Source organism: Mesoplodon densirostris, chromosome 6 (assembly GCF_025265405.1).
Source record: "Mesoplodon densirostris isolate mMesDen1 chromosome 6, mMesDen1 primary haplotype, whole genome shotgun sequence".
NCBI classification, from domain to species: domain Eukaryota; kingdom Metazoa; phylum Chordata; class Mammalia; order Artiodactyla; family Ziphiidae; genus Mesoplodon; species Mesoplodon densirostris.
Window position 1 is genome coordinate 24,804,844 of NC_082666.1, and position 142,452 is coordinate 24,947,295.

Sequence of the window (142,452 nt, forward strand, 5' to 3'; positions counted from 1 at the left end):
TTTAAATGGCTTTGTAAACTATAACGTCTATACCGCTGTGAAGAATTATTAGACTTCTTCAGTGTTTAGCATGTGGTGATTTTTAAAAATAAAATTAGTTAACACTGAATAAAAAAGTTTTACACATCTTGAACTGCATGAAGAATTAGTGAAGAATCTGAATAGACTTCTCAAGTTATCTACAAGGTAGAAAAAGTAGGAAACCCTGTATTACATCCAACCCTACCGTTTTTGTCAGCACAACATAAACATACATTGACTCAAAGTTGATTGGTCTGTGTGGCTTGAGTTCGTAGGCCAAGTACCACCCTCCATCAGAAAACAGAGAGGGTACTGCTGAGTTTTTGCCCCCCACCCCCTGCCGTCACTGTGGGTACTGGAAAGGCTTTTCTTGTGCTTGTCACTCACAGTCACATGCACTGACCTAAACCTTGAGTCCTCTGTGAGTCCCACTTCCTGGAACCCACAGAGGCAGAGAGGGGGCAGAGAGCAGATCAGAGAGGATGCTGGAGAGTCGTTTGGTGGCTACCCAGATGAGGAACCTTATTTTTAACAATGACCAAAAATCCCTATTATATTTCATTGAGCTTTTTTAATCCTTACAACTTGCCTCTTCTCTGTCACAGAGGTAGAACTTACCTTAATAATTTCACATCATGATTAATTCTATTTTCTTATAAAAGAAATGCAAAAAAAAAAGGCTAAACAAATAAAAGAAATGCAGACTACCCTGAAATATCTGGGCTGGAATCAGGAAAGAAGGTGAGAGAGACAGGGTACTAAAGAGGATCGTGCGTGAGAAAGGGACTGAGCTGGGGACTGTGTGCATATGGGCAGTGAAGGCGGTTCCTGGTACATGTGCAACCTCAGGAGGGAAAGCGGCGGGGGGGCAGGTGGCAAAATGTCAACTGGGTCCTTAAGGTGGGGCTCTTTGTGACAGCTCCCTTAGCAAAACGTCCTATAACTTGCTAAAAGAAGTTCTTTTTTAAAAAAAATTCTGTAATGATAATAAAACAAGACCTTCTATACACTGGATTTTAGGGACCCCTTCATTCTCCTGAGTCTGCTTGTCCAGCCAGGTAAGCCAGAGCAGAGTGACAGAGAAAGGGTGTTGATGATGACAGGCACAATAAAAAAATGACCTAAGTTACAGACCATGGAAGAGTTTAGAAAATACTTTCCCAAGCATTATCCTTGTAACAATAACTCTGTAAGGTCACGGAGGTGGAGGTGGGCTCAGTGACTCGCCCACGGGCACACAGCAAGCACAGGGCAGAGCAGAAAGAGTGCTTGAAATTTCTGAGGCCAGCCTCAGTGCTCTCCACATCTCCCATGCTGCTTCCCAGGAGGTTCCAAGCAGATCTAGTGGGAATGGACATCTCCGCCCGTATTCCTCTCCCTATTCTTCGTTTAGTGATTAGATTTCCATCAGCATCGCTCTAAGTGAAGCACCCTGTGCTTATGAAGCATATGGAGCTGCTTCAAATAAAGCAGCATGGTTGGCTGAGCATCTGCACCTGCACTGGGGGAGGCAGGAGCACCAAGCTAAGAAGGGAGCCAACTCTGGGACCAGGCGGGTGGGCTGAAATCCTTGATGCTTGGCTGACCAGCTCTGTGAGCCTGAACACGTCGCTTAACCTCTGGTCAATGTAGGGAGAGCATGTAGCTCAGTGCCCAGGATGTGCTAAAAGTTCAGTAACTGATGCACATTTCATTATTACTGAGTCCTCATCTGCCTCCTTTGGGACTGTATCATAAAAAGAAAACTACCAACAAGAGCTTGACAAACACATGGCTCATGGGTTTAGCTAAGAGTCTACCTGGTTGTGCACAGCCTCCACGTGCTGGAATAATCCATCCCCCTCCTTAAGCCAGGCTACAATTTTAAAATGTAATAAATGGCACTCATCCTTCTAATCTCTTCCTATATGTGACTGACAAGTATCAGCGTTTCTTGTGGAAGTTACTGTTCTGGAAAGCTGGGGCAGGTGGGCCAAAAGCCAGAATTACCTAAACAGCTTGAACTGGAGTTTATCTCCAAGCTAGTGAAAATAATCAGCTATCAGGGCTCCCCAAACAGGCACCAAAAAGCAAAGGCTAAACTCTAAGGTGGATGTCATTTGTGTCCCTTTCTTTTGAAAAAGTTTCCAAGATGAAAAGGAATAGCACATTTACTTTAAATGATTTCTCTTGCTGAGGGATGGAAGTTCGTAATCCAGAGATACAAATTTCCTCACAATACGACACTTGCCTAGAGACAAAAGTTCACATGGGGGACTCAAGGAATGAGGGTGGGGTGAGGCTCAAGAACATGTTATATGAGAAACAGCTGAAGAAAACATGGGAGCCTGATCAGCTTTACCCTATGTGGCCTGGCCAGAGGGTGGAGTTATCAGAGAACAGATCTGATCTCATATAAAGGAAGAACACTTTAATAACGAGCTACACAGGGCAGGCGTGAAGCGTCATCACCGAGGGGTTTAACCAGGGGGAGAGGGCCAAACACTGGGTATAATGAAAAGACTGGTGAGCTGGCAGAGAACTAAGCTGGATTATATTTAGGATTTTAGTTTTAAAATCCTGAGAATGTATATTAAAACCCCAAACAACAGAACAGTCCTCTTGCTAGAAGTCCGGTTGGTATGGTCCTGAGAGTTATTTTTTCCATATTAAATATCAACATTTTGTGCTTCAAGACCTGACTCAGTCTCAAAGTAATTTTAAGAGAAAAGAATTCAAAATCAAAATAAACGGTGGATTGTACCAATGTCAACTTCCTAGTTTTAACATCATACCATAGTTATGTAAGCTGTTACCATGGGAAGAAGCTAGGTAAAGGGTACACGGGACCTTTGCCCTATTTTTTGCAACTTCCTATGAATCTGTAATTATCTAGAAATAAAAAGCTTTTTAAAAGTCGAATTAAATATACCTCCCCAAGAGGTTCTAAGTAAACTCAAATAAAACGCAGTTTGTTTCAGGAGTGCAGTGTCATCAGCCATAAATGACTCTGTGCAAGTATCCACAGGCAGCAGGGCTCATTTCAAAACCATGATCAAGCAGCTATGAAGATCTACAGTTGCGATTAGGAAAGCCTACGTCATGTTGACAGGTGCCTAATTTGGTTACACTGACATAAATCTTCAGTTATCTGGGATCACATCTTTAAAGTCACCTATAGGCAATACATTCTTACAACTGCTTCCCGTGTGGTGCTTACACAGGAATCATGTATGGACTTAATTACTCTATCTAACTGTAATACAACAATGTGTTTGTGTCTTCTTCCTCCACAACTATGACCTGCAAAAAGAAATGCATCCTGTTCATCTCATTCTATCACCAAAACCTAACTCACAATAGTTCTCAGTAAACAGTCATAGAATAAATAAGAAATAAACCAGTAATTAAGTTATTTTCTTGGACTTCTCAGAGTGACTTTCTTTTCTGATACAAAGGCATCCAAAGAAACCTTAAGAGTCTCTAATTTTGGAATCAGGATTAAATATTACACATACATGTGTGTGCGTGTGTGCATGCGTGTGTGTGTGTGGCAAAGTCTCTGAAACACAGGGGTTTAGTCTCTAAAGATCTTTATAACTACTTGGTTTTGATTTGTTAGTTTCTTAAGATATCATAACTCAGTTTGATTTAGAATAAAACAGAGAGGTCAGGCTTTTTCAGACAAAAAAACCAACATGAATTGGTCAACACATCCCCCCAGCTTCTGCCCAGTTTTATCAAGTGCCAAGAAGAACTGACTTCTTTCAGAAAACACTGATAAAGCATCACCTTTGGATTCTTCAATATTAACTGATCAAAAATGATCATGATATGGCGATTTCTCCAAATTCTGTATCTCTTAGTTTATTAAAATACATGTTTTTCAAATAAATATTCTGAACAACCCAAATCAATCAAAGCAGTGAGATCACAAAGTGTTGCTTCTTTCTGCAAAGAAGGCACATCATTAGCTTGTACAGAAAATCCAACAGCCATACCGAAGTCAATTAGGCTGTCTTAAAGACTCGATGGAGGCTACTCACGATCCCAGAGACACCAAGGACTCCGCAGGGTCACTCATCTGAACAGGCTCAGCAGCCGGCTTGATCCTTAAGACCTCTGCAAAGCCATCACCAAACCAGCACGTGACATGTGCTATGTCTACTGTAAAGTAGAAAAGACGATCCTGGCAGAGTTTCCGTCGATATACAGACCGAGGGTCGGCTGACAGCACAGCCTCGATGGCACACCTTGCTTCCTCCGCTGACTGAAAATATTTAAATGAAGCCTGACCAATACCTGCAATAAGAAGAACACAACTTGGGGATTCCCCTGGTAGTCCAGTGGCGACGACTCCACGCTTTCACTGCTGAGGCCGAGGGTTCAATCCCTGGTCGGTGAACTAAGATCCCACAAGCCATGTGGGATGCATCCCACTCCCCACACAAAAAAAAAAAAAACTGACCTTCCTCTTCCCATGAACTGTACACAGTGATTAAACAACTTTCATAAACAAAACTTTAAAAATAAAGAGATTGATTTAGAAGTCAAATGTTCTGTTTAAACATAAAGCCTTAGGAAAGAGAGTAGAACCACCATCCAGGGGCAGGTGAAATCTGACATCTCCTTGGCAACTAACTGGCTACTTCTTACAGGAATCACCGCACCCACTTTTTAATGGACCTCTCCTTCACTCTGGACAGCTGCTTGGAATCTGCTTGTGGGCTGGAAAAACCAGATAACAATGTTTGTTAACAACCATGTGTTAGAGTAAACAGGCTCCAAGTTAAAAGCCCTGTGGCCTTTCTCTTCTGCAGTGAAGTGCATGCCTCTAGTGCTGGGACTTTATGGGGACAATTTCTGTGCTAAGACACTCTTTCCTTCTTACTCCTGGGCTCTGTGACAGAGGTCGAGCTATCCATCACCCAATAGGTAAAACAAGATGAGACATTTCTCTACTCAGATAGTGAAACAGATGAAAAAACTCAATCTACATAGGTACAGAGCAAGCACAATTTAGCTTCCGAATGCTGTTTGAGAACTCCAAGAGCTACTGCCACACGCAAACAAGAGGCCCAATTCCTGGGCAGCAGCCGTTCTCAGTGAACACTTGACTGACTGCCCGGCACTCACTGTGCTGAACAAACAGTTGTTGATGGAAAGCCATCAGATGATGACGTTGACCAAGTATGATTTTATACTTCTACATTTCTTTACAAGTCATCATCACAAATACTCTATATAAAACTGCCCTCAGAGGGCTTCCCTGGTGGCGCAGTGGTTGAGAGTCCACCTGCCGATGCAGGGGACGTGGGTTCGTGCCCCGGTCCTGGAAGATCCCACATGCCGTGGAGCGGCTGGGCCCATGAGCCATGGCCGCTGAGCCTGCGCGTCCAGAGCCTGTGCTCCACAACGGGAGAGGCCACAACAGTGAGAGGCCCGCGTACCGCAAAAAAAAAAAAAAAAAAAAGAACTGCCCTCAGAAATAGCAAGTTTGCCTAAACCTCCAAGTAAAAGCTCATTTCTCATTCAGAAACAAGAAATGGAAAGTACCTGGTTCACCTGAGCTGAGGTGCTCAAGGTCCATCTCCGCGTGAGGAGTAAACCGGACTCCCAAGGTGGCCACGGGAGCCTCTCTCACCCAGGTGGGGACCGCACTGTGGTGGGCTACACCAGCCACCCTGGAAGGGCAGGGAAGAGCCTCGGGCGGCATCTCCGTGCTGTGTCCTTGTGCCACCACCGCTGCTTCCCCTCTCCTCAGCCTGCTGCCTGCTTGTTCCTCTGAAAAGCTCTTCTCCAGGCAACATGGGCCACTTTGCTCTTCTGCTACCCTAGGACTTGGACCACTTCCTGATTCTTCACCCAAATCTGCTGCTCTCTCTCTGGGCTCAGGTGAGCTTTGCTGGGTTTTTGCTGAGTTGTCGTGTTTTGCGTTGTTTTCTCGCCAAGTTCTATCTTCAGGACATTTAGGTTTCTCCTTAGTGCAACTGTAGAGCTGTGGTTCCTCGTACCCTGAGAGCTGTTGCTGGTCACAGCTATCAGTCTTGCCATCACACTGGGACACAGTTTTTGGTTTACATTGGTTATTCTGTAAATTAAAGTCCCCTAAAGGCTCAATCAAATTTTGTGGCGAGTCATAATCAGCTATGTAGGGCTTTATGTCTAGTACAGGTGTGCCATGAATCATGTCAATTCCAGAAAGGTATATGGCTCCACCTATAATGTGAAAAACATCCTCTTAGAAATATTAACAATGAAAAACAGTGCAAACAACTGGAGAATCAACAACGTCTGCTTAAACCCCACCAAGCTTACTCACAATTCTCTTACACACCAGGCCCTCTTATACCTGGTGCCAATATACAGTTTTCTTTCTACCTAGAAACCCATTCTCTTCTTTATCTGTCAAACTCCTAATTGCTCTTCAAGGCTCTCATGTAACACCTCCTTTACAGAGCCTTTCTGGCTCTTCCAGACATAAGCATTCTTTCCTCTGGGTTCCGCAGAGGTACCTGTGCCCGAACCTCTCCTGGAGGCCTCGTCACGTGGTCTAGCAATGACCTGCTTAGAGTCTCTCCCCCTAGACAGTAAGTAGGTCCTCGAGCACTAGGTGGGGCCATCTCACCTTTGCATCACTGGAGGCTTCTAACTCTGTTCCAGACACATCAGAGTCCTCAATATATCTCTGTGGGACTGATGATGGTTTCCAATGTGTCAAACAGAGTCTAAGGTGGCCCCATGATGTCACCTCCTGGTGTATAATCCCCTCTTCTTGAGTATGACTTGATATCACTTCAGTGACTACATTATGTTATCTAAGACTCCTGTGTTTGCTGGCAGATTCACTTGAGAGACTCTCCCTGTGGGCTTGAAGACGCAAGCGGCCTTGCTGGGAAAGCCCGTGTGGCAAGGCACTGCGAGAGGTCTCTAGGCGCTGGGGGCCACCTCTAGGAGCTGGGGGCAGCCACCAGCCAACAACTAGCAAGAGGCCAGGACCCTCAGAACCACAACTGCAAGGAAGTGAATTCTGCCTATGACCAGAGTAGGCTTGGAAATGGATTCTTCTACAGTCAAACCTCCAGGAAAGAACTCATTCCACTTCACTGCAGCTTGGTGAGACTCTTAAGTGAGGACCCAGCTAAGCTGTGCCCATACTCCTAACCTATAGAAACATTGTGATGTTTTAAACACATAATAAATGTGTGCTGTTTAAACTGATAGTGCACGGTAATTTGTTACACAGCAATAGAAATCTAATACTCCACTGAATAATTAAACACGGCACTTCCCTGTGACACAGTGGTTAAGAACCTGCCTGCAAATGCAGGGGACATGGGTTTGATCCCTGGTCCGGGAAGATCCCACATGCTGCTGATGAACTAAGCCTGTGTGCCACAACTACTGAGCCTACGCTCTAGAACCCATGAGCCATAACTACTGAGCCCATGCGCCACAACTACTGAAGCCCACATGCCCTAGAGCCCATATGCCACAACTACTGAGCCCACACGCCACAACTACTGAAGCCCACATGCTCTAGAGCCCACGTGCCACAACTACTGAGCCCACGTGCTACAACTACTGAAGCCCGCATGCCTAGAGCCCATGATCCACAACATGAGAGGCAATGAGAAACCCCGCTCATCGCAACTACAGAAAGCCCGGGCACAGCAACAAAGACCCAACGCAGCCAAAAAAAAAAAAATTAAACAGAACATAAGTCACCATTACCAAATATTAAGGAAAGGTCCCCAGTTGTCCCACTTACACAGCTGCTGTTCAGTTCCTTCTACTGGGGCAAAGTCTACTAACTTGATCCTTGGAATAGTGGCCCGGTGAGAATCAAAAACTGCATGTGATCACATTTGATCCTATCTCCGTTTGAGAAAAACATGACTAACAAAGGACTCTGATTTCTAAAACATGCTTACTGTGAATGAACCTGGAACTTTGGAAAGAAGATTTTGGACTTTCTCAGTGATAGATTATGCCTAATAATGTTTGCAAAAGAAAGAAAAGCACTGGGGCACAGGTGAGAGTTCATGGGATTTGAAGTCAGACAACCCCCTGGCTGGATGCTATTGGGTAAATTATCAAACATCAAAGAGCCTCAGTGCCCTCACCCATAACACGGAGACTGCTACCTTATCAAGCCCACGAGCCACTGTGAGATACCATACATGAACACTCTTTATAAACTGCAAAGCACCACACAAACACTAGTCATCCTTATAACGCTTATTTATAAGAGTGTCTACAGCGCTACTGTGTTTGCCTTTCACCTTTCTGATTTGATCTTCCCCATTAGAATGCTAAGATCCTCTGTAGGGATGGGATTTTTATCTAATCTGCTTGCCACTATATTCCCAGCACCTAGAACAATGGTTGGCACATATTCAGTGCTCAGAAAATACGTGTGGTTGCACGAACGATCATAAAACATTCCAGTACTGTTACCCAAGTTGTGTGTTACCCAGCACACCCAAATGTGCTGATCAGGTCCAAGGCATTCAAGAATGGGAGGCTTTCAAAAATGAACGGCTCAGGGCTTCCCTGGTGGCGCAGTGGTTGAGAGTCCGCCTGCTGATGTAGGGGTTACGGGTTCGTGTCCCGGTCCGGGAAGATCCCACATGCCGCGGAGCGGCTGGGCCCGTGAGCCATGGCTGCTGAGCCTGTGCGTCCGGAGCCTGTGCCCCGCAACGGGAGAGGCCACGATAAAGAGAGGCCCGCGTACCACAAAAAAAAAAAAAAAAAAAAAAAAGAACGGCTCAGTAACGTGTTTATATATGAACACGTAGTTAAATCTAATCTGGTATTCTACACAGGTTCTCCCACAATCTGACAGATGTTCAACCTATGGTGTATCCATCGCAGACCCTCTGCCTCACATCACAGTGGACAGCGGCACAGCAGACACGATGTATGTTCATTTCCTCAGGGGTGCAAGGAAGAAATGATCCACCACACTGTGGTCAGATGTGCTGACCATATATGCACGTGCAACCAGTTACTGTGCGTTAAATTTTGAGAGTGTCCAGTTATTTATTTACTTATTTTTTTTGCGGTATGCGGGCCTCTCACTGTTGTGGCCTCTCCCATTGCAGAGCACAGGCTCCAGACGCGCAGGCTCAGCGGCCATGGCTCACGGGCCTAGCCACTCCGCGGCATGTGGGATCTTCCCGGACCGGGGCACGAACCCGCATCCCCTGCATCGGCAGGTGGACTCTCAACCACTGCACCACCAGGGAAGCCCCAAGAGTGTCCAGTTATTTTTAGATCATTTTATATTTACTGCATTCCAAGTCAGAAAAAATTTGGTTACTAATTATAAAATCTTAAGAGTTACTTTTAAATAATTTAATAACTTCTGATAAATATAATGACATAAACTAACTCTGAGCATCCTACGAGAGCTTATTCCAAAGTGTTTCAATGCTGACATTCTTTTAATCGTTTCATTTTCTTCAATGTCTGGTGGTTCACAGGGGCTAACACCATTGGTACTTGTCTCAATAACAGCCAGTGCTGAATACTATGTTGATTTTATAAGACTTCTTTTGGTTAAGGAAAAAATGGTAAAAGTACAAATTACCTTCTACCTTTTCCAGTTTGGCTAGGGTCAGTCCTATCGCATTGGGACGATGTGGGCTCCTTGTAGAGAAAACGCCAGTCTTCACACCATTCAGCCTAGGAGGCTGCACTTTTGCCTTACAGCTCAAATGACCATTTTTGTGAAAAACAAACAAAATCCTATTGAAAATAAACCAAACCACTGAGTAAGAAAAGAACACAGTTAATCTATCATAATGATTTGAGGAAGAAAAAAGCCTTTAATCCCCACAAATTAAAACAGAAAGAATGCTTCTAATGGTACTAAAATGTAATCAGTGGGGGGAAAAAGAGTAATATCATTCCCATTTTTTGAAAGAAGACAGTCTTATCTCTATATCCACTGCCCGTAACACAATAACTGGCACATGCTAGGACCTTAACAGGCTTTTGTCAAGTACCTGAATAAACAATACTTCATGGGTCTAGAGCAGGGTCCACAAACTTTTTCTGTAAAGGACCAGGTGGTAAATATTTTAGGGTTTGCAGGTCAACGAGTCTCTGCTATAAATAATTCAACTCTGCTGTTGTAACACAAAAGCAGCCATGGCCAACACATAAATGAATGCACGTGGTTATGTTCCCAAAAACTTACTTACAAAAACAGAAGATGCGATGGGTTTGGTCCACAGGCCATAGCTGGCTGACCCGTGGTCTAGAGGACAGAATAATGACCCATGGACAGAATCGAGAAGGTCTACAGATTTCAGCTCAACAGAAGTCATTCAACAAAACTGGAACCAACTGCAGATGGAATGCGCCCCTCAGTGGATCCCAAGCTTCCCCGAGGGTGTCCAAGTTACGCAGACAATCATATGCATGAATATAGTACAAAAATCCCATGCAATAGACAAGGGTGGTCTGGATGGCAGTCTCCAGGGTTGCCTCCAACTGGAGTACTTTACTCAAGGGCAAGTTATGGTGCAAAGTACCATTTCTAACTATAAAACAACTTACCAAACATGAGAAAACTGTTCTAAGCCCATCAAGGAATGTTCAGGATTATTAAAGATGCTTTTTCTAATCCTCAAACAAGCCCGTGAATGGCTACAAATGGATGGCTGCCTTGGAGTACCATTCTTGGCCGAGAAACAGGATTCCAAGTAACCAATTGGCTCAGTTAAAAGATTCCCTACAGAAGAAAATTAGATAAAAAATCATTAATGAAAAGGTCAAGCAAAGATGTAGGAAGACATGTTTTCTTTAATGCATCCATTTCATAGTTTTAAAATCTATTAGATGTTATCCAACTATAAAATAAGATCCTTATAGCAATCAAAAATACATATAAATATCCTTATCATTACATATATCATTGTTATCAATACATCCCTTTAGATAATAAACTGGAAAGAGTATTGGTCTAAGAAAGAAAGAATGAAAGGAAAAATTCATTTTTAGAAGACCTACTATGACTATAATTCAAATTCTATGCAATCATTACTATGTTATGTGACCTTGGTTAGGGCTAAGAGGGTATTTCAAACAGAGGGAATAAGCTGCACAAAGTTAAGTGAGAAATTTTATAGCATAAGCAGGGAACAAGCCATTTTGATTGGCTGGAGTGTGAAAATACAAGGCAAAGAATAATGAAAGATAAGGAGACAGAGACTGTATATAGGTTAAAATGCTTTCAATTGAAAACAACAGAACACACGAAACAAACTAGTTTAATTAAGCAATAAAGGGAGTGTATGGGATCACAGTACTAAAATATCTAGAGGCAGTATAGATTTCAGGTTAGGCTTGCTCCAGCAGCTCTCTGCCCCACTAGAATGTAAACTCCATGTGGGCAGGAGTTTTTATGTCTTACTGACTGCTACGTTCTCATTGTCTAGTACTTGCCTACAAGAGTATAGGTGCTTTAAAAATTCATGCTACGCGGAGAAAAGGATTATGTAAGTCTAAACTGATTAAAATGGAAAGTGAAAAAGTGAAAGAAGAATGTGTGTAACATAATCCTATTTATGAAAATTTTATGTATTTACCTAACTAAACATGTACATATGTATGTCTAGAAAGCCATCTAGAAGGATATTCACCAAAATTTTAACACTGGTTAAAACTGGTGGAGACTTTAAATTGTGTTCTTTTCTGTTTAGGCTGGTTGTAATCCCTCGGATATTGGTATCATTGCACCATACAGGCAACAGCAAAAAGTCATCAATAATTTATTGGCACAGTCTTCTATCGGGATGGTCGAAGTTAATACAGTAGACAAATACCAAGGAAGAGACAAAAGTATCATTCTAGTATCTTTTGTTGAAAGTAATAAAGATGGAACTGTGAGTTAAAACAAACAAACAAACTGGGGCTTCCCTGGTGGCGCAGTGGTTGACAGTCCGCCTGCCGATGCAGGGGACGCGGGTTCATGCCCTGGTCCGGGAGGATCCCACATGCCACGGAGCAGCTAGGCCCGTGAGCCATGGCCGCTGGGCCTGCGCGTCCGGAGCCTGTGCTCCGCAATGGGAGAGGCCACAACAGTGAGAGGCCCGCGTACCACACACACAAAAAACAACTGGTATCTTCTCAGACTTGCTTTCTCTCTCTCAATATTATGATTCTAAGATCCATTGACACTGTGTACGTTTTTGATGACTTTAAATTTTTTTCCAACTACATTTACAGGCACTCTTTTTTTTAAACCTTCATCTATGCTCTGTGGAACTGATATAGTAAACATCTTAAAGATGAAGGAACTGAAGTCAAACAATTCTCTGGTGTTCATAAAAATACCATGAAGAAAAATGGCCAAAAAGGGCTCCTACCCTAGTCAGTTATGTTCTGCTTTATTTAACAAACACTTTCCAAGTGTCTACAATTGCCAGACATTGTGCTAAGTTTGGGGAAAAAATACAAAACAAGAACTCTTACCACAGTGGAGTTAACAGTTGATTGAGAGAAACTCACAATATGCTTCAATATCATGGGAAATGTCATATCTGTAGTAATGATCAAAGACTTTTGCCTTTGACTGATTGGGGGTCTAAAGTTTATAACTAACTTGAGCTATCACTTCATTGAATCAGTCTATACCTGTTTTTCACAGGCTATACATATGCTATGATAAATATAAGTTGTAACCAATTAGATTTATTCCAACCCTGTTTGTTCACCTCTATAAGAACATAAGCAAGATAATACTGGGTAAGCAATGAACTGAACGAGCTACATTGGAAGGAGTCCCTCAGCTATGTCACTCTCAAATGTTTGGGACCACTCTCAACATATCAACTATCCATCTAATAAACATCGGAACTTAACCATATTCTAATACGTCTGGAACTTATTTATTCTCTGTGCCCCGGTTCTTGGGATATTAAATGCTATGAAATATAAATGCTCAATGATTTCCAAATATAAATTCTGCTTGAATGCTCTCCTTGAAGTGGAGGCCTGAGAACATCCACCCAAGGGATTTCTGATCTTCTTCCTCTTGCCTCATATCTCAAAAAACAAACAAAAAGAAAACATTAAGCACTGTGCTGAGTGCCTGGGAACAGGCATAAACAAGAACCAGTTCTCACCATCAAGGTGTGCAGTACATTGACAGAGTGGACAAGTAAATCAACAATTAAATCAAACTGCCTTACATACATGCAGAATAGGGAGAGCACAGGTATGTCAGAGGAGTACTGGCATGAGAACCACATGGAAAGAGGGAGAAGTTTCCCTGGGGCCTATGGCTGGTATGAAAAGAGAAAAAGGACAAAAACAACACAGGGCCGTAACACTAGCTGTATGACCTTGGGCAAAACTGCTTCCCTCTCTAAATCCAGTTTTCTCAGCTATAAAACAAGGATAATCATCCTATCTTGGAAAGATGACTAAAATATGTAAAGTACCTAGTACAACAGAAGGTGCTCAGCAAGGAGAGATTTTTAAAGCCCTTACACAGGCTTTTCCCTCAATTTAACAATATTACAACTGTACTAATCATATAATTTAAAAAACCCAACAAGTTATTAACGCAGAGGCTTTCTGTACACAAGTCTTATCAACAAGTCTTGTACAGACAGAAATGTCCAGGTCCTTTTCACCTCTTGCCCGGACTATTAAATTACCCTTGTTATAATTTGTCTTCCCTTTGCCAGTCCCTCCCCTCCTCAAAACACACTACACCAGTCCTCTGGATTCTGAGTTCCTTATGTCTCGCTACTCTCTAAACTTTTTGTTTCCCACTATTAACAGCTGTCATATTTCTTTTTTAAAATTTTTATTATTTATTTATTTAACTATTTATTTATTTATTTATTTTTGGCTGGGTTGGGTCTTCATTGCTGCGCACAGGCTTTTCTCTAGCTCTGGCAAGCGGGGGCTACTCTTCCTTGTGTTTGTTTATTTATTTATTTATTATTTGGCTGTGCCGGGTCTTAGTTGTGGCATGTGGGATCTTTGTTGCCACGTGCGGGATCTTAGTCGGGGCATGCATGTGGGATCTAGTTCCCTGGCCAGGGATCGAACCCTGGCCCCCTGCACTGGGACCACAGAGTCTTAACCAATGGACCACCAGGGAAGTCCCCCATCCAACACTTCTGACTTACAGCTCCCAGACCCCATGCTCTGTAGACCTCTGAGCCCTGCTCTTTCCTGCCTGTCAAAATATCAGACCTGGGGCTTCCCTGGTGGCTCAGTGATTAAGAACCTGCCTGCCAATGCAGGGGTACGGGCTCCAGCCCTGGTCTGGGAAGATCCCACATGCCGCAGAGCAACTAAGCCCATGTGCCACAACTACTGAGCCTGCGAGCCACAACTACTGAAGCCCGCGCGCCTAGAGCCTGTGCTCTGCAACAAGAGAAGCCATCGCAATGAGGAGTCCACGCACCGCAACAAAGAGTAGCCCACTCGCCACAACTAGAGAAAGCCCACGTGCAACAACGAAGACCCAAAGCAGCCCAAAATATAAATAATGAATTAATTTGAAAAAAACTATCAAACCTATAATCTGGCAGTATGCAACAATTTTTTTTAACAGGCACAACCGTTGACCATGTAACAATACCTTTTAGAAATTCAAGTTAAACATTTAGAACATACACAAAGATTTTAGTTTCAAAACTTTCATTTAGAACAATGAAAACCAGCAATAACCTAAATGCCCAACAATAGGGAACTGGTTAAATAAGAGCACATCTATAAAATAAAATAGTGTGCAACTTCTCAAAATTAACATTATTAATTGCCATGGAAAGATTTTCATGAACCTTAAGTTTTGTTTTGTTTTTAATAAATGTAGAGCTGGGATTCAAATCAAAGTTTTGTTTTATTGTTTTAAATTTATTTATTTACTTTTGGCTGCATTGGGTCTTCGCTGCTGCGAGCGGGGGCAACTCTTCATTGCGGTGCACAGGCTTCTCATTGCGGTGGCTTCTCTTGCTGTGGAGCATGGGCTCTAGGCGCGAGGGCTTCAGTAGTTGTGGCTCGCAGGCTCTAGAGCGCAGGCTCAGTAGTTGTGGTGCATGGGCTTAGTTGCTCTGCAACATGTAGGAATCTTCCAGGACCAGGGCTTGAACCCGTGTCCCCTGCACTGGCAGGTGGATTCTTAACCACTGCGCCACCAAGGAAGTCCTTAAGTTTTTTTTTTGAAGTTATAAAACAATGGTGTCGCATATCACCTCATGTTTCTAGTGTGTAGGCACTGAAACTATTATGGAAAGTAGACACCAAAAATTAACAGTGGTTTTCTCTGGGTAATGGCCGACTACTTTCATCTTTTTTTCCATTTGCTTCCTCGGATTTCTAAAGTTAATATATTCTGCCCTAAAAATAGGGGTGAAAATAAAGAGAAACAAACTCATGCCATCTTTCAATGCCCAGTTTAAAACTATTTCCTACACTTCCTGCAGCACAGGTTGCTTCTCTCTTGTGGCGTTAATCCCGAATCGGCAGAACACCTGCTGTATATATCCTATCTCTCATTTATGGGTGAGAACTCCCCAAGACAAAGGCCACTACACTGCACGTAGCTGTTCTGCCAAGACCAGGCCACCTTAGCTACCAAGAACAGAACAGGAGAGATGATGTCATCCCGCTCGCCTAAGACACATCACGTGGTCTACTAAGCACATGACCCGTGCCTTCCAATAATCAGGAAAAACGACCCACGTCCATTCTAGGTCTCGCATTTGCCGTCCCTCCCTGCAGTGAAGTCGGCTCCCTGCACTTAGGGCTCTTCGGAGTGCGGGACCTTCAGCCTCTTAGAAGTTACCTGTCTCCAGAGCCGGCTTCACGCACCCGCACGAGGTCACTGTGGGTCGAGGGCCGGGCTCCTCCAAGTCGCGCATGGCTAGTGGTCTCACAGGTGCCCACCCAACGCGTTCAAGCCTTCCGCTTCCGGTCTCCATGCATGGCGCCTGCGCAGTGCGGGAGAAGTGCGGCGCGCGGCGGGCGGCGCCGGAGGCCACCGCTAGGTGGCGATTAGGGCCTGGATCCCTCGTTCTGCTTCTGAACGTGTGTCTGCTGTATCCCGCGGATCCCTTGCAGTTGCCCGCCCTTTCAGGGCAGTCAGAAGCTCCCAGTTACCACCCTTTCCAAGGGGAGCACGTCGATGAAGATTTATGCATAAAGATGTCTCTCTCGAAATAATAATCAACCTACATATCCAGTGCATGACGCTAATTTTTAAATAAAAGTAGTATGTATATACAATTATCACATAGCAAGCTGATCGGATGTTATTAAACGTTAATTCTTCTTGAATGGTGGGAATACACAGATGGTCATTTATACTTCTCTGTATGCTCCCATTTTTCCACAAGAAAAACGATGTTTTGTCAGAAAGGAACCACAAGTAAACCTTATTTCAAATCTAATGGATGGGTAGCCCCACACCAAATTAATGGGTAAGAAGTGGGGACTGTTCCTTGTGCTCCATACCTCACAAGAAATTAAGCGAGAATGAAACTGAGTCAACATGCCATACACATTGAGGGGATTGTAGTCGTTGTTTCTGGGCAGCTCTAAAAAGTTGAGGGCCAACAAGAGTCAGTTTTCATCCCATGCAATGACCAGTTATCCCTGCACCACTAGCCTGGCCTTTTACCCACTTACTTGTAACGTCATCTCTCACCTGTGTATTTATCAAGTTTCTCTGTATATATAATTCTACTTCTGAGCATTTTATCCTGTTGCTTCATGGGGAGAGGGGGGACATACTGCCTGCAAAATAAATTATTCAAAACCATAAAACTCCACAGATTGAAAAGCTTCAACAACCATGAAAAGCTGTTCCTAAACCTGTTCATTTGTCATGTAATAGACCACTAGCAGAAAGTAACCATCAGAAGGAGCCAAAGATTTAAAGAGAAGATTATAGGGTTTTGTTTTTTGTTTTGACATTTTGCGAAATTCAGCAAACATTTTAATTTATACATGAGAAAAGGAAGTGTTCAAAAGGGTATGCATTTCAAGTTATTGCAGGTTATTTGTGAGAGAATTTCTGCAGGTAAAACATGTTTAAATTTAACCAACAGTAGCGTGTCCGTGTATTTAAAATCATGACAAAAATAGAGATTGTGGGTTTTAAAACAAAAACTTTAAAAATTGATAAAATTCATACACCTACGTGTTCTCTGATAGTTTTTTTCCACGTGAAAATTTGGAAAAGAATACCATTATTCTTTTTCGAGGAGGGAACAATTCTGGGCAGCTGATGAAACAAGAACAAGTTTGAGAACCACTGAGCTACTATACACGTTGTAAAACTGAGGCCGTAATAGCTGCAAATTGCCACTAGATGGAGGTGTTGCTAAAAGTGATAGTCTTGCTTAATTTGTGGACAGACTCCTGTAGAAAATGAGGTATTTTCCCTCCTTGCTTTAGATAACATATATAATGATAATCACACCAAAAATATATTACCAAGTGTGACAAGTTCTGAAATGCAAAGCAGAATTGGATACACTGATGAAGTAGATTGCTACTTCATTTAAAGGAAAACTTTCTCTTTATGAAAAACGGGAACTTAAATATGTAGCCCTTTCATTATATGATTTGAAATTTCTGTTATCCTGTCTAGAGGATATATGATTATATAAATAACTATTATATACGATTATCTGTAGTTTATGAGACAACCCTTTCTCTGGAGCTAGGACCTAGGAATCTGCCTTAAAAAAACCTGAATGATTCAAGGCAGGTGGTCATCTGTCTACACTTCGAGAAACACTTCTCAGTGTAATGATTCTTAATCTTTCATTTGAGTGAAGGATCCCTTTGAATATCAATTAAAGCTTTGGATCTTCTCACACATCATATTAGATTTAATATCATAAGATTCATGGATTTTAAAGAACAACCATTCTACCCACGAGTGGAGGGTAGCACAAAGTAGGGCTAGATGGATTCTTGCAAAACTTTAATTCTATGACATGAAGGCTCTAAGCCAAGAAGAAAACTGGAACATTTTTAGATACACACTGGTGTTTGAATGAGAATAGTGAGAAAGCAGAGTCTGTATGTCTATATAGGGAGTGGGATAAGAAGGTAAGCAGAAAGGGTCCTAAAAGGTAGAAAGAGAAGACCCCTCTTCCTCTAATGTACTATATTTCTTCATATCATCTACTTCCTTATCTCTTTCACCTTTGTGCCCCTGTACATTGTACATATGCAAATCTCGTAAGATTCATCTTAATGAAACACGTTTAGAACTTGAGGTTTCAGTTTACTCTTTCTCTAATCTTGACCCACCCTGGCAGGTAAAATTGAGACAAGATTTCCAAAGATTGAAAACCATCACAAAGAACACTGAGGAAGTTAGATGAGACTTTGGGTGAGTACTCATCCTTTCTGCAGTTATCCCCTCATCTGTAAAATGGGAATGATAATCACTGCCCAGCCTATTTCAAAGATTCTTGTGCAGATCAAATTTTAAAAAATGTATTTGAAAGTACAAGTTCTGAAGTGCCATCCAGATGTAAGGGACTATCATATGGTGTGCTGTCCTCAATATTTACTGTTACTTGAGTAATACAATGGGATATGAGTAATCATTGTTCAATTAATATATGCTGAGGGGGGAAATTTTATTGTGGGAGAGGGTGTGGCAAATAGGAGGGAAATAGCATTGTAACCTCCCACCATACCAGTGGTCCTCAACCCTAGCTGCACATTAGAATCATTTGGAGAGCCATTAAAATACTCTAAATCAGGGGTCCCCAACCCCCAGGCCATGGACCGGTACTGGTCCTCAGCCTGTTGGGAACCAGGCCGCACAGCAGGAGGTGAGCAGTGGGCAGGCGAGCCAGTGAAGCTTCATCTGCAGCTCCCCATCGCTCCCCACTGCTCCCATTACCTCCTGAACCATCCCCCACCCTCCGTGGAAAAATTGTCTTCCATGAAACCCATCCCTGGTGCCAAAAAGGTTGGGGACCACTGCTCTAAATGCAATGTTGTAGCCTAGATTGCATCCAGAAGCAGAAAAAAGACATTAGCAGAAAAACTAATGAAATCCCAATAATATCTGTAGTTTAGTTAATGGTAATGTAACACTCTTAGCTTCTTAAGTTTTGATAAATGGACCGTGGTTATATGAGATATTAACATTAGGGTAAACTGGGTGAGAGCTATATAGGAACTTCTGTACTATCTTTACAACTTTTATATAATTCTAAAATTATTCCTCAAAAATTATTTAGAGCAAAAAACAATGTAAAAAATAAATATGTCTTGATGTCACCCTAGATAGGTGAATCAGAATCCCTGGGGAGGTGCCTGGGCAACTGTGATTTTGAAATCTTCCCCAGTGGTTCTAATATATGGTGAGGGTTGAGAAACACTGTTCTACACCATGAATGCTTGAGAGACTGGGATCCTGTCTTGTTCTTCACTCTAGCCTAGTACCTAGAACAGTGCCTATATGGAGAGCTTGCATAGTTGTGCCCTTGCTGAACCATTTGCAGAAATCTCCTTTATTTTGAGTCCTCTGTAATAACAGAAGGAAAACTGAAAACAAACCTCTTCCCCTCAAAAATATTGGATTGGCCAAAAAGTTCGTTCTGGTTTTTCCATAACATCTTACTGGGGAAGATTTTCAGACATCTTCCTGCCCAGAATAGTTTCTACTCCTGCCCCCAGTCTCTCGTCATTTTCAGTTAATCCTGACCATTATCACCAGATAAATATTCCTGAAATACGAAAACTGCCATCTCTTTGTTCAAAAGTCTTACTTAGTTCCCCATTACCTAAGTAAATAATATACTTCTTAGTTAGGCAAGCAAAATTCCATTCACTCCAATAATACAATAATTTTCAGCCTGCTAGCCTGCTATTCCACACGGACCCTGCATTAACTGTAGATTGCATGCAGTTCTCTTGAACATGTCTTTAATTCACCCTTCTCTGTGTCACATACAATAATGCTGCTATCCTCACCTATATTACAAATCCTCTCCATCTTTCAAGGCTCCACTCATGTGTAATTTTTTCGGGTCACTCCAGCAAAAAAGTGAGCATTCCCTCTGTTGTATCTTCTAATTCAAATGGCACTAGCATTACTATTTTCTTTTGTAATTATTTGTTTTCTGTTTTATTCCCCCACGAGACTAGATTAAACTCCTAGTGGGCAAGGACTATGTGTTATTAGGTCTTCTAACCCTCACAGTGCTTACCATGATGCTGTCCACACAAACATGTGATAATGATTTAATGTACATTTTGCACAATTGCAATGTATAAAAAGTAAAAATAGAAAATCAAAATTCAAATACACAACTACATTCATCACTCCAAAATATCTTTGAAGGAGTCCCAGAATAAGAATTATTAAAATTGTTAAATTGTTAAAAGCCATCTGAAGGCTGAATAAGATTTTGATGTTATTGTTACATTAGTAATTGAACAAAGTTTATAAGAAAACTATATATTTCCTCAAATTTTAATTGTTCAGACTTAAAAATGGGAAAAGAGAGGGCTCAGTAATTTTCCCCTGAAAACAAACATTTATTTGACTAATTCTTAAGGGCAGGACTAATTCTTAAGTCTATTTGACTAATTCTTATTTGACTTATTATTTGACTAATTCTTAAGGGCAGGACTAATTCTTAAGTCTGTTCCCACCACTATCCTCTCCCTAATATACCTACACATACACACGCGTGCGCACGCGTGGGTGTGCACACAGACACACACACACTAGCAGGATGTTGTCTATGTGGTAGAGCCTGAAAAATCACATTAGTTCTCTCTTTCAGATGTGGTCTATATATGGGGGAAAAACCACTGTTAAAATATTAATGAATATTGTAGAGATTTCTACCATATTTTGAGAAAAATCACACATATAATGTACTAAGATGTGAATTTTGTTGGACAACTATGATGGTTGCACATTGTTAAAGCAAAACAACTATAAATTTCATTTTCTGGGTGAATCTCTTGAGGAACGTTCGGAATTGCTGGTATCTCTGGTTCTTCTGCTTTGGGTTTTTCCTTCATTTCTGTAAAATAAAATAAAATACGAAAATACATTTAATAAATGGTATTGGGATGATTGGCTATCCACTTGGAGAAAAAAAAACTCTACCTAACACTTTGCACAAAAACAAATCTCAGATGAATTAAAGATTTAAATATTAAGATACAGTAAATGTTGTAGAAACAATAGAATATTCCTTTAATCTTAAGGTTATAAAGGCCTTTCTAAGCAGACCACAAGCCATAAGGGAAAAGACTGACAGGTTTGAATCATTAAGAATTAAAATCGTGACAGGTTTGAATAACTAAAAATTAACATTAAAATTTTGTCATATAGAATGCCAAACTACTATAAACAAAGTTAAACCACAAACAACAACTAGAAAAATATTTACAACTTATATGTAGGTAAAGATTTAATAACTATTATTTAGAGAGATTTTTAAAATCAATCAAAAAGGTAGATATCCCAAATATAAAATGGAACAAGGATTCAAACAGGCAATTCTCAAAAGAAAAAAACTGAATTCATAATAATCATAAAAATATGCCTAGCAGCATTAGTCATAAAAAAGTGGGAATTAAAACAATTAGTTTTTTTTTTAACCTAGCATAATAGGCATAGATTTTTAAAACAATCATGTGCAGTGTTGTCAAGGGCATGGGCAACAGGCACTTACATAAATTCTTGGTTTCTGTGTATTGCTACAACATTTTTGGAGGCTAGTCTGACAGAATATATCCAGACTTTAAATGCTGGTACCCTTTGGCCCAGGAATTCAACTTCTAGGGATTTGTCCAAAGGAAGTAATCAGACCAACTTAAGCTTCCAGTGCCTTAGTTTCCTTATCTATAAAATAAGGATAATATTATTCATCCACTAGGGTTTTTAACACTGAATAAAGTGATTCACATGAAATGTTTAATACAGTGTCTGGCAGATAGAAAGTGCCAAATAAATGTTATTTAAATAAATGTTACTTCCAATGATGTTCATTGAACATTGCTGTAATAGTAAAACTTGGCAGTAATCTAAGTGTTCATCATTATAGGGATTGGTTGAATAAATTATTGTACGTATAATACTGTACAATTGTTACAAAAGATGTCATTAAGATGGCCACAATATATATTGTATGTGAAAAAAAGCAGGTTATAAAATGGAATGTATTGTATTGATACCATCTCATTTGTTAAAACAAAACAAAAACTTAACCTTGGGGATCAGAGATAGGAGATGGTATTATAGGGGACTTTTACTCTACAGTCACTTATATATTGCTTTAATTTATTATAATAAACATTTATAATTTATTATTATGACAATTTTATAATCAGCAAAAAGGAAGGTATTTCCACTTGTTTGGTAAGACAAAGCCCAAAACAAAATAAGCATTAATTAATTGCCCATCTTAACCTTGCTGGGTTTAAAATGAAACTCTTAGAATTGGGCACTGTGTTTATTAGAGCTGCTTCTCCATCAGGGGACTCCTGTCAGTACAAGGAGTGCTTCATATGTCTGCTTTTACTGTAATTTTTTAAAAGGTATTTCCTCAAAACCTGTATTACTTGGAATACAATAACCCCAGGTTTTTGTTGCACTCATATTTTAGGAGAAAGAGAAAATAAGCTACCAAGGGATTTCTTTAGAACACAATTCCCTGGGGATAGCTATGGTCTGCTAGACAGCCCATTTCTTATACTGTGTACAGTATTGCACAAAGAGAATCAAGGCTCTCAGTTATGTCCCCGAGACAAGTCAAACTGAAGAAAGGTCACATTATTTCTTAAACGCTATGCAGAGGAGAAAGCTTTTCAGGAGCAAATATTTAAATAGAAAGGGTTTGGGGTAAGCCTGGTAAGCCCTACAAGAATGAGTTCCCTATTACCAGGATCATATTTTATGTCTTTGTATCTCCCTCGGTAGCTTCTACCATGAATTTACTTACCTTTAGTTTGCCAGGAAATTTTAATTTTCTAGAGAAAACTTTATTCACCAAGTTTTCTTGTTAATCTAAATGTAATTGTCCCTTAAAATATTTTGCACATAACTCACTCTATGTGTGGTTCATTCTTCTACACTGGCTAAAGCTTCCCAAAATGGATAGTATGTACAAGTACCCACTATACACACTTATAGTTTCAATGATTTTCTTTTAATTATATGGTAATATACCAACAGATATTGGTTGAATGAAAAACATTTTCCACTTGAAACTAGCCAAAGACATTGATGATACCCACTGAGATAAGTGGGATAACCCAGGATTGTCAAAGAAAGCAATAAATCACCGCTGCAAGGGAGATAAACCTATCTGGTACTCTGATTATGAGCAGGGAACACAAATAAGTGGCATATCACTAGCTTGACCCCAATTAAAAAAAACCTACCTCAAGGAAAAATATAAACATCCTTAGCATCTTCCTGGTGTGCTTTAGGATCCTGGTCTTGGGGCCCACCTCTTTCTTGGTACAGTCCTGGAAAGCATTCTTCAGGCACATCCTTATCTTTATATGTCTTAGTAGAGAGGTCTTCAGGCCCAGGTGTTTCTTGGTATATTTCAGGTGCATAGTCTTCAGGCCCAGCTGTTTCTTGGTATATTTCAGGTGAATATTCTTCAGACCCAGGTGTTTCTTGGTATACTTCAGGTGAATATTTTTCAGACCCAGGTGTTTCTTGGATTGTTATATGAGAGGGGGCTTTAGACACAGCAATTTCTTTATATGTTTTATGAGAAAAGTGTTCAGGTTCAACTGTTTCTTGGTATGTTTTTATAGAAAGCTCCTTAGGCACAGCTATTTCTTGTGCTTTAGGAACAAAATTTTCAGTCTCAGCTATTCCTTGACCTAGTTCAGAATTGTGTTCCTCAGGTTCAGCTCTTTTTTGGTATGTTTCAAGAGTGTAGCCTTTAGGCACATCTGGTTTGGGGTATGCTTTAAGAGGGCATCCTTCCAGGTCAGCTATATCTTCAGATGTTTTAGAAGAAAGGGCTTTGGCTGCAGCGGTTTCTTGGCACATTTTAAGAGAGAGGTCTTCAGGTTGAGCCATATCATGGTGCATTTTGGAAAGATGGTCTTGAAATACAGCTATTGCTTGGCACATTTTAGGAGAGAGGTCTTCAGATTCAGCCATATCTTGGAGTATTTCAGAAGGGTGGTTTTGTACTGCTGTTTCTTGGTATTCAGAAGAATTTTCCTGATAGATAATGCTTTCTTGACCTATTTCAGAAAAATGTTTCTTGGGCACAACTCTTTGCGTGGAGGCTACCGGAAGGAGAGCTTCGGTCACACTCCTGGGTGGTTCAGTTTCTTTCTCTGTAGGTGTTGGTGCTTTCTCCATCATTTCCTTTTCTAATTGTGACAGAGGCTCCACCTTCATTTCTCTATTTTGTTGTCTCTTTCTGCCTCTTTCACTTCTTTTTCCTGTTCTCTGCCGCTTGCGTTTTTTCTCTCTATAGAGAAATCAGAATTAGTGTCAGCAACAGGGGTCCAGAATTCAAATAAACATTTGGTAATAACAGTCTCAGGACTCCCACTGCCTTGTTGCACGACCTTGAACAAGTCACTTAATCTCTCTCTGGGCCTCAGTCTCCTTGTTTGTAAAATGAAGAAGCAGTTCTAGATGCTCTCAATTGTCGGGAGAGGAAATGACCCTCAGGACTTTTTGCCTTTGATGCCTTCCTCAACAGGAACCTTCTTGGTGAGTGTAGCATGTGTGTGTGTGTGTGTGTGTGTGTGTGTGTGTGTGTGTGTTTGCATGCATTTGAGAGCATACATTTAAAGCTTGGTTATGGAAAATGTATTGTTGATGTTATACATTAATAGACTGGCATTCTTGTTTATATACTAGTCTCTTTGGGTTTAGTCTATGTGAATTCATTTCTCTATACCCTGGGTAAACTGATATGATTGTGTTCCTAGATCTGCAATGCAGGCCTGCTCCTCATCTGTGCAGCCTGCAGGTGAATGATGTATATGTCTTGCTTATCTAATACAGTGCCTTGTGTAAAGCAGGCTAAGTGGCCAAAGCTGAGTCCAAAGCTCCAAAGCTGCAAAAACACTTCCCTGAGGTAAAGCAGCTTGGTGGAAAGGCATGAGTGGTCATATTATACCTACTCTGAACCAACAGATAAAGATCTAGAAGATGAAAGGATATGCATGGGTATTGCAACCAATGACAAATTGTTAGGTACTGCAAATATAACCAAATACAGACGGCTAATATAGATGGACTTGGGGGAAGAAAAAGATACTATAAATAACATTTCATCATTTTTCTAAACCTATTGAAATTCTGTTTCATGCTACCTGCCCCGTGGAGCCTTCTCCAACAGACCACAGGGCTGAAATGCTCTCCTGCTTACCACTCCTATAGGATTTATTATGAGGATTATGCTTAAGGTAAAGAACATAGGCTGCCTCATCCTGTAGTTATTTCTGGAGAAACCCTATTTCTTTTAGTAAACAAGACAGTCTTTGGAGATAAAACCCGTGTTTTTTACACCTATGCAATGCTTGTAGTTCCTTGTACACTTAAAACATGTATACCCTATTCTGCTTTTGTGTGTTTGAAAATTTCCATAATTAAATTTTTTTAAAGGTTGTCTCATCAAAACCAGTTTGAAGTCAATATAAAAAAGGTACATATTGTAATAGTACAGTTTAAAATAAATATTAAAAATAATATAGAAGGTAAAAATGATATGGTACCTCAGCATTTGGAAGTTTAATTCCAAGTAACCAAGGTAACAAGATAAATTATAAAGTCCTTATTGTCAGATTTTAAAAAGATGATGTATGTGAATTCTTCAGGCAACATTATTATCCTAGAAATTAAATCCTAAATAATTTGCTATGTAGATCTCTATATGAGGGAAATCTGAGTAATGTTCCATATTCTTCCTGGTAGTTTCTCAAAAGATACAAATATATCTGTGTGGCCTAAAATTTAATCTGTACTCAGTCACTTATCAGCTATGTGATCATGGGCAAGTCACTTAAACTCTCTATGCCTTGATTTCTTCACAGGTAAAATGGAGTAAATAGTATCTGCCCAACCTCATGTGGTTGTTCTAAGAATTGCATGTAATAACGTATATGAATGAATCATCCAGATAGAAACTAGTACTCTTATATAAATATCAGAAATATACATATACATATATATGGCGCTTCCTATATGCCAGGCACTGTTTTAAGTAATTTACTTATTCTGTTATCTCATATAGTCTTCACATCAACTTATGTGGTAGATACTATTATTATCTCCATTTTGTAGATGAAAAACTGAAGCACAGAGAGGTTGAATAACTTGCCCAAGGTGAAATGGCTAAGAAGTAAGGGAGCCACTCTTCAAATCTAGTCACTTAGCCATCTGGCTTTAGCAGCCAGGCTCTTAACTATTACACTCTACCGCTTCTCTCTGGAACTAGGGTTTCACTGTGTAGAATGTTGTAGTGAGGACAGCCCTCAGTAGTATAGATATGTGTCACAACAGCAAGGCCAGCCAGCTGCCAAGAGGCTCACCAAGGTTCCACCTACTCCAGTGACTTCTTCAGCCTTGCCCCCCTCAAACCAATGAGCACAGAAGCCCAATTCTATAGGCATACTGAAACCAGCTCCATTTCTAGGGTCAGAGCTCATCAACCAGCCCTAAGAGATTGATATGTAAACTTAAAGACCAATTTTTAAATGAACAGTGAGAAATGCAAAGACTTGGGAAGGCAAGAAATGATCAGAAGGTTGCTTGGTGAGTAAGGAATTAGGGGAACTAATTGTGTGTTCTTCAACAGTCACCTGCCAGAGGACTTGAGTACAGAAGTTTCTGCTATAACATATATGCATTCCTGAAAAACCTCACTTTCTGCAAAATCATGCACTAAAAGTGACAGTGCTTATGGGGAAAAAATAAAGTTGGGGCAAATGACTCAAATCCTATGCAACTTTTTAACACTAGCATAAACAGTAATTGGGACAAGGGAGAGATAACTTGGATAGTCCAGACAGGCAGCTTACTATGGCTGGAGGCTGCCTCAGGGATGGTAAAAATGCACAAAAGCAACAGTGTAAATGCAGGCTTTCAGTGCTGAGATCATGCAAATAAGGGTGCTCTGAGCCAGCAGGGCTGCCACTAAGTTGAGCACAGGAGGAAGTGCAACCTGCTATGTGTGGAGATCATTGCAAGGCTACTAATGTCCTTCTCTGGGGAAGAAGCCCCGGAGGAAGGCTGAAAAGGACCCTGTCTATACAGCAGCCAAGCTGAAGGCTTTTTCCTTTCCGCTGAAGGCTTTTTCCTTTCCTGCGAAGGTTTTAACTCTATTCCCACTATTCTGGCTTCTTCTGAGTAGGAAAAATTATGAACTAACACAATTTCCACATTATACTGACATCATTCTCCTATTTACCAATCACATGTGAGCTAACTGGTGTTGTAGAAACATGTGTTGTTGCAGAACAGACGATACTCAGTCCACAGTGGGAATAGGTACTTAAAACATCTGCACTGTATGTTTTTTTAAAAAATGATGCCTAGAAAAATGTATACCTATGTTTTTTGGGTTTTTTTTTTTCACAAAGCAGAGCCCGGCCCTGTGAAAAATGTATACCTATGTTATTTTTGCCATTGAAGGAAACATTTTTACAGTAAAGAAGAAATACACATCTAAATCTTAAAAAATTTTTAAAGAAGAAGAGTGCTTAGATCAGTGGTTCTCAACTGGGAGCATTTTACCTCCTCTCCCCTGACCCCAGGAGACATTTAACAAGGTCTGGAGACATTTTTGGTTGTCACAATGGGGAGGGGAGAGTCCTGTGGGTTTCTAGAGGCTAGTGGTGCTGCGAAACATCTTCAATGCACAGGACAGCCTCCCACACAAAGAAGTCGCCTACCCACAGCATTAATAACACCAGCGTTGAGAAACCCTGGCTCAGATGGATGCTGTACTTTGGCTCCTTGGGCTCCCTTTTATTTCCAAGCAGGCAATACCTCTGTTTTCACAGTTATATTCTAAATGGTGCAGTTAGATGCGGCCTAATTTATAGTCATGTTCATGTACTCCCTTCCTGAGATTACATACAGCTGACTTTGGACACTTAGGAACTCTCAAACTCTTCCATCACTCATTTACAGACAGTGCTTTGGTTTACTCCATGGAGAGTTAACTACACTCATTCAAGAAGAATTTCACTAATAGAAAGCTTGGAGAACAAGCTTGGGGGTCTTCTCAATGGTGTCTCCCGCTCCCAAAAGATACTTCTATGGTTATATTACTAGGGTGGTTGAACACCAGGCCTCTCTACAATATACATAATTTGATCGCCTGGTACTGTAATTAAAAGAGACCATAAATAAGATTCTGTTCCCATCACTTTACTAGATGGGTGACTTTAGGCAAGAGATTTAACCTTCAGAGACTTGGTTGTTTTTTTTTTTTTTTTTTTGTAAAATAAGGATAACAGCTCCCAATTTATGGGATTTTTGGAAAGATGAAATATAGTGCGTAAAAGTGCTCAGCACCACTTGACAAGTAGCATATGCTAGATAAATATCAGTTCCTTTCCCCTTGCAGCAATACCATACCCAAATTGCCATTGTGAAGTTTGCTTTTCTTGCACTTCAGCTTTTCTTTTTCTGAGTTGCTCTCTGTTTCTTAAACTCCAAGTTCCAATGACTTCTGTAGGATCAAAATGAAAGTTATGGGAGATAATGATGAATTGTGGCATTAACAGGAAAAGAGTCCTATAGAAAAATGGTAGAATCCCCTTACTGGGTGTGTAAGTTTTTCCTCCTAGCCTTTTGAGGACAAGAACTATATCTTATTTATTCTTGTATCTCTGAAGAATGCCTGGGAGCAAACATTCGGTCAACATTTTTTAAATGAAAAGGTCAGTATTTGTACATAAGTGTGCTACCAACCTATTAATTTTTTCAAAATAGTGTACATATTGTACAAACATAAAAGAAAAAAATCAGCCATGTTCTGCCACCCTATAACCTGTTTTCATTTTATTCCTTGTATTCATCTAGTCCCTATATTAAACAAAGTTGCAATGATGGCATACCACAGTTTTATCATTTATTAACCTGATACATCAAAAATATATTCCATCATCTTGTCCTCATAATTATAACTTTAGCAGTTACATGATACTTAATTGAGTTGATGTATTCTCATTTATCCACTCACTCCACTCGTATTGAGCATTTAGGTTGTTGCCAGTTATTTTTTTTTGCCATTGTAGATCAAATTATAATAAATATTTCATGTACACATGAATATATTTCTTTTTTTTCTTTTGTATATTTTTCCTTTGGATGATGTTTCTCCAAGTTCTTTGGAATATTAAAGTTAATATCAAGAAAGGTTCTGTTGCCATCCAAGTTTGTGAAAAGTTAATGTTGGTCTTTGATGTAGAACTTCTTAGAGACTATAGAATGATTTCAAATTTGCACCGGGACCCCCAAAAGAGAAAATGCCCCTTGGACCATGGCACCTTTTGTTTTTAGGACAGAAGTCCTTAATGGTGAACTTGGATGGGGGAAAATTATACTTTTATTTTTACCAATCTTTAATTTAAATGACCATTTCCTTCAATTATGAATGTAGGTAACAAACCACGGTAGTTTTAGCAGTGTGTGATTTTGTCACAAAAAGAAATTACAGATTTTCTTCATATAACATGACAGTTATTGCAGATACCTTAAAATATCATTTATTTGAGATGATATATTTGATTTGATACAGTGGTAATTAGATCCACCACTAGATCTTGTTATTTAATGCATCTATAAATAAGCACATATATTATTATATCATAGTTTTTTATTTTGATAACTTATCTTAATATAATTGTTTCCTTTATAATCCTATGTATTTAATTTTATGTGTTTAGACTTCTTAGTCTAAGAAGGGGTCTAGAGGTTCATCAGAATGCCAAAGGGATCCATGGCATTAAAAAGTTTTAAATCACTGCCTCAAGGCCCAGGGTTCTGCAAAAGCAGCAGAAATGCTGCTTTAGGATAGATCCAAAGACTAAGATTAGTGAGTCAAAAGAATAAACACTATTATCGTTCTTGCTACTTATTGCCAGATCCCTTTCCAAAAGTTTAACTATATTTATGCTACCAAAGAAGTATATGGTTGTATCTGTTTTACCACAACTATCTGGTATTGGGTATTTTCGTTATCTTTCATTTATATATATTATTAATAATTTATTTATTATTTCCTTGTGTTTCTCTGGCTTATTAGAATCTTAGTGCTAGAAGGCACCTCAGAAAGTTATATAGCCCCAATTCTTTCATTCTAATATATGAACGTATCCAATTATGCCCCTTTTTTGCCAGAGCCATAAAAAGAGGAAAATAATCATAGTCCAATCCTTCCCAACAGCCACTACCTCTTAAGGTCTCTTTCATTACCTGGAACATGGGTCTCTTCCTGATGAGGATCAGGTGTCTGATGGAGCATCAAGTGAGACTGGTCCTTTCCCAAATCCATCTTGCTGCAATACCTTCCTGCTGTTTGGTCTGACTTCCACAAGAACCCTTTTTGAAAATGTCAAAAGTAACTAACAGTTAAAAACACACACATACCCGAGTTGACTTGTCACTTGACTTCCTGCCTAAAAGTTTTATCTAGTTGGACCACAGCTGCTGGCTACTTCTACTTTCTTTATCATACTGCACAGGTGTGAGCAGGGGGCCCAGCTGGTGCTATGTCCTCCTCCACCATCGTGGCTAGTTATACAGGCAGCCCTGCAGCCACAGGCTGGTACGTCACAGCCACCGGTATGGCAGTCATTTGGGTCTGCTAAGAAGTACCTGAGTCCGATGTTCCTTTTTACATACAGAGGTGGCATAGTATAGGAAGAACACCAAGTCTAGCACCTAACCAGCTCAATGTCCTTGAACAAGTCACTTCCCCTTTCGTGACTATCCTTCCTCATTTGCAAAGTGGGTGAATAATTCCTGACTTGCCCACCTCACACAGTTCTTGTGAAAGTGAATATTATGAATGTGAAAACTATGAAGATGTGAAATTAATCTTATATTGTTTTCCTGCATGTGGCATTTTCTCATCTTAACCTGATGCAAAGTAATGGAAAGTCTTGCTGTTAGACTTAGATAATAGACATAAAGAACTAAATTGGGAATTCAAAGCAAATTTGAACCCTCTTCTGCTCACCTAATCATTCACAAGTGACTCAAGATAACTAGTGAAATCCACTGTGACTCAACCAGGGAAAGTAAAAAAGCATTTCTTAATGAAAATATCAGCATATTATGTCACAGAAATTAAGTTGAAACCAAAGGAATCACCCATCTTCAATCGGTCACCCGATTTGTGAAGGCAAAGAGGCACAGAGGATCAGGATTGTTCACCAAGGAAAGGAACACTGACCACCTCCTATTACAGGCAAACAGTCTGTGAGATGCAGGGTTAACACTGTATCTGGAGTCAGATACTGAAGTGAAGAGAGTTTGAATTCCAGGGTTGCCACATTCCCTAATTCAGTCACCTTAGGCCACTTAGTCTTGGAGCCAGTTTACCTACCTACAAAATGGGACAATATTGGTATGTACCTCATGAGGTTATTGGGATGACTGAATCAAATAATGCATTTCATATGTGCCTGTCATATTGAATACATGGTGCCTAGCATATTCAACCTGCTTAGTAAGTGTTACTTGCTGTTATTAGTAATAAAAATATAGTGACAAGGGCCTCCCTGGTGGCGCAGTGGTTGGGGGTCCGCCTGCCGATGCAGGGGACACGGGTTCGTGCCCCGATCCCGGAGGATCCCACATGCCGCGGAGCGGCTGGGCCCGCGAGCCATGGCCGCGGAGCCTGTGTGTCCGGAGCCTGTGCTCCGCAACGGGAGAGGCCACAGCAGTGAGAGGCCCGCGTACAGAAAAAAAAAAAAAAAAAAAAAAAAAAAAAAATATATATATATATATATAGTGACAAGATTTTGGTAAGTCAAGTCACAGTTTAAATGCACTAAAGAACTCAGAGAAAACCTGAAGGGAATCCTTTATAAAGAGAAAACCTTTATAATATGAGTAGATGCCCTCTACTTCCATAGACTCTTAAGGCATTAGCATCTCCTCCTAAACCATCTAGTCCCTCCCCCTATTTTATACACAGAGAAATTGAGAACCAAGGAGGGGGAAGATTTACCTGCCCCAAATTTTCTTACTTACTGGTGGCGCCACATCTTACTGATTTTAAGATGGGTCATCTTGTTATGCTTCATCTTACCTGGGTATGAAAATGTATGTGTGATGTGAACATATGAGAGAAGCAGGTTTTTCAAACACACTGAAAAATATTGAGAATTATATAACAAGCACTCAAGGGCTTACCACCAAAACAATGTGGCATTTAATTACTAGATCCTAAGCTCTAGCTTTAAGTTTCTCGGTTCCCCAGTCTTTCTCATAAGTTAATCTCTACCTAAAAATTCAGATAACTCCAGGGAGTCCCTATTCCAAGAAGTCCTATAGGGAATGGAAAGTGTAACTTGCAATTTATCTCATGATAATTTTTGGATTTTCAGATACAGGGTTTTAAAAACCCCAATACAAGTTAAAGTAGCTTTGAAAATTATAAAACAGGAGTGTTTTATAACTTAAACTGGCATTTTAAATTAGTCGCTTTATTTGATATGTTTTAATTCTTACTGATTAGGTTATTTCTTATGATAATGAAATAAGATAACCTTTTAGAATACTTCTAGGACGTCTTACAGAAGATACAGAATTACTTCTTAAATACAATTATTCTTAAAGCTTGTAAGACCCAGTTCAACGATTCAGCAAACCTTCCTGAATGCCTCCTCTGTGCCATGTACTGAGCAAGGCTGTCAGACTACAAAGGTGGACGAAGGTGGACCGATGTTAGTCCCTGAGTTCTAGGTACTGTAGGCCCATAGAGATATGCACATCTTTATTGGAGGAAAATAATATTTAGACCCTTTTCACCCTGCTGCAGCCTGCCTAAGTTGATTCCACCCCATGTTCTGATATCTAGGAGCAGAATGTGGAGGGACTGTATGAGGGTGGGGTCTCAAGTTAACAGTAATTAGAGAGCAATACTGGGTGGAGGGGGCAGGTGGAGGGAGTTTGGAGCAAACTAGATTGGAAGTTAGGCAAGGTGTCTCTGTTGTGATAAGCAGGCCACAGCAGGAACTTGTCTGGGACAAAAATAGCCAGTCAGTAAATTCACAAGCCATAGTTCATTGTCCTTTCCCTCTGTAGTGAAGTCTAGAGTCGTTAGCAGTATGTGAGATGTTAGGCATTCAAGGCCAGATATTTTTAACAAAAGCTGCCTTGTTCTAGAGTTATTTGCATATATACATAGTACCTCTCTCTAGGCCACAAACTCTTTGAGGGTGGTTACCACTCCTGATTCACCTTTCTATCCCCACAGTATAATCTAGTAGGAGGCTTAGCCCAGAGCAGTCCCCATAAATGCTCTCACTCCTGTATGCAGGGCCAGCCTCATGGGTGTGCGGCCTGTGAAAGTACTTTATACGCTCAGAGGGGCTGATGCTGCTGTTACTTAGTAATACCATCATCTGTTCCAGAGCTCTTTCTACTGTCATTCACTGGCACTGACCTCTGTGCTGAAGATATAGCAGTTAGGATTTCCCTGGTGGCGCAGTGGTTAAGAATCCTCCTGCCAATGCAGGGAACACGGGTTTGAACCCTGGTCCGGGAAGATCCCACATGCTGCGGAGCAACTAAGCCCGTGCGCCACAACTACTGAGTCTGCGCTCTAGAGCCTGCGAGCCACAACTACTGAGCCCACGTGCCACAACTACTGAAGCCCACGTGCCTACAGCCTGTGCTCCGCAACAAGAGAAGCTACTGCAATGAGAAGCCCACGCACCACAACAAAGAGCAGCCCCTGCTCACCACAACTAGAGAAAGACCGCGCAGCAATGAAGACCCAATGCAGCCAAAAATTAATTAATTAATTAATTTTTTGAAAAGAAGAAAGAAAAGTGAGCATGGAATGATAGGATAAGGAACAAGGGGGGAAAGTTGATGGTGGTTGCTATTTTAAACAGGGTGACAGTTGTTCGGGACTGAAGGAGGTGAGGGGCCTGCCAGGCTGCCATCTGGGAGGGCACTGTAGGCAGAGAGGCACTGGCAAATGGCCTGAGGTGAGGGAGTGGTAGGAGGTGGGTTCAGAGAGGTAGCTTATTGCCTTTTGTAGGGATGTCTACTCTGATTGAGATGGATAGTCATGGGATGGTTTTGAACAGAGGATGGATGCCATCTGACTTTTTTTTTTTTAATTTTTGGCAACGCTGCTTGGCATGCGGGATCTTAGTTCCCCAACCAGGGATCAAACCTGCGCCCGCTGCAGTGGAAGCATGAAGTCTTAACCACTGGACCTCCAAGGAAGTCCCTGGCATATTTTTCAAGGATTATTCTATGTAAAGAACAGACCATGGGGACAGGGGAGGAGGTGGAAGCAGGGAGACCAGTTAGAAGGATCCTGCAGAATCCAGATGATTAAGGCTTGGACTGTGATGAGAGTGATGAAGAAGTGGTCAGGCTTTGGAGTAGCTTACAAACTGGATATGCAGTGAGTGATAAAGAATCAAAGAGTATTACAAGGGCTTTGGTCTGAGCAACTGGAAAGATGGAGATACCATTAACAGACAAAGAAGACTGGGGGGAGCAGGCTTGCAGGAGATGATCAGGAGTTTAGTGGACATGCTAATAGATTAGGGAAAAAACAGCAAAGGAGCAGCCAGTGAGGCAGAGAATAAACAGGAAAGTGTAGTGTTCTGGAAGTCAAGTGGAAAAAATGTTTCAAGGAGGAGGGAGTGATCAACCTGTCAAATTTTGCTACTAGGTAGATAGAAGGAGGATTGAGAATTTTCCTAACAATTTCTTTCCTAAGAATTTAACTAATTATGGACTGGAGCCCAGAAAGGTTAAGTGACTTGGCCAAGGACATACAGGCAGGACCAGCAACATAATTTGCAGGGCCCAGTCCAAAATGAAAATACAGAGCTCCTCCTTCAAAAACTATTAAGAATTTCAAGGCAGCTACAGCAGAGTATCAGAATGTCAAACCCATCACAGGGCCACTTTCACAAGTGCTTCCCTGAATCTTTGTGGCAAACTTATAAAATAGCTATTAGTATCCTCATTTTTCAGATCAAGGCACTGGTGCTCAGAGTGTACAGTGATTTTACTAGGGTCACAGAGCTAGACTGGTAGTTTGAGCATGAAACCTGAGCCTGCAGCCTCCAAGTCTGGCCTTCTTCCTACTAGACCAAACTAGATATTGAAGGAGAGAATTGCTTTCCTGCCTCCTGACCCATCTGGAGCACGTTTAAGTAAGTGTTGAGGCCTTGTTCATGCATTTCAGAGGCCTGGTTGAACTGGGCAGATGTGGGAGGGAGGGAAAAACATTCCTAAGAACTTCTGCCCTGGGGCTCTTTATGATGGGGGTGAAAAGGGAGCACTGGATACTATTCAGTGAGAAACTTGACCTAATAAAAGTGCCCCCAAACTGATGTAGTTTTAGGCCATATTGATAGAATTATAGAAAAGAGGGCGCTCACTTTGCTACACTTTGGTTTGTCATCCCATATATGGAGTGTTATGCTGTGAAGACCGTGTGAATGGAATTTGAAAACGTGTAGAAAAAAAAGAGCAAGGGATTTGGGACTCTACCATTTCCTGGCTGTGTAATTTGGGGGAAAATCTCTCAATTCTTTCTGATTCTCAGTTTCTTCCCTTATAAAACAGAGAAAAAGTAATACCTCCCAGGGATTCTGGGAGGATAAAAGAGATCATGAGAGCTTTCTATAAAATAAAAAGCACTGTGCAGATAGACATGCCATAAACTCGGGCAGTGTTAATAGTATTATTGGAAGTGTTCTAATGATAGTATTATTGGAAGTGTTCTAATGATACACCTGGGCATTGTCCTGGAGTGCATTTGGGTGGAAAAGTGAAGAAAGGGAAGCTATCATACACTTTTTTTTCTTAGTGTTCTTTCCTTGCTAAAATACTTTTTCAAACCTTTTAAATTATTTTCAAAGAGTTGATCATGCTTTGTTTTCCTTAGTGGAGAAGGGGAGTTTCTGGTTTCCCTCTCTCTCACAGCCTGTTGATGCATGATAAATAAGTTCTGTCTCTGCTGAAACAGATGCTACTGCACACATACAGATAACACGGTCTATGACTTTAGGATGGCTGTAACCTGACTTTCAATTTAGTTTGTTCCAAAGTCCCTCCTCCGGCCTCCTCCACCAGTATTGCTTTCTATTTCTTAATGAATAGACAATAAGCATCTCTGACTAAACATTGATGTGTGGTCATTTATCTGGGGAAGAACAAGTCTGCTCCCACCTTGAGCCCCCGTCACATCTCTGTCCTCACATTCCTGAACTTCCGGAACTAACAGTGTACTCTCAAGTCGACTGCTTCCTTTCCCCACATAACTTCTTCTTTCCTTTGCATCCACAATCTAGTTTTCTCTTCCACGTATTGTTCTCTCATAAGTCAGCAATGATTCCTAATGGCCAAGTCCAGTGGTCCCTTCTCACTTCTCTCTCTCTGTGACTTCACTGTAGTTTCTATGGTAACGTGTTCTTCATCCCTCCTTCCTCCCCGCCCCCTCCTCCACACACTTCTCTTTTACTCCTCTAGCTATGAGAAGTACTTCCCAAGGATGACTCCTCTGAGTCTTTTCTCTCTCACTCTTAGACAGTCAATCCAACTGTATACCTTTAGCTATTACCTTTATGCAGATATCTTCTAAATAATTACCAGTCTGAGTTGAAAGATCACATTTTCAAGTGTCTCTTGAATATCATTCTTTACCTGAATATCCCACTGCACCTTAAACTTAGCATAGCAAAAAGCAAATATAGGGCTTCCCTGGTGGCGCAGTGGTTGAGAGTCCGCCTGCAGATGCAGTGGACACGGGTTCGTGCCCGAGTCCGGGAAGATCCCACATGCCGCAGAAAGGCTGGGCCATGCCGTGAGCCATGGCCGCTGGGCCTGCGCGTCCGGAGCCTGTGCTCCACAACGGGAGAGGCCACAACAGTGAGAGGCCTGCATACCACAAAAAAAAAAAAAAAAAAGCAAATATATCTTCCCCCTAAAACCAGTCTCTCCTACGCCTTATTTCTGCCATTCTTAACTATTCTACTATAGAAGAGCGGCACCTTGTTCCTGGACATCCAGTTCTAATTGGCAATCCAGTTCAGAATTGCCTTTTCCTCTGCCTCCACCTCCTCCCTTTGCTTCTCACATCCAGTTGGACACAGTTCTGAGTTTATTGTTCCCAATGTCCCACATGCTTATTCCCTCTTTTCCTTTCCCATACCACCATCCCAGAGGGGGACCTCAACTTCTCATTGGAAGTATTGGAGAAGCTTCCTAAGTGGTTTATTTTCTTCTATCTCCCCTCACCTTCCCCAGATTGTCCTGCACAAACAGCCAGAACACTCCCCATAAAACTGGCTCAGAACTGGTCTCTACCCCATTTAGAATCCCGTAAAGTCTCAGTATTATGTGTAGAATAAAGACTAAACTTGTCAGTCTGGCATTTAAAGCCAACTTCCCAATCTTGTCTCCCATTACTTTCCTGAAAATACCCAATGTTCCAATTAAATAGTGCCACTTGCCCTCCCTGTTTGGCTTTGATTCTTTCTAACACCCACAGTACCTTTATTCACACCTCCTTGCTCTTCAGTGCTCTTCACTTGTGTCTGCTCATCCAGATGGTGAGTGCCCCCATCACAAAGCCTTTGGTGATGATGATGATGATGATATATTAGCTACTCTACAAACACATAATAGGTACCTGACATGTTACAAACATTATCTCATGTAGTTCTTCTAACTAATATTATCCCCATTTCACTGCTAAGGAAATTAAGGTTTAAAGAAGTTAGGTTACATCCCAAGGTCACATAAGCTCATAGGTGCCGTAGTTAGAGCTCAAAACCAAAGCAGTCTGACTCTAAAGTTCACAGATTTAACCATTCTTTTCTACTACCTTTTCCTACATAGAGGTGATCTCTCCTTTTTGAGCTATAGTGTCCCTTGATCTGAGCCTCTTGTATGATAAATATCACATCATATTTATTTTATTGTTCACATGTACACATCTTTTCTACAATGTTCATTCAGCAAACATTTATTGAACATTTATTTCTTGCCAGCCCCTTTACTAAGAATTGGAGACATAGAGAAGAATCAAACAGGAGTCCTTTCCTCCAAGGAACTCAGTCTAACTGAGGGTGATAGACAATAAGTAAATCTGAATTTAGAATATAATACAGTATGATAATTTTAACATCAATATTTCCAAATGTTCTAAGAGTAGAGGTGGAGTGCTTAATTCTGCTGTCATAGAAGTAGAAAGATAAAGATATTATATTGTGTATCCTCTAGCTATAATCCTCTTTATTCATAACTGCCTTGAAATGACTGCATTGGTCAACAAGTAGAATTGGAAAAATGATGAGGCTCTATGTGTGTAATAGTATTATGTGTTTTTTTCACTTTACAATAGTGTTAAGCTTTTCCCCTTTTATTAATTTCACAGAAATAATAATGATAGCCAATATTCATTGAGCACCTGCTTATCATATTCCAGGCAGTCTTCTAAGTACTTTATATAAATAAGATAGTTCATTTAGTCTTTACAACAGCTTTTAAGGTAGGTATCACTAATATCCCTATTTTGTAGCTGAAGAAACTGAAGCACAGGTATTGAACCTGCGCCCTAAGTCAAACACCTAGTAAGTGGCAAAGCTGGGTGGTTTGGATCTAGGAGGCCATATGCTTAACCACCTTGCTCTCCTGCCTCTCAATTCTACTTCTTTCATATTTAATAAAATAAGGCAGCAATATATATTCTTTTTTGATCCTCTCTCCCTCCTTTCTTTCCCATTTCCCTCTCCCTCATCCTCTCCCTCTTTCTGCAATTTGTTGACTATTTAATCTGTGTCCCAAAGTGTGTAGGGTGCTGGGAATATAAAGGCAAATAGGAAAAATGGCATACATAGAAAATTAAGGGAACACAGAGGAGGGACATCTAACCAAGATGAAGAGATAAGGTCAAAGCAGTCTTACTAGAATAGGTGATCTCGAGCTTAGGTTTTTTTTTTGCGGTACGCGGGCCTCCCACTGTTGCGGCCTCTTCCATTGCGGAGCACAAGCTCCGGACGCGCAGTCTCAGCGGCCATGGCTCACGGGCCCAGCCGCTCCGCGGCATGTGGGATCTTCCCGGACCGGGGTACGAACCCGTGTCCCCTGCATCGGCAGGCGGACTTCCAACCACTGCGCCACCAGGGAAGCCCTCGAGCTTAGTTTTGAGAGTGAATAGGAATTAACTACTATGATTCAACCAGGCTCAGAGGAACAAACACAGGCTCCAGAGTCAGATCTAAGTTCATTCAAATCAGGTTCTGTGTGGCCAGGATCTTCCACCCTCAATTCCCTCATATATGGAATGGGTATTATAACACCTACCTTTCATGACTATTATGAGAATTAAGAATGATGACTATTGGAAAGAATCTGGCACATAGCAGAACTTACTGCTCTGGCTGTCATTATGATTGTTCATAATCTCAATAACAGTAAGTGAAATAGAACTGTTAAATAATAAAGCTAAGCAAGGCATGAGAGTTATTTTATAGATAAGGAGATCCAGAGGGGGCCAATGTCACACAGGCCTAGTGGCAGCTGGAACCGGAATCCAGATCCTCTGAGAGTTCTATCATTTTCCCTTTACCTGCCTGTTATTCCGAACTCTTCTGTCTACAAGTCAATCTACCTTATCCCCTGGTTTGATGAAGTATTTCCCAAACTTTCCAATTGTTACATTCTCTCTTCATGATTTTTGCCCTATTCTTGTAATAACACCTTCTGTATTATTATTTACTTAATGTTTTCCGTCAAATAAACTTATTTTTCCTAAAAGTATTTAAAATGGAAATTTTATATCACCAATGTAAATGGAAAACCAACAATATCACCAGTGAAATCACAGGTTTGTGGTATAACAAATTATAATTCTTCTAAGGTACATTAAAATAAATACTGAACTATTAAAGTAAAAGATGTTTCATCTGAAATTATCTGCACTGCCCCAAGTGGAATGAATGCATATCACCTCTTGGGAAAGGTTGGCCTATGTAATTAATCAGTGAATTCTTTTCATTTCACAGAATTTCTAGATCATGTCCAAATTATCCTAAAACCAAACTGCCCTTTGCAGGAACTGTTTTATAATTCAAAAGGGACAGAGCAAAAGACTCGATTCATTCCCTGGCCTGCCACTGACCCACTGTTATTCATATCAGCTTCTCCACAGGGTCTCTATTTGAATGCTAACCTCTCCTCTTTTTTTTTTTTTTTTTTTGCGGTACGCGGGCCTCTCACTGTTGTGGCCTCTCCCGTTGCGGAGCACAGGCTCCGGACGCGCAGGCTCGGCGGCCATGGCTCACGGGCCCAGCCGCTCCGCGGCATGTGGTATCTTCCCGGACCGGGGCACGCACCCACATCCCCTGCATCTGCAGGCAGACTCTCAACCACTGCGCCACCAGGGAAGCCCTAACCTCTCCTGTTTTTGCTCTTTATTCACTCCTTGGAGTTTTAGCTACTGGGGCATAGAATATGTACTAGAACCTAACATGATGCTTTAGTCTTATTAATTTGGAAACTTCAACTCCCTGCTTCCAGCAGATTCTATCCCCTGGGCTTGAAGTTTAGAGTTAGCATAACCTAGATGAGTCCCTGCCCAAAAGTAAACACTGCTGAAGAATTGCAGCCTTCCAAATGGTTCAGCGCCAGTGCTGAATGTTATACTATACGTTCAAGTAAATGGTCGTCACCTGAACCAGTTGAGGTAGAGATGACTCTGGCTAGAACTCTGCTACTAGGTGGACGTAAAAGCCAATTGCACCATTCTCACCTGTCAACTAGGTCTTGAGCTTTGGTTCCAGCACTTTCCATTGGTGGCAGCCTGCCTTGCTCCCTCCCTAATTCTCTGACACTCTCCGTTCCCCCTCCCTGCAAGTCCTCCTCTGGGTAAGTTCGCATCGGGGATGTTTGCATACCAAACACTTAGCTAATTGATATTCTGTCACAATCTGTTCAACAAATGTTAGGCTTTCTTGTATTTTGGGTTTGTGCGTGGTGTGTGTGTGTGTGTGTGTGTTTTAGTGACACTTTGGTTGTGTTTTTAGCCAGAGAGAAGAGAAGGAGTTACTTTAGCAGGCAGAAAATGTATTGTCAGGTCTTCCTTCCCTGGCATTCTCCTAAGTGGCTGTGAGCACCTTTAACAGATGGAGCTCAGGATGTGATCAGATCTGATTTTATCAGCATTTATCTTGGGCAAGTTCAATGTGAGGATGAAGACTTCCTTTGTGCTTCTTTATGTTCTGTATTGTCACCCTTTATTGTTAGCACTCTCATCTCATTTTAGGGAAGCCAGAGTTGCTCAGCTGTGATAGACACCTGTGTGGGAGTCATGTCGCAAAGTCTGATGTTCCACTGGAAGAAAAGAGGGTGCAGGTCTGCCCCAGCTCTTTGTAATGAGCCCTCCCCTCCCCGTCAGCAACAAGCACATCTATTCTTAAGTGTCAGAATGTTCTTGGTAATCAAGAGAGAAATTAAAACAAACCCAGACAGAATTGCCATCTTCAGAGACTGCCAGCAATACTCAGAATTACCCATAATACTTCTATCTGATTGGCTTGGTCTTCTTTTTTTTTTTTTTTTTCTTTTTGCGGTATGCGGGCCTCTCACTGTTGTGGCCTCTCCCGTTGCGGAGCACAGGCTCCGGATGCGCAGGCCCAGCGGCCATGGCTCACGGGCCCAGCCGCTCCGCGGCATATGGGATCCTCCCAGACCGGGGCACGAACCCGTATCCCCTGCATCGGCAGGCGGACTCTCAACCACTGCGCCACCAGGGAGGCCCCGCTTGGTCTTCTTGATGAAAATAAAATAGGATGTTACATGTTATTACTGCCATAGCCTTCATTATTAAAATTGGACACTATGCTTCACTTCTCAGGAAACACTAACTAATAGGAGCAATTATCACCCTGAAGAGTGTGTGGTGCAGCAGATAGAGCCTGGACTCTTGGATCAGAAGATAAGTAGGGTATCTATTTCCACAGAGCTGCTATTAACTTCTGTTTTTACCCAGTTCAGATGGGTGTACAATACTTTGTGCTCATGCAAAGAGACTGGGCAGAATTATCAGGCAGAATTTAAATAACTTGGTCCATCCAACCAAGACAGATTTTCCTTTCTAGAAAATCCTACCCCTACCCTGATCTATGGAAAACTCCATTCCCATATCCCACTACCAAATATGGCACCCACATGGATTCAGTCATCTCTCTGAGGAGGAATGAGTAGAATGAAACTTCACTAATCCAGTCAATTCAATTCCCCTTTAATGGGAATTAAATTAAGATCTCAATAAGTCACAACAGTTCTGCTTTCTAGTCTTATATAGAAATTATGCCTTTAGCTCTAAATCCTAGTTATCTCTGACAGAGGAAGTGAACAATTGATCAAGTAATAGAGTTGCTACAGCGTAGGGAGTAGGAGTGGAAAGAATAGATTGATGAGTAGGTGATACAATATGTAAGTAATGGGCATGAGACTTTCTAGTAAGTCAGACAGCGATGCTTGACTGGGCAGGAGAGCTATTTGTTTTGGAAGTTACTTGCAAACTGGTAATTGTACTTTATGGAGTTACCTGAACCTGGGACACAGTAAACACTAAATTTCATAGAATTTCACCGCTGGAAGAAATCTTCAATGTCATCTAGTCAAATTTCCCAAGAGATGTCTGAAAGCCCTGTGTGGACTCAATTTACTAGAAAATGTTTCTGATTTCAAAAAGTTTATTAAAGAAAACCCCACAGAGGAACTTCCCTGGTGGCGCAGTGGTTAAGAATCCGCCTGCCGATGCAGGGGAACACGGGTTCTTCCTAGTCCGGGAAGATCCCACGTGCCGCGGAGCAACTAAGCCGGTGAGCCACAACTACTGAGCCTGCGTGCCACAACTACTGAAGCCCACGCTCCTAGAGCCCGTGCTCTGCAGCAAAAGAAGCCACCACAATGAGAAGCCTGCACACCGCAACGAAGAGTAGCCCCCGCTTGCCTCAACTAGAGAAAGCCTATGCGCAGCAACAAAGACCCAACGCAGCCAAAAATAAGTAAGTAAATAAATAAATAAATAGTTTAAAACCCGCAGAAATTTTTACAAGTAACCCCATATGTTATAGTTCTGATTATTACTTCACAACCCTGGGAAAGTCACTTCATTTTTGTGGGCCTTTGCTCAAAACATGACCTTGGGCAAGTCACTTCACCTCTCTGGATATTAGTTTCCTTATCTACAAATAACCCCAGCTCTGTCTTGTCTGCCCCTCAGGGTGGATAACAGGCTCAAGAAGATGATAAAAGTGGAAGGTTTTGGTAACCACAGGGTATGCTGTACTTTCTAAAACATAAGAAGTGTTGCTACCAGCTCCTACATTCCCCCTCCAGCGGCATCCCAATGCTAAGCAAGAGTAGCAATGCTTCATCCCTCTCCATTCTATTAAGATGTTTCTCCCCCTTGCCCATAATTCTCCCCCATAGAATTACCCACAGATGGGTCCCTACAGGAACATTCTCCAAGGGGTCCTGTGTTTTTTTCATGAAAGACAAGGAATGGGCTTGTGCGAGTCACAAAGTCTGAGAGGGAACGAGCTGCACGCATACAGGGAGGCTTTCAGTGGGAGCAGCTGCAGGCCTTTTGCTTTTTTGCACATCCTCAGCTACCAGTGCCACTTGGCCCTAGGCCTCTATCAGCAAGGGTGAACCCTAAGGAGCATGGCAGCTCCACACAGAGGACCCTCATAGCAGAACCTCATAATGGCACAGATTATTGTTCATTCTAACAGGCATTTAGTAAGTGTTTGTTGTGAGTCAGGTCCTGTGCTTGCCACAGTGGGTAAGAGATGAGTCAGATGTGCTGCCTGCCCTTGAGACCTCACAGTTTAGTGGGAGAAACAGACTCATGAGTGTCATATACAGACTGGGTTATGACCAAAGCCCACACAGCGTTTGGGCACAGTTGATGGATCACTTAAGTCTGTCTGAGGGCTCAGGCTGGGCTTCTCAGAAGAGATAAGATTTAAATGTTACCTTAACAAAGGTGTAGAAATTCTCCAGGGGGATTAAAGGTGGTGGGGGGCGCATTTCAGACAGAGGGAGGTGCGAGTATACAAAGGCACAGGGATATGAAAAGGCATCTTGGCTCTGGGCACAGTAACAGAGAAGCTGGAATGTGTGCTACACACCAGGGAATGGAAAGACCTGAAACCAGAGGGGTAGCTGGGGGCCCAAGGAGAGGCTTTTATGATGTCATGGGGAGCCACTGAGGGGTTTTATGGAGGAGAATGCCATAATCAAGTAATGTTCTTAGAGCATTTAGGTGACAATAAGGGGGCTGGGTGGGAAAGGAGAGAGAAGATAAATTCACTGAGGGTATTAAAGGAAGGGACAGATTCTAGAGAGATTTAGAAGGTAGAAATGACAGATCTTATTATGAGAAATTCTAAGAGCTCCAGCACAGAAAATTGAAAGAGAAAGACAGCAGACTGAAAATTTAGTGAGGGTCCACAGGTAAGATGACAAGATATCTTGTATCAAGCAAATCACACCCTGACTTCCATTTCTTGATGGCCTGGCCGAGATGGCCTATGTAATGTTTATGGACAGGAGGTCAAAAGCTTTTATTACAAATTATTTTTACAGCTACAGAGGTGGATTCAGCAGATCTGGCTGGCTAAGCCAGTGTTTCCCTCCTGCCCCAAAGCTAATTGCTTTGTCAAGGAGGATGCTTTCCCCAGATAGAGAAAGGCCACATTTTGGTTAAGGATTGACAAATAGCTATGCCAGGATCTCCACACTAAGTCCTATCTAGATCCATGCATTACCACAAAGAACTGCATAGCTCAGAATGCTTGGATGCCTATAACATACCGTCACAGACCACACATGTGGCGAATTCCCAGAAGAATTGATATATGAGCCGGGTCTTGAAGAAAGCAAAGGAAAAATAAGCACATTAAAATGATATCCTACCTGGTTTGGCCCTTTTTTAGAAGTACACCTAGAATGTTCTAGAGCAGAGCTGTCCAATAGAACTTTCCACAATGATGGGAATGTTCTTCTTTATGATCCTATATGGTAGCCACTAGTCACATGTGACTATGGAACACTGTAAATGTGGCTAATGTGATGGAGGAACTGATTTTTTTTAATGTTATTTTTAAATTTATTTATTTATTTATTTATTCATTTATTTATTTTTGGCTGCGTTGGGTCTTTGTTGCTCTGTGCGGGCTTTCTCTAGTTTCAGCGAGCAGTGGCTACTCTTCGTTGCAGTGCGCGGGCTTCTCATTGCGGTGGCTTCTCTTGTTGTAGAGCACGGGCTCTAGGCGCACGGGTTTCAGTAGTTGTGGCGCACAGGCTTAGTTGCTCTGCAGCATGTGGTATCTTCCCAGACCAAGGCTCGAGCCCATGTCCCCTGCATTGGTAGGTGGATTCTTAACCACTGTGCCACCAGGGAAGTCCCAAGAACTGATTTTTAAATTTAATTTTTATGAATTTAAATTAAAATAGCCACCTGTAGCTAGTGGCCACCATGTTGAACAGCACAGCTCTGAAGCTCACTTAGCAAGCCTAGATGCTGTTTCCCACGCTTATTCTTTGCTTCATTCTCCACGCCTGTCTCTGTTCTCTTCTGCCTAGTCCCTCCAGGTTGATATACTAATTGACTATCTTCTAGCTTCCAACATTGGTCCTGTTTCCTGGTTATTGATTTCCTCTCTCTCATCACAGCAGAACCCTGGACTATCTTCCATTTGACTCATACCTTAATACCTCCCCAACCTGTGCAGGAGTGTGGGCCTAGAGGAAGTAATTTCAGAGAACCTGTCCTGCCACGTTGGGCTCTCCACCAGGCCTATCCTCTCCCTCCCTTCTTTTCCTCAGTTTCTTTTCTAGGCCACTTTAACCAGCTAGTTAGTGACCTGGAACATTCTTTGGTGTTTTCCCTCCCTGACAGCTTGAGTTAGAGGATGGAACAGTTGGAGGATGGAGGTATGTATATTGGGGCTGGGGAGGGAGGCTTATAACTGGTTAAACAAATGCTTTGATTTGAGGTCTCTGGGCTCCATCCTGAGGCCTTTTCTGTCAGGCTTTTTTAACTTTGATTTATATACAGATAGCAATATTGATAGATTGATTACACCTGTGGATGGAAAGGATAGATTCAGGATACAAAAAAGGGTCTTGATAGGCCAAAGCATTGGGCCAAATTTAACAGGATACAATGTAATGGTGACAAATCTCAGATCCTGCTTTGGGGTCTAAATGGTTAATTGCCTAAGTACCAATATATGGCTTAGAAGACTTGGTAGTTTTAGCTAATTAGGAATCAGTAACGGATAACAAGAAAGGCAATATCCTCTTGGAAAGCACTAATAGAATCATATCCAACAAGAGAATTCACATCCAACAGAGACCTGCTCAATTCCACCCTGACCAGACCACACGTTGATCACTGTTTCAGATTCTGAGCACCTCACTCTTTTTTTAAACGGTGAACATTGACAAGCTGAATGATCACAGTGGTAAAGGGACTGGTAACCTGTCCTATAAGGACCTGGGACAACTGAGCCTTACGAGAGCAGACCATGGGGACAAGGTCACTGTCCTAAATCTCTAAAGGGCAATCACAGAACGGAAAGCAGGCATGCTTTATGTGGCTCCAGAGGGTAGAGCAAAAACAAACGAGTGAAAGATAGAAATTAAAAAAAAAAAAAAAAAAAAACGAGCGAAAGCTCTAGCAGATTTCAGCTCAGTATGAGGAAAATGTTTCCAGTTGTCAGAGCTGTGATTTGGGCAGTTTAACCTGCAGAGGCAGAGTTTGGTAGAGACCCTGGAGAAACGATGTTAAACATGCCCCAAAGCCAGTCTGCTCAAATATTGATTGTCTCCACAGTGATGGATAGCTAATTCAAAATGTGTAGGCCCCATACATGCTGACCCCATTTAGCTTCCAGGTTCTATACTAAGTGTTAACTCCTCATTCTAGCTCACATTCTCGTTAAATAACCTGGGCTCCTTGTATGTGGAAAACCGGTTTCGAGCACAGAACCTCTAGCACCAAGCAGAATGGCAACATAATTTTAGCTCCTGAGCAAATGGGTCTCACAATAGTGTGAGTTCAGTGTACGCATTAACATTTGAATATGCTGTATAATAAGCGTGCTGGGGCCTCCCTGGTGGCGCAGTGGTTGAGAGTCCGCCTGCCGATGCAGGGGATACGGGTTCGTGCCCCGGTCTGGGAGGATCCCATATGCCGCGGAGCGGCTGGGCCCGTGGGCCATGGCCGCTGGGCCTGCGCGTCCGGAGCCTGTGCTCCGCAACGGGAGAGGCCACAACAGTGAGAGGCCTGCGTACCGCAAAAAATAAAAATAAAAAAAATAAGCGTGCTGATTACTCTGAGAAGAATACTTGAAGAATAAAATAAGCTGTGATCATTAGAGGAAAAAGGGGCTAGCAATTTATGCCATGGCTGCTGCTTGATATTCAAAAGTACATGACAGCTCTCATCACAGGTAAAAGGTAATTACTGTGATTATAAAATGTAATGACAGTGGCAGGAAGTGATCAGAATTTTACTGGAAACCAGTTTGTGGTATAGTTTTTTACCACATTCAGATTTATAACTTATAAAAATGTGTCCGCATTTGGTTGTTTGGTTCCTCTGGGCAGTTTGAATGTGAATCCATTGTAATCTCAACTTTGCAGGAAGTGGCCGACCGAGTTTTCACGGGAAATGAGAAGCTGAGGTGTGGAGGCCTCAGGTTGGACGTGGGGACATGACAATCACCTTGTGCTGGGAGAGAAGCTGTAATGGGGAGCTGGCTGGTGCCCCACACCTTGGATGACCTAGACCAGCAGTTCTCAAAGTCTGCTCTGCAGACCTCTGGGGGATCCTGATACTCTTCCAGGAGGTCCATAAGATCAAAATTATTTTCATAATAATATTAAGATGTTACTTGGCTCTTTCACAGTATTGAAAGACTTCAAATTATATGACTCAACTTATATGAAATGTCCCAAATAGGCAAATCTATAGAGACAGAGAGCAGATAATGAGTTGCCCAGGGTGAGGGGAGGCCAGAAGGTGGAGCGACTGCTTAATGGGTACGGGGTTTCCCTCGGGGTGATGAAAATGTTCTGGAACTAAGTAGTGGTGGTGGTTTCATAACTAAATGCTACTGAATTGTATATTTTTAAACGGTTAAAATGGTGAACTTTATGTTATATAAATTTTACCACAGTAAAAAACAGTCCAAAACTAACTAACTAAATAAATAAATAAAGCATTAAAATGAAAAACAGTAATCTTTTGGAGTTCTGACTACCTGCTCTTTGCTGCAAATACTCTTATATATCCCGGCTCTTCCTGTACCTCTTCAGAGCAGTCTCTCAGAGCTATCTGAGAGGTTTCGTCCTGGGCTTTCATCCTCAGTTTTGTTAGCCAAATAAAACATAATTCTCAGCTTTTAGGCTGTGCATTTTTTCAGTCAACAGGACAAAAGAAAAAAATGGCTAATGATATTAAGTAAATGAAAGAGATCCATTCTTATGACTTGTTAAATGTTTCCATATAATTTTTCAGACCTTATAGCATGTTAGAGCTAGGAGAGACCTTGGTTACCTCCTCGTGCAAGTTGGAAATAGGGCAGGGGAATTCCAAGGTGATCCTGTGGAAGAAATATGGATCAGGAGCTAAAGAGGAGAGATCAGGAGTAGGGAACAAAGTCTCCCAGGAGAGGATAGAATGCATAAGATAATAAAGAGAGAAAGGGTAGCTTAAGATGATTATCAACCAGCATTTAGGAAACCCCCTACCCAGAAGAAAGGCCAGAGGAAGGCAAGAGAACTAGGAGATGGGAGAGTCCCAGAGCAGGGCAAGATGCCCCAGGGCATGCATTAGCAACCGGGGATACACAGAGTTTCAAATCAATGAGCACTTCAAAGCTTCCCACAAAAACCAGTTGCAGTGCCTTGTCCCATCCCACCCTGACAGAGCTCCCCAGAGGCAACTACTGCCAACACTTTTAGCTATTTCTTCTGATGTTTACCTCATATTTATAGACACATGCTCTGTTCTATGTCTTGGTTTTTCCACTTTAGGCATTATCTATTGACTTCATATTATTAGAAGATTAGGATTTAGCTCTCTGCTACCACCTCTAAAAGCCAAGTGGGCACTAGTAAACTGGAAACCGAGTGACCCATCTTAAAGGGAGGCAGCTGCTATTCAGAGGGTTATTGCCAGGGAATGTAGCTCTGCAATGCAGAATGTGTCAAAGTATGTTCATTTGTAAGTAATTAAAATACAACCAGAAAACTGACTTAACGATGAAGCTCACACTAAAGTCCAGGTAATTTAAGCTTCAGGGTTGGTTTGATTCAGCAGAGCTCCAGTCTTATCAAAGTTGACCTTGATGTGAGATGGCTAAGGACAAGTCCCCGAGCTCCTTGTCCATATCCAGAGAGATACAGGTCACTTCTGGAAGCCTCTTTCTCAGGAGTCCTAGCAAATCTCTATTAATCTGGATTGAGTCTTATGCCTGTAGGAGATACTATGGGGCTCAGCCCAGGTCCCCTCTTCAGGGGGAACACATCCATCCCTCAGCTGCTGGGAATAGTCTTGTTCTCAGCCTTAGGAAACCACTTCCTCCAAGGTTTTACACCCACTTCCAGGGTGCAGCCTGAGGCCTGTGACTGGCTGATGTGGGAATACAAATGTCTGGCCCCCTTACTTCAGTTTGGGACAACTCTGAAGGACCATCCCCATTCCTGAGTTCCTGGGATCAGCTGAGGCTTTGGTTGTAACTACATTGCACTTACTTTGCTGGTCGGCTTCTCTCCACCCCCACCCTTGTCTTCTTCAGGTCCCCATAGGTGTGTGTCCTAAGGACACTCCTCAGTAAGCCTTCTGCATGCAGCTCTCCATCTCGGATTCTGTTTCCAAGGAACCCAGTCTTGAAACAGTGCTTGTTTCTGAATCAACAAAGGTGACAAAAGGTAGGGTTATGCTGATGAATTAGGACTAGTTTGCATGCCCTGTTCTAGAACCAGGGGTGGGATCAGCCTCTCCCAACAGCACATAGGCTGAGCCAGAGAGGATAGGGACTGGAACAAAGCTTTGAATTGTTTACTAAAAAGGGAAGAATCATATTGGGGAGGCAGCTGCACAGACCTTTTGATCTTTCCAGAAAAGTCAGAAACAGTTTATGTAAACAAACAAAAAACTCATGATGTTTTAATGTCAAAAACTAATTGAGATATTTTTAAACACTATTAAGAGCCAACAAGACATGGTCTAATACTGGCCTGCATTTCAGCAGTTTGCAACCTTGGCCAGGGAAAACATAGGTGTAGTTTGTAGCCCCAGAGAGCTAAGCTGGCACTAACAGTGATCATGAAGTCAAGATTTCAGCTCAGCCTAAGGAACAGTTTCCTAATGATTTGAGCAAGATGAAAACGGAATGAAGCACCTCAGGAGGAGATGAGTTCCTTGGCACCAAAGGCCATTGTTGTTTTTTGTTTTTTTTTAATTTATTTATTTATTATTTTTGGCTGTGTTGGGTCTTTGTTTCTGTGCGAGGGCTTTCTCTAGTTGCGGCGAGCGGGGGCCACTCTTCATCGCGGTGTGCAGGCCTCTCACTATCGCGGCCTGTCTTGTTGCGGAGCACAAGCTCCAGACGCACAGGCTCAGTAGTTGTGGCTCACGGGCCTAGTTGCTCCGCGGCATGTGGGATCTTCCCAGACCAGGGCTCGAACCCGTGTCCCCTGCATTGGCAGGCAGATTCTCAACCACTGCACCACCAGGGAAGCCCCAAAGGCCATGGTTTGAGTCTTGTTAGAATTTGAACTATATGATCTTTGAGTTCCTATTCATTGAATAGGAACTTTATCCATATAAAGTAGATATCCATAGAAAGTGGATCCACTTTATCCATATAAAGTGGATATAACTTTATCCATATAAAGTGCCATGTATACATAAAATACCACTGATACACCCTTTGGCTAATGTCAGTAGCAAACAGCAATGGGATTGCACCAATGGTTCTACTGAAACATAGCTCAATTTTCTTTTCTGGAAAACACACTCCACTTGACTCCTTGCTTCTGGATACTTCAGTATCAAGGGAAATAAAAGGTGAAAAGAGAAGTACATGATTCTTTGCCCTGCTCCCGTCTTAGATACAAAAATGTCGCCAGCAAATCCTTTACAGATATCACATTATGAGGCCCTCTGTTGCTTAGAAGTTAGCATTATATTCTAGCATGTCAGAGCTGGAAGCATCTCAAAGATCATGCAGTCTTACCCCTTCATTCAATAGAAGAGACAGAGAAGAGAAGGAGCCCACCTGAATGACACAGGAAATCCAGGACCAGGATCCAGATCTCTTTACTCTCGGAGCAGAGTTCTCTCACTGCAACCCAAAACCCATTTTTTGTCATTAAGGTGAAATAATTTGCTATTGTCAGCTATCCTGGAGTGATAGGACTTCTGGGCTAATGGACCTCAAGATTCTCACAGACAGGAGGTAGCCAGGCTCTGTCCTTTTCAGCAGTCTAGAATGCCTAATCATTTGTACAGATAGCTTACTAGGATTTTCTTTTTAAAAGGTAATATGCTCACATGGTTAAAAAAAAAAAGGTGTTCACTAAAAGTTTCACTCCCACTTCTTCCCCCATCCCTCTTACCCCCTCCTACAGGTGATTTCTCTTATCAGTTTCTTGTGAACCATTATAAGAAATTTGAAGTCACTTCCCCTGATTCTCAAAACGATCTGGTAGGGTGGGGATATTTACTCACCTTCATTTCACCTATGTGGAAACTGAGACTTAGGGAGCCTAAGCAAGTGAAAGAATGAAAAACTAACCAAGTCCAAACTCAGTGTTCTTTCCGCAATTTCACTATGCCTTTCGATAGCTCCGAGGTGTGTATAAAAGGTACAAGTGGGCATGGACGGCAGGCTGAGCCACTGAATCAGAGCTCCTTAAACTTCCCAACAGGACAGAGCTTGCAGAGGGAGTGACTGGCCCAAGGTGAAAGAGAAGAGGGACCCACCAGGCAGATGTCCACCCGGAAATAGCATTTGTTTCGTCCTGCCCCTTCATCGCATACACCTAATCTGTCACAAAGCCCTGTCAGGTTTTCCTGTGAAATATTTATCCCATCTGTTCCTCCCTTTCTCTTTTCACAGCAAAAACTCTGGTGCAAACTTCAGTTACCTCACATTGGGTTACTGTCACCGGCTTTTAATTGGTCTCCTGGTGCACAAATAGCTTCAATCTAAATGAGCATGTATTACATCCAATTTCCATTTATAACATGTGTGTAAATGATGCTGGTCCTTCATAAAGCCTAAATTTTAATCTTTCAATTCCACTCAGTGGAAACAACCTCATTCGTGTGTTAGTAAAAAGGGTCATGTAAAGAAGACTTGCTCCAGCTCAGAAACAAGGCTGGTCTTGAGAAAGAAGAGACTTGTTAAGAAAGTGAATAAATGAATAGCAATGTTATTCATACACTGGAATCGTACTCATCAATAAAAAGAAACGAGCTACTGATGCATTCAACAACCCAGATGAATCTCAAAACTATGTTGAGGGAAAGAAGTCAGACACACGAGAATACAGGTGTATGATTTCTTTCACATTAAGTCCAAGAACGCAGCAAAGTCGTCTCTTGGGGGGTGTAATTTAGAACAAGTGTTGCCTCTGATGCGGCACTGGAAGGGACACAGGGGGATGCGACAGCAGTGCTTTCTATCTTGATTGAGGTGTTGGTTACACAGGTGAACACCTTTGTTAAAACTCACCAACTATATGCTTAACATCTGTGTAGTTTACTGTAATTATTCCTCAATTTAAGAGAGAGAGAGAAAGAGAGAGGAGAAAAAGAGAGTGAGAGGGAGGCCGACCTGCTCAGGCTGTTGTAGAAAGAAGAACCCAGATGTCCAAACACAGTGGCTTCTGAGTGGCCCCCTGCACTCTCTCAACTTCTCTCTAAAACACATCAGAGGGCTGGGAGGGAGGGAGATGCAAGAGGGAAGAGATATGGGGATCTATGTATATGTATAGCTGATTCACTTTGTTATAAAGCAGAAACTAACACACCATTGTAAAGCAATTATACTCCAATAAAGAGGTTAAAAAAAAAAACACATTTGAAGAAATCGGGAAATTAGGAATCTCCCAACACTGTACAAAATCTGACAGAAACGTAATGCCAGAGTCTTGGCAACATCTCTACCCTTATAAAGTGCACGTCGCAGCTGTATGAAGAAAATCCAACCCAATTTTGAGCCCCTATCACGCCCACCTCCATCCCAGGAGCAGAGTGCCCCAGAAAAGGCGGGAAGGCCCTTGGCCCCTCCCACACCGTCTGTCCTCTGGGCCCTGGGGACCTCCAGCCCTTTCGGAATAGATCTCAGGCAGGCAGAACACCTTATCCCAGCATCCACACCCACTGTCAGGGGCCACCTCTAACAGCTCGCAAGCTTTTTGATTTAAATGTCATTTGTTTCCGAGTAATACAAGGAGAGAGTTTTAAACGCAAAAAAAAAAAAAAGACTACTACGGAGCTTGTTACCAAAACAGCATTCTCCTGCCTGGCCCCTCCCACTTTCCTCCCTCTTCTGCAGAGACAGCAACTTCAATTCTTTTAGCTGTCGTCTCTGGTGTTTGCCTTCTTTTATATAAATAATGTGGTTATATTACATCCAATGTTTTTTGAACATTAACTATTGACTTCCTACTATGAAAAATAAGGATTTAGCTCTCAGGTCCTCACTCCCACACAGCTTTGACTTCCCACCTCCTTTCAGTGTTGGTTATTTATGTTATGTGACTACATAATGTTTACAGATGAGCCATATAACATATTGTAATTATATTTCTTGTACAACTTTCTATTTTTCCTGGAGTTACGAATGACCTCTTTTTATTGTTTTCATTTCTCTGTCAAAGCTGCAAAGTTACCTCTCAAGGTGGCTGCACAGGAGGTAATCTTCATGTTTACTTTCCAGCATACCTCCTGGAGCCCCTGTCCTCTGTTTCCATCTGTATTGGGTTGTCCTCGAGGCCCACTACAGCTACCCTTAAGGGAGGGTATTCTCCAGTAGCTTCCTGAGAAAGGGTGCGTGGAGGGTTAATATTTTGAGATCTTGAATGTCTGAAAATATTTTTATTCTTCTCTCACTCTTGAATGACAGTTTGGCTGTGTGTTACGTTCTAAGAGGATGATCCTTTTCCTCAGAATTTCCTCAGAAGGCATCAGTTCCTCCACTATCTTCTACTTCCCCATGGTCTATTAAGTCTCATACCATTTTGATTCTTTCATTATGACTTTTTTCTCTCTTAGGACACTTTCAGGATCTCTGGTTTTCTGATTTTCATTATAATATGCCTTGATGGGCCATTTCAACCTGGAAATCCAAAGGAATTGTGTTGTACTATTGCTTGATAATTTCATCCTTTACAGCCGTAGGTACTGAAAATACTGGCATTTGGAGGTCTCTTAATGGAAATGCCTGCTTGCTTCCTGATCACCACAAGTCTCTAAGACCTATCAGTTCATCAGTTTCCAGTCATCTGTTTAGCCCCTCTCTCGTAAATATGAACGGACATTCAAGGATGGTCAGATACTCAGGAAAGACTTGTGAAAATTAACAAAAGGAAACCTCACTAAAATGGATCTGGGAGGCCAGAGGGAGAGCTCTCATGTACATACCACGCAACATCCATAGAGATCCTGACAGGTAGAGACCTACCTTGCATCTTTAGCAAGAAGTGACACTACTATACCACCTTGGGAGGAAGAAAGATTTCTCCTTGCCTGGCAACAGCTCAGCCAGTGAAAGGTCACTATACTTCAAAGTCCCAGTTTCCTCCAATGGACTTTTTGTTTTTAACAGCCCCTCCCAATTTCCCCTTCTGGTCTATAAAAGAGTCTCCTTTCTTTTTCTTAACTGGACTTGCATATGGTTCACCATAGTTGTGTGTCCTGAGTTGCAATTCTTTGCTGCTCCCAAATAAGCTCGTTTTGCTGGTAAAATAACCGGCTGTTTTATTGTTTTGAGTTAACAGACCCTAACACTAGAGCCAGAAATCTGAGTTAGTAAAAAGGAACTTGGAGAAAATGGAGACAATTCAGGTATCAGAAGAAAACTTTATCTTCTCAAAGAGAAGAGATGTTACATCAGTGAAATAAAAACAGGATGCTATGAAAAATGAATAATTATAAAGACAAAAAAGTGCCCTTGGAGGGCTTCCCTGGTGGCGCAGTGGTTGAGAGTCTGCCTGCCGATGCAGGGGAAACGGGTTCGTGCCCCGGTCCGGGAAGATCCCACATGCCGCGGAGCCTGCGCGTCCGGAGCCTGTGCTCCACAACGGGAGAGGCCACAACAGTGAGAGGCCCACGTACAGAAAAAAAAAAAAAAAAAAAAAAAGTGCCCTTGGAAATTATAGCTAAAATAAAAGAAATTTGGTTATCTTAGACATTCACTCTTAAACCAGCCACTTTGGACTTCCCTCGTGGCACAGTGGTTAAGAATCTACCTGTCAATGCAGGGGACATGGGTTCAATCCCTGGGCCGGAAAGATCCCACATGCCGTGGAGCAACTAAGCTCATGCACCACAACTACTGAAGCCTGCGTGCCTAGAGCCTGTGCTCTGCAACAAGAGAAGCCACCTCAATGAGAAGCCCGTGCACCTCAACGAAAAGTAGCCCCCGCTCACCGCAACTAGAGAAAGCCCACGCACAGCAGCGAAGACCCAACGCAGCCCAAAATAAATAAATAAATAAATATTTTTAAAAAATAAAAAATAAACCAGTCACTTTCCTCAGAAAAGAATCCTCCAATCTCCTGCCTTTGGAGATTAGCTATTAGCATTCTGGAACTAAGTGGGGAAAGGGGAGTTGGAGGGGTATCTCACCATTTGGGATGTAGACTTCCACTTAATTCCCTGCATTTTATTTTTTCTCTCTTTCTTGAACTCTGATTAGTTGGATATTGGACCTCCTGGACTGATCCTTTGCTTTTATTTGTCCTTTAGTATATTTCATTACCTTTTTGTTCTACTTTCTGGGAAAATTTCCTCAACTTTATCTTTAGATACTTTTAAGGATTTGGGAGGATGTGGAGATAAGCATATGAGTTAAATACATCATGACCAGAAATCCTTCTGATATCATTTTACATCTTGACTGATGGTACAGCTGACTCTTGAACAACACAAGGGTTAGGTTTGCCAATCCTTCCTGAAGTTGAAAATCAATGTATAACTTTACAGTCGGCCCTCCACATCTAATCTGCATCCACAGATTCAATGAACCTTATATTGTATAGGATTGTAATTTGTATATATTGAAAAAAATTCACGTATAAGTGGTCCCCCACAGTACGAACCTGCATTGTTCAAGGGTCAAGCGTGGGGATTTCCCTGGTTGTCCAGTGGTTAAGACTCCACACTTCCACTGCAGGGGGCACAGGTTCAATCTCTGGTCAGGGAACTAAGATCCCACATGCCACATAGTGAGGCCAAAAAAAAAAAAAAAAAAAAAGGGCCAACTGTGTATTCTTCCAGGGAAGAATGATAATAAATAGGGAGGGAGATAATATGGAGGGTAGCATAGGACTAGTGGTGACACTGTGCATTCTGAAAGTTATGTTCTCTACTTCTACATGGTTAATGGAGATGCACTCTCACCTGGGCCTGGTGTCCCCGAGTCCAGTGCTGCTCTGAGCCCATGTCTCCAGAGAATAAATTTCTGGTCTTCTGTCATTTGTCCACTGGCTTTACATTTGCTAAACTGTCCCAGAGGGGTACTGATGAGATAGAAAAATAAGTGAACAGAGAAGGAGGTCCAGAAATAGACTTAAGAATATGTAAGAACTTAGTATGTGTTAAGGGTCACATTTCATGTTCATTGGGGGAAAGATAATTACTTAACACATGGTATTGGGACAAGTAGCTAACCATTAAAAATAAAGAAAATTAGACCTTTACTTCAAGGCATACATTAAAATATTAATCGATATAGATTATAGATTTCACATAAAAAATGAAACCAGAAGTATCAGATGAAAATATAGGTGAATATTGATATAGTCTTGGGGTGGGGAAGGCTCTCATGACATGAGAGCAATAACCATAAATATCAATTTTATCCTAAATAAAAATTTGAAATTTTTCTTCATCACCCTCCCCAGTATGTGTGTTTGTGTATGTATATATACATACATAAATAAAAATTTAAAAGCAAACAAGTGGGGAAAATAGTTTGAACATGAATGTCAGACTAAGGGTTAATATTCTTAATATATACAGAGCACTTATTAATAAATAAATTTAAAATACCAACAGGACATAAACAGGTAACTTATAAAGGAAAACAAATTCCTTATAAATACCTGAAAAAATATTCAGCCCCATTAGTTATATATAAACAAGTACAAATTAAAGATATCATTGTCAACTTACCTAATTGATAAAAAATGTTTACAGTTTTATTGAGATGTAACTCAGTTACCATAAAGTTCACTTCTAAAGTGTACAATTCAGTAGTTTTTAGTATGTTCAGAGAGTTGTGCAACCATCACTACTATCAACTTCCAGAGCATTCCTGTTATTCCAGAAAGAAACCCCATATTCATTAGAAGTCACTCCCTATTACTCCCAGCCCTTGGCGACCACTAATCTATTTTCTGTCTCTATGGATTTGCTTTTTTTAGACATTCCATATAAATGGAGTCATACACTATGTGGTCATCTTGCCTGACTTCTTTCAGCTAACATAATATTTTTAAGGTTCATGCATGTTGAAGCACGTATCAGTACTTCATTCCTTCTCATGTCTGAAAAAAATTCCATTGTATGTATATACTACATTTTGTTTATCTATTCTGTTATGGATAAACAACCAAAATGTCCAGTTTATGGACATTTTGGTTGTTTCCAATTTATGACAATTATGAATAATGCTGCTATAAACATTCATGTACAAATTTCATATGGACATATATTTTTATTCTCTTGAGTATATAACTAACAGTGAAACTGCTGGCTCTATGTTTAACTTTTTGAGGAACTGCCAAGCTGTTTTCCACAGCAGCTGCACCATTTTACATTCTCACAAGCAATGCACAAGGGTTCCAACTTTTCCACATCCTCACCAACACTTGTTGTCCATCATTTTAATTATAGCCATCCTAGTAAGTGCGAAGTGGTATCTCATTGTGGTTTTAATTTTCATTCCCCGAATGCCTAATAACATTAAGCTTCTTTTTGTGCTTATTGGCCATTTGTATATCTTCTTTGGAGAAATGTCTATTCAAATTCTCTGCCCATTTTTAATTGGGTTATTTGTCTTTTTGTTGTTGAGCTCTAATAGTTCTTTATCTATTCTGGATACAAGTCCCTTATTAGATATGATTCACAAATATTTTCTCTCATTCCATGCATTGTCTTTTCACTTTCTTGATGGTATCATTTGAAGCACGAAAGTTTTAAATTTTGATTAAGTCCAATTTATCTCTTTCTTCTTTGGCTTGTTGTGCTTTTGGTGTCATATCTAAGAAAGCTTTGCCTAATACAAGGTCATGAAGATTTACTCCTAGGTTTCCTGAGTCTTATAGTTCCAGCTCTTGTATTTAAGTCTATGGTACATTTTGAGTTAATTTTTATATATGGTGTGAGGCAGAGGTTCAACTTCTTTCTTTTGCATATGGCTATATGAGTCCAAGCACATCTTGTTTAAAAGACTATTCTTTCACATTGAATTGTCTTGGCACCCTTAGGTTTTCAAACTTGACATTAGTTGAAAAGTGATTGACAAAGATTTTTAAAAGATAATACCCAGTTTAGGCAAGACTGAGTGGAAGTCTTACACACTGCTAATGGGAGCATAAAAGAGGAACAGCGTCTGAAGGGCAATTTGCCATGTATATCCGATTTGAAAAATATGTACTCTGATTCAGGAGTTGTATTTCTAGGCATTTATTTCAAGGAGATAACTGTACAAAGATGTTATGTATAATGGTGAACAACTGGAAGTAAACTAAATGTCTATCAGTAGAAGACTAGGTGAATAAATTGTGCTACCATTTCATCTGTACAATGAAATATGATGCAGACTTTAAAAATGATGAAATGATTTATTGACTTGGAGCAATTCCTGTGACCTACTGCTAAGTGAAAAATAAAAGCATGTTACAAAGTGCTCTATATAGTAGTATTCCACTTATATATTTTACTTATGCATCTACGTTCATAGAAATAGCTCACTGTTAACAAAAATGCTAACAGTGGTTGCTGCTAGGTAATGGGATTTTAGCTGGCTTGTATTTTCTTCTTTATACTTTTGGTGCATTTTATGCATTTGCTACATGAATATATATTGTCTTTATATTCAGAAAAAGAAAAGCTATTTTCATTTTGTAGAAGAATGTCCTCAAGGAATATATATTGTAAAAGACTATTCAATGGTATGGAAATATTTTCATAATATGTTAACTGAAAAAAGCAGGTTATAGTATCCCACTTAAAATATTTTAAATGTAATATACACCGTATTTCCTAGGTACTGTGATACTTTTTTTCCACCACTTACTATTTCTGAAATAAAAATGTCTCTTACAATCAATATGAATATTTAATGTACTGGTTCCCCCCTCCCTGCCTGCCTGAAAAGCTGTTATTAATGAGATGATGCTTCTGGCAATCTGAGACTTGAGAAAGTGCCATATGTGTGTAGAGAAAAGACTGGAAGAATAGACACCAAAACGTGAGCAGTGTTTAGCTCTGAATTGAGATTTTTCTTTTCTTTTTCTTTCTTCTTCTTCTTTTTCTTTTTTTTTCTGGTTAAGTATACATTCCAAGTTTTCTGTAGTACGTGCATAAATAAACATAAAGAAATCAGGAAACCGGCTGCCCTGCTTTTCAAGGAAGAAGCAGAGTGTGAGGGTATTTGGGACTTTGGGCCTTTACCAAAATAAGAGACTAGCAAATTAGGGTGCACACAAACCACCTTGCATGCCCACTGAGGGGCCCCTGGCTGGGCAGGAGCTGGCAAAGCAAGCTTGAGAACAGATGGTAGAGTTCAGTCAGCAGGAGCAGGGCTCTTGGATCAATCTTAGTTCTGTGTGGACAAGGAAATCCCTGTGAGGTATGAGTGAGTCCAGATGGCGGGGATGCTGGCTAATTATGGAGGAGAGGGATGTCCAACACCGCGGGGCCACACAGATATTTTCCAGGAGTATGTTCTCAGTTACTCAAGAGAGACCAAAGCCTGCATGAAACAGAAAATGAGTCCACCCTTTTTGAAAGTCAAAACTTACATTGATTAGAGAATTCCCTGGCTGTCCAGTGGTTAGGACTCAGCACTTTCACTGTGGTGGCCTGGGTTCAATCCGTGGTCGGGGAACTAAGATCTCGCCAGCCACTCAGTGCAGCAAAAAAAATAAAAACAAATAAACAAACAAACAAACAATTTACATTGGTTTGAGGTGAGCCCATCCCTCAGCCAAAAGGGCAAGGTAACTACAGGAGATGAAGGGCATGAAGCAGAAGTGGAAGATTAATGGCCACAGCAGAACTTCGATAACCCCTGAGGAGGCTAGCAAGCTCTGGGCCTCTGCTTAGAAGGGAGGGACTCTGCCTTGCAGCAACTGTGACTGGGGCACAGAGAGAGTGCCAGGCACAGCGCCAGGTAGGAGCTTCACCCACAGGATCGTGTCTAATCCTCACAACAGTCCCGAGATAAGCAGCCTGAGGCTCCTAGAGGTTATGTGGTTTGTCCCAAAGCACACAGCCTGTAAGTGATGGAGTGGATTCCCACATTACTAGAGTCCATCTCTAAAAAGGGAAAAACACTGAGCAAAGTTAACACTCATATTTGTCATGAGTATTAACTCATTACTTACCATAGTGTTGGCTGGAAAAACAAGTTTCAAGCAAAAATCTTCAATCTGATCCCAATATTGTTTTTTTTTAATCGTGAAACATAATTTTCTTTTTAAATTTTGTGGCTGCGTCACGTGGCATGCGGGTCTTAGTTCCCCAACCAGGGATGGAACCCACGCCCCCTGCTGTGGAAGCGCAGAGTCTTAACCCCTGGACCACCAGCGAAGTCCCCCCAATATTGCTTTCTTAAAAAATATGTATACTATAGAAAAAAAAGCTGCAAGGATATACACCTTAATGGTGGATATGTCTCAATAGTAGGAATCTAATTTTAAAATTTAATATTTTCTTTAGTTTTTTTCTTTTTTTTAACTTCCTCTCCACCCCCTCCTTGAGCATGTAAATCTTCTTAAAACAGAGAAAACAAAAAGGCTTTTCAGAAGCAGTTGTGAGGACTAGTGGATCAAAGTAATGAGAATGAATTACAGTGAGATTTTAATGACAGAGAAATCCAGGTTCTTACTAGCTATGTGAGTTCCACTTGGCCTTGCTAAGCCTGTTTCTTAAACAATAAAAGGGAATTATAGTCTTGTCCCAGTGAGCTGGTGCCAGGATTAACTGAGATGCAACGTACACAAAAGTCCCAAGCACAGTACTTGGCATAAGGATAGTGTTTAATAAATGTTAAACCCGACTCTTGGTGGTCATAGCTCTTCCTTGCTGCCCCAGGAAGGCCACGCACCTACAGCTGTTTCAGAGAGCAGAACGGAATCTGGCTGTCTTGGCAGGGGCCCCTTACTGGACCTGCAGCTGCCTGCACACCTGACACTTTCCCCTCCTCATTTTTTTTTTTTTTTTTTTTTTTTACCATCTGGTGACTAACAGGATCTTATTCCTTAACCCATTTTCACCCAACGATTTGCCTTCCTCTCTCCCTTTGTCTCAGTGTCTCAGCTGTTTCTAGGTAATATTTTTGAGCACACGTGACATTATTTCAACATAACACATTTGCAGGGCACCTATGTTCTAAAGATGGCCCCAGGCTCCTGCTCTCCATTCATATCATCCAGAAATATTTGTATGAGCTCACAGTCTCGCTGAGAATTTAGATCCTTCAACAACTCCCACGTGTTGCCTAGCTGCTATAACAGGCACACAGACCGTACTGTGGAGACTCAGCGGACAGATTTACCAGTGTATGCAAGTGTGTATGGAGAGGAGGGAAAGAATGGAGGTGTTTAATATTTAAAGAGTAATGATTTCTTCATCCCATCTTATGCATCACCTTCATATACTGTCTTTCTTAAAGAGAAAAGGTGCCCATTCTGCTAAACTGGTTTCAAGGCCAGTTGAGCCAGTGCCTGAGTGGGCCTGTTTTATCTTCAGATTTGTTGAAGTCTGTTCACAGACACAAAGTTTGTGGAAGGCTCTGATCATCTGATGACATTGCTGAGGCAGTGGGGTGGAGAGCAGATCCAAGGAGCTACAAACTAGCTCCGAGTGTTCTCCTCAGACATTTTGGAGCTTTTTGGAATACACACATTCTGATTAACAAGCAGTTTTAAGAGTCAAAGGAGTGCCAAAACCAGGCATTGTTTGATACCTGTATTACTTATTAGGTAAACATTAACATCAATGGAAGTAAAAGAGATTTACTCATAGTTCAGACTCCCTCACAAACTAAGATGTTTTTGCTTTTCCTCATTCCCTTCCAGTCCTTCAAATCCATAAATCCAAAATCATGATAATGATTGTAGCTTAGATACAGTTCAATATTCTACTTCTTTCTCACACCCAGATGCATACATAGAATGATGTTAAGTACAGCAATATTCACAACCAGGGCAGTGTGACAACAGCCCCTTCAGGCCTGTGGACTGACAGTCCAGTGGAAGATGTTGGCAGGACAGTGAGACACACCCTATTCTGCCTGTGTTATTTATGCCTTTGGCAGTGAAGCCCCTGACAAAGAAGCATGTCACTGGAACACATGCTCTTTGTTCACAGAGGTGCATGCCAGCACCGGCTGTGTCAGAAGGGACAGTGCCGGGTCTGTAGTCTCTCTTCTGGCTCTTTAGCGTTCTTTTTATTTGCTGCACATTGTGGCTATGTTTATTAATTACTTTGTAGCTTAATCTTATAAAACACACATTTATCTTGTGAGTCCTCATACCATTGAGTTGGTCATAAAGAGAGGACAGGATCCCAAGATTCTGCCCTCTTTCTCCCTAAGGATTGATATCACCTCCCCCTCAAGCCACCAGGTTCCCACTCTCTCTAGCACAGAGCTACCACGTCCCAGTCTCCTTCAGCATCTCTCCTTTACCTACAAGATGGTGCCTGCAGCCTCTGTTTGGTATTAAAGCCTCTCTACAATTGTTCCCAACCTACTGTTCCAAAGCAGACCCCCATGCTACGACTTCATTCCACACAGACTGATAGTGTAGCAGAAAAGACACAGGCCTTGGAGTCAGACCCATCTGGGTTTAAACCCCAGCTCCACCTCTTGTTGGCCACACAGCTTCAGTTCCTCATCTGTAAAACGACTAAAATACAATCTACTTCACAGGGTCGTCTGAGCATTAAATTAGAAAGAACATATTAAGCCCTAAAAGTGGATGCTCAATCACTGCTTGTTAGCTCATGGAAATAATTTGCTAGTTTTTTTGTAAAAGCCTTCATCTCTTGGCCCTGTGGTTCTCATAACCTTACAGTTACAGACCTAGTGTGACATCCTGAAGAGCACTTCCCTCATCATTTTCCAGTCACAGAGATGACTGCTGAGACCAACATTTTAAATACAAGACTCAGGAAACAACATACTAGAAAGTTTTTTTTTTTTGCCTTTTTCCATAATCCTTCTAAAACTTTTTTGCTTTGACATTTTAATGCATCTGTTATTTTAAAAATTGATATAGGTAGTTTTGTTTGCCACTAAATGAACTTAGGTGAAATGGAAGAGTGCAGTCTTTTTTAACTTGAAGAAAACCTTAGGTTAATGCATAGAATTGTTTTTCTCTCTTCATAAATTGTTCTCAATCTTGGAGCCTCTTGTCCATACTAGAATTAAGATGGTATCTGATTTGACACGTGATGTATTTACTTATTTTAAGCTGAATATAACATTACATTATTTCCCTGAGGTCTGCAAAGCCGACCTAGTGCTCTAACCCTGTCTCTCAGGGAGCTCGCTGAGCCAGCCCATTACAAAGGCTACCTGCCAATCCCCGAAATGGAGACCATCGAGAATTCACACACCTCACAGGGGTGCCCTTAAAAATAAACGAGATAAAAGTCTTCGAAGAAACTCTGTAAACTCCGAGGCCCCATTAGAGATGCTAATTGCTGCCTTCGCTACCCTATATTTAAATGTTAGAAAACCCAGGGAGATTCTCCCGGACTTGGGGACGCTCGGCTCCCCTGTGGCCTGGGCAAGCAGCCGGGGCTGCCGTGTCCCCGGCGGCCACGAAGGCCGACTCCACCCGGTGCCACGCGGTAGAACGCGGGCCCGCCGCGATTCTGTCCCCGACGAGGATCCTCGCAGCACTTCCAGCCCCACCCAGTCAAGGAGACGCGGGGCTCGGGCTGTTGGCCCCACACGGTGAGGAGGAGCGGGAGGTGAACCCGAAAGCCCTCGTCCCGCGCTCTCTACATGTCTCCCGCCTTCGCGGGTGTCAGGCTGGCCTGGCCGAGCCTCCGCGGAAGGACTTGGCCTTAGGGACCCCCGAAGCCGGGCTGTTAAGTCCCCCCTCAGCCCTCCCGGCAAACGTCCAAGCGCGGGCTGGAGACCCACCTCCGAGCGCGTCGAGGAGGGACCCCGGGGTCTCAGCTTAGCTGCGGGCGGGGAAGCTCCCGAGGCGGGTCTTACATCAGCCACCCCCACGTGCGATCTGAGGGCGGGAGTAAGTCACTCCCGTCCACCCGGCTGCGCTTTTTCCCCCCAGCCTCCGCCCCTCCCGCCGCGCCTCTCCCCGCCCCGTCCTTGGTGCACCGCGGCCGCCGAGCCGAGCGGCGCCGCGCGGGGCCGAGTCGAGCCGAGCAGCCACCCGCGACGCGTCGCCGGTTTAAGCGCAGTGCGGGGCCGCGGCCGGGGGCGGCGGTAGTGAGACCTGCGCTGCGCTCCAGCCCCCTTTTCCCTCCATGGTTTCTCTCCGCTCCCGTGAGTAACTTGGCTCCGGGGGCTCCGCTCGCCTGCCCGCACGCCGCCCACCACCCGGGACCGCGCCGCCGGCCTCTGCTGCTAGCAGACCCCTTCTGACGGCCCTCGCTGCGCAGGCTGGGACGCCTCTCCCCCCTCCGCCCCCGCCGCGGAAAGTTAAGTTTGGAGAGGGGGGAAGAGAGAAACATGGACATGAAGAGGAGGATCCACCTGGAGCTGAGGAACCGGACCCCGGCAGCTGTAAGCAGAGCCCCCTTCGGGCGCCCTCTCCCCCGATGACTTGCATGTAATGGTGGCCACCTGCGGGGCCCCGATCGCGGGTTCGCCGGCCCGGCGCGGGGAAGAGCGCAGCTCGCGGGCTCGGACGGGGAAGGCGGGCGAACGCGGAGGGGGGAGCGCGCGCGCGGGGATTAACTCTTTGGCGCCCACGGGCCCCCGTGGCCGTCCGGGGAAGGCGGTGGGGTGGGGAAAGCAAACTTTGAGCTCCTCACCCGCCGGGGTCCTTTCCCGGAGGAGCGCGTGTGCGTGTGGCCGGCGGCAAGGGAGGGAGGAGGGGGTTGTGTAACGCTGGGAGCCATGTTTGCAGCCTCCCGGGACGCGCGGCCGGGCGGAGGCCCGGCCTGCCGAGGAGCCGCGCGGCCAGCCGGGGCTGGGCCCATTGCGGGCCAGGCCGGGCTCCGCGCGCCCCGGGCCGGCCGGGGAAGGGGTTCGGGCGGGGCGGGGGGGGGGCTTCTCCGGCCAGGCCTCGCGGTTGGCGCCGGCCCGGCTAGGGCAGGGGCCGAGGGGCGAGTAGGGGGCTCTTTGCCTCTGAGGGGGACGGGAAGTCCCCTCGGGCGCTGGGGGGCTTGGGCGGGCATGGCCTGGCGCGCGTGGAGCGGGGGAGGGGCGAGCTCGGGCGGCGTCGGTGGCGCAACCGCCGCCCCTCCCCAGGCCAAGTTTGAAAAAAGGATGCAGTTCCCGCCATTTTTCAAGCCTAAAAATAAAACTTTCTCCGGCATTTTTCTAGCTCCCTTTTTGCCCCCTGGGCCTTGCCCAGTCCCGGCCTCCCAGGGCGGGCCTTGCTCGGCCCGGGGCCGCCGGTGTGGCGTAGGCGGCTTCTCCCTTCCCCCGTGCCGCCGCAGCGGAGACCGGGGGCCCCTGCCTGAGAGGCTGGCCCCTCGGTGTGGGCGGGCGGCGGCGGCTCCTCGCGTCAGCCGGGGCGCGCCACAGGCCGACACAGCGCCATGTTGGCGAGCGCTCGTCTCTCTCCGCCGCGTGAGGCGGCCTGCTGGCTCGACCAGCCGAGCTCTGCCTGTCCGCACCGGCGGTGGCTGTGGGCCGCCGCTCCCCGGGCCGAGCCTGCGGCTTGTATGGTGCCCGCCTCGCCAAGGCTTGGCTCGCTCTGGCTGGAGCCGCGCGCTCCGGCCGCCGCCGACTCATCTCTTGGGCGCGCTGCCGTCTCCCTCCCCCCTTCTTAAAAGGGCAACGCCAGGCGGCCGCCTCCGCCCCGGTCGAGCGTCGGGGGTACGGGCGGGCCTCGGCTGGGATCACGGGCCGGGCGGCCTCTGCCCTCGCACGTGCTCCAGGGCCGCCGACCCAGGCCGGCACTCGCCCGCCGCGGGTGCGTGAGCGGCGGGTGGACGTGTACGAATCGGCTTTCTTTTCTCCCCTGGCCCTCCCCGCGAACTAGAGCGCCTTCCCGCGGCCGGGCGCGGGGCCATGTTTCCTGGCCCCCGGGCGGGGAGGCCGTGCCTCTGCCAGACCCCTTCTTCGGGTGAGTGGCGTCTTTTGGCCCTGGGGCAGCCTCGGCTGGCGATGGGCGCGTTTCGTGCAGTCAGGGAGCTATGGGTAACAAGTTGCCAACTTGTGGGAACTCGTCAACCGGCATTCCCTTCTGTGCATGAGGTTTTGAATCCCTGAGGTCTCCACAAATGAGGTGCCGGGTCGCTGCACCTCGTGGCCTCCCCGCTTGTCCCTGGAGGACCTCGGGAGGTAGGCGTCTCGACTTGGTGCTCTGGGTTTTTAAGGTTGAGGTTTGACCTCAGTGGTCCCTTCCGTCCATCAGTCAGACATTTTGTGTCGGCCACGTGCTAGTATATTGAACCGTTAAGCTTCTTCATACTGTAAAACTTGTAGAGTTGTGATCTCATTTTGAGGAGTTGTTAATTTAAGACGTTTGAATTATTACTGCGTAGTTCCAAATGAGGAGAATGTGGAGGAATTAGATTTAGCTAAATTTTCCAAAAGAAAAGTACACATGGGTCTTCAAAGTGCCTTAAAATCTGGAAATTGAATTCTTTGAGGGTGCATAAAGTACTCTTAAAATACTCAGCTAAGAGCACTGTTGCTCCTTCTGGGAAATACAGCTGGGCTAGTTGTATGTGGAATTTGTTCTTATATGAAATAACTAATATATTGCTTTTTAAAAACATGTATGTGCAAGCGTTAATTTTTCAAGAAATCAGCTTAAGCCTTGCCCTTTTGCCCCAAACAGGCTAGAGTCGTGTGGCTATTTAACTTACACTGAAAGGTCAGTTTGTCAGTTGCAGTATTCACATATCAGGAATTCAAAAGCCACAGGTGACTAGTGGCTACTGTATTGGACTGCGCTCTCCTACTGTAATCCACTGTTTTTTGTTTTTTAATATATGACCTTTAAAAAAATATTGACTTTTTTTAATTTAAGAAAACACATCTTTTTAAAATTTATTTATTTATTTTTGGCTGTGTTGGGTCTTCGTTTCTGTGCGAGGGCTTTCTCTAGTTGCGGCAAGCGGGGGCCACTCTTTTTTTTTTTTTTTTTTTTTTTTGCGGTATGCGGGCCTCTCACTGCTGTGGCCTCTCCCGCTGCGGAGCACAGGCTCCGGACGCGCAGGCCCAGCGGCCATGGCTCACGGGCCCAGCCGCTCCGCGGCACGCGGGATCCCCCCAGACCGGGGCACGAACCCGCATCCCCTGCATCGGCAGAGGGACTCTCAACCACTGCGCCACCAGGGTGGCCCGGGGGCCACTCTTCATCGCAGTGCGCTGGCCTCTCACTATCGCGGCCTCTCGTTGCGGAGCACAGGCACCAGACGCGCAGGCTCAGTAGCTTGGCTCATGGGCCTAGTTGCTCCGCAGCATGTGGGATTTTCCCAGACCAGGGCTCTAACCCATGTCCCCTGCATTGGCAGGCAGATTCTCAACCACTGTGCCACCAGGGAATCCCTTGACTTTTTTTTTTTAATTAATTAATTTATTTTTGGCTGTGTTGGGTCTTCCTTGCTGCACGCGGGTTTTCTCTACTTGCGGGGGGAGGCTACTCTTTGTTGCGGTGCGCGGGCTTCTCATTGCGGTGGCTTCTCCTGTTGTGGAGCACGGGCTCTAGGCACACGGGCTTCAGTAGTTGTGGCACGCGGGCTCAGTAGTTGTGGTGCACGGGCTTAGTTGCTCCGCGGCATGTGGGATCTTCCTGGACCAGGGCTCGAAGCCATGTCCCCTGCATTGGCAGGTGGATTCTTAACCACTGAGCCACCAGGGAAATCCCCAGATGGGCTTTTATTGTGAGTGTGGCTTTTTTGTTTTTATTTTATTTTGGGGTTTGAAGAAGACCCTGGTAACACTTTGCTTCTTGTGTTCTTTAGCCAAAGTACATGAGACAGACCAAGATAATAGGTTCATTTCCCTAAGGGGTGACTCATAACTATAATAATTCAGTTTTTTCTAAGTCCAAAACACCTCTTTATATCAGAGGTTTGTTCTCATAGTGGAAAAAATGGCTTAAGATGGCATTTTTAAATAATCTTCAAAAAGAACAGTGATCACTGTTTTTAAATATAGGCAAGGATAGGAAATATTTTATACAAAATATTATTGGTATTGTCAGTTATTTCGCTGAGAGCAAATTGTATAGTACTAGAACATACCATGTATACCACAGAAATTGGTGGTGGTGTCAGATGTGAGAAGAGACATGCAGTAGCAAGATATAGATATTATCTATATCTAAATTTGTAATTTAGATATATTCCAGAATTGGAGAAAATACCTGTTCTTTATGTGAGGCCCTAATCTTTCTATTATGCCAAACATGCCACTGATACGAGCCACCTCATTAACTATGAATCTAGGGGTATCTAGCCTTGATGTTAGCTCTGTTCCAGTCTTGTGTTCAAAGTTAGAAAGTCATGCAGTTCCTGTGGTTTACAATCAATGCCCCTGTGGAACACTGGTGGGCTGTATGCTAGACTGAGACATTTCATATCCCACAAGTAAGAGTAGTCTTTCCTTAGTCCCAATTTACTAAAAAAAAAATTAATTTTAAAAATAAATAACGTGAGGGGACTTCCCTGGCGTTCCAGTGGTTAACGCTTCGCGCTCCCAATGCATGGGGCACGGGTTTGATCCCTGACTGGGGAACTAAGATCCCACATGCCGCATGGTGCGGCCTTAAAAAGAAAAAAGGAAAAAAAAGACAACGTGAGAAGAACCTTTCCCCCAACTTTTGGCATTTATTGTTGTGTCTGTTGTGATGTGATTTTGAGCTCCGTGGGATATTTTAATTGGTTGCATAGCAGCTAATTGGGTTCTTTTCCTTGTATAAGGAATACAGTCTTCATTGAAGAAAAATTTGATACAGATAAGCTAAAAAAATAGTAGATATAGATAAGGAAAAATTTAAAAACCCAGAAGTCTCATGCACACCCATCCTACCATCTAGACATTCTGGTGTATAGTCCACGAGAATGTTGTTTTCTAAACTCAGATCATGCTATTAATGCATATAATATCTTGTTAAAATATAGTAAACATCTTTATCTTTCTCTGGCACAGTTTGTTATTTTACAGCCTCATTGTTAACGTCTGCATAGATCATAATTTAACCATCCCCATCAGGTGGTTAGAAGGTTTTTTACTGTTTTAAGTAGTATTGAAATGAACATTTTGTAATGTGAATCTCTGTCAAATTGCTTTCTAGAATGGTTCTCCCCACCAGTAGGGTATGAGTGTTTCCTTCCTTCATACCAACAGTTCTGCCATCCAGACACATTTGAGAACTGCTAATGTTCTATTCTACTGTCATTTTGCAAACATTATTTTAAAATAATAGTAGGGTGGAAGGTTTGAAGACTGGTTAACTCAGAAAGATGGAAATTATCAAGGGTGGCAGGAGTTACTTTCCACATTTTGGACATATTTCCACATATTTCACTTACTATAATAATCATGTATTTTCTAACAAAAAAATTGATAACTCAATGATTTTTAATCCTCTATCTTCTTTTCCCCTCTTATAACAGTTATAATTGATGATTGGGGAAGGTCACTCAACCAGTCACAGAAAATTGATTTTCTTTTTTTCTTTTTAAAGAGTAGCTAGGGGGGCTTCCCTGGTGGCACAGTGGTTAAGAATCCGCCTGCCAGTGCAGGGGACACGGGTTCGAGCCCTGGTCCAGGAAGATCCCACATGCCACAACTGCTGAAGCCCCCGTGCCTAGAGCCCTGCTCTGCAACAAGAGAAGCCACTTCAATGAGAAGCCCGCGCACCGCAACAAAGAGTAGCCCCCGCTTACCACAACTACAGAAAGCCCCCGTGCAGCAACGAAGACCCAGAACAGCCAAAAATAAATAAATTAAATTAATTTAAAAAAACAAAAGGAGTAGTTAGGGAAGTAGGAAATGAGAGCAAGTTGGAGAGGATGAAAGGAAAATTGCTTGATCTCCTATGGGGCTCCTAGCCCCAATCCCTGTAACTTGGTTGCAATATATTTCAAAATTTGCATTGAAAAACTAGAGTATCAGCTTTGCTGATAACTATCAAAAACAAAAGTTGAATAGGAAACAGTTTGGATTTTTGTCTTTAGCTCTTAAGTGTTTACCTTAAATTAACGTTTGAGAAAAAACTAGTTTAGTTGGAAGATGAGGGATGAAGAAGAGTGAATTTGGCCCCCAAAGTTAAACCATCTTTCTTCACTCAGAAAGCCTGGTTGGTAACTCTGCCTTGGACCAAATAACTCCTTGAGTTGTGCCCACAAATGTACAAGTGCCTGCCCAACCTTCCCTCCTGGGAGGATTTGGGACATAAGGAGGAAAAACTAGGGCTGCTTTTTCTTGATTAGAACTCCCATTCTGGGTCTAGATTGGGATGCCATGGCATTGTATGTCCCCCACCCCATATGCCTTCCTTTGTAAGGCAGTCTGGATCCCTTCACCCTCAAGAAGGAATTGGGGGAGAGGGGAGGCTTAGTTATCTCAAACGCTGCTGAAACAATGCCTGAGAGCAGACACCTTTTCACCAGGGTCCTGTTTAGAACTTTAGACTGGCTAGAAGGCTGCTTATGGCAGGCTTTCCAGACCTGTCATCCTTGGGCACAGCCCTAAGTGGACCCTCCTTTGGTCTCTGCTTTCTGCAGTAATTTCCCACTCTGCTCTGTGCTTGTTTGTGGCTCATCTTCTTACTGTGCCTCTGGAACTTTGTTCTGGGGTTAGCCCATTTCTTTACTACGTGCTTAGCCTTCCTGGAAAAGTCTAGGGACATGATTTCACTGCTGAGCCATACAGCCCAGTCCTTCCCTGTACTCACCCCAATATATTCTGTTGCCTCCTACTCATGGAGAAAATTAAAGGTCTCAGGTGTGCGTTCCCTGACTTCTCACTCTCCCACTTCCAAACTTACCTGCACCTATACCCATCCTATCCATCTCTTCTCCATGAAAGAGATGCCCCATCCTCAATAAGAGTAGAATAACATCTCATTTTTAATATGTATCTTTTATAATTTGTTGTCATTGAATGAGTTTTTCGTTTACTGATGATTTATATTTTTATGGCTTGTCTGCTTTTTTGTCAGTATTTCTTTTGGGGTGTTTGGTTTTTTCCTCACTTAGGGTAAAAACTATCCTCAAGAAAAAGATAACTATATGCAAATACCTAGAATTTCCATATGTCAAGAAAGGTCACAAAAAAGTGTTGAGGGATTGGTTGCCATTTTAAATAAAGAACTCAAAACTCAGAGACTCTAACATTTATATTTTTTTTCACCTAGCAATAGATTGTGAGGAAACAATCCTTATTACAAAAGAAACTTCACATAAAAAGATAGCATGGCATTATATATAATAAACTTGGAAACATGTTCATTAGGGAGGATTGTAATTTATGGTGCATCCATACACTTTAATTTTTTAGCCATTAAAAAATATTTATAATTGTGAAAATATGCTAAGTAATATTGTTTCATCTTGCTGTATTTAAAATATACAAAGACTGAAAAAAAAACAAAGTATTAAGTGACAAACAGCAATATGATTTGCATTAATGTGATTATGCTTAAGATCAGAAGGTAGGTTCTCTTCATACCCAGGTTTCCTCTGTTTCATCATCTGCTCATTCCCCTACAATCCGGACACAAACCCCAATGCCATTTTTTCTGCATTTGACAGTTGTGAAAGCTCCTTCTCATACTGGGGTATGGTGGTAACTAAAATAGACATGACCCTGCCATCATGAAGCTTGATGAAATTTCAAGGCTAGTAGTGACCTTTTTTAAAAATTATTTTATTTTTAATATTTATTTCTTTCTTTGACCCCGCTAGGTCTTAGTTGTGTCATGGGGAATCTAGTTCCCTGGCCAGGGATGGAACCTGGGCTCCATGCATTGGGAGCGTGGAGCCTTAGTCACTGGACCATCAGGGAAGTCCCTAGCAGTGACCTTTTTTTTAACCTTTACATTTTTTTAATAGATTAATCTCATCATAGAAATGTTAAATAAGGTTATGGAAAAGTCCCCCAGCCAGTCACTTTCTCTCCCTGAGAAGAATATAAGAAAGTGAATGTGTGATATGTGACATAAATGAAAACATTTAATACATTTTGTACCTTTTTCATCATACACTGTATCCTGGAAATGAGTCCTTTGTTGATGGACAGTTGCCTAATTTTTTTCAATCCTTTTTTTTCCCCCCTCAGTAACTTCTTATGCCTTATTTCGTAAACCTTTCTAGGTGTTTGAAACTAATGCTTCACCTTTGGGTACTACTGATTCCTCTCAAGTCACCTTTGCAGGATCCCCCGGGTTCCATCCTTGGTTCTCTTCCTAGGAATTCCATCTTTTCACTACTGTCTCTGCCCTGATGACTTCCAAATACAGAACTTAAAACTAGAACTCCCGTGAACTCCGGACCCTCATGTCCAGCTGCCTGGGGGTTTCACCTGGATTTCTCTTTCACCTGGACTTCTCATGAGAACTTTAAACTTGGTATTCTTCGTGGTATTCATTATATACCTGCTCTCCCCCCCACCCACCCCATCCCCAAAGCTGTTCCTTCCTATTTCCATCCAGCTACATAGTTCCCACTTCTTTAAACCAGAACCTCAATTCCTCTCCATTATTTTTCATACTTAGCAGTTAGATTTGCAGATTTGGACCACTTTAACATCTTTTTTTCCGTACCAATTTCTCCTTGATTCCTATTCGGCTATTTGGTTCAGCACACTTGTACGAACTCTTTGATGACTCTAGTTAAAGCAGAATTTTACCAGTTGAGAGAAATGTCCAAGAGGTACACCCATGGGCTGGGAGGCAAAATGGCTATCTAAATTCCTCCTTAGTTGGCTTTTGGCATATTGGTGTCATTCTGTGTGACATTTTTGGATTCTCTGTCAGATATAGTCATAGAAAACCCCCCAAATCAAATAGAAACATTTAGTTGCATTGCAGTATACTACTTAAGTTGGTGGGTGATTACAGTTGACCTTTTTTTTTTAAATGATTTGCTGGTTTTACTCTTTTTTTAAATAAATGTATTTATTTATTTATTTTTGGCTGTGTTGGGTCTTTGTTGCTGCGCCTGGGCTTTCTCTAGTTGCGACAAGGGGGGCTACTCTTTGTTGCAGTGTGCGGGCTTACTATTGTGGTGGCTTCTTTGGTTGAGGGGCACGGGCTCTAGGCGCACGGGCTTCAGTAGTTGTGGCACGCAGGCTCAGTAGTTATGGTGCATGGGCTTAGTTGCTCCGTGGCATGTGGGATCTTCCCGGACCAGGGATCGAACCCGTGTCCCCTGCATCGGCAGGCAGGTTCCCAACCACTGTGCCACCAAGGGAAGTCCTACTTTTTTTTTTTAATACAAAAGAAATACATGTTTGTAGAAAACTTAGTACAGATAGGAATAAAGTAAATAGCAAAGGTCTTTGTCATTCTCCTGCACCCTTTCCCAGAGGTTACTTTCTCAGTATTCACTATGCCCCAAGCACTACTTTCTATAACAGTTTTACTTCACAGATGAAGAAACTGAGGCACAGATAGGTTAAGTGACTTGCCTAAGGTCACACAGGTTGTGAGTGGCAAAGCCAGAATTCAACCCTAAGCATCTGTCTCTGGAGCCCAGCTCTCCTCAGTCTACCTTAAGTTTTCAGATGTGCTAATTTTCTTTTTTTTCTTTTTGCGGTATGCGGGCCTCTCACTGTTGTGGCCTCTCCCGTTGCGGAGCACAGGCTCCGGATGCGCAGGCCCAGCGGCCATGGCTCACGGGCCCAGCCGCTCCGCGGCATATGGGATCCTCCCAGACCGGGGCACGAACCCGTATCCCCTGCATCGGCAGGCGGATTCTCAACCACTGCGCCACCAGGGAGGCCCCAGATGTGCTAATTTTCATCAGAAGAGGAAAGAATGTCCGAGGTAGCTAGAGAAAAGTGGAAGGAAGGGAAGAAAGAAGCAAAAGATATAATGGGCCTGTATGCATGCTGAAAGCAAGGCTTCTGAGGAGGAAGTAGAGTAGTGAGAAGTAGTGAAGAAGCGAGCAAGAAGTTGTGGTATTATGGGTGTCCCTGACTCTCTAAATCAGTTTCCTTCTCTGTAACTGAGGGGAGGGTATGATGGTACAAAGAAAAATGAGTAAATTCTCCATAAATGTTAGCAATTGCTAGAGTAGTATCCTTGGATTTTGTATGAGAGAATGAAGATACTACTAGCCCCTATTTTCATTTTAGAACTATCAGCATCTCCTTCTCATACATGCTTGATTAATGCTATTAAACGTGTTAGATTCACTGCAAGAATGCCTTTGGCAGTTAAAACTAATTTGCATCAGTGTAAATTTATCAAAATGTGTTTAAAACTTGCAAGTTTCAGAGTCAACCACAGAGCAAGAATGGCAGTAGGGATTATCATGGTAGATATTCACACAGTAGACTTTATTAAATAATCAGTATTCACAATCTTCAGATGTGATACCTTTGGATGGATTTGAATTCTGAATTTCAGTATCTCCACATAAGGAGATTTTGTGGCCTGAAAAAGGAACCTAATGTCTAACAAGTTCTCTCCCTTAGAAATACTTTCTTACATGTAACACAAAATGATCTTTGTTTTGAATTAAGGCCTCTTGCATCTTGATCTTTTCCTAGTGTCAAAATAATCTTAGTAAAGATTAATTAATAAGACCAAAAGTAGAAATGTATAGTCCAGAAACCTGTAGCCACAATCTCTTAGTGACCTTGATGGGAAAAGTGAAGCTTTCCTCTTTTCCTTGTGTCAGTCTCCTGGGCCTTGAGGAAAACTCGGCCTAAAGGGGTTTCAGGGGTTGGGGGGGTATCTTCACTCCGCATTTGTAGTTAAAGCTGCCCCTTGCGGAACAGACTTGGGAAAAGGAATAAGGGGGATATCATTTCTTCACTTATCTCACAAGAACTGTAGTTTCGGTCTCTGGAAAGTAAAGAGTTTAAATCTTTATTTGTACCATGGTGTGACATTCCACCCTTGATATCTATTAGAATATTGTTACTAAAGGCTTAATCATTTTTCATTTATTTATAACTGACCTAGGTCTAAGTTGAGGCTGCCACTATATGTGGGTGGTTTGGTGGGTATTTATGGTTGAAGTTTTTGCATTGTTTTTTGTATTCTGCATGTTTTTTAAAGCTTTTCTTCCCCACTTTGTCACCCACAGGTTCGAGAACTTGTCCTGGACAATTGCAAATCAAATGATGGGAAAATTGAGGGCCTAACAGCTGAATTTGTGAACTTAGAGTTCCTCAGTTTAATAAATGTAGGCTTGATTTCAGTTTCAAATCTCCCCAAACTACCTAAATTGAAAAAGGTAAGTGCTTTTTCTTTAACAGTAGAAGAGAGAACCATCCTGCGGAAGGGAAAAATATATGATTCTATCTGTAAGGAAGCATTTAGTGTAGCAGAAAGCATATGACCTTTGGAACTGGGCAGATCTGGGATTGAATTCCAGCTCTAACATTTCCCTGATGGGTAAATCTTCCTCAGGTTACTTAATCTCTCTAAGACTCAGTTTCCTCATCTGTAAACTTGTAATACCACCTGACCTTGCAGAATTGCTATGATGTTTGGAAATAATACGTGTTGGGTGCTGAATAAATAGTAGTTATGAAGAATAATTATTTTGAAAATAATTTATTACTTGTTATGAATCTGTTGCTATGATGTTAACTCGTATTGTTCTTAGTATGCTCTGGTTTAAGAACCACAGGTATCTCTCCCATTCTTCGTGTTTTATGTTGATTAAGGGAGAATTGAAGTATAGACCTTTCAAATTTGTAGTCTATGTTATTTCAAACCCATTATGTAATTCTTAATGACTAGGAAGTTTAAATGTGTTGTGACTGACTGCAAGAGTTCATTTTAACAAGACTGCTGTACTTCCCTATCCTAGTTGACGGCCCATTGTTAGGGCTTTATTGGTCTAATTATAAACCATTCGCTATCCCTTCTAACAACCCACCCCCCAAAAAAAAAACAACAAACAAAAAAACCTCAGGAAAAATGTTTTTTTCATGTCCTTGCACGTTGCCCTGTCACAAAGCCCCAGAATGTCAGAACTGGAAGAAACTTAGATCTTCTAGCCTTGTTTTACAGGCACAGCAGTAGACCCAGAAAGGTACAGTAATTTGCCTAAAGCCACCCACAGAAGTGGTTAGTACTGGAACCAAAGCTAGAACCCATATCTTCCTATTTGCTAACCCAGTATCTTTTCCATTGCATACGAAAATGTTTGTGGTCATGGCAGTGTTGCAGAATTCTCCACTGTTTACCTAATCTCTTTATTAGGGAATTTAAGTTGAACCTTCATCTAAAAAAGATACACATAGAAAACTGAAATCAAATTGAGGCAAAGGACAGGTAGGCTGTTCCTGTAGCTTGCTTGCTTGAATTCTGAGAGGGACTTGTTTTTTGGTTAAGTACATGAATTAAAATCCAGAAGTGCTTTTTACTTATTTGCCTTTTATAGGTAATAAATGCTCAGGATGTCCTCATGAGTTTCAGGGTGACCCTCCTATCAGAAGGAATTCTGTTATGTTTAAATTTGTAAATTTTTTTTCTTTTTTCTGACAGGCATTTCCTTTAGAGGTTCAAGTGTAATCCTTTTATGTTTGCATAGGTTATTGTGACATTGGAAGCTCTGATAAGCCCATAAAAAACTGATGGCTTTTTAGCCTGTATCTACATGAACTTGATGCTAGCAGGTCCCTACTATGTGTTTTGCGTTCGGTTCTGCTTTCCTAGCATCCTGGTACATTTTTCTGAATTACTGTGGTCTGTGTACTATCACACTTATTCAGAAAGTCAGTGTATCAGGGAACAGTGTATCAGTATCAAATCCTTCTGAAGTCTTATTAATCACTTACCTTGTAGGGTCAGAGAGGGAGGAATAGAGATATCTGTAAACCAAACTTAAAGGCACATTGGGTGTTCTCACAGCTGATTTTCTTCCTACCCTAGAGCACAGATTGTTTTTTTTTTTTTTTAACAAGAAACAGGTTCTGAAAGAGATTTTGGTGTATAAATGTCACAGGTTTCCTAAATTTACACATTGATTTCATTTCAAAATAAATATGCCACTAAATGCTTTGGCAGATTGCCTTGTTATCTCTACTCCCTAAGATATGCATGTTGAAAGGATGTGAATACTACATATGTCGATATTCTAACCAACCAAGAGAAATTTTAGATATTTTACTGGGCTGTCCCATCAGAAGGAAAAAAATGTATTGAAATGTTGCATTTTTCTCTTCCGAAATGCTTAATAACACCAAAGCAGCAGACTTGCTGTTTTTTAAACTCATTCTTTCAACAAATATTTAAATTTTTAAAAATTCCTGTATTCTGCATCATGTACTTCATTTCATTGCATGCCAGACTAAATTGCATAAGTTGTCATGCTGTTCTAGGTACATAGCATAGGGGGGAGCACATTGAAGCTAGCCTGCCTGGCTTCAAATCATAGGTTCACCGATGTAACAGCTGTGTGATCTGTGGGCACTTATATAGTCTCTTCATAGTTCATTTTTGTCATCTGTAAATGGGGGTAATAATTCTACCTACCCCATAGGGTGATTGTGAGATCAAATGAGTTCATGGATTTCTAGTGCTTTGAACAGTGCCTGAAGTACTATGTAAGGGTTAGATACAGTTACCATTGTTGTTGGCAGTTAAAAGAGAATTGAAACTAGCTGTCTGGCCTTAGTTTTCTTCATCTGCAAAATGAAGAGTTTGAATTAGATGCTCTCAGCCATCTTATTTTTCCAGGCTCCAATTTCTTTCACTCTAAGAGTCCAGTATTCCTTGGTGAAGGCTTGTTCCTTCATTGGCATACCACTTGCTGTGCTACTTGACCTGCAGCTAAGAAATTAGAGTGGGTTCTTACAAAGGCTAGTGCCAGGTTTGTGCGAGAAGTGTCCTCTGGGGAGTTGGTTTCGTCGGCCCTGAAGCTGTTGCCCCAGTCCCTTTTTCCAAAGTCATGGAGCTTCTTTAAGAGCTTGTACCATTCCTGTAGCCTTCAGAGCAACATTCCCTGGTGGCTTCCAGATGTAGAACTCCATGGCGAGCCAGCACTGAACAGAACCCGATTAGGTTTCAAGCAGGCATTGTGAGCTTTGCTTGGCACACAGAATAGCTGCTTAGAATGCACAGACCATTTACCCTTCCTGGCAGGTATAGAGTATTACAACTTCTCAAAGAATTCTCATTTGCTTTGACCCACTTTTGAGGTTAGAAAATGTATTTGCTGATGTTAGGGGCCAGCAAAATGTTATAATTAGCAGCTGGTTAAGAAAATACAACTCTTCTAATCCTAACATGTCTCTCCTTCCCAGAAGTGTTCCTGGGATCTGTAAACTACTTATTTGGGTTTAATCAAACAAAATGAACACACCTGCCCTAATAAAAACTAGCAATCATTTGATCTTGGTGTTTGAGAACTGTATTTGTTATTTATAACACTTTAATGATATGTGTTTCTCTGTGTGTATTTGTATGCTGTGTGCATTTTCTCTTAACAGCTTGAGCTCAGTGACAATAGAATCTTTGGAGGTCTGGATATGTTAGCAGAAAAACTTCCAAATCTTACACATCTAAACTTAAGTGGAAATAAACTGAAAGATATCAGCACCCTGGAACCTTTGGTAAGTAATCAGGAATTTGAAAACCAGGACTTATTGGTCATTTTCATTTTCATATTTCTTTATTGTGAGGGAAAGAATTGGAAATAATAATTGACTGAGAAAATTGTGGTTTTTTATAGTACTTCTTATAGAAAGAGTCCAGTTTTAAAGAATCAGGGCCTCTTTAGTTATACGTGTTCCTGTGACTTTGTTCTCCCTCCCTTATTATTGTGGTAGCTTCCTTCAAAGGGGAATTCTTTTCTTTTTTGTCCTTTTTAAATGTCATGTATTAACTATAGCCTTAAACATTTATCTTAAAATTGTTTCCCCAGACTGGCCAGACTGTTCTATATTATACTTTTACAGAAAAGGCTGTTTATATTGGGTGACATATCTGATCTGTAGATGGAACAGGCCAAGGGCAGCTCCAATGAGTTTTAGGTCTTCTAATTCATGATCTTGTGCTGTAGCTGGATCACTGTTGCCTAAAGTTTTGCATGGGAACCTCCAAATTCTCCTCAGTCTTACATACTGGGATAAGCTATGGAAAGTTAAGTGCCAGTTGGGTTACAGACTTGCTGTGTGACCTTGGGCAAATTGCTTCTTCTCTCTGGGCCTCAGTTTCCTCACTTATGAAGCAGGAAGGATAATAATCCCTGCCTAACTTACCTCACTTAGGAGTTCTGAGAATAAAATAAGGTAATGCGGGCCTCCCTGGTGGCGCAGTGGTTGGGAGTCCGCCTGCCGATGCAGGGGATACGGGTTCGTGCCCCGATCTGGGAGGATCCCATATGCCGCGGAGCGGCTGGGCCCGTGAGCCATGGCCGCTGGGCCTGCGCATCCGGAGCCTGTGCTCCGCAACGGGAGAGGCCACGACAGTGAGAGGCCCGCATACCGCAAAAAAAGAAAAAAAAAATAAGGTAATGCACTTATTTTGCTTTGTAAGTTGGGAAGCTGTGTTAATGGGGGTCCAGTCTAGTGGAACTTGTAGTGACCAGAAAAGAGCTTCTGGAGGCAGGGGTTAATGCAGTGTAGGGGGTAGCCCCATAGCCTGTTCTCTTTGGCTGCCACCTGGAAATTCCTATGATTTCAAGATTGTTAAATGACTTTTTCCCCTAAATATGACATTCTATTTATAGAAGTAGAATTCTATTTTAATAAGGCTAATGGAACTCAAACTTGTTTCGTATCACCCAGAGAAGTTTGTGGCAGCTTTCTGGGTTTTTGTTGTTTTTTTTTCTGTTATACATAAAGTCAGTATTTCCATCTGACTTAATGTGCAAACATTAATTGGGAGAGGGGCTATACAGCAGATAGGAGCTGTCTTTCAGGATCCAGCAGAGCAGAACCCAAGAAGATAAGGCATCCTTCTGCTATCTCTATCTTTTCTGATATCACAATATATTAAATATTTGCACTTCATATCATTTGTACAGAATGTGCTGTTGATATTTCAAGAGAAGATAGAGTTAAATTATGACTTTTAATAAAGAGGATTTCCTGCTAAAACTATAGGGTCTTTTCCCTCCTAATAGTAATTGAGGCTCTGTTCCAGTGTAGATCTAGTCACTGTTTACCGAGTCCCTTTGTTTTTATGTTTCATTAAGTAGACCACATTTAGCTCATTTCTCATAAATGTTGCGAGCCTGTTGTTCACCTTTGCTCCATGAATTTTGTCCCTTTTTTTCTGTTACCAGTTCACTCAGATACTTGGGCTCCCTCCTTTTTCACTAGTTCTGTTTTCCTCCAAATCAATCCCCATTTCCAATGTTTAAGCAAACATTTATTGCAGTTTGCTTTATTCAAGGATGTTAACATTTGCCCATTGTATCCTCATGTAATGCAAAGAAGAGGGAATGTCCTCCTTTTAGAAATGAGGAAACCAAGTTTAATTACTCAGCAGCTGCAGAATAAATGGCGAGTAGGGATTCAAATCCAAGTCCACCATTCTTTCCACTGCCCCTGGGACCTGTTCTTCTCTTTTTAACCTATAAATTTATTCCATACCCAAATTGACCTAAGCTGGGAGTTCCAACGGGAGCACTAAATTAAGTGCTGATGGTCTCCCAGTCCCATGGGGTACTCTAAGCCTTTATTGTTTGTGTTAGTGACAGGCTATCAATTTAGGGTCATTGTAAGCACAGGAACCCCTTCTCTGTAGAACAGAGCACCGGGCAGTACCTTTCCACGCTAAACCACTGGCCATTGCCTAATTCTCCTGGCAGCCTTAGTCGTCTTTGATGTTTCATCAGAAGCTTTTGTCCGTGTCCTAGCATTCAGAGGCAGAGCAGAAGCAAACGTTGTGTGGGAATTGTTCCTGACCTGGTCAGTGATTGATTAGGGCCCTTTGATGGCTATGGAAGTCTCAATCCCCTGGGGCAATGAAGTATGAGAAAAATAATTATTATAATATGTACCATTTTTGGAGGATCTGCTATGTAGTATACACTGTAGTGGTTGCTTTATGTATGTTATCTCATTAGTAATCCTTAACATTTCTATAAAATGGATAGAAATAGCATGGCCCTCATTTTACACATGAGGAAGCTGAGGCTTAGGAGAGGCTGAATCCCTTGTCCAGAGTCACACACTTGGCTAGGGAGTGACAGAGCCACAATGCCACACGCCCACGGCTGTCTGGGAAAGGCTGAGCTCCTACCATTCTCCTGAACTTTCTATTCAGATTCCTGGGGGCGCTAAGTGGGTCTCCTGACATTATAACTTCAGGATAAATAAAACTGTAGGAGAAGGTGAAGGGGGGAAATGTTGGGTCCATTTTGACTTCTGAAAGTATTCTTCAGTGGGGAAAACACCATCCTCATCCTCATCAACCACATACATTTTGAACACCGTCTACGTTGAGCCCAGTTCTTACAGTCAATGCAATGATTGTGAATGCCTCTGCTTACTACAGGGACATTAATCGAGAGACAAAGAAGGCATCAATTCAAACTTCCTTGGACACCTTTTTTAAGAGACCTGGGCCATCCAAACCATCCCCCAAAGCCCTTCTAAATTCTAAGAAGGCAAGCAAAATTATTGTTAATAAAATGTTTAATGTTTATTATGGCTAGCCTATTAGTTTTAGGCCAAATTTCTGAAATGGTAGAGTTGTGGGGTTTTTTTTTTGTTGTTGTTGTTGTTTTAAGCAGTATTTACACATTACATTGGGATCCTGAATAATCTGTGTGTAGTGTATTTTGGGCCTTAAGCACAATTTTACTGCTTTAAACAATTCTAGAGTCCTACAATTATTGGGGGTTTTGTTGTTTATTTGCTTTCACTTCGTTTTCTAGCATACTGTTTGGCATGTCCGAATTATTCATAATGGGTCCTTTCTGAAGAAGTAGGAAAAAATGTTACAGATTCAGAGTTGCAGAAACAGGAAAGCCTTGGAGGCCCTGTGTACTAGGCTAGTTGATAGAATTAGAAAACGGGCTTGGGGCACTGTTGAACATTAAAGATCTGGAGTTGTATGTATTTTTGCACATCCATTCCTAGGAAATAATGTTGAACAGTAAATGGCTCATTCCTTTGAGTGAAGAATTTATACTGAGCCTCTGGGAAAGCTGCCTAAATATATTCATGGTTCTATCTTAGCTGGTATAGAGTCAACCTTTCTGTGAAGAGAAGAGAGTTCTACAGTTGTCTGGGGTGGTATTTCAGCATTTTTTTTCCTCTTTGTCAAGAAGTCATACCTGGGCTTCTGGGGGTCAGGGGCTGTCCAGTAGGGAACCTAATCTGAAAGCTACATGACAGAAAAGCAGTTCTCCCTATGATCAGAAGGGCTGGGGACAGCTTTCTTAAGACCTCAGTGTGACTTACATAAGCACATTATTGGATCAGTGTGACAGCTTTCTTAAGACCTCAGTGTGACTTACATAAGCACGTTATTGGATCCACAAAGCTCTTGGATCACTGTACATTGGTGTTTTGAGGAGTACATTTGCCTGTTGCTGTAACACTGTTCTGTGTTCCATGCTTGGCTTCTTGTTCCCAAGGGCTGTTCAGTGAGAATAAAACCAGTGTGGGAACCTCTTTGATCAGGAGGACGAAGATTTGTGAGTGCAGGGATCATCAACCCCTTCCTTTAAAGGACCAGATAATAGCTCTTCTAGGCTTTGTAGGCCATGCAGTCTCTGTCACAACTACTCCACTTTGCCGTTTGTAGCATAAAAGAAGCCATACATAATACATAAACAAGTGAGTGTGGCTGTGTTCCAGTAAAACTTGGTTTACAACTACGGGAGGCAGGCCGGAGTGGGCCAGCCAGCTGTCATTTGCCAAGGCCTGCTTTAGAGCACAGATTTTCAAATGATTTTGTAACTCCCAAGAACTACACAGATACCTCAAGTCCTGCAGACAAGGTTTTGTTTCATCTTTGTTTCTTCCCAGGTCCTTGTGAATGTTGAAATAGATTTCCCAATAAAACATCGAAGTCTTTAAACATCAACATTTATTTTTTTGCAACTTGCTTCATACAGAGATCCTCTCAGTAATTTTTTAGAGAATGGCAAACTTTTCTCTTGACTCAGAACCATTAAAAGTTAAATTTATGAAGCCGTATATCCATATGCCCCCCCAAGCCCCTATTTTAAAAGGCACCAGGCCTCACAGTACCTCACATTTTGCGTTTACTCTTTATCGGTTTGCCCCCTCTTCTGCTCCCTGTGAGGGTCTGTTGTCACTTTCTGTTGCTGTCTCCTTACTTGCCTGTAATACTAACTCTGCCCTCCCAGTCTCTTAATTCACCCTTAATGAAAACTTAATAGACCTGGCATTGAAATACTAGTACACTGATGTAATAACAAATGAAGATCTGATTAGAATACGTGGACATTTTCCTATTCGCTTTGGTTGCTCAGAAGACTTCTTGGGCCAAGTTTTTAGATCTTAACTGTTTTAGATAGATGAGACTGAGGTTTCAAACAGAGAGGTATTACAACAAAACTTCAAGGTATGGTAAAATCAGAAGAGTTTTACATCAGAAAGTTCTGGTAATAGTGTCAATCTTTCCCCCCAAAATTAAAATAGAAGAAAAGAGTGTAAAGTTTCTCTACTTTTGAAGTTTCAACTCTGAGTCCCCCTTCTTTTCCCCCAGCTTGCACTGACTCCTGTCTTCCCAGAAAAGATCTGCATCACCACACTTTGTGCTTTACTAGGTTCTGTTCTCGAGTGTTTCCCATCTATGTCCCCAAGTAGAAATGTCAGGGATCTTGATGTTGATTGATTTGATTGAAAATTTTTTTCCCTTCCTATTCTACCACCCCAGAGCACTGAAGACTGACTGCTTGATAACCCAGCAGGTTCTTATTGGTCATTTGATTACTCAAACATTAAAACCTAGTTTTGAACCAAATTTGTTAAAGTCTCTGTTTTGTCTCATATTGTAAAAAGATCCAGTTTTAATATTTCAAATTCATATTTCTTAAGACTATTCATACTGCCAAAATAAAACAGTTCTCTGAGAGGATAGAGGTAGAAGGGAAGGACTAATTAAAAATCTAGTGACCTAATATAAAGGTTGCAAAGGACTTGAAATGTTTTCCTGTGTACAAGGCTGAGTAGGTAGCAGCTAATTGAATTCAGAGCCTAGAATTTTACCTCTTTAGGAGATGGGTTTTGTTGCTTATGTTCCTTTGGTTTAGTAGGTATGTTTCTTGATCCTTTTCCTCAGAAAAAGTTGGAATGTCTGAAAAGCCTGGATCTGTTTAACTGTGAGGTTACGAACCTGAATGACTACCGAGAGAGTGTCTTCAAGCTCCTTCCCCAGCTGACCTACCTGGATGGCTATGACCGAGAGGATCGTGAAGCCCCTGACTCGGATGCCGAGGTGGATGGTGTGGATGAAGAAGAGGATGATGAAGGTGAGTGGGCACAAAGCAACGTGCAGTGAACTTAATTTCTGCTTTCCAAAGGTCCTGATTAGGCCACTGAATGCTCTTGCTATTGAGAAAAATAATTTATATCCATGCATGTAGGCGTTCTGTTAAATTTGAAACTCTTAGGGCATTGAAGTCTTCAAATGATCAAAATAGAAAAAGGTTTGCTAGCTAATTAGTCTTGAATTTGGAGCCTAGAGATCGTAGACTGCTTCAGTCCATTTTTTGAAGTACTTGTGGTTTATGGTTTACTAAAAGGACCATTGCCTCTGGTCTCCTGCCTTTCTCCTAGCTGTTTCCCTTTCTTGGCTACTGCCTACTTACCCTTACCAACTCGGCTTTGTCAACACTTCCGGGAAGCATTTTATGATGCTGGAGACCTAGGTCCTTGTATGTGCCAGAGCATCCCCTCGCTTACCTCTTTCGTAGCACTTGTCACTCTGCTATTCTTGTCCCTTCAAACTATGCTATGATTACCTTCTTTTTTTAAAAAATTAATTTACTTATTTGGTCACGTCGGGTCTTAGTTGCGCCACGCAGGATCTTTTGTTGCGGCATGCCAGCTCTCTAGCTGTGGCTTAGTTGTCCCACGGCACGTGGGATCTTAGTTCCCCGACCAGGGATCGAACCCTCGTCCCCCACATTGGAAGGTGGGTTCTTAACCACTGGACCACCAGGGAAGTCCCTATGATTATCTTCTTATCTCTTTATTCACAGGGCCTAGCGCTTGGTAGGTACTTGGTACATGTTTTTTACATTCAAATATAAATATCTTTCCTGCTTCGATATATGACTATAGAGTTTTAAAAGGTAATGATTTGAAAGCACTATGTGCTGGATTCCATTTTTCATTAATGAAGGAAATTTCTAGCTATAACATGGAATTAGAATATACTTTTTATTTTTGACTTTTTTAAATAATAAATTTATTTATTTTTGGCTGCATTGGGTCTTCGTTGCTGCGCGCGGGCTCTCTCTAGTCGAGGCGAGCGGGGGCCACTCTTCGCCGCGGTGTGCGGGCCTCCCATTGCGGTGGCCTCCCTCGTTGTGGAGCACGGATCAAGGCACGCAGGCTCAGCAGCTGCGGCACACGGGCCCAGCTGCTCCGCGGCATGTGGGATCCTCCCAGACCAGGGCTCGAACCCGTGTCCCCTGCGTTGGCAGGCAGATTCTTAACCACTGCGCCACCAGGGAAGCCCCTATTTTTGACATTTGAGCAAGGTTTTTTACATCCTGTTATCTTTAAGAATCTTTGTATATTTTCTACCCAAACTATCCCTCCTGATCAGCTTGTGCTTTCCTTGCACAGTGACTTGTTTACTCTGAGTCACTCTTAGGATAAAAGGTTTCTCACCTGAGTGGCTTAGAGGAAGCAGAGCTAGTAGTGATCACATCAGTCAGCGTGAAGAAAACTTATTCTCCTGGAATTCCTGATGTTGCTAGAATTTGCAACATTACTGTATTTGAAGCATTATTTTCAATATCTCTTTAAAGATGAAAGTTTATAAGACAGAAATGGTTAAGAAAAGTGGAGAACATCATCAGGCACCTCGGTTGCAATTAGCGGGGTAGTACTCTGGAAGAATTTTACAGTTTTGTTTTGCAGCAGGTTTGAGACAAGGCAAAAAGAGATGGGATGTTAGATGGTAAAGTGGACGCTGAATAGGATGTTTCATCTTGTTCCAAATGTTTACATCACTTAGTCCCTTCATTGCTGGTTCTCAGTTTTTCTTAAAAACCAGTCTAGTTGTCCGTATTTAAGTCCACCTTAAATGGGTTGAGCAGCCACCCATGTGCAGGAGCCTGTAAAGAAAATTCCTTGGAGAGTGGAAGGCAGTTCTTGAGAGCAAGATCAGTCAGGCAACAAGTATTTGAGAATTTCCCATGTGCCAGGCTTTTAAAACTATCTAAAAATAGTTTTAAGAAAAAACAAACATGGTTCCTGTCCCTTGGAGCTTACTGTCTACTAAGAAGAGAAATGTTAAGTAATCATAACTAAATAACTAATCACAAGTGAGCAAAGTGTGTGGTAATGGAGAAGCACCAGGTGTGTGAGAGCATAGGAGCTGAGACTGGGGGTCTGGCAAGTTGGCCTGAGGAAGTGATGTTTAACTGAGACTCAAAGATTGAGCCAGTGTTAGCCACACAGAAAAGAAAGGGAAGAGCATGTGGGGTCCGGAGGCAGGAGAGAGCACAGTGAGCTCCAGGACCTGGAGAGGTAAGAACTAGTTGATGAGAGGCCTGCACCAAATGGAGTAGAAACACAGGACACAGGTGCCTTTCAGCCTGCCTGGCTACCACCACTACCCCCACCCCCATCCCCATCATGGGGTTATTATGGGTGTTTCCCAGGTTCCTGATTTGCACAGCTGGTTTGTGGTGGTACCCTTACCCCAGAGAAGGAGGTTGGTGGGTCTTTTTTGGGTTTTTGTGTGTGTGTGTGACTTTTTACTATGGAGAATTTCAGACATAGACAAAGGTAGAAATAACAGTAAAACTAACTTTAACTTTCATGTTCCCATGACTGAGTTTCAGCCGTGATCTGTTCACGCCTGATATTATTTTACACACACACACACTCCTACCCACTTCTCCCCTTCCTTATTTTGAAGCACATCCTAGGCATTGTATCATTTCATCGGTAAGTATTGTAGTGTACACTTGGTCCGCCAGGACTCCTGGCCTCTGGATTTTCTGGGGCTCAGGTCAAAGGGACTGAGCCTCAGCAACTTGCAAGAAAGGAGGTGACTGTGGTTCGTGGTTTTCCCTGACATTGGTGTGGCCCAGCATTTGTCCTGTGGACCAACCCAAAGCTCCCCACCACCTGAGTAGGTGTACCTTGTGAGACACACAGGGTATTTGATGTATTCCTTTTGGACTGTTTTCAGAAGGAGAAGATGAGGACAAGGAGGAGGATGAGGATGGTGAGGAAGAAGAGTTTGATGATGAAGAGGATGAAGATGAAGACGAAGATGTAGAAGGGGAGGAGGATGAAGATGAAGTCAGTGGGGAGGTCAGTGCACTTCTTGCTACCCTGCTTCCCATTTGTAATTAAAATAAAAGTGTGGATTGTTTAAAAAAGAAGAGTCTTCTGAAGAAATTAGTATACTTGTAAATAGACTAATAGTGATCTGATGAATTTAGCTCTTGTCCCCCTTTTAGAAAATACTAAATAGAATACTTCCTGAATGCTAACTAAGCAGTGCTTGGCTCTGCAGAATAAGTTTTGACCCTTTAACTTTGGGAGGCAGCAACAAGAGCATTCAGTACGGTGAGAAAACTGGAAACATTGAGAACTGATGGGATGTCCTCCCCTTTGTTGTATTGAAGTGAAGGGTATGTTTACCAAGTCTGAACTTGTATATCCAGCTTAATGCAGTAAATGCATTATGTACCTGCTGTGTTAAAGAGTTGAGGATGAAAAGTTGAAGAAAAATGTGGTCCTGCTCTGAAAGAGGCAGGTAGTCTAATTTATGGGACAAGCAGTAATAACAGTTATCTCTGAGGAGCTGAATACCATAGAAGGATAGGAGAAAGGAGTGACTTTGGCCCTAAAGGGGACTTGTGAATACAGGCCAAGAAAATTAGACATCATCAAAAAAAAAAAAAAAGTTCTTTTGTAGTACAAATGTAAGGCTGAGCATTTGTATAATCTCATAGGTGTCTAATGAAGTTAAGTTTCTGAAAGGAACTTTTTATAAGAAAGGGAATATGGAAGTCTTTGTCCAACCTGCTTTGAAGTTTTTAAAATTATTTCTGTAGTTATCCATTGTAAGTTGTATACTAATTAAAGATGTCTTTAATTAGTCTTCAATTAATGCTTACTTCTGAAAAGCAATTTTTAATTAAGCTCATTAATTTAAGAAAAACCAACAGTTCTCACTATATTAAAGTAGATAAAAGTAACGTTACAGTTTTCTCTTTGAATGAACTGTTAAATTTAATTGACAATTCTTGTTTTTCTTCGTACTTCTTAACTTGGCAGAATTAATCTAATAATGATATGCTATTTACCATTCTTTAGGAAGAAGAATTTGGACATGATGGAGAAGTTGATGAAGATGAAGATGATGATGATGAAGATGAGGATGAGGATGAAGGTGGGTTAATGCGTGCATTTTTGGTCCCTGTCAGTTAAAGATCAAGGGAAATGTCCATTAATTTAGAATTTGAAATCACTGAGAAGAAAATAAAATGCCTTTGGCCCTGGTGGTCTTCAGAAGCACTTGTAAACTCCCATTAGTGTGTGTGTACTGGTTCACCCACCTGCTCTACAGCAGTTAGTAGTGCCTGTATGAGGATAGGCAGCCCCGGCCTCAGTCCCCACATGTTGTGTCTTTAGACCCCATTGTTTGTGTTACTGTTAGGCATGAGATTTCTGTGTTCGGAATTTTTTCATTAAAAAAAAAATCTTAATTGGATTGTAATCTTTGCAGGGTAGATAAATAGCACCTTTCTAGTTTTATTGGTGTTATTCCTTTCCCCACCACAACCAAAACCAGTGAAACATCTGTTTATTTATTAGAAAGTAGATTCTAACATTTGTGTAAGTTTCAGAGTACTGGGTTGGTTGCTGTGCTTTCTGTTGGTTCATACTTTCTCAGCAGCATCTTCTCTGTGCAAGTCACAGGACTAAAATTACTTTGGATACAACATTGATTAGGACCTGGTCTGCCTTCAGGGAGCTTTTTGGAACACAATTGAATGCAGATTTAGCTAATTTCATTAAAGTAGCAGTGAGTTTTTACTAGTTGAAAAAACAGAACGATGTGTAGGTCTCTGTGTCTCAAATGCTTAAGGAGTCTGAGAAATCTCTTGTTAGTTAATATAAACGTGCAACAGTTTGAGTCTTGCCAAGTTCTAGGCTAAATACTTCGTGCTATTTCATTTAATCCTCAGAATAACCCTATGGAGTCAGTGCCATTGTCCCCATTTTACAAATGAGGAAATAGGCTTAAGGAGCTCCGGAGTCCTTGCTATTTATTTTAATAACTGCTAATGTCTGATTTTGGTGACCAACAAGTGTAAGAAAAATAAACATTTGGTTAGACAGCAACTTAACTTGAGAAAACTGAGTTAACTTTGCTGTGATTTGAGATGCTGCTGTGCATTTTACCCTTCTTGGTTCCGCGGCTACTATTTATGCTTCTTAGAATTAAAACTTCTTAATTAACAACCTATCGTTTGATCAAGCTTTTACATCATTTTTTATCTCCCAACCGTTAAAAAATTCATTGTTGTTACCTCTGTTAGCAATAATTAGGCAAAGTAAATGCCTTTCCAGTTGTCTCAAAATGAATTTTTATTATTGTACAGAAGAGGAAGAAAGCGGGAAAGGTGAAAAGAGGAAGAGAGAAACAGATGATGAAGGAGAAGATGATTAAGACCCCAAATAACCTGCAAAAAAAGAACTGTTCAGTATTGGTTGGACTGCTCACGTGGATTTGGTAGCTGTTTAAAAAAAAAAAAAAAGTAGCTGTGATACAAACCCCAGGACACCCACCCACCCAAAGAGCCAAAGAATAGTTCCTGTGACATTCCGCCTTCCTCCATTTAGTCCCTCTTGGAAATCCACCACCAAGCTTGGGGACTTCACCCCAACAAAATTGTAAGCATTGTTAGGTTTTCGTGTAAGAGTCTTGCTGTAGCGTGGATAGCCGTGATTGGTGAGTCAACGGTCCGTGGCTGCCAGTTACACTGAGATTGTAACAGCATTTTTACTTTCTGTACAACAAAGAAGCTTTGTAAATAAAATCTTAACATTTTGGGTCTGTTTTTTCATGCTTTTCTTTTCTTTTTAATGAAAATTTTTTTACATTAGGACATTTTATGTGACAACTGCCAAAAAAGTATTTTTAAGAATTTAAGTGAAATAAACACATTCCTCTTTGGTAAAGCCTAGTTGTATGCTTACATTTGTAATTTAAGACTTTGATTGTAAGCCTGTATTGAAACACACTAAAGAACTGGTTTCTTTGGTGTTTTTATATTAGTGGTTGTTGAGGGGAAATACACAAGTATGTAGGATCTTTGAGCATTTAACTCTAATCCTCATTCTTGATGACTGAGAGTAAGGAGGTAGACTTTTGAAAAATAATGTGTGAAATTCAATGCTCTGGAGCCCCTGAAAGCCAGTAAAAATAATGTTAGATTCAAATAATAGATGAATTAAGTAAAGGAGGGTAGTATAAAAGAGAAGGCCTTACTCTGAGTCCCAGGAGATCTGAATTCTAGTTCTGGCTCTGCCACTGATTTCCTGTGTGACCTTGTGTTGCCCTCTGGACTACCTCCCAGTCTATAAAGTTGAGGGGGTGTGACCAAATGGCTTCTGACAGGAAGGTCTGAAGAAAAAAATGGGCTTTGCACGAAGGCTGAAACATGTAGGGTTCGACTGATAGGTGAACAGGGTATAGTTTGTTATCAAGACAGGCGAGCTAAGGAGGAATGACATGTGAAAAGCTTGGCTTGGCGGGGGGAGGGGCGTGGGTACACACTGCCTGAGGTCAGCTCAGCTTTTTTTGTGGAAGATGGAAATTTGCTCTATTCTTACATATCTTAAAGGGATTTGGGGGAGGGGTAAGATTCTGCAGTCTTTATGTAGTGGCTCAACAATTTAATGTGCGACTACATTGTCAATTTTTGTAGTGGAAGACTTGAGGATTGTTTTGGTAACTCTTAGCTATAAGCTACTGGAGTGAGTGTGTTTTTACACATGTAAAAGCAATGTTAAAGATTGGAAACTAGGGCTTCCCTGGTGGCGCAGTGGTTGAGAGTCCGCCTGCCGATGCAGGGGACACGGGTTTGTGCCCCGGTCCGGGAAGATCCCACATGCTGCAGAGCGGCTGGGCCATGCCGTGAGCCATGGCCGCTGAGCCTGCACGTCCGGAGCCTGTGCTCCGCAAAGGGAGAGGCCACAACAGTGAGAGGCCCTCGTATCGCAAAAAAAAAAAAAAGATTGGAAACTAATCTGAATTTATGTCATTTTAGTGTCAGTGGAGCCCCCAAATCATGTACTTTACATTAAAGTCCCCTCTAGGCTTTAGAGTGGAGTTTGCTTTTTGCAAACAGCAAAAAAGACAAACCAGCCCTTGGGTGCTCATGGGAACTAGTAGGGAAGAGAAGACACATGGGAATGATATTTACCAAGATCTAGAACAAGTGGTCCAGTAAGTGTTAGAGTAATTTAGAGGTAGGAAAGGTAGCTTTCAACTGGGAGGATTAGGGAAGTTTCCTAGAAAGGAAAGTAGTTGAGACGCCCATGCGGATGTGAGTAGAGTTTAGAAATAGAAATGGAGAAAGGAGGGAGGAACATGATGGACAGAGGTCAGAGGTAGGGAGTTGTGTACGCTTGGCTTCAAATAGGCAAGTTTGACCAGAGAATGAGGAGGAAGAAGAGGAATGGCAGGTGAGACTGGAGCAGTGATTTGGGACCTTATCCCAAGGGGGCTTGAACGGCAGACCTTTCTTTTGCATTCACTTTGCAAAATGTCAGTTTGATCTACTGCCTGTGGCCAGTGAGGATTCTAGGGAACTCTCAAACCAGCTTTTCATTTCTATCATGCTTTTTCTTGTTTTAAAATTACATTTTCCAGAAGCCTGTGACATTCAGACCTCTGGGAGGGCCTTGAGGCTTAGCTGCTCTTAATATTTATTTATTTACTTATTTATGGCCATGTTGGGTCTTCGTTGCTGCGCGTGCACTTTCTCTAGTTATGGCGAGCAGGGGCTACTCTTCGTTGCGGTGCACGGGCTTCTCATTGCAGTGGCTTCTCTTGTTGCGGAGCATGGGCTTTAGGCGTGCGGGCTTCAGTAGTTGCACCACGCAGGCTCGGTAGTTGTGGCTCATGGGCTCTAGGGCACAGGCTTGGTAGTTGCAGCGCACATGGCTTAGTTGCTCCGTGGCATATGGGATCTTCCCGGACCAGGACTTGAACCCACGTCCCCTGCATTGGCAGGCGGATTCTTAACCACTGCGCCACTAGGGAAGTCTCTGGCTTAGCTGCTCTTCACTGAAGACTATTTTAAACTTCTTGAGGAGCAGGATTTTTGGTGATGAGGTCACAGAGCAGACCATATTTCTGGAGTTAATTCCCATCTGAAGGAGACGTTCATTGAGTGGGTTTGCTCCCAGCTTTTGCAGTGAATGTTTAAGTTATAAATGTCTGAGCTGGGTGGGAGCTGTGATGGTCTGGATAACTGGTTCCTACTTGCTCCTTCCTGCAGGGTGGGGAGAGGGGTCTCTTCCACACACACCTGCCCTCCAGCCAGAGCAATGGCCCTGTTCCTGTGTGATATGTTGGCATGCATTTGAAGCATTAGTCTTTTAAAAATAAAAGGGCTTAGAACTATTGCTCATCATAGGTATGGGGAAACTGAGGAACAGGAAAGAGTCAAGGACTGGCCCAAGGTTTCCTGGTGAAGTAGTGAAAGAACCTGGCCCTGCTTTCAACTTTGCTCTTACCTTTTGTTTACTCCTGCTTTAGGCATCCAGGCCCTGAAGAGTGACTGACGCTTCTGATGGAAATTCAGAGCACCTTGTGTAAGATGCTAGCCCCCACTCCTCGTCACCACTACCAGGACTCCTAACTAGGACACAGTGAGCTGAGTTACAGCGGAGTCAATGGTTTCCACTTCTGGCATTCCTATTTGGGCTACACCACCCTCCCATCAGAGAAGGGTGAGACAGAACCACAGAGGTGGTTCTATCCCTAGGCTATGACCTTCCCTTTTCTCCAGCCCTGTCAAGTTGTGCTGACATCAATTTTAATGAGACTGGTGATACCACTGTGTTGACAGTTTGAAAGGGAGTCAAGTTACTTAAGCTTCAGCTGCCAAACAGTTGCTCTGCAGGAAAGCCACCAAGATTGAAGCAAGTGTTGAAGTTTTTCCTAGAGCCAATTAGGTCAGCTTCGTAATCTCTGACCAAGTATTTTATAACTTGTCCCAGAGGTGTCAGAAGGGCACAAAGAGAGAAGAAAATGACCCTTAGAGTTACTCTGTCTGATTAAGGGGGCTTGACCCAGGTCAGCATGTGTGTTCGTTACAACGTCACCCCACCCCAGCCCTGGGGAAGAGGAGTGGAGGTGTGGTGAGGGAGGCCTCAGAGAGAACCCAGAGACCTGTTCTAGCCACAGCCTGGCCACTAGCTGGTATTTGACCCTCCTGAGTCACCTCCCTTCTGTGAACCTTCAGTTCCCCGACTGAAAATATGGGGCCCAAGCGTAAGCAAGCTTGCAGCTCTGATCCAGCTATACAAATTGGAATGGGGGTATATTCCAAGTTCTAACCAGCAGTAGACATGCTAGTAGTTAGTTATGTGCCGTTACTCCCACCTACCCCGCCCTCCTGAGGAGTTAGGTATGGGTTTGGGCTCGTGGAATGTGTCAGAGCTGTGCCTTAGGCTGGTGGAGTAGAAAGGGGTAGACCTGTAGCAAGAGATCATTGAGGAGGCTGTTACAGTTACCTGGACAAGGCTGGATGAGGACTGCACCCCCAAGACTGATGGTGAATGAGGTGTCATCCAAAAACTGCAACAGGAATACTAGTAAATCTGTTTTACTAGTCAGACTAATCAGTCTGGAAGACGGAATTACAGACCCACCTTCGCATGAGCAAGATGTATATCTGCCCCTAGCAGGGTACTAATGCTCTGAATCGGAGGGAGCTAAACTGTAATCCTCATTTCACGGACGTGAAAACTGAAGGATTTAGAGGTGAAGTGCTTCTAAAGTCACATAGCCAGTGAATAGCCAGCCTATTCCAACCCAGCTCTGCCCGAATTCAGTTTCTGCTGTTTGCCAAATGCTCCTCCTTAGGGCTGTCTGGCTCCTGGCTCTGTTCTAATGAGAAAGTTAGTGGACCTATTTCTTTCTTCTCCGGAGCAAAGTAGATGTTGGCTAACAAGACCCTGAGGCTCAGGACAGAGTGAAGACAGAGTGAGAACAGAGCTCGTTTTTAGAATTAGAACCATGGGGGCTTCCCTGGTGGCGCAGTGGTTGAGAGTCCGCCTGCCGATGCAGGGGACACGGGTTTGTGCCCCGGTCCGGGAAGATCCCACATGCTGCGGAGTGGCTGGGCCCGTGAGCCATGGCTGCTGAACCTGCACGTCCGGAGCCTGTGCTCCGCAATGGGAGAGGCCACAACAGTGAGAGACCCGCGTACAGCAAAAAAAAAAAAAAAAAAAAAAAAAAAAAGAATTAGAACCAAGAAATGCTTCAGGGGTGCAGGCAAACAGTGGGCAATCTATAAATACAACCACCACTCTTTTTTTTTTTTTTTTTTGCTGTATGCGGGCCTCTCACTGTTGTGGCCTCTCCCGTTGCGGAGCACAGGCTCCGGATGCGCAGGCCCAGCGGCCATGGCTCACGGGCCCAGCCGCTCCGCGGCACATGGGATCCTCCCAGACCGGGGCACGAACCCGTATCCCCTGCATCGGCAGGCGGACTCTCAACCACCGCGCCACCAGGGAGGCCCAACCACCACTCTTAATCATCATAATTTCACATTGTGAGAGGCAGCCCTACCATATACCATCTTAGTTAACTGGCAAAAGACCCTTTGCTTCTTGGGACTCAGTTTTCCATTTATAAATTGGGGGTGCCCTAAGCACGCTGTGGTAAGCTAATGAGTGTGAGAATGCTGGACACTGAGGGGTGATGTGGAGAACTGCTGGGAACAGCCTACACCGTCGGCTTCTCTCAGTGGCCAACTAGGCTAGCAGGCGTGCAGCCAGGGTTCTGCACAGCTGTGCACCTGGTAGCTGCTGCAGCAGCAGCAGGTGGGTGAGAGGTGGGCATCTGAGCAGAGTGGGTGACCTGGCACTGGGGGAGTCTGGGAGTGGGTGACGTAGACTCTGGGGAAGCTAGTAGTCCGCAGGATCCCAGCCAGCCCCTGGGGATAGGAATTCCTGTCAGGCCCTTGGCTTTGTCCATACCAGTGCTGGGTCAGGGCCCTACCTTTTCCCTGATCTGCCATTAGGTTTCACTCCTGCTGGGACATCAGCCCATTGCTTTCCTGTTTCTGTAGCCACCTGGTGCTTCCCACAGGTACCTGTCCAAATCCTACCTACAACCACTCTGCCAAGCTCTGGCCTGACCAGCTCCAGTCTGACCCGTCCTGAGCCCCACTTCTGACAAAAGAATGATGGCCCCCAGTGTGTCCATACCACACTACAGTTCGCATAGCTCACATCCATTATCTTGTTCAAGGGAGGCAGTGTGAGGATTCTGACCCCATCTTTCAAATGAGGGAATTGAGGCTCAGGATGACTGTTGCAAGGCCCCAGAGTGCAAAGCAAGGTCACCTCTCCCTGCCCTGTGCTAATCCTGGGGTAAAGACCAGGGATGAGCCAGTAACTGTAGACTATTCCACTGGACTTGGGAGAAGCTCATCTCAGAGGATCCCTCTGTGGATGGGAACTTCTGATACCCAGAGCACTCCACAGTGCGGGTGCTTCGGCAGGAGGAAGAGGGAAATGGAAGAAATGAGGCTGAGGAAATCCAAGTTCCCACATCATAGGCCACTTGAGGCCCTCAGTGTTTCACCCAGGACCTGTCCTCCCTATGTTGCTCAAGGGATCTTCCCACAGCCTGGTTCTCCTGATGCAGCTCAGGAACTTTCAGTGACTTTCCAGTGCCACCCACCCCCCGCAACCAAGTGCACACACAGACAACATCCCAAATCACCCTCTCAGCCTTCCTTCCGGCGCCCAGTCTCCATATGCCCTACCTGGCCGTCCGAACATTCCTGTGTGTTTCACCTTGCTCCTGCTGCCTCCTCTGTCTGCACTCTTCCTCCATCTGCATAAGCCAACCATCCCAGTCTTCAAGAACCAGTGCAAAGGCATTAGCCTCCCCAGCAGGCCAGCAGACGGGAAACTCCCCTCCCTGGGTTCCTCATTCAGTGACTTTGATAACTTGTTCTCATGGCCCTAGCACTGGCTGCTCCGCTCCCTGTCTTGTCTCCCCTGCCAGAGAGTGAGTGCTCGGGGCCATGGGCCTGAGTCCCTTTGCTGTGCCTCACCCACCAGCCCTCAGTGCATATTTCCTCAGTGACATTTCCTCACGTGTATTAACTTTCTGGGGCTGCTGTAACAAAGTACCATAGACTGGGTAACATAAACAACAGAAGTTTATCATTTTACAGTTCTGGAGGCTAGAAGTCCAAGGTCACGGTGTCGGCAGGGTTGGTTCCTCCTGAGGGCTGCGAGGGAAGGATGTGTTCCTGGCCTCTCTCCCTAGCTTGTAGATGGCCATCTTCTCCCTGTGTCTTTCATGTGGGGTTCTTGTGTATGCGTTTGTGCACAAATTTCCCTTTTCTGTAAGGACACCTAATCATCTTGGATTGAACCCAGGCCACCACAGTGAGAGCACCGAGTCCTAACCACTGGACCTCCAGGGAATTCCCTAGACCCACTGTCTTAACTGGGGGGAGGAGGGGGCAGGACCTGCCAGACAGGGGGTTGTGGTGGGGGATGAAGAGGAGATGAGGCTGGTGACAGGCAGAGACTGTCAAGACGAGGTATGAGGATAGGGAAGGTCCTCCAGGCCACAGGCAGTGGAAGCAGGCCAGGGAGCCAGAGCTCAGGATGAGACTTCTTTCTTAAGTATCTGGGGCAAGAACCTTGGGCCGCAGGTCCAGGCTGTTAGAGGTCTCACACCCCTCGTCTCCTATGGTCCTCACTACGGCCTCTGGTGGTGGTTGTTTCCATTGGCTGGAAGATGAGAAGTTCCTTATCAGGAAGGAACACAGCTGGGAGTGGAACCCAGGCCTGACTTATTCCAAACCCTGTGATTTTTTCAGGACACTATACTGTTTCAACCTCCTGTGGGGGCCCAGTGTGGGAATAGATTATTATCATTTGGAAGAAATTTGGGATAGGGGTCTCAGCTTCAGTGTCGACTCTTCAGAAAGACACTTCCTGACCACCTGTGTAAAGAAGGTCCCCTTGTTAGTCACACACAGCACTCAATTTGTTTCCTTCGTTGCCCTCGTTAGTATAGTCCATGATTTTATAGCAGTGCGTGAACATAGTTTACTTTTGTCGTAAACTACATTTACTGTAAAATACAGTTTACAGAAAGAGGACCACCTCTTCATTACCCTTTCTATTCCTGGTGCTTGTATGGGTGCCTCGCATGCAGGAATTATTTGCTGGATGGGTGAGTGAGGTAGCATTTGGAAAATGGAGGCAGGTAAGTTGTGTATCCCAGGTCAAAAATCCTTCCACAGAGACAGTATGAGGTGACTTTCACCTCCCAAACTGCCCCAGGTGTGATAGTGGGCTTGTTCGCTCAGGGACAGTGTAAAAATGATGCTTATGTTCCAGGAATGAGGACCAAGGTTGAGGAAGCAGGACGTGGGTGTAGGTCAGGGTGTGACCATCAAGGGTGCCTATAAATGGAACAACTGAGAACCTGGGGCACGTGACACCAGGGCAGGTCCTCGGCGGCTGGGGTCGGGGAGCTTGGGTGCATTAATACTTCACTTCTTCCTCAGAGGAACTTTCCAGAAAGCTGACTTCAGGGAACAGTCATGTTCACCTAAGAGGCTGAATGTGGCCTGAGGAGTAAATGTATGAAGTCAGTTATGCCTCAGTCCTTGCTGTCATTTTTTCTTTTCTGCACTTGGCCATTCAGAATGTTTATTGGCACCTACGAAGTGTTAAGTTCTGTGCTTGGTGCTACGGATATAGTAGGAAACAGTTCAGGCCCTGCTCTCAAGGAGGTCTTTGTCCTGGAGGACACAGTTATAATACAAGGCTCTAAGCCACAAAAAGGCAGAGGCCTGGACTTCTTGTTTGTTCACCATGGTGTCCCTAGGGCTTTGCCCTGGGTTTAGTGCTGAGTAGGTGCTCCAGATGGTTCCAACCCAGAGGAGCTCACAGTCTAGAGAGAATGACAGACAAAAGAGGGAGTCACCACGAAGGGTAGTAAGTGGGCCAAAAGAGGGTGCTATGGGAGCCCAGAGAAGGTCGTTGGGGAGATCAGAGAAGGTCCTGAGAGGAGGTGACTTCTACCCTGAAGGACTTGCAGAAGGACCTGCAGAAGGCAGGGCTCAGCGTGGTGGGTGTAGGGGAGGAGGGAGTGTGCAGGCTTAGGAAACTGCCTGTGCCAAGGCCTAGAGGAGAGAGAACATGATCCTTTAGGGGAACTCAAAAATAGTTCAGTGTAACTAGAGCACAGAGTGGCAAAAAATTAGGCAGGAGTCCTAGGCTGGAGGAGGCTTTGCGGGAATCAACTGCAGGAGGGGCTGAGCACAGTCAAACTAGCCACTGGGGTCCCAGGCCCCAGGGTCTGAGCTCTAGGAACTGGGTCCAATCCTTGACCTTGACCCTCATGACCCAGCACTCTGGGTACCCTAGTTTCTCCAAAATTAAGTTCTTCCTTGCGCTCTCCTGCCAAAAAAAAAAAAAAAAAAAAAAAAAAGATCCCTCATTGGTTTTAATTTGTTTTTAAAGACCTTCCCACATGTTCTCGTCCATTTCGACAGATAGAACACTGATTCATTATCCAAGCAGAAAAAGCAACAGAAAGCACTGGAAACTGGCTTTAAAAACAAGAACAAGGGCCTCCCTGGTGGTGCAAGTGGTTGAGAGTCCGCCTGCCGATGCAGGGGATACGGGTTCGTGCCCCGGTCTGGGAGGATCCCATATGCCGCGGAGCGGCTGGGCCCGTGAGCCATGGCCGCTGAGCCTGTGCGTCCGGAGCCTGCGCGTCCGGAGCCTGTGCTCCGCAACGGGGGAGGCCACAACAGTGAGAGGCCCGCATACCGCAAAAAAAAAAAAAAAAAAAAAAAAAAAACAAGAACAAGAGTAGAAGAAAAATTGTATACTTTCCTCCTTATTTGTGGTAGGTACTAAATAAGTACCTACTTTAATTTAGTGAAAGTCCTTATTTAACCACAAATAACAACAGCCTAATTTGCTTTTGTGGGATGATCATATTTTTAAATGTGATTTCTTTTTGTTCCTTTAAACTTAATTTCCACTTATTTACGAACTATGCAAAACCATGATGGTTTTCTTTAGCCCCAAGTGACTGAGTTACTTTAGTGCTGGGTTTAATTTTCTCTGTAATCAGGTCCTGGTGCTCAGCCTTACCCAGGTGTGAAAGGCCATTTAAACTTGAGAGACATAAAGCACGTGGCCTCTAGTCTAGACATATCGCAGATGAATGAACACTGCTGCAATCTCCTTGTCCTTTGGTTGCTTCCTTCTGGCCTCCAAACTTGCACTTCTTCAGAACCGCTCAACTTTGGGACCCCCCTCTAGCCCATGGTCCATTTTCCGTCTGTTTTTAACAACTGAACTTTTCCAAGGAAAAGTCTATTTTCGCCTCTGGTGTTTCTTCATCTTCCTTTGGCCACCAAATCCATTTCACCACCAAATCTGCTGTCTCCAGTGGTCCCCCTGCCCCCATGTTCCCCCCACGTTCTGGCTCCTCATTCTCCTGCACTGCTCTGGGCCTTCGAATCTGTGGGTCTCTCCTCAGGACACACCCTGGTTCTCTGTCCTTCCAGGACGGCTGCACAAGGCTCACCTCTCCACTGCTAATCCCTCTGCACACTCTGTCCTTCAGGAGTCAAACCCATCCTCAGGCTTTCCTCAAAATGGCTCCCGCATCTCTCTCTCCAGCCCAGACCTCCACTCTGAGCTTCAGACCTGCCTCTCCTCCTGCCTGGTGGGCAGTTTCACCTGCATATTTACACCAGCGTGTCCCAAACCTACCCTTCTCCCTTCCACCCAGAAGTGCCTCCTCCTCTCCTTTCTGTTATTGTTACTTTGCTCATTATTTCTGAAAATCAAGCTGGGAATCAAGTGTTATTTCTTCCTTCAAACTGGTTCTTATTTCTCAGCTTTGTCTGTAACCCAGTATAGTGTATTGCAAGAGCCCTAGGCTAGGAGGCAGTCCAGGGTCCTAATCCCAGCTGCACCACGGCTTTCTGGGTGGCTTTGGACAAGTCAGTGAACTTTTTTTTTTTTTTTTTTTTTTTTTTTGCGGTTCGCGGGCCTCTCACTGTTGTGGCCTCTCACGTTGCGGAGCACAGGCTCCGGACGCACAGGCTCAGCGGCCATGGCTCACGGGCCCAGCCGCTCCGCGGCATGTGGGATATTCCCGGACCGGGGCACGAACCCGCGTCCCCTGCATCGGCGGGCGGACTCTCAAGCACTGCGCCACCAGGGAAGCCCTCAGTGAACTTTTTGAACTTGTTGCCTCTCGTATAATAGGACTGGCAACCACTTATTGAAAGCTTACTACAGGCCAAGTACTGTGATTAGGGTGTTCTATACATCATCTCACGAACCTTAAGAGGTGGGGTCTTTATAATCTTCCCATTTCAGAGAAAAAGGAAAATAAAACTGAGAAAGACTAAGGTATTCAGGATCAAGAGCTGGTTAGTGGCATGGGCTGGGCTCGAACCAGCTCTGTAATTCTAACTCCAGAATCCGTTTTTTCCATTACACTGTAGGGCGCGCACTCTCTCCACGCCGAAGGCACCCAGCCGTCAGCCTCCTTCGGGGAATGTCTGTTCATGGGTGAACGCAGGGACCCCCGGCCGCCAGAGGTCACGCACGCCTCCGGCTGTGAGCCGCAAGCCCAGCTCCCGAGAAGTTCACTGGGCTTCCTCTTGCCGCCGCACCTCTCCCCTAGAGGGTCGCTCCGCCCCCTGACCTGATTGGCTGTCTGGAGCGAGGCGGCGCTCGAGGATTGGCTGCGCGGTGGCCGCGGGCTGACGTGGCGAGGCCGGCGTGTGGGCTCGGCTGGGGTGCTGAACGAAACGACCAAGGCGGCGGCGGCGGCGGGACTGTGACGGGTGGTGTGGCGCGGAAGCGCGAGCCGCTGCCATGCCGCTGGAGCTGGAGCTGTGTCCCGGGCGCTGGGTGGGCGGGCAGCACCCATGCTTCATCATTGCCGAGATCGGCCAGAACCACCAGGGCGACCTGGACGTGGCCAAGCGCATGATCCGCATGGCCAAGGTGAGGGGACTGTCTAGAGTACCCGGGCGCCGAGCGGGAGGCGGGGCCTGGGGAAGACCGGCCTGGGCAGGGGTCGGGCAGGGCTGCGCAGAGCTGGGGCCATCCTTCCTCTGCCTCTCGGTGCCCTGCATCCGGCCTGCCGTCCAGCTCGCCGGATCCATTTCCAAACGTTTCGAATCCTCTTCATCCCTCCGCCACCATCCTGATTTGTTTGCATTACTGCATCTGCCCCCGCCCCCCTTACTCCCACCTCTCTCGCTCCCTTCTGGTGGCAGAATGATCTTTCTGAAACACAGATTTGATCAGCCACCTGGCACCTTCAGTGGCTTCCCACTGCCCGCGGGTAGAGTCGAGACCCTTTAATAAAGCCTTCAAGACCTTAATGACCTGGCCCCTTCTTGCCTTTTTTTTTTTTTTTTTTTTTTTTTTTTTTTTTTTTTATCTCTGACATCTTTCAGCGACAGTGAATTACTTCCAGGAAGTTCCTGAAAATTGCTGTTGCCTCTCTCACCTGCTATTGTACTTAACTACCTCATAGAGTTGTGAGGATTAAATGAGATAACTCGTGTAAAGCTCTTAGTACAGTACTTGGCAAATAGGACTCAATACATGTTGGTTATTAGTGATATGATGTTAATGAACATCTATGCTCCCTCTCTGGATACTTTCTCCAATCCCTCCCTGCAAAGCTGGGCTCCTGTAATTGTTCCCATCGAATTGTATTGTCACTGTCTGTTTAAACTTCTCTCTCTGTTAGACTGTGAGCCCTCTGAAGGGGAGGCCTGTCATGTTCTTCATTGTGACCCCGGGCCCCACCATAAGTCTGCGCTGTGATTCCTTGGTTTAGCGAGAGCTCACTCCATCTTTTTTCCTTTCACTTCCCTTCAGTCAGTGCTATTCACTCAGTCATTCATGATTAGGTTTTCTGTTACTCCAGGACTAACTCTGCTTTTATGGACGCCTACTGAATCATAAAAATACTTTTATTTTTAAATTTTATTTACTTTTTCATTGAAGTATAATTGATTTGCAATAACATTGGTTTCAGGTGTACAACATAGTGATTCAATATTTTTATAGATTATACTCCATTTAAAGTTACTGCAAAATAATGGCTATATTTCCCTGTGCTGTACAATACATCCTTGTTGTTTATTTATTTTATACATAGTAGATGGTGCTTCTTAATCCCCCACTCCTATCTTACCTCTCCCCCTTACTTCTCCCCACTGGTAACCATTAGTTTGTTCTCTAGATCCTTGAGTCTATTTGCAACCTAAGTGTCCCTCAACAGACGAATGGATAAAGAAGATGTGGTTGATATACACAATGGAATATTATTCAAGCATAAAAAAGAATGAAATTCTGCCATTTACAACAATGTGGTGGGTGGACTTGGAGGATATTATGCTTAGTGAAATAAGTCAGAGAAAAACAAATACTCTATGTTATCACTTATGGAATCTAAAAAATAAAATACCTTTAAAGAGTAACAATTGCTAACATTTTTGAACGCTTACTGGGCCAAGTGCTTTAAATGCACCATCTCATTTAATTCCTACAACACAGTGGAATAGATGCTGTTGGTCTCATTTTAAAGGCTCAGAGAATTTCAGTGACTTGTCTGAGGGCCCACAACTAGTAATTCATGTATTTCAGAGCTTTGCTGTTAGACACAGGGCTCCAGCCTTTGTACTGTAACATTGTTTTCTAGGGGGAGACTTCGGCTCTTAATTTAGGAAACAACCTTATTTTGGAGGTGTCCACTCTGAATGCTGAAGTTGTAAAAATACCTAGAAATAGTGAAGCCATAGAAACAAAGTTATAGTGGTTCTTTTCTTCTTCCTGTTTTAATTGTGAAGGATAGTATTCCCCGGGGGAGGAGAATGAAGAGTTTGAGGTTGTGTTATAGTGGAAAGAGCGCTGGACTGGAGTCATGATACCATTTACTAGCTGAATAATCTTGGGCAGCTGGATAATCTTGGTCTCTTCCTCTCTAGGCTTCAGTTTCACTTGTTTTATAATATGTATGTATCTTTATTTATTTATTTTTATTTTTTTATTTTTATTTTTTTTTGCTGTACGCGGGCCTCTCACTGCTGTGGCCTCTCCCGTTGTGGAGCACAGGCTCCAGACACACAGGCTCCGCGGCCATGGCTCGCGGGCCCAGCCGCTCCGCGGCATGTGGGATCTTCCAGGATAGGGGCACGAACCCGTGTCCCCTGCATCGGCAGGCGGACTCTCAACCACTGCGCCACCAGGGAAGCCCTGTATCTTTATTTTTAAACTTAAAGCAATGGAATCTTTTGAAATCCTTATATTTTAGGATTTTTTTTCTTGCCAAATGGAGTCACAAGTTTAGTTATCCAGAGTTTATTACATACAAGCTGGCTTGTTCATGTACCAAATCTGTTTACAATATTAAAAGTTGAGTTCTGTTAACTTGGAAAAAAAACGCACAGTATAAGAGCTGTGAGTTGATTTTATTCAGTGTCATACTGAGGACTATAACCAGGGAGACAGCCTCTGAGAAACCGTTCTTTAGAGGTGAGGAGGGAGGTAAGTATATATGTGATTTTGTTGAAGGGAGCCTGTAATCAAGCACACATCTCTGTGGAAGGTTGCTGCTAGTCATGAGGAACAGATATCTTAGTTAATGGTTTTAGTGCTTTTCTAAGTGTGGGAAGATTCAGGAATCCAGGTTCATAAAAAATTTCTCCTACAAATACTTCACTGTCTAAAGGCCTGTTCTGCCAGTTTTCCTGGAGCACAGAGAGCCTCATTCCTGATCTCTACCCTGAATTACTTTCAGGATATGTTGAAGGTCAGCAACTGCAGTGGCTAGTGACTGAATTCTTGTAGAACCAGGTGGCAAGTGACCTTCTTTAATTGGCAGTTCATTCAATTGTTGACCAAAATAAAAATGCGCAACAGAAGAGTTGTGAGCTAAGTTTTATAGTGAGGACTATAGCCCAGGATACAGTCTCTCAGTAGATCTGAGAAACTGCTCCAAAGAGGTAGGGGAGAAGCCAGTATATATATGGATTTTTTGGCTACAAAATACATGTAATCAAGCATGAGTCTTGGTAAAAAAAAGTACAGCTAATCACAAAGAACAGATATCTCAAGTTAATGATTTTAGTGCTTTTCTATGTATGGGAAAATGCAAGAATCTGGGGTCATTTAAGTTTTTCCTGAAACATGCATCTTAACTATCTGGGGGCTTTTTTTTTTTTTAACATCTTTATTGGAGTATAATTGCTTTACAATCCTGTGTTAGTTTCTGCTGTATAACAAAGTGAATCAGCTATACATAAACATATATCCCCATATCTCCTCCCTCTTGCGTCTCCCTCCCACCCTCCCTATCCCACCCCTCTAGGTGGACACAAAGCACCGAGTTGATCTCCCTGTGCTATGCGGCTGCTTCCCACTAGCTATCTATTTACATTTGGTAGTGTATATAGGTCCACAGCACTCTCTCACTTCGTCCCAGCTTACCCTTCCCCCTCCCCATATCCTCAAGTCCATTCTCTATGTCTGTGTCTTTATTCCCGTCCTGCCCCAGGTTCTTCAGAACCATTTTTTTTTTTATATTCGTTAGCATACAGTATTTGTTTTTCTCTTTCTGACTTGCTTCACTCTGTATGACAGTCTCTAGGTCCATCCACCTCACTACAAATAACTCAATTTCGTTTCTTTTTATGGCTGAGTAATATTCCATTGTATATATGTGCCACATCTTCTTTATGCATTCATCTGTTGATGGACACATAGGTTGCTTCCATGTCCTGGCTATTGTAAATAGAGCTGCAATGAACATTGTGGTACATGACTCTTTTTGAATTATGGTTTTCTCAGGGTATATGCCCAGTAGTGGGATCGCTGGGTCATATGGTAGTTCTATTTTTAGTTTTCTAAGGAACCTCCATACTGTTCTCCATAGTGGCTGTATCAATTTACATTCCCACCAACAGTGCAAGAGGGTTCCCTTTTCTCCACACCCTCTACAGCATTTGTTGTTTGTAGATATTTTGATGATGGCGATTCTGACTGGTGTGAGGTGATACCTCAATGTAGTTTTGATTTGCATTTCTCTAATGATTAATGATGTTGAGCATTCTTTCATGTGTTTCTTGGCAATCTGTATATCTTCTTTGGAGAAATGTCTATTTAGGTCTTCTGCCCATTTTTGGATTGGGTTGTTTGTTTTTTTGATATTGAGCTGCATGAGCTGCTTGTAAATTTTGGAGATTAATCCTTTGTCAGTTGCTTCGTTTGCAGATATTTTCTCCCATTCTGAGGGTTGTCTTTTCATCTTGTTTATGGTTTCCTTTGCTGTACAAAAGCTTTTAAGTTTCATTAGGTCCCATACGTTTATTTCTGTTTTTATTTTCATTTCTCTAAGGAGGTGGGTCAAAAAGGATCTTGCTGTGATATATGTAATAGAGTGTTCTGCCTATGTTTTCCTCTAAGAGTTTTATAGTGTCTGGCCTTACATTTAGGTTTTTAATCTATTTTGAGTTTATTTTTGTGTATGGAATTAGGGAGTGTTCTAATTTCATTCTTTTACATGTAGCTGTCCAGTTTTCCCAGCACCACTTATTGAAGAAGCTGTCTTTTCTCCACTGTATATTCTTTCCTGCTTTATCAAAGATAAGGTGACCATATGTGTATGGGTTTATCTCTGGGCTTTCTATCCTGTTCAATTGATCTATATTTCTGTTTTTGTGCCAGTACTATATTATCTTGATTACTGTAGCTTTGTAGTATAGTCTGAAGTCAGGGAGCTTGATTCCTCCAGCTCTGTTTTTCTTTCTCAAGATTGCTTTGGCTATTTGGGGTCTTTTGTGTTTCCATTCAAATTGTGAAATTTTTTGTTCTAGTTCTGTGAAAAATGCCATTGGTAGTTTGATAAGGATTGCATTGAATCTGTAGATTGCTTTGGGTAGTATAGTCATTTGCACAATGTTGACTCTTCCAATCCAAGAACATGATATATCTCTCCATCTGTTTGTATCATCTTTAACTTCTTTCATCAGTGTCTTATAGTTTACTGCATACAGGTCTTTTGTGTCCTTAGGTAGGTTTATACCTAGGTATTTAATTCTTTTTGTTGCAATGGTAAATTGAAGTGTTTCCTTAATTTCTCTTTCAGATTTTTCGTCATTAGTGTATAGGAATACAAGAGATTTCTGTGCATTAATTTTGTATCCTGCTACCTTACCAAATTCATTGATTAGCTCTAGTAGTTTTCTGGTAGCATCTTTGGGATCCTCTAGGTATAGTATCATGTCATCTGCAAACAGTGACAGTTTTACTTCTTCTTTTCCAATTTGGATTCCTTTTATTTCTTTTTCTTCTCTGAGTGCTGTGGCTAAAACTTCCAAAACTATGTTGAATAAGAGTGGTGAGAGTAGGCAACCTTGTCTTGTACCTGATCTTAGTGGACATGGTTTCAGTGTTTCACCATTGAGAACAATGTTGGCTGTGGGGTTGTCATATACAGCCTTTATTATGTTGAGGTTAAGTTCCCTCTATGCCTACTTTCGGGAGAGTTTTTTTGTGGTTTTTTTTTTTTGTGTGTGGTACGCGGGCCTCTCACCGCTGCGGCCTCTCCCGCTGCGGAGCACAGGCTCCGGACGCACAGGCCCAGCGGCCATGGCTCACGGGCCCAGCCGCTCCGCGGCACGTGGGATCCTCCCAGACCGGGGCACGAACCCGCGTCCCCTGCATCCCGCGTCCCCTGCATCGGCAGGTGGACTCTCAACCACTGCGCCACCAGGGAAGCCCAGCCCCCCCCCTTTTTTTGTACATTTTAAGAGGGAAAAGTAGAGCAGAACCCCCATCCCCACCCTTTTATTCCTTTGAGACGTCCTTGTTTTTCCTGTTTCTCTCCTTTGGGAGTTCTTAATGCGTCTGTCAATTGATGTGTTTTTTTTTTTTGCGGTATGCGGGCCTCTCATTGTTGTGGCCTCTCCCGTTGCGGAGCACGGGCTCCGGACGTGCAGGCGCAGCGGCCATGGCTCACGGGCCCAGCCACTCCGCGGCATGTGGGATCCTCCCGGACCAGGCCTCGAAACCGTGTTCCCTGCATTGGCAGGCGGATTCTTAACCACTGCGCCACCAGGGAAGTCCACTTCTGGGTTTTTTTTTTTGCAGTACGCGGGCCTCTCATTGTTGTGGCCTCTCCCGTTGCGGAGTGGACGCACAGGCTCAGCGGCCATGGCTCACGGGCCCAGCCGCTCCGCGGCATGTGGGATCTTCCCGGACTGGGGCACAAACCCGTGTCCCCTGCATCGGCAGGCGGACTCTCAACCACTGCGCCACCAGGAAAGCCCCCGATGTTATTTTTAAAGATAATAATTTCATAGCAGTTGCCCCAACACTTCTCTTGTCTCTCAGAATCTGTGCCGGGTCATTAAAGGAGCCCTAATGTGTGTTGCAGGAGTGTGGCGCTGACTGTGCCAAGTTCCAGAAGAGTGAGCTGGAGTATAAGTTTAATCGGAAAGCCTTGGAGAGGCCGTATACTTCGAAGCATTCCTGGGGGAAAACGTACGGGGAGCACAAACGCCACCTGGAATTCAGCCACGCCCAGTACAAGGAGCTGCAGAAATATGCCGAGGAGGTTGGCATCTTCTTCACTGCCTCCGGCATGGATGAGGTGAGCCCTCTGCCACGCTGTTATTTGCCATTTTAGCAGACCTAGGGGACATCAGGTAGCCCTGTGGCTTTGGCTTAGAGCCAGCTGTGGCCCTTGCTCACTTTAGACTTTTTTGTGCTTTCTGGACCTAGAGTTCTCCATAGCATTAACAAGATAAATGCCCAGCTAAACAGGAGGCCAGGGGGATCAGAGGTCCAGTGACGCAGAGAACCATAGTTTTCAAAGCAGTCTGTCTCCGGGAGTAGGGGCCAGCCACCCTGGAACCCCAGAGTCCCTCAAGCCTGTGGGAGATGCCCCATTGGGCCAGTTTTCTCCCAGTGGAAAGTGGCCTGGACTCTGGAAACCTCAGTTCTGACAGGAGTCCTCCCCTTGCTGAGTGGCCGTGGCTTATCTGGGTGAGGTGGCATTGCATCATTCAGAAGGCAGTAGCACACAGGATGGCCATGCCGACATACTGGAAGAGTCCAGCTGGTGCCAGGTCTTGGGTCCCATCTGCTCTGTGACCTGCCTCAAGACTCCTTTACGTGCTCTTTTTTCAAATATAAATTTTTTTTAAATTATAAAAATTATACAGTGTTATACAATGTCACAGAAAGTTTAGAAAAAAGGGAGAAAAACTGACCCATAATCTCTATGTGGCAGCTCTTTTCTTTTTTTTTAATCAATTTATTTATTTATTTATTTTTGGCTGCGTTGGGTCTTTGTTGCCGCGGGCGGGCTTTCTCTAGTTGCGGCGAGTGGGGGCTACTCTTGTTGCGGCGCACAGTCTTCACATTGCGGTGGCTTCTCTTGTTGCGGAGCACTGGTTCTAGGCACGCGGGCTTCAGTAGTTGTGGCTCGAGGGCTCTAGAGTGCAGGCTCAGTAGTTGTGGCACACGGGCTTAGTTGCTCTGTGGCATGTGGGATCTTCCCAGACCAGGGCTGGAACCCATGTTCCCTGCATTGGCAGGCAGTTTCTTAACCACTGCGCCACCAGGGAAGCCCCTGGCAGCTCTCTTTATATATTTTCTCCTGAAGTTGTTTTATATGCATATTTTATTGCCTAGTTGTTATAGTTGTGAATGTTTAGTTCCGTGCATGCTTTTCCCAGTTAACATTATCTACAGCTTTTACCCATATCTTGTTTTCTTTTCTCAGCTTTGAGATATAATTGACATGTAGCTCTCCATATCTTGTGCTGAAAGTTATTAATGGCGGTGTAGTATTTCTTTTGAGGATTTATAATGTATGTAACCATTTCTTTATGTTTCAACATGAGGTTATGTTTTTACTTTCAGTTTTTTGTGCTTATAAATAATGCTGAGATGACCATCTTCTTTCTGTGTTTTGAATTGTTTCCTTAGGATAGCTTTGCAGTAATGGATCATTAGATGAAACAACATTTTAAAGGCTCCTGAAACACTTAGGATTCTTTTAGTCAACTAGAATATTTGAAGGGAGCCCAGTTCCTTCTCTAGGCCTCTGACCTTTTGTGTCACTATTCCAACCCTAAGATATGTCTGTAAATTGAGTCAAAAGAAACGTAACTCTAGCCTAAACCATTGGTAGTTTAAAAAGGTGGGGGGGGAAGCAGAGAACCTAGGTGTCTGTGAAACTTGACAAGTCCAGGCTTCAGTTCTGTAGCCCACTTACAGTAATATATCTTACCCCTACTATGTCCCATTTTGCAGATGAAGAAATGGAGACTCAGAGGGGCCAGGAAGTTTGTACAGTGTCACACAGCTGGGAAATGGGTCTTGAGGGCAGATCTGACGCCTAGTGCAGTGTGCTTTCTGTGGTCTCTCAGCTGCCACCTGGCTGTCCGTCCGGGTGTGTGTGTGGCTTCCCAAAGCTCAGGAGAGCCTTTGGGCTTCCCCCCTGCTCTTCACCACTCTCGATGTTGGTGGCTGGAGAGTCTTTGGGCCCAAGAGATGCCCTGGGGAAAAGGGGACATATTTTTAGGAAAACCTATCTGAAGTGGTTACTGGGCATTTTTCTGATCCCATCTTAAAAAGTACCTCCTCAGGAAATTCTTCCTGTGCCCCTGCTGGGTTCAGGCCCCTCCTTCTGTTGTGTTCTCCTGGTTTTCTTTTTTTTTTTAATTAATTAATTTATTTTTGGCTGCATTGGGTCTTCGTTGCTGCGTGTGGGCTTTCTCTGGTTGTGGTGAGCAGGGGCTACCCTTCGTTCTCATTGCGGTGGCTTCTCTTGTTGCAGAGCGCGGGCTCCAGGCGCACGGGCTTCAGTAGTTGTGGCTCGCAGGCTCCAGAGTACAGGCTCAGTAGTTGGGGCACACGGGCTTAGTTGCTCCGCGGCATGTGGGATCTTCCCGGACCAGGGCTCGAACCCATGTCCCCTGCATTGGCTGGCAGACTCCCAACCACTGCCCCACCAGGGAAGTCCTGTCTCCCGGTTTTCTTTACTTCCCTAATTACTGCTAACTATTGCTCCTTTCCACCAGGCTGTTAACCCCACAGCATCCCCAGTGCCTGGCACGTAGTAGGTGCTCGGGAGATGTTTGTTGAGTGAATAAGTAAATAAGCGAGCCAAGCAAAAGAGAGGGCTGATGGCTTTTATCAGATCCTTAAAGGATCTGTAAATCAAAAATGTTAGACAAAAAAGATTGTGGGCTTTGGGATCTGAAAGACTTGGGTGTTTTTTCTGGTCTTGCTATTAACTAGCTGAGTGATTAAAAGTAAGAATCTTCAACGTTTCTTGAGTGTTTATGATCTGCCAGGTTCTGTGCTAGGTATTTTAAATGTATCAGCTCATTTACTCCTCTTAACAACCCCTTGAGATAGGACAGTTATTATTCCCACTTTACAGATGAAGATGCTAGAGCACGGAGTGGGTTAGCTGTCAGTAGCTGTTGATCAGCAGAGGCTGATTACAACCTAGGCGACTCCAGAGCCTGCCCTCCTGACCATACTATACTCTTCTTGCATTTCTTGGGCCTGTTTCCTCATAGGTAAAGGGCAAGGGGGTGGATTAAAAATACCCAGAAGTGGACTTTCCTGGTGGCGCAGTGGTTAAGAATCCGCCTGCCAATGCAGGGGACACGGCTTCGAGCCTTGGTCTGGGAAGATCCCACATGCCGTGGAGCAACTAAGCCCATGCACCACAACTACTGAGCCTGTGCTCTAGAGCCCGCGAGCCACAACTACTGAGCCTGCATGCCACAACTACTGAAGCCCATGTGCACCTAGACAGCAAGAGAAGCCACCGCAAGGAGAAGCCAAAGCACCGCAACCAAGAGTAGCCCCCGCTCGCCACAACTAGAGAAAGCCCACGCGCAGCAACGAAGACCAAACATAGCCAAAAATAAATAAAATTAAATCTTAAAAAAAAAAAAAGTGATGATAACACCAAATTGTGGCAAGGCTGCAGAGAAAATGGACTTCTCATGCATTGCTGGTGGGAATGTAGAATGGTACATTCTAGAAAATTCTTTTTTTAAAAACAACTTTATCAAGATATAATTCACATACTATACAATTCACCCACTTGAAGTGTACTGGTAGTTTCTTATAAAACTAGAGGTGCTCATCATGTGACCCACCAGTTGTCATTTGGTAATTTATCCCCAAAGAAATGAAAACCTATGTTCACCTAAAAATCTGTATATGAGTGTCCATAGCAACTTTATTTGTGGTAGCCCCAAACTAGAACCCAAACTTTCTTTAGGGGATGAATCATTAAATAAACTGTAGCATATCCACACCACGGAATACTACTCAGCAATAAAAAGGAGTGAAAACTGATAGCTGCCACAGCTTGGATGGATCTCAGGGATATTGTGCTGAGTGAAAAAGCTTCTCTCAGAAGGTTGCATACCGTACAGCTCTGCTTATTTAACATTCTCGGAATAACAATTATAGAGCTGGAGAGCAGATTAGTGGTCATCAGGAGTTAGGGAGGGGAGGGCTTGGAGGTTCATGTGGCTATAGAAGGGTAACATGAAGGGAGCCTTGTAGTGGTGGCATAACTCCGTATCGGACTGTGGTGGTGGTCCGCGTGAGTCTGGGCACGTGGTAAAATTGCAGAGAATTAGATACGAGCACACTCAGATGGGTACATGTGAAAATGGTGAAATCTGAATGAGATCGGTGGGCTCTATCAGCCTTACCCTCCCAGTTGTGATACTACACTGTAGTTTTGCAAGATGTTACCATTGGGGGGAACTGTAAAGTGTACGTAGGTTCTTTCTGTATTATTTCTTACAGCTGCATGTGAAGCTATAATTATCTCAAAAAGTTTAAAATCTAAAAAAAAATTCCTCAGTTAAAAAATTTTTTTTTCTTTTTTTTTGGTTGTGTTGGGTCTTCGTTGCTGCACGTGGGCTTCTCATTGCGGTGGCTTCTCTTGTTGCAGAGCACGGGCTCTAGGTGCACAGGCTTCAGTAGTTGTGGCTCGTGGGTCTAGAGTGCAGGCTCAGTAGTTGTGGCGCACGGGCTTAGTTGCTTTGCAGCATGTGGGATCTTCCCGGACCAGGGCTCGAACCCATGTCCCCTGCATTGGCAGGCAGGTTCTTAACCACTGAGCCACCAGGAAAGTCCCTTACCATATTTTAATTCAGTAAATATGAATAGGTAGAACCTGCATAAACAGAAACTCAGTAGAGTCCTCAGTACTAAGAGTGCTCTCTAGCGCAGACTCTTGCTGGATGGGCCCATGGTTAAGTGTACAGACTCCGGGGTCACATTCTGAGTTTGAATATGGTTTTGCCTGTCATTCCTGGTGAGTCCAGGTGGAGCTTATTTACCTTCTTTGTGCTTCTGTTTCTTCAGCTGAACCCATCTCGTAGGGTTGTTATGAGGATTAAATGTGATCACCCATGTAAAGTGCAGCACACAGCCAGCACTTAGCGATGTTAGTTAAAGTTCAGGAAACAGCCTGGGCAGAGGATCAGGACATCCGGGTCCTTGCCTTGCTCTGTTCTGAGTTCATCTCAGTGTGAGCTTGGAAGAGTCCCTTCCCTGCTCTGGGCCTCCATTTTCTTTTGTGTGTGAACAAGCTGCTATCCAAAGGCTCTCCCTGCTCTGTTGTCCTGAGCCAGCATAGAATCAGAGATAGTGTCACTAAGGTGACTTGGATCTGGGATGAGAACTTTCCTGTTCAGTCCACGTTTCCAGGCACCAGAGCTCCCGGATGTGGACTCTGAAGGGGGTGCATCTCCTTGCATCTGCTCAAGAAGTCACTTCTTTAGGTCTTTCACTCCCCGGTGGCTTCGAGGTGGGAATCAGGAGCAGGTGGGAGAAGGAGAGGAACCTGGCTGGGTGTTGGTAGCTGGGGCTGACTCTCCGCAGGTACCCTCTTGGTTTCCCAGGAAGCACTTCTCTTTGGCGTATAAATGCGTGCTCTGCGGCCACCCTCTGAGTTCAGGTCCTGGTACTAGCACTTGATCGGTGGGCTTGGGCTGGTCATGTAGCCTCTTTGAGCCACACGTGTCCAATCTGTAAAAACGGGGTAATCAAGATGCCCACCCCAGAGGCTGCAGTGAGGACCCAGTGAGGTGAGTCTAGGAGGTGCAAGATCTGCACCCACTGAATGACAGCTGTTCTGTTGCTTAGAACCCTTTTCTCTGCTTCACACTAACCGGGCAGGGAGGCTCCTCTCTCCTAAGGATGCCGTTTGTTCCCCACTAGTCTCCTGACTGACCTGGGCATAGGCAGTAAGGAGAAATGCATTCTTAAGAGCCTTTGCAAGAGTTAATTTGCTTTGCCAGCCAGGTCCCTTTGCTGAACCAGCAAGTCCTGTCTGCCCGGCTGTTGGAGGTGGGTTGGTTCCTTGTTCTGTGTTTACCTGGCAAGTATCTCTGAGTATTTACCCACCCAAACTTCCTCATGGACAGTAGGCATTTATTGAGTGCCGATTTTCTTCACTCTGTGTGCTGTCCTAGGGCATTCTTTGTGTGCTGAGGACAGGTTAAGGCATGGTGGAACGAACTTTGTGAAGACCAAGAAAACTGCCAGGGCACACGGTCAAAACTGCACGGAGGCATGTGGAACTCGACTGAAATGAGCAGAGTGTCTTTGGTCAAAATAGAGGGTTCTGTTGAGAAAGCAAATGGGAGCCGTGACATAGAGGTGGCCCCTGGAGACCCATTCCGGCGGAGCTGCCCTGCCTTCCCAGCGCCTGCCTCCACGGTGCCCTCTTTCCTCCACCACCTCTGCCACAGGGCACCCCCTGCCTACGTCGTGGTGCACTCTGACAGGGCCACCGGGCTGAGGGCAGGCCCAGCCTTTATGGCTCCGTGCTTCCCCCCTCATCATTTCCTCACCCTGGGCAGCTCTCCAGCACCCCCTGTTCTCCCCAGCTCATCACCATGGATCCAGAAACCAAGGGGAGTGGAAGCAGCTCTAGAAAAATCCCAGCTCCACTCCTGTCGTTTCTGTTACCCCTTAGATCAGTGGGCCCCCAAATTTCTCATCGGACGTGATGTGGAAAGGGGGTTCTGTGGGCACACATTGTGGGAAGGGGGTTCCTCATTAATTCATTAATTTAGAATCAAAGCCCCTTCCCCAAATAAATAAGGGTTCTGAGTAGAATAAGTGTGGGAAACACTGTAAAATAGCTAGACAATTGTATTTACTGGGACCCTCTAAGGGAGAGTCTGACAATGCAGCATTTTACTCAAACCAGTTTGCTGGTGGGACCGTTTTCTGTGTGTTTAACCCATTTGGATGCCCAGGGAGGGTCATACTCAGTTGAGTTCCTTTCAAACAGACTCAGAAAGCCTTTGTGATGTGTGGGGTGGGAGGGAGAAGTTGTGAGACTGTCTGGCTGCATTGTACCCCTAGATGGAAGGAGGACAGACAGCAGCGTGGGCAGGGCTAGAGGAAGCCAGGGAGTCCACAGAGAGAAGGCAGCCACTGGCGCTGACCTAGCCTGAGGGGCCCTGGACACAGTAATATTGCCTCAGGATGGAAGGCTAGCATTTTCCAGATTACTACTGAAGTTGGCACCGTTTGCAGAGATTAATCCAAAATGGCAGTTTTCTTTTTTTTTAGTGTTTAAAGAATGCTTTCTCTATTTATTTTTTAAATTTTATTAATTTTTGGCTGCATTGGGGCTTTGTTGCTGTGCGCGAGCTTTCTATAGTTGCAGCGAGCAGGGGCTACTCTTTGCTGAGGTGTGCAGGCTTCTCTTTGTGGTGGTTTCTTTTGTTGCGGAGCACGGGCTCTAGGTGCGTGGGCTTCAGTAGTTGTGGCATGCGAGCTCAGTAGTTGTGGCTCGAGGGCTCTAGAGCGCAGGCTCAGTAGTTGTGGCGCCTGGGCTTAGTTGCTCCGTGGCATGTGGGATCTTCCTGGACCAAGGATTGACAAAATGGCAGTTTTCTAAATGGCCACTAGATGGGGCTGGCTCCCCAGGAGGGCTGCAAAACGAGATGCACCTTTCTCCTCCGGCAGGAATTTCCCCTTTTCCTCACTTGAAAATTGTAGAGCTCCATGCAGATTTTACAATCAGTGTAGGTAAGCTTTTTAAAAATTTTTTATTTCAATGTAGTTGCTTTACAATATTGCGTTAGTTTATACTGTACAGCAAAGTGAATCAGCTGTACATATACATATATCCCCTCTTTTTTGGATTTCCTTCTCATTTAGGTCACCACAGAGCATTGAGTAGAGTTCCCTGGGCTCTACAGTAGTGTAGGTAAGCTTTTGCAAAGTGTGTTTTCTGCATTTGGCCCCTCCTTGCCCCTGCGCGCTCTGCACCTCTCCTGAGTGGGCTCATCCATCTCTTTATGCCCTTGGGGACTTTTTCATCATGAGCCATGCTCTCACAAATAGAGCATTTTACAGACGAAAGCTTAGCATAGGGTTTTCCCTCTTAAAATAGAAAACACTCTTCATCTGCCAGATAGAGTGAGAAGGGTGGGAACATTAGACTTTGTTCAAGAAATATATTAAAAACAAATGTTTTTCAGTTCCATCTTAGGGCTGGTTAACAGTATGAGAGATACGTACACAGGAGAGAGTGACATAGAAAACTGTGGAAGGGAAGAGAGAGACGAGGAAGACATAAAGCAGAGCGGGGGAAGGCAGTGGTGGCTTAGCACCTTGGAGGGGAGTGGCGCCTGGGCCATCCTGAGAGGTGTCTCTTAGACCGAGGGGGTTGCCTTCTGCCTTTGAACTGTTCACTGGCTGGTTGGTCACTCTGTATGAATCACCAGCAGCTCTAACCCCTACATTATTAGAGGATTAACATATGAGGAAAGTGATTCTCTGAGTGAGACCAGTGATTGGAGTAGCTCATCACCTGCTGGGAAGATGGAAGGAAGCTCAGGCAGTAGTGGGTTGATTTAAAGAACCTGCTAGCAGAATTACCTTCTCATATTGTTCCTTAACACCCCCGAGCCCTTTGGATTTTCATGCTGGTAACCTTGCTACTTGCTACTCAGAGTATGATTCACGGAGCAGTAAGTAACAGCAGTGTTACCCAGGAACTTACAAGAAATGCAGACTCTCAGGCCCCACTCTAGACCAACAGAATCAGAATTTGCACTTCATTTGGGCAAGATCCATGGCAGGTTCGTGTGCCCGTAATGAAGCGTGAGAAGCACTGACCTAGCTAATCAAGTCTTCCAAACTTACTTCTGAGACTCAGCCAACATTTTAAGATAGATGGAACTTAGATATTGGGAAACGTTCCAAGACATTGATTCGCCCTACTTCTGATTTTCAACTTCAATTAAAAAAAAATAGTAATGAAAACAGTAATAGTAATGTAAAATTGTAATTTTACAGCAAATTGAGATTTTACTCTTAAAACTTGTGGTCCACTGGTTCCTTCAGCAAGCATTTGCTGACATTTGCCAATTTCCTGAGTGTTATTTTTTTTTTTTTTTTTTTTGCGGTATGCGGGCCTCTCACTGTTGTGGCCTCCCCCGTTGCGGAGCACAGGCTCCGGACGCGCAGGCTCCGGACGCGCAGGCTCAGCGGCCATGGCTCACGGGCCCAGCCGCTCCGCGGCATATGGGATCCTCCCAGACCGGGGCACGAACCCGTATCCCCTGCATCGGCAGGCGGACTCTCAACCACTTGCGCCACCAGGGAGGCCCTTCCTGAGTGTTATTGATGAATCCCAGATAAGGATGGTGAAGGGCCCTAGAGAGGTAACCTCAAACAGTGATGTTGTGTCCAAAAAAGTGACTGAGGTTCGTTTTTTTTGTGGGCAGCATAGTTTGAGGTCTGAAAGGGCTTGGGTTTGACGGGCCCTGCCAGCTGTGGATCAGTGTGTCAGGGCTAGGCCATCAAACGCTCCACTTTTTCTATTTCTGGCAAGGATTGAAATGGCCTCTTTTCCGGCTGTTCGGTCCTGAGGAAAGCATAAGGCCTTTGAGGGACTTTCACTTGCTCACTGCCTGCTTTTCTGGGTCAAGATTAGGTCATGACCCTTTTTCGTTTGTTTACTGGGGCTCCAGGCCCCTGGGGAAGGAAGGTCTGGCCAGGGTTCCGATTCTTTTCCAGTTTCTCGTACGTAGCCAGTGTGTGCCAGCACACAATGTTTGTTGGACAAATGGATGGGTGGATATGAATGACGGAATGTTTGAATTTGAATGACATGACTGATAACAAATCTGTGTCTGCTTTCATGTTGTTGAGAGAGTCCCTCTTGCTGGGCAAAGAGGGGTTTTTCTCTTCATATGTGGCTCCTCGCCTGTCTTGAGGACAGTGATTTTGAACAATCGTGACAAGGAGCTCCCTCTTGGATTTTTGTAGATGGCAGTTGAGTTTCTGCATGAACTGAATGTTCCATTTTTCAAAGTTGGATCTGGGGACACTAACAACTTCCCTTATCTGGAAAAGACAGCCAAAAAAGGTGAGTGTTTAATTTTTGTCATACAATCTGAGCCCAGACCTTCCTGTTTTTACCCTGCTAGTAATAACCCACTAAAGGAGTCTCCTGAAGACAGATTTTCCAGATTTTCCATTTTTCAGCCTATACTCCCACTTTTTCATGTGCTGACTTGAATGAAAAATAAGACAGTTTTTTAAAGAATTTTTAAATTAAGATTATTTTTAATTTAAGAAAATATTTATATAAAATTAAGGATATGACTATGTGTAAAACTTCTTAGAGGAAGCTGACTTTGAGAAGTATTCTGTAGGTATAATATCCAACCTCCGCACATCACAGTTTGTAAAGTGGTTTTACAACATGAGTGATCTCATTTGATCCTCATGACAATCCTGGGACTGAAGCAGGTCATATGATGATGATGCTTTCTACTTACTTCACTGACGAGGCATCTGAGACCACACAGCTAGGACGTTGGCCGCCCCAGGCCTCACACTCTTGAATCTGGGGCAGTGCTCACCCTACCATACTGTGCAACCTCTTAATCCAATGAGATGCTCATCTTTCTCTAAAGAGTGTGAAATTCCTCTTAATTGGGTTCACTTTGCTGAACAATAATGTTATGGGTGGGGGTGAGGGGAGTCTACGTTTCCCGTGGTTGAGGACAGGAACCCACCAGGCTCACCTCTGTTTCTCCACTGTGGCTGGCACAGTGCTTAAGAGATGTTTGCGGGATTCAGTAGAATGATGAAACCAACAGCAGGGGTGTGCTTAAGGGAGAGTCAGAACCCCTAAAAAGAAAGTGATGATGGTGATGGTGTTGGGTCCCTCAGGCCGCCCAATGGTCATCTCCAGTGGGATGCAGTCCATGGACACCATGAAGCAAGTCTATCAGATTGTGAAGCCCCTCAACCCCAACTTCTGCTTCCTCCAGTGCACCAGTGCGTACCCGCTCCAGCCCGAGGACGTCAACCTGTGCGTCATCTCGGTGAGCCCGAGGGAGGGCCCTTGTCTGATTGGGCCATTTGCTGTGGGGAAGATGCAGCCCAAATTCTAACCAGTCTTGACATGCTTTGTATTCGAACACCCTTTGACGATCTTGCTGTTGCAGAATCAAATTAGAATCAACTATGCAGTTAAGGAGTCAGATACATTCTAAAGATTACAAATTACGTTTTCTTAAAACCAACCTTAATTTCTCTCATTATAAAATTTAAGGGGGAGTCTTCATAATTGTCCATATACATTTTCTTTACCTGTGTGTATTGGCCATCAGCAGTCCCTCTTCTGTGAATCGCTGGCTTTCTTAGCGAGTTGTGGGTTTGTTTTTGTAAAATATACGTATGATTTACCATCTTAACCATTTTTTGGTGTCCAGTTAAGTGGCATTAAGTACTTTCACATTGTTGTGCTACCATCGCCACCATCCATCGCCAGGACTTTTTCATCTCAAACTCTGTACTCATTAAACATTAACTGCCCATTTCCCCCTCCCCGAGCCCCTGGCAGCCATCATTGTATTTTGTCTCTATGAATTTGACTACTCTAGGTATCTCAAATAAATGGAATCATACAGTACTTGTCCTTCTGTGTGTCTGCTCTCACTTAGCATAATGTCTTCAGGGTTCATCCATGTTGTGGCATGTGTTAGCATTTCATTCCTTTTTAAGGCTGAATAATATTCCATTGTATGTATGTGCCACATTTTGTTTATCCAGTCATCTGTTGATGGACATTTGGCATGGTTCCACATTTTGGCTATTGTGAATAATGCTGATATGAACATTGGTGTACAAATACACCATTTTTCTCCATATTGACAAACAAAATACCCATTTTGTTTGTCAATGGGGGAGGCAGAAAGGGGCATTTAGTGTTAATGAGTATAGAGTTTGACTCGGAGATGATGAAAAAGTCCTGGAGATGGATGGTGGTGATGGTAGCACAATAAAACCATTTTGGGATGGTTCCACCTTTTGGTTATTGTGAATAATGCAGATATGAACACTGGTGTACAGAAATCCGTTTTTCTTGATATTGAGTTGTAGGAGACCTTCTTGAAACTTCTGGCTTTTCCTGCTCTCTTTTACCAGCTCTCTGATTCTGGGTATCCTTGAGGGTCAGAGTTGTTACAGTGACAACCTTGAGAGAGCTTTCTCTCTCCCAGCATTCTGTCTGTTCCACTTCAGTCGGTTTACAGGTGACGAGGTCCAGTCCTTACTTGGCCTGAGATCTCACAGCATCCTGGTGGCAAAGCTGGAGTAGAATTGTCTCTTATTGTCTCGGGCCATCTCTATCAATTCCTCCTGGTAGCTCCCGAAACATAATTAATTGGAAATATATAGGTGTGTAATTATCGTACAAAAAACATTATAGTAAGAGTAGTAGAATTCTAAATATATACACACACACAATCCTGATACTGCAATTAACCAGTTTCCCTTTTGTATTTTTCTTTCATTACCGTATATGACATTCTGGGTTTTTTTTCCCCCCATGATTATATAAGCTCTTATACATTTTTCTAAAGTCTCTTCATGTTTAGCTTAAAAAAAGAAATTAACCTTTTTTGAAATGACACTACTCTCTTTTTAACTAAAGTTTCTGTCCCTCCCAGTTCTGTAGTCTTTTCTCCATTTCTAGCTCATCTCTAAATCATGTTTTTTAAATTTAAGCATGGTTTAAAAAAAAAACTCAGCCCTGAAATATATAACGTACAAAGTGAACATCCTCTGTAATCCCATCCCACAGAGATTACCATAATTAACAATTTAGTGTGTCTGACGCCAAATATTTTCCTCAGTTTTCTTCCTTTGTGAAGTGTGGTACCCATATCCCTTCCATCGCCACCTGAGGTATGCTCACATCCTCTCTTTAGAGCAGGGCACCATCAGAGTTAAATTGCCAGCCTGCCCCCCAGGCCCAGCCCACCCGTCACAGCAGGGTGAGTCCTCTGACCTAGCAACCTGCACTTTTTTGTCCATCACACACCCTTAAGCCTGGTTTTCAAGGCCTCTGCCACTCAGCCATCCTTATCTTCTATTAATTCCCATCTGGGTCTTTCTGCTGTACTTAAGCTTTCTGGTCACCCTCACTGACAAGGCTCACTCCACTCAGAATGTCTTTCGTCACATCCAGTGAATTATAGATAACCAATTAATTAATTATTTAGCATTCCCACCAAAGGATTGTTTTGAGATTGGGCTGTATATATTATTGATGGTGATATTTGTGCATATAGCATACTTGCTTTCAGCAGCTCAGGCTAATTAAATGTGAAAGATGCTTTTTGAATGGGTTTAGGCATTTGGTTATAGTTCTTATTCTTTGTGGTTTGCGCAGTGTGAAACATTCTTCAGATGTGTTCCTGATAACAGCAGCCATTATTTTTGAGCATTTACAGTGTGCTGAGTGCCCTCCACAAGTTCATAGCAGCTCCCACCAGGTACTGCTATCCCTGGGAAGGAGAGACTCAGAGAGCCTCGGAGGCTTCCTGGAGCTTACTGGGCCTCAAACTCAGATCTGCCTGACTCTGGAATGTATGCAGAAAGTACCACACTATTGAACTTTTTTTTCCTCCCTTTTTCTATTTTAAAGGAATATCAGAAGCTCTTTCCTGACATTCCCATAGGGTATTCTGGGCATGAAACAGGTATAGTGATATCTGTGGCTGCAGTGGCTCTGGGGGCCAAGGTCTTGGAGCGTCACGTAACTTTGGACAAGACCTGGAAGGGGAGTGACCACTCGGCCTCGCTGGAGCCTGGGGAGCTGGCCGAGCTAGTGCGGTCCGTGCGCCTCGTGGAGAGGGCTCTGGGCTCCCCGACCAAGCAGCTGCTGCCCTGTGAGATGGCCTGCAACGAAAAGGTGGGTTCTTCTGTCCTGCTGGGCGCCACTGTTGAGAGGGGTCGCATGCACTTACCCGAGAGGTAGTTGGTACCAGCCCTACCTGAGGCCAGGCCAGTGGAATGATGCAGGGATGTCGCTCGGAGCCTATAAATTTTTGGGGGTTCATATTAGCAGCGGGAGTAACTGGTTATTTAAGGAACTTCAGCTGTTTCTCTAGTTCCCTGGCATCATATTACAGTTTTCCATTAAGTCTCTGAAGCCTCTGGCCCCAGTGCTCCAGACCCCAGGTAAAGGGGGGGTGGTATCTGGGGCCCCTCATGAGGCACGCAGGTAGGTCAAGTCTGGGGTCCCGTGGAGTAGGTAATCCTTGAGGGATATCCAGGTAGAGGGGCCCTGTGAGGCAGTGGGAGGAGGGCCTGTGATGTGTCAAGGCGTCCCTAAGCATGGGAGGCATTGGATGGATGGGGGTGGGGCTTGTCACGGGGTTGGTGGGGGATGACGCAAACGTTCCCTCAGGAGCAGTTTGAGCTGTGCAGCGTTAACCTTAAGACAGAGGGGACGGGGAGGCCCGCGAACCCTGCCTGGCACACTGACTATCTGGGCTTCCCGGAAGCCATGGCCTATACCTGGCTCAGCCTCTGAGTCTAGAGCCAGGCGTCCCGGGGCTGCCAGGGAAGCAGACACTCCTCAAACGCTGCAAGCTGTCTGGGCCGAAACAAAGATCTAACACCAGGCCTGCTAGAGGAGTGCTCTTTTATCCCAGTGGGGCCTACTTGCTGCCCTCAAATTAAAGATGCATATACACCAGGAAATTAAAATAACAGTAAAAAGAAACAAACTACCTTATACAAGAAAAGGGGAGAGAATTGGCCCAGAAACTGTAATGAGAGTTATAGCAGTTGAGCACTTAATTTGGTTCTGAGCCTCCTGGCTCCCTGGGCAAACAGTGAGGTACCAGAGGATGCAGAATCTGATAATCATCTGCCGACAGACCTTTTGTCCTGGCATAAATTCCAGAACTGATTCCTTGGCCCTTACCTGGAAGATGCAGAGTATTGGACTAGATACTTTGTTGAAAAGCATCTATGGACAAGACCTAGAAACACTGGTCATGAGCTTCAGGTCTCCTTCGTTCCCCTCACCTGCCCAGCCTATCTGCCTCTTCCTAAGAGGCCCCCTTCCATACTCAGCGTCTGTGCGCCCTCTGTACTGCTACTGTACTGAGCAAGGAGGACACAAGGTTTGTGTCCCTCGAGCAGTGGGCCAGGAGTCAGGAACCCCAGGTTCTCACCTTGGCTCCTCGCAACCTTGGCCAGCTTACCTGCCCTCCATGGACCTCCGTTTCCCCATGTTTAAAATGCGATGCTGAACTGGACGATGACAAAAGCAATCATAATTTTTATTTACCGAGAGCAGTCTATGTTCCAGGTAGGTTACATACATTATTATCACGAATCCTTGTAGTCATCTGACAGGGTAGAGACACTGTTATTTCCCATTTTACAGAGAAACTCAGCCACAGCTTGTACCCAGCTGCCTGGGATTCGGATCTGGCTCTCTTTGGCTACATAACCTGAGTCCTTTATTATAAAGGCCCCTCCTCTGAGTCTCTGAGTCCATCCCACACTGGCCGAGTCCCTGCTGTGTGTGAGATACTGTTCTAGGCACTGAAGGGGGAAAACAGAGTCCCTGCTATCCAGGTAACCTTGTGCAAGAAAACCGATCAGGGACCTTGGGGATAAAGCAACGTGTGCTAACTATTTCTGTGAGGCTGGCACTGAGTCTTAATTTTATCCACAGCTGGGCAAGTCTGTGGTGGCCAAAGTGAAAATTCCGGAAGGCACCATTCTAACACTGGACATGCTCACTGTGAAGGTGGGTGAGCCCAAAGGCTACCCTCCTGAAGACATCTTCAGTCTGGTGGGCAAGAAGGTCCTGGTCACTGTGGAAGAAGATGACACCATCATGGAGGAATCAGTAGAAAATCATGGCAAAAAAATCAAGTCTTAAAATAAAGTGCCATTCTCTGAATTCTGGATTGCCTTGCTGGTGCCGTCAGGTGCATTTGGGTGAGGTGGGGCAGGAGTGGTGGTCTCTAGGGATCTGGCTTTCATTCACTCCCCACCCAGACAGCACACATTTAGGGGCCAGGCCTTGGGTCAAGCCCGTTGGAGGGATACAGAGAGCAAATATGGGCGGCCTCTGCCTCAGGTTGGCTGGCCCAGAAGGGGCGGTGGGCTCAGAAGCATCTCATCACTGCCCAGTGGCAGTGCGGGTGCAGAGGAGTGAGTGCTGGCCGTGGGGCCTCTCCTTGCAGCCTGCCTTCTTCCTGCCTGCAAAACCAACCCTAATGACCCCAAATATCTCTTCCTTCCAGCTCTCTCTCCTTATCCCCTGCCCGCCCTGGGATTGAGTCTAGTTAGCTGTATAGCCATCACTAGGCATTAGAGAAGGGGTTGGCCAAAGTGTTTTGCAGGCAGAGGATGTCAAAGCACTCATAGCTCTGAGCAAAGAGAGGGAAATGGCATTTATTCCTTCTTTAAACAAATATGGAGGGCCTACTATGTGCCAGGCCCTGCTTTGGGGCCTGAGGATACAGCAGTGAATCCCTTCCTTATGGGACTTCTGTTCAGATGGGGACAGATGCTCCATAAACCAGGAGCACAGTAAAGTAAACCACAGTACGTCAGAAGGTGACACGTGCAGTGAGGCACGTGAGGGAGCTGGGGAGTGTGGGGCTTGGTGTATTTGCAGCTTGTGGTGACTTGTAAGTATGCTGGTGATGCTGAAATCAGCCCTTCCATGATCTGTTGTGAAATTACTAACCCAGCTAACAAAAGTTCCTCACGGTTGGACCTCCTTGAACTGCAGCATGAACCCTTCACAGAGATTCCATATCATAGTCCTCTTTGTTCTTTTGAACCAATACTGAGATTAATGATTATTTTCAAATATACTTTCAAATTCTTAATCTTTCTTCGTATTTATTTGACCTGGTTACTTTAATTCCTCTTGATTCAAAGTGTATCTTGGAGTCTCTTTTCGAATGCGTAAATTGCCCTCTGAAGTTTCTTTACTTGTGAGGATAGGGCCTCCCTCTCCTGGGGATCCCCAAACGGTTTCTGGAAGGAGACTCGCATTTGTATGTGTGGGTGGGGTGTGGTGGGAATCCGGGTCGTACTCACGAGAATCCATAAAATTGACGTGCTAGGAGCTGGAGTGTGACGGCATCCACTTCTGGCTGCTGTTCACTCCCTTTCACTTCTCCCTATAAACAGTCATGAGCAGACAATCAAAATTTGATTCCATAGCCTTTTTTTTTCTACAAGAGCAGAGATGACATTAAATACCTGAGACCTCCTAACAAGAAGAGACTTAGTATGGTAGTAGACGGATGTGTTCCAGGGCCTGGGAAGAGGAGGTGGGTCTGAACGGAAAGGAGGGAAGAGCCTAGCTGGGGCTCTGGCTGAGAGCAGGCAGGCGGTTTCTAGCAGGGAACCCATCAGTTGCTTCCAGGTCCTGTCAGACTGGAATGTGAGAAGGGCCCAGGCTGCTCTGTAGACCTCAGCTGGATTCCCCCAGAGGGCAGAAGCCAGTGAGGCTCACACCTGGAAGAGCCACTGAGGGCACAGGGCCTAACTCTGCCTTTTGGGTAGAGGATCGGGTAATGTGTTGGAGAGAACTGTGAAGAAGGGCCGTCGTCTAGAACCCGCTTCCCATCAGGGCACATAGAGAAAATCACAGCCTGTGAATGCCGTGTGTAGGTAAAGTATGGGGCTGCCTGCAGCCAGGAGCAGCTGGCCACCTCATGCTGTGCCAGGCCCTGAGGGCAGGAGGATGGCTCTCTGGGCACAGCTCTGGCCTATTTGTACGTCCCTGAGCACCTGCCAGGAAGGAGGTCCAGTGCTGGGCCCACAGTGAGGCAACAGACGGTCCCTGTTGGAGAATTCACAGCCTATTGGGTGCAGTTACGTCCACAAATAGTGCCCCCTGCATGTGTGAATTGCTGAAATGTTTTCCAAGAGTCATGAGAGCGATGGGAGTGGGGATGGGAGAGGTGTTGGCCAGGGAAGCTCTCCTGGAGGAGGTGGCACTTTAGTTCAACCGTGCATGTTGAGAAGTGACTGAGGGAGGAATTGTGGGATCTGGGGAATGGGAAGTACCCTGTATGTCCAGGTGAAAGTTGGGCAGGGAATGGCCACATGGAGAGGAAGGAAGGGATTTGGAAGGTTGTCAGGAAGGAAGCAAGGGCTTAAAAGCCTGCTGACTTTGGACTGTGTTCAATTGGCAATGGGAAGCCATGGAAGGCTTCAGAAGAGGGCACGGTGGACTCAACCTTGGGCCGCACCCCTCTTATGCTTACCCTCCCACCTCGTATGCAGCTTGGCTTCTTGGGCAGCCTGTCCCCTCCTCATGGTATGGACTCCTGCCCACCATGCCCTGGCTGCACTGGGCCACCTCTGTGTGCCCTCTGCTAGGCTGTGTCTCCACCAGGCTATCATCACTGTCCCCTTCTCCCTGGCAGAGAGGAACTGCAGAAACAGAAGATACCATGCAGTAGACAAGAAAGGGTCCCTGAAATCTCTAAAAATTAGTAAGTGACCACAGATGGCTTCAATGTTGATCAAAAGTTGCCCAAAGTTACATAATATTATCTTGGATAGGAAAAGCTGGGAGGCAGAATTTGTTGCCACATAAGCAAGAAGTTCTAACGTGAATTACCTTCAGAAATAGTGAACTCCCCCCATTACTAGAGATATTCCATCAAGGACCAGCTGACTAGAGCAAGAAAGTTGTGGAGGGGCTGGGAAATGAGCAAGGCCCCGTCCAGGCCTGGGTGCCATGTGCTTGAAGCAACACAAACTCCCAGTGAAGAACACGGTTAAAAGGGACGGTACTCATATTTTATTAAAACCACATCTGCAAGCAATTTGCTCTTATCGATAAGGAAATTTCTATAGATTCAAGTCTGAAAGAGAATAAGTGATCAGTACCGTTACAGACATGGACCCCAAGGAAGCTCAGTCCTGTGCTGAATATTCACGGAGGCTCCTGATACTACCAGATGGCAGCTAGGAGTATCGGCTGTCTCAGCACCGTGTCAGGCACAACAGGAACTCCACTGGGGATGCTGATAGGTCCTGGCATGGTACAGTACTGTACAGTTTTTCAGGCAAGTTCATATCCTCTGGGCTCATTTGAGCCTCACAGCACTTGCAGGTAGGGTCATTAACCCCATTTTACAGATGACGCCCCAAGGAGTACAGTGACTAGCTTGAGGTCACGATTGTGGACCAAAACTGCAGTTTTTGTCCTTTATAGTCCAGCTCTGACTCTGCTACATGAATCCCAAACTCTCAAATCTCCCTCTGGGTGTAAGACCTCATCTCAGAGCCCATGGAAGGTAATCCAAAGGTAGACTTAAGTCCCACAGAGTAACCGGGCAAAAGCAAAGCATCACAGGCCTAAGAAGAGAGGGGCCATCTCCAAAGAAGATATAGAGATTGCCAACAAACACATGAAAGAATGCTCAACATCATTAATCATTAGAGAAATGCAAATCAAAACTACAATGAGATATCCTCTCACACCGGTCAGAATGGCCATCATCAAAAAATCTAGAAACAATAAATGCTGGAGAGGGTGTGGAGAAAAGGGAACACTCTTGCACTGTCGGTGGGAATGCAAATTGATACAGCCACTATGGAGAACAGTATGGAGGTTCCTTAAAAAACTAAAAATAGAACTACCATATGACCCAGCAATCTCACTAGTGGGCACTACCCTGAGAAAACCATAATTCAAAAAGAGTCATGTACCAAAATGTTCATTGCAGCTCTATTTACAATAGCCAGGACATGGAAGCAACGTACGTGTCCATCAACCAACAACGGATAAAGATGTGGCACATATATACAATGGAATATTACTCAGCCATAAAAAGAAATGAAATTGAGTTATTTGTAGTGAGGTGGATGGACCTAGAGTCTGTCATACAGAGTGAATTAAGTCAGAAAGAGAAAAACAAATACCGTATGCTAACATATATATGGAATCTAAGAAGAAAAAAAAAAGGTCATGAAGAACTTAGGGGTAAGATGGAAATAAAGACACAGACCTACTAGAGAATGGACTTGAGGATATGGGGAGGGGGAAGGGTAAGCTGTGACAAAGTGAGAGAGTGGCATGGACATATATACACTACCAGACGTAAAATAGATAGCTAGTGGGAAGCAGCAGCATAGCACAGGGAGATCAGCTCGGTGGTTTGACCACCTAGAGGGGTGGGATAGGAAGGGTGGGAGGGAGACGCAAGAGGGAAGAGATATGGGAACATATGTATAACTGACTCACTTTGTTATAAAGCAGAAACTAACACACCATTGTAAAGCAATTATACTCCAATAAAGATGTTAAAAAAAAAAAAGAAAAAAGAGAGGGGCCAGAGCGAGTAGGCACTGGCTAGAGACTGGCTGCGTTCACCTGAACACGGTGGATGAGTACAGACCCCAGTTCCACCATTAGCTGGTGACCTTGGGCAAGTTACTCATTCTGTGTCTCAATTTTGCCATGTGTACAACTGGGATAACTTTATACTTCCTAGGGGTGATGTAAGCATCAAATGAGTTAATAGCTGTAAAGCATTAGAACAGTGCCTGACAAAACAGCAAGTTATTTTTACTTGGACCCTGCGGCCATGGGTCTGGGAATAAATATTGGTTTGCAAGGATGAACAGAGATATGGGGTCAAGTGCATGCATCTTCCTCTGTCAGGAATGCCCTCTGCCTGTCAGAATTCAGCTCTGGGCCATCCCCAGTAGAATTAATTTCCCTCTTCTCAGCATTCCTGGAGCATAGTGCTGAAGACATCTATCCAAGCTAGAGTTTTAAATGAGTTGGTTAGGACTAAAGCCAGTTTTGAGGCTCCTTCTGCCTTGTATTCTACTTACTTTACATTGCCCCATATGAAAGTACTGTTTTTAGGTTAAAAAAAAACTATTGGAAATTGGCAGTTTTATATGGTTCAAACCAATTAATGCACTGAGAGTCTGTTTAAACCCTGAGGGAGATTGCTTTGCGTTTTCCTCACCCTACCACTGCCATCCTGCCAAGCACCTAAGAAGATACTTTTACATAGTACCACTTCAAAACCATATAAGGAATTTGACAGACAGGATGCTGAACCTTCAGAACTGAGGCACAGACCCTGGAAAGAGGCCTTTCCCTCCCTACTAGAGGGGATGATCTCCCTGGGAGGCCCTGCTGATTTGGCCTTCTCTATTTCCATCATTACCTTCTGGAAAGCAGGGGCTCTCTGGGTTTCCCTGGCAACATTTTGGATCTGAGGAGCACAGGGATGCCTGAGCTGCCCAAACCCCACTCACAGTTAGTTCCTCTCCTTTTGATTCCAACACGGTTGGGAAAACTGCCTGTGGTTGCTTAGTAACAGTCACCTGCTGATTTCTTCCCAACATCCCCTAAGAAATGAAAAAGCAGTAAAATCTTCTAGGTTGAAAGCTGGGCCTGAAGGGCTGGGCCAGGGGGCAAGTGAGACACATGCCTAAGGGCTGGGAGGTGGCCGAGCCCTTAATCACCGTGGGTGACTTTAGGCAACTTTCTTTCAGGACCTTATTCTCCCCAAATGTACAATGGGGTCAGGCTGAGTGATCTGTGTGTGAGACCCTCCCAGCTCAGCTGTTCCGATTCAATAGCAGCCAGCTAGTGGTCATTCACTCGCTGCCTTGGAGGGAAGGGACTTTCTGAACTTTTCAGGGTGGGTAAGGTGTAGGACATGGCTGCCCTTAGGAATCTTCCAATCTAATTGGAAAGACAGGTCCCAGACTGTGGATGTGATACAGAGAGATTCTTGTAGCTTGGGGAGACTTCCTGGGGGCAGTTAAGCCTGGGGAAAACAGACAGGCAAAAAGAAGAAGGGGCTTTCCTGTATAAATGCGTTTATATGGGAAATGGCAAGGGTACAGAGGTGGAACTATGCGACACACAGTTCTGATTGGAGGGTCTCTGAAAAGAGCAGTAGGAGCTAGATGAGGATGTGTAGTTGGCGGCAGACTAGGAAAGCCTTGACTGCTAAGGTAAAGTGCCCCCCCCATAGTCCTTGGGAACCTTCTGATAGTTCTAAGAGGTTAAGTGAGGTTTCACGCAGATCACTCTAGCTGTAGGGTGGAGGATGAGCACGGGAAAGGGTTCAGGCCAGGAGGTGTTAAGAAGCTCTTGCAGCGGCTCTTAAGGGAGTGACATGGACAAGCTGGAGAGTGGAGAGGAGGAAGCAGATCCAAGGGACATTAAGAGACAGAAGAGTCTTAGCGACTCTTTTTCATTCACACATTTACTGTGCGCCTACTATGTGCCAGGCGGTTCTGAGTGCTGTATGAGGGAGAATGTTCTGAGGCTGAGGATCATGTATTCTGACATGGTGAGGAGGCTTAGGGCTCACCTGTGGGTGTGTCCTTTCAGGAACCTGGACTAAAAGCAGTGTAGTATAAGGGCCCTGGTGGCGGTGGGGAGTTCGGATGAGAGAGCAGCAGCAGAGGACCTGTGTTTAGGGCTCGTTTGAAACTAGCCTACCTAGGAGAGGAACTGTTAAAAGCACAGGGCATGACTGGTAGGGGAGAGGATGGGAATGCTTACAGAGGCGGCAGTAGACCAGCCACGTCCGGATCCGGTGAGACCAGAGCCACGGAGAGCCTAGGGGGGCCACTCAGGTGTCGGCCCCTAGGGCAGTCGGGAGATGCTGATGGCCCCTTCCCAGAGCCGCAGGGCCGGGTAGAGCAGCTCCTGGAAGACGGCACGGAAGGTGTGCAGGTGGGTCAAACCGCCCGTCACGTCGTAAAAGGTGAAGACACCGACCTCGTAGTCCAGGAAGACGCCGAGCCGGTCGGGGTCGTCGCGGGGCCGCAGACGGCTGCGCTGGCCGTCGTGGAAGGCCCAGTCCTCGAGGTCATACAGTTCGAGGCACCAGGACTAGCGGTTGCAGCTCAAGCGGGCGGCGGCAGAGGCGCCGCAGGGAGCCGTAGGCCGCGCCCACCCACCAGCCGACGCCCGCCTCCTGCACGTCCACTTCCCAGTAGTGGCGGCCGGCGTCGAAGCAGTCGCGGCCCAGCACCTGCCACAGCGCGTCGAAATGCAGCGCAGGCTTGAGCCCCAGGCTGCCGTGGTGGCCGCAACGCACCTTCAGGCGGTCTGCCGAGAGGCGCAGGCGCGCGTGCAGCGTGTCTGCCTCCAGCGTGGGCGTGCGCGCGTCTGCGGAGGGCGGGGACACCGGGCCGCGCCCGCCCCGCCCCCGGAAACCGACCCTGCTGGTACCCGCTGTTCCGCAAGTGTTCAGGGTAGAATACAGGGAACACTGAAATCACGAGTGGGGCGGTGGCTGGGGAGCACGGGCAGGAGAGAACATTTTAGTGCACACCCGTTGTACGGCTTAAATTTTGTACCATGGAATTTGTTGCCAATTTCTAAAACTTTAATAAAAAATAATCCTATCGGGGCTTCCCTGGTGGCGCAGTGGTTGACAGTCTGCCTGGCAATGCAGGGGACACGGGTTCCAGCCCTGGTCTGCGAAGATCCCACATGCCGCGGAGCAACTAGGCCCGTGAGCCACAACTACTGAGCCTGCGCGTCTGGAGCCTGAGCTCCGTAACAAGAGAGGCCGCGATAGTGAGAGGCCCGCACACCGCGATGAAGAGTGGCCCCTGCTCGCCGCAACTAGAAAAAGCCCTCGCACAGAAACGAAGACCCAACACAGCCAAAATAAATAAATAAATAAATTTAAATTATATAATAATAATCCTATCACTGTTAACACTTGGGTGTATATGTTTCCAATTTTTTTCTTTACTTGCCCCTTTATAGTTTTTTTCTTAACGTTGGTGTCATACTATACAGGCTCTTGGGTAATCTGCTTTTTAAATTTATTGATGTATTTATGAACATTTTACCACATCAAATAATATTCTCTTATAAGAGCATTTTAATGGCAACCTTAAGATTTTGATGTATAGATGAATTATAATAACCTATCCCCTCCCCCCGCCTTAAAAAATACGCTTTTTAAAAAGGTTTTGGAAACACTAATATGAATACATCTTTATGTATCTGATTATTTATTTAGGATATATTCCTAGAAGAAGAATTGCTCGGTCAATGGGGATGATTGTGGTTTTAAGGCCTTTGGTAAATATTGCCAAACTGTCCTCCAGAAAGGTGGTGGTGATTTAAACTCCCAATAACAGTTCTTGTTGCATTATACACATCTGTAGACATGAAGTTAGAGAAAAGTCTAGGTCTTAGGGCATGTGGATGTTTAGCTTTAGTAGATACTGCCCGATAGTTTTCTTGGTAATATTTTGGAGTTTTCTGTACAGAGGTTTTGTACATCTTTTGTTAGATTTATTCCTAGCTTTTTAAAAGTGTTACTGAAAATAATGTTTTTAAAATTTCACTTTCTAATTGTTTATTGCCAATACATAGAAACACAATTGACTTTTGTATGCTGACATTACATCCAGCAGCTGTTCTAAATTCATTTGGTAACTAATTTATTTATAGATTATTTTGGATTTTCTGTAAATAATCATGTCAGCTTTGAATAATGATCTTTTTTTCCCTTTTCCCATCCTTATAGCTTACATTTTTTTTTTTTTTTTTTTTTTTTTTTTGCCTCAAGGCACTCTCTAGGACATCTAGAACAATGCTGCATAGAAGTGTTTATACTGGGCATCCTTTTCTCCCACTCCTGGGTAAATACCCAACAGAAATGCATACATAGGTGCATCAAAAGACATGTACAGGGATATTCAAAGCAACACTATTCACTAGAGGCAAAAGCTAAACAATCCAAAATGTCCATCAATAATATTAAGTGTGCTACATTCATACAATGGAATACTACACCACAGTGAAAATCAACAAACTACTGCTACACACAATGATATGGGTAAATCTCACAAATGTCATGTTGTTCTGTCGAAGCAAGACACAAAAGAGTAGTCTGAGTGATCTCATTATATAAAGGTCAAAGACAGGCAAAAGTAATCTTTACTGTTAGAAGTCAGGAGAGTAGTTTCTCTTCGGGATAGTGAACTGGCATGAGGAAGGATTCTGGGGAGCTAGAAGTTTCCATTTCATGGTCTGAAGGAAGTTATTCAATGTGTTTACTTTTCAAAAATCATTGACCTACAGCCCTTTGATTTGTGCACTTTTCTTTATGTATTTTATATTTGTTAAACTTTAGTTTAAAAAAATGCATGCCTAGTAATTCCATTTTGAGAAATTACTCCTAAAAAAAAGACAAAAATGAGCTAAGGTGTATTCAGTCACTTATTCATTAATTCAACAAAGAGGTACATGAATGGATGTTTGGGATTCCCTGGTGGCACAGTGGTTGAGAGTCCGCCTGTCGATGCAGGGGACACGGGTTCGTGCCCGAGTCTGGGAGGATCCCACATGCCGCAGAGTGGCTGGGCCCATGAGCCATGGCTGCTGAGCCTGCGCGTCCGGATCCTGTGCTCTGCAACGGGAGAGGCCACAACAGTGAGAGGCCCACATACCGCAAAAAAAAAAAAAAAAAAAAAAAGAACGGATGTTTACTGCAGCACTGTTTATAGAAATGAAAATGTAAAGCAGCCTAAATGTCCAACAATATATGAGATTGATTTAAACATGGCATATTCAATGGAATACCATGTATCCTTTAAAAATAACCATAATATCTGTGTTTATTAAAATAGAAAATTGTTCAATCTATACTATTAAATTTTAAAAATTACTAAAGAAGGCAATTCCCTGGCGGTCCAGTGGTTAGGACTCTGCACTTCCACTGCTGGGGGCGGGGTTCGATCCCTGATTGGGGAATTAAGATCCTGCAAGCCTCGTGGTGGGTGGATGGATGGATGGATGAATGGATGGATGGATGGATAGATAAATAAATAAATAAATAAATAAAATTACAAAAGAATATCTATAATATGATCCCATTTTTAAAAATCTGTAGACATATATTTTTTAAATGTCTGAAAGAATATATAACAAAAATTAACATCATTTAACTCTGGGGCAGGCAATTGATTTCTTTTAGTATATGTAATTTCTAATTCTCTACAAGCATGCATTACCTGTATAATTGTTTAAGGGAACAAAGATGTTCATAATATATCAGTAAATGAAAACACAGATTACAAAACAGGATGTAGAGTATGACACCATGTTTGTAAAAAATATATATATTAAATATTGATCACAGTATGTATATGGATATGCCAAAGAAAGTTAAAAGGCAAATAATAGTAGTTATCTACTACTACGTGTCTGCTTGGGTATGTGAGCAGAAAAATTTCCGAAGCTCTTCAGTGATTTATGAGTGATTTTCTTTTAAAAATCTTTTGTTTTCTAATTTTTCTACAGTGAACGTGTATTATTTCTGTGGTTTTTAAAAAACTGATAATAAGGCTTAAGAAAACTGAAGTTGGGTTTCTTAGGGGAAAAGGGGGGCCTCTACTTCAGTGACCCTCCCTCCCACCAGTACACCCCACGCCCTCTTCACCCTCTCCCCGCTCATGGGGTCTTACATTTTAACAAGAGTGATCGCTCTGGTGAGGGGCTTGTTTTCAACAGGGAACCCGGCTGGGCGCCAGAGGAGCCCGAGTGCTGGTAGTTCACGTCTGTAATGAATTGTGAGAAATGAGTGCCTGGTGTTCATGCAAGCAGCACAAATTACAAAACATACTAAAAATATGATAGAACTGGAGATTAGCATAATCTCTCCCCAAGAATTGTATGCAAATTTAAGTAGGAAATGCAAATTCACAGTAACAGGAAAACTTCAGGACAAGGCTCAGATCTATACAGAAACACACTTTCCAGGATCCGAAGCAAACTGAGCAATGACAGGCCAGTGTGAGGGAGGCCTGGACATGGGGAGGCGACAGCAGCCTCCAGGACCATCCTGAGAGTCAACCATGTACTCAGCAGTCAAGGAAGGGGGCAATTTCATGGCAGACACGCAAATTCTAGGATAAAGATCGAAAACAAGAAATCAAAGCTGAACCCTTAGGAAGGTTGCGTTCAGGTCTCATCCAGGTAAGAGGGAGTTCAGGGGAAACCCAAGTCATGGTCCCTGTCTCCAACAGCTCAGTCAGGAAAATGAGGTGAGAAATGGGCTTGCTTGAGCTATATCGCTCAAGGCACAGAGTGCTCTAGATCGAAGAGGAGACGTGAAAGGGCTCCAGGGCCTGAAGGGGTCAGCGAAGGCTTCATGGAGGAGGAAGCACCTCAGCTGGCCCTTCAAGGATGGGGAAGATTTGGACACCGAGAAAAAGGATGGGAGGCTTTCCCCAGGATACAGCAGGAGCAAAGACATTAAGGACAGGTGCTAGGAGCATTGTGTAAAAAGTGAGGAGCCATGGAAGGTGTTTGAAGGAGCGCAGACATGAGCAGAAGAATCTCCAGAGCTCTCTCTGGTGGGGAGTGGATGGGGCAGGGTGAGTGTGGAGGCAGAGGCCCTGTTGGTAGGCTCAGGCCTGACCCGGGGCAGCAGGGACGGAAAAGGGGCTGGGTTCACGATATACTGCAGTGGTACAAGTACCAAGGCTTAACTCTAATGCGAGTGGAGAATGAAGAGTAGATTGGAGTCAAGAAGCAGAGGATTGGGGGTTGAGGCATGGAAGATGCCGGATTCCATTTCAGCCTGTTGAGCCTGCAGTGTCTGTGGAATTCACAGGTGGGGAGGTGAGGCGGGACACTGGAAGGGCAGTGGTGCTGCAAGACCCCCATCTCCCTGTGGCCTTCCTGGGAGTCAGTACCTCTCAGTATTACCTGTGATAGTAAGAATGATGGCCTTATCTGGTGGTGGATGAGGGGTGATGGCCTGGGAGGAAGCAGACTCCAGGGGATCAGAACACAAACCTTGGGACCAGAGTCTGTTTGAATTCTGCCTCTACCCCTAGCTGTGTGACCTAGGCAAGTCAGTTAACCTCTCTGACCCTCAGCTTCCTCATCCGTAAAATGGGGGATAATGAAGATGTCTACCATACGGAGTAACGCTGATTGTTGCATTTTTTAGCAAAACCAACACAGAACACATGAAGCAAATAACCACTGGTAACCTTGACATCAACATGAGCTTCAATCATGGTCTGCCATGTTTTGACCATGGAGCAGATTTTGTCATGGATAAGATCCATGCCACGAAAGTTAGGCAGTTCTTGCCCTGAACATCTTCAGGAATTAGCTTTAATTCTCTAAATGCAGCTTCATCATTCTGCAGGTCAGCAAGGCTCACTTCCAAAAGTTAACCCTTGAGGCCATCAAATGCAATTTTGGTTCCTGGAGTTCTCATGACTAGGGTTTTTCCAATATTTCTTATATGGAATGTAGTTGGTGCTTTCACATCGTACCAACCTTCCTTAGAAAACAGATCAACCATTTTCTTCTTGGCTCCCTTTTAACTGCCTTTCGTCAGGCATTTGCTCTTGCAAACCACCATGGTGCTGCTCAGAGAGCCAAAAGGGCCATTCCCTCCAAGTCTAAATGCTCTTTTCCATCTCGGAATATGACAACTTCCTTCTAGTTGTTCTGGTCAAAATCTGTGGAGTCTCCTTGGTATCTCTTTCTCTCTTCTTCCCTTCCTGTGCCCACATCTACTCCTGTTGACTCCCCCCACCTGCCCTTTGCTGTTCCTTCAAACATGCCAAACTTACCCTTACCTTGTGCCTCGGGACCTTTGCACTTGCTTTTCCCTCTGCCTAGAAGACATTTCCCCCAGATATAACAGCAGCAGCAACAATAGCTAACGCTCACATGGTGCTTATTATGCCTGAGCGCCATTCTGAGCGCTTTACACGTAAGAACTCATTTAATCCTTACAAAAACTCTCTGAGACAGGAATATATTATCATCTCCATTTTATGGATATGCAAACAGAGGCACAGAAAAGTTAGGTGCCCTGCTCAAGATGGCAGGGTTAGGAAGTGGTGGACCTGGGATAGGAACCCAGGCAGTCTGGCTCTGGCTCCAGTGTCCATGCATGTGACCACAATGATCTCCAGCCCATCCTTCAGGTCAGCTCACACATCCCCTTCTCAAAGAGGCCTTTCCCACTTCCCATAGAAAACAGCTCTTCCTCCTGGTCATTCTCCTTACTCAGCTTTATTATTTTTTTTCAAAGCACTTTTTAAAAAAAAAATAAATTTATTTATTTGGCTGCGTTGGGTCTTCATTGCTGTGCACGGGCTTTTCTCTAGTTGCGGTGAGTGTCGTTGCGGTGCACGGGCTTCTCAGTGCGGTGGCTTCTCTTGCTGTGGAGCACGGGCTGTAGGCACGCAGACTTCAGTAGTTGTGGCAGGCGGTCTCAGGAGTTGTGGCTCGCGGGCTCTAGAGTGCAGGCTCAGTAGTTGTGGCACACGGGCTTAGTTGCTCCGTGGCATGTGGGATCTTCCTGGACCAGGGATTGAACCCATGGTCCCCTGCATTGGCAGGCGGATTCTTAACCACTGTGCCACCAGGGAAGTCCCTCAAAGTACTTCTTATCGCTGATATATGTTCATTTGTTGTCCATCTTCCCCTTAAAAGACTGAGCACCACAAAGGCAGGAGCTTTGTTTTGTACCCCACTGTGCCCGGCACATAACAGGGGCTCAGTAAATGGTCTGAATGAATTCTAATAGCAGAGATGAATGAATGGATATTTCTGAACACCTGCTTTGTGTCAGGCCCTGCAGTGACCTCAGAGCTGGACCCAAAGTGGTTCTTGCCTTCCAGGCATTTAAGAGAGGAAGGGAGGGGTCCATGTATCCAGATGACAAACACCCCCAGGCACAAGATGGAGCAGGCCCAGGGCAGAGGGGGGAGACGGCCGGGAGAGCGAGCGAGCCTGGGGTTTCTTGGAAAGGCTTCTCAGGTGAGCACAGCTGTGGGTCCTGACCAGGCAGAGGAAGAGGAGGGGGAGTTGGCCCTTCCAGCTGGGAGCCCAGCACAGGCAAAGCTGAGGTGTGGCAGAACCTCGGGAGCAACTGAGGGGCAGGGGCAGAGCAGTGCAGCTGCGAGAAGCAGGACCTGGTCTCCGAACGGGTAGGAGGTGAGGTTGGAAGGGAGGGTTGGCCCAGGCCCAGGAGACCCTGACCACCCAGCCTAGGGCCTCTGTGCAGGAAACACATGATTCAGGGTGGCAGTCTTCACAGCCATCTCTAATCACAGGGCACTAGGGGAGTAAAGGACTCAAGGTTGGTCACATGGTGACTTACTCGCCTTAAGGCGGATGTCCAGTGGCGTCTGTAGCGGGCTCTGCGTGGCTTCCACAAAGCCCTTAAAGAAACTCTTGACGGGCTCAAAGGAGTGGGGCATGGGGTGGCACGACTCCCCCAGGCTCATCTGCTGCTGCATCTGCTGCTCAGCGGCCGTGTACACGCGAGGGCACATGGGGCTCAGGTTGGCTTGGAGCCGCGTCCCAGCCTCCACCACTGTGCCCAGGAGTAAACCCAGCCAGCGAGCACTGGCCCCACCTGGCCATGGCACCTGCTGCCAGCCCAGGCCCTGCCCCTGGGAGCAGAGCCCCTTGGACCGCAGCCATGGCAGTCCCCCCCTCCACCACCCCGCCTCGAGGAAGGAGGCAAGCTGACTGCCCCTGCCCTGAAGTTGCTCACCACCTTGAAAGGGACCCCAAAGCTTTACAGACACTGTGACAGAGGTCAGCCTGAGGTACAGGGGACGAAAAGAGCGAGGGGCCAGTTTTCCTGGGAAAGGCGCTCCTGGGGCATGTCCAAAGGGGGGGAACAGGAAACCATATCCCAAAGGGGAAGCCAAAGACTCTGGAAGCTCAGCTGGAATGCTGACCAAGGGGGTGTGCCCACCACAGTTGGGGCCTGTCCTGTTTTCTGCCCGGACAACACCTTTTAAATATCCTTCCTGTGTTAAGTGTGGCTTTGCTAAGTAGAAGGAAGAAAACTGTCCCAGCCCCTGGTGTAGGCATGTGACAAGGAGTCTCCACTCCAAGACTTGGATGTGGAAGTGAGGGTGGGCTGGTGACAGTGGCGTGTAGCTGTCAGGGACAGCAGTGGTGGAGGTTCCAGGGGGCGTGCTCTAGGTCAGTGGTGTGAGCTGTGACATCTTGTCCAGCGGAGAAGGGTGGGTCTACACTGGAGCAAGTCTGTGCCATGGCCTTGACTTCACTCCTGTGGCCTGGTCTTCATCACGACTTTCTGGCCTTCCTGGAGATCAGATGTGCTGCCTAGTACTCTTTCATAAACTCCTTTCTTGCTTAAAACAGTTAGAGTGGATTCTCTTGTTTGCACCTAAGATCCCTGTCTGCACTTTCTGGAGGGTTGTCCTGGGCAAGGATTTAGAAGACAGCACATTGCCTTAGGAGAGCAGGCCCTGGCTGGTGGGTGGTGCTGCCCAAGATGGGAGGTGGGGTGGATGCCTCAGGAGGGAGGGAAGGTGGCCCAGCGCTTGGCAGGAAGGATGCTGGGCCTTGGAGGGGCTGAGGGATGGTCTCCAAGCCCTGTCTACCTAGGAAGCTGCAGGTCTAGAGCCCATCCTCATTCGGGTGGGAAGAAGGTAATTTGTGGAGAAAGAAGGCTAAGGTCACACTCAGAGGGCTGGCCAGGGAGCCAGAGCACTAGCAGGGAGGGCAGGGAGCAGCTCCGGGGTGGCCCAGAGGGCAGATGGGCGGGGTGGGACTGGGGAAGGGGATGAGGGACAAATGCGACCACCTGGTGACCCCAAACTCCAGCATCTAGCACAGGGCCTGACACATAGGAGGTTCTCGATAAATGTTCACGATGCAATAAATGAATGAATGAAACTGAGCACATCTACTTCTTGCCTTTGCAGACTCAGGGAACAGCCACATAACCACCCACCTCTCAAGCCAGAAACCAGCTGTCATCTTGGATTCCCCCAATCACCAATCCTGTCACACCTATCAAACTCGCCTGCTTCTCCCCATCCCCACTGCCCCTTCACTGGTCCAGCCCACCATCATCTTTCTCCTGGATACTGTGGTCTCCTCCCAGCTTTCCTTCCAGGCTCCATTCCTGTCTGTCCAGTCCATCCTCCAGCCTGTCACTAAAGTGACCTTTCTAAAGCATTAATCTGACCGTGTCATTCCTCGCTGCAAAACACTCCCCTGGCCCCCGTTCTCTTTACAGGACAAAGTCTAAACTTCATAACCAGGCATATAAGACCCTTCATCAAGTAACCCTGGCATCCCTACATCTCCCAACACGCCCCCCTCCCTTGTACCCTTGCCCCGCCTCCAGTCAGGCTGAACCCTGGCAGTTCTCCAGCCTGCCAAGCTCTCACATGCACATGCTTCCTTTCTGCCTGGGATGTCCTCTCTGCTTTTCCCCTCTGTATATACCCAGTGAGCTCCTCCTTATTCTCCCATACCAGCTCCACTGTCACCTCCTCCTGGAAGCCTTCCCTGATTCCCCATACAGAGTTGGACTTTTCTTGGACACACTTTTGCTAGCTCACTTAGCTCTGCTGTGTTGTGAATAACTTCCTGAGCATGTCTCCCCACACATGAGCTCCTAATGTGAAGCAAGGGCCTGTTGCAATCAGGTTGCTCAGTGTATATTTGATGAAAATATGAGTGAACAAATGGAAGGAACGATGAATGATGAAAATCAGTAGCTTGGGCACCAGAGAATTAAAAAAAAAAAAAAAAGAGAGAGAGAGAGATGAGAAAGCCCTGAAACTGTATCTATGATGGAAGAATAGCATTCTTCTCCATGGAAGCATCCCTTTGCATTAGATATTCCTAAAATGTACCACTATTTTAAAAGAAAAAAAAATGTGCCCCTCTGTGCGTCTTGCCTCTCTTAAAGTACAACGTCTAAAGTGCCTAGGAGAGCACCTCACACAGAATATTTTGTTAGGTTTTTTTTGTTGTGGTTGTTATTTAACAATGAGACACAGGCTGAATTGACCAAGGCCACATAAAGGCACAAGAGTAGAAATAGCCTCCAGGGACTGGCTTGACTAGTTTTGTACTGATTTATTTATTTGTCTGTCTTATTTTGCAGCCAGAGCCCATGCTAATCTGTGGTTCAACTCAGTGCCATCTTTACTTAGTTGTACCTTGCTTCATCCCACAAACCTTTAAAGCATCTTACAAAAGTTATCTAATGCTGCAAGATTTTCCTTTACAGTGAGAAAAATGAAGCCAAGAGATAACCAGGATAAGACTGTAAGCTGGAAGCCAGAGATGAGGCATAAACTGTATGCCACAAAGTCTCATCCCAGCTATTTGAAACATATTTGCCTCTAAGCTTCCCAGAAGCTATGGCAAAGAAAGAAAGAGGGAGAGTTAGATGAGTAGAAAAGCAATCCGAGTGCACAGGTGACTGCACAGGAGTACTGACACGAGAGAGGAGTTTCTCCCATGGTTCCCTGAAGACAGGAACGCAACCCTCAACAACATGCTTTCACTAAGTGTAGTAGTGCATATTATAGGGGCTAGTTTTTAGATTCTCCTTCAGTATAAGATAATAGCCTCCAACAGAGCCCACTGGCCAAGGAGTCCCATCCTTCTCTCCCCTTTCAGCAAACTGTGACTCCACTCTTGAAGTCTGCTTAGTAGCTTTTGCAAGGGTGCCTGCCTTTCCAGGAGTGATGTTTCCATTAAGACTGTACCGTCAGAGGACTGGGCAGTGATGCCTT

At 44.0% G+C, this 142,452-nt stretch overlaps 5 protein-coding genes and 1 pseudogene across 14 annotated transcripts in view; 2 read left to right on the plus strand and 4 right to left on the minus strand.

The window, feature by feature from the left end:
- Positions 1–3,864: 3,864 nt before the first annotated feature.
- TRMO (tRNA methyltransferase O) lies at positions 3,865–15,954 on the minus strand. 3 transcript variants are annotated; one of them, XM_060101067.1, is made up of 5 exons: positions 15,821–15,954; positions 10,570–10,744; positions 9,596–9,753; positions 5,557–6,219; positions 3,865–4,302 (listed from the first exon to the last, which is right to left on the minus strand). In XM_060101067.1, the coding sequence occupies exons 1-5, from the start codon at positions 15,894–15,896 to the stop codon at positions 4,043–4,045; spliced, it is 1,332 nt and encodes a 443-aa protein (XP_059957050.1). In that variant the 5' UTR covers positions 15,897–15,954; the 3' UTR covers positions 3,865–4,042. The 3 variants fall into 3 exon arrangements, with proteins under 3 accessions (XP_059957050.1, XP_059957051.1, XP_059957052.1); XM_060101068.1 differs by lacking the exon at positions 15,821–15,954 and adding an exon at positions 14,902–15,279; XM_060101069.1 differs by lacking the exons at positions 9,596–9,753; positions 15,821–15,954 and having other exon boundaries at positions 10,570–10,647.
- A 4,529-nt stretch (positions 15,955–20,483) lies between these two features.
- On the minus strand, positions 20,484–64,981 carry HEMGN (hemogen). 8 transcript variants are annotated; one of them, XM_060100999.1, is made up of 9 exons: positions 64,897–64,981; positions 58,376–60,489; positions 56,910–57,028; positions 51,556–51,621; positions 50,027–50,179; positions 30,446–30,571; positions 28,604–28,697; positions 23,416–24,476; positions 20,484–21,047 (listed from the first exon to the last, which is right to left on the minus strand). In XM_060100999.1, exons 6-8 carry the CDS (start codon positions 30,522–30,524, stop codon positions 23,417–23,419), a joined length of 1,233 nt encoding a protein of 410 aa, XP_059956982.1. In that variant the 5' UTR covers positions 30,525–30,571; positions 50,027–50,179; positions 51,556–51,621; positions 56,910–57,028; positions 58,376–60,489; positions 64,897–64,981; the 3' UTR covers positions 20,484–21,047; position 23,416. The 8 variants fall into 8 exon arrangements, with proteins under 8 accessions (XP_059956982.1, XP_059956983.1, XP_059956978.1 ...); XM_060101000.1 differs by lacking the exon at positions 51,556–51,621; XM_060100995.1 differs by lacking the exons at positions 50,027–50,179; positions 51,556–51,621.
- A 119-nt stretch (positions 64,982–65,100) lies between these two features.
- Positions 65,101–91,275, plus strand: ANP32B (acidic nuclear phosphoprotein 32 family member B). The gene is made up of 7 exons (XM_060100993.1): positions 65,101–65,502; positions 76,167–76,316; positions 79,525–79,647; positions 85,304–85,493; positions 88,397–88,521; positions 89,533–89,608; positions 90,825–91,275. The coding sequence occupies exons 1-7, from the start codon at positions 65,449–65,451 to the stop codon at positions 90,890–90,892; spliced, it is 786 nt and encodes a 261-aa protein (XP_059956976.1). The 5' UTR covers positions 65,101–65,448; the 3' UTR covers positions 90,893–91,275.
- A 10,988-nt stretch (positions 91,276–102,263) lies between these two features.
- On the plus strand, positions 102,264–124,807 carry NANS (N-acetylneuraminate synthase). The gene is made up of 6 exons (XM_060101323.1): positions 102,264–102,486; positions 108,935–109,150; positions 118,852–118,951; positions 119,764–119,918; positions 122,528–122,794; positions 124,577–124,807. Exons 1-6 carry the CDS (start codon positions 102,355–102,357, stop codon positions 124,784–124,786), a joined length of 1,080 nt encoding a protein of 359 aa, XP_059957306.1. The 5' UTR covers positions 102,264–102,354; the 3' UTR covers positions 124,787–124,807.
- TRIM14 (tripartite motif containing 14) overlaps positions 124,155–142,452 on the minus strand; it is a 29,003-nt gene continuing 10,705 nt past the window's right edge. Inside the window, 6 exon segments of the mRNA XM_060101322.1 lie at positions 124,155–124,718; positions 125,962–126,044; positions 131,426–131,798; positions 131,800–132,037; positions 135,361–135,453; positions 139,032–139,210. Of these exon segments, the coding sequence (XP_059957305.1) occupies positions 131,510–131,798; positions 131,800–132,037; positions 135,361–135,453; positions 139,032–139,210 (799 nt within the window). The 3' untranslated portion in view covers positions 124,155–124,718; positions 125,962–126,044; positions 131,426–131,509.
- On the minus strand, positions 136,816–137,276 carry LOC132492318 (small ribosomal subunit protein eS1-like; annotated as a pseudogene).

What these genes read in the sequence shown, in the direction of transcription:
- ANP32B (XM_060100993.1), top strand. Translation starts at nt 65,449, where the DNA reads ATGGACATGAAGAGGAGGATCCACCTGGAGCTGAGGAACCGGACCCCG. An exon ending in GGAACCGGACCCCGGCAGCT is followed by an intron (nt 65,503 to 76,166) that starts GTAAGCAGAGCC and finishes TGTCACCCACAG; the next exon opens with GTTCGAGAACTTGTCCTGGA. An exon ending in AACTACCTAAATTGAAAAAG is followed by an intron (nt 76,317 to 79,524) that starts GTAAGTGCTTTT and finishes TTCTCTTAACAG; the next exon opens with CTTGAGCTCAGTGACAATAG.
- TRMO (XM_060101067.1), bottom strand. Translation starts at nt 15,896, where the DNA reads ATGCGCGACTTGGAGGAGCCCGGCCCTCGACCCACAGTGACCTCGTGC. An exon ending in GAACAGTTTTCTCATGTTTG is followed by an intron (nt 9,754 to 10,569) that starts GTAAGTTGTTTT and finishes TATTTTCAATAG; the next exon opens with GATTTTGTTTGTTTTTCACA. An exon ending in CAAACTGGAAAAGGTAGAAG is followed by an intron (nt 6,220 to 9,595) that starts GTAATTTGTACT and finishes TTCACATTATAG; the next exon opens with GTGGAGCCATATACCTTTCT.
- NANS (XM_060101323.1), top strand. Translation starts at nt 102,355, where the DNA reads ATGCCGCTGGAGCTGGAGCTGTGTCCCGGGCGCTGGGTGGGCGGGCAG. An exon ending in GCATGATCCGCATGGCCAAG is followed by an intron (nt 102,487 to 108,934) that starts GTGAGGGGACTG and finishes TGTGTGTTGCAG; the next exon opens with GAGTGTGGCGCTGACTGTGC. An exon ending in CTGCCTCCGGCATGGATGAG is followed by an intron (nt 109,151 to 118,851) that starts GTGAGCCCTCTG and finishes GGATTTTTGTAG; the next exon opens with ATGGCAGTTGAGTTTCTGCA.
- HEMGN (XM_060100995.1), bottom strand. Translation starts at nt 58,476, where the DNA reads ATGTTATTAGGCATTCGGGGAATGAAAATTAAAACCACAATGAGATAC. An exon ending in ATGATGGACAACAAGTGTTG is followed by an intron (nt 57,029 to 58,375) that starts GTGAGGATGTGG and finishes CTATCTCATCAG; the next exon opens with TACCCCTCTGGGACAGTTTA. An exon ending in ACTTCACAATGGCAATTTGG is followed by an intron (nt 24,477 to 28,603) that starts GTATGGTATTGC and finishes ATTTCTCTATAG; the next exon opens with AGAGAAAAAACGCAAGCGGC.